This window comes from Apium graveolens, unplaced genomic scaffold, assembly GCF_009905375.1.
Source record: "Apium graveolens cultivar Ventura unplaced genomic scaffold, ASM990537v1 ctg5069, whole genome shotgun sequence".
NCBI lineage: Eukaryota > Viridiplantae > Streptophyta > Magnoliopsida > Apiales > Apiaceae > Apium > Apium graveolens.
Window position 1 is genome coordinate 32663 of NW_027418803.1, and position 134298 is coordinate 166960.

The following is a 134298-nucleotide window of genomic DNA, read 5'->3' on the forward strand; positions in this document are numbered from 1 at the left end:
ACTGGAAGGGGTAGATCCTCTATTGACGTTAACTATCTCTATACACAAATCCCTATGCCCAGAATAGACCTAATGGATATCCTTGAGACTAAGGACTAAACCAAAGCACAGTTCATTATATATAAGATACCTTTAACGATCTCAAGTCTAAGGACACTTGTACAACTATCACTCAGTGAATAACTATTGACACGTGAGTAATCTCCATTAGTTGTTCAACTTATCAAGTCATGTTCAGTGAACTTATTCCCTAATAAGCACCTACATACCAGCTATAGTGTCACCACACAAATGCCTATGAGAACAGACATCCTCCTGAAGGGAGCAAGCATAGTATGTACCAATCTTTACGGATCCACTAACATCCGATTAGTTATCCTATGATCAGGAACTGTTTAAGTCCAGAGTTGTCATCTTCTAGATCCTATTATTATAATCTCATTATAATTCTAGAAGCTTTACTCTAAATTATGGAACATCTTATTTAATACACTTTAAATAGATAAAGCCCATAAAAATATAACAAGTCTTTTATTAATTCAAAATGAAATCAAATAGGAATACAAGAAAGTTCTTCCTAACTCATCATACATGATTGGATTTAGGACAAACACTTTCAGACATCCACTAGAGAGCGAAAGAGCGCAATCCCAAATGATTATGTTGTTTTTCTACAAGAACATGAAGATGGAATTGGCATTAGGGAAGATGATCCTATAAATCTTCAACAAGCGATGCAGAGTCCTAACTCTCAAAAGTGGATTGATGTCATGAATGAAGAGATGCAATCTATGAAAGACAATGACGTTTCGGATCTTGTCGAGTTACCTAAAGCCTCAAAACCTATTGGTTACAAATGGGTATTTAAAACCAAAAGGGATTTGAGTGGTAACATCGAAAGATATAAGGCTCGTCTGGTCACTAAAAGATTCACTCAAAAATAAAGGTATCGACTACAATGAGTTTCACGAAAGACTCATTTAGAATTTTTATGGCACTCGTGGCTCATTATGATCTAGAGCTACATCAGATGGACCTAAAGATGGCGTTTCTCAATAGAAACATTGGCGAGATAATTTATATGGTGCAACCAGAAAACTTTGTCATTGGAGATCCAAAGACTGTGGTTTGCAAATTAAAGAAGTCCATCTATGGTCTTAGGCAGGCTTCTCGTGAATGGTATCACAAATTTCATCATGTAATCACATCATATGGTTTCGAAGTGAACTTGGTGGAACATTGTGTATATCACAAGTTTAGTGGGAGAAATTTTTTCTTTCTTCCTTATATGTTTATGATATCTTACTTGCTACTAATTATATAGGCTTATTGCACGATACCAAGAAATTTATCACTAGTCAATTTGAGATGAAGGACCTTGGTAATGCCTCTTTTTTATTAAGAATTCAGATAAATCGAGATCGCTCTTGAGGTATTCTTGGATTGTCACAAAAGAGCTATATCGAAAAGATATTGAAAGATATGGCATGAAAGATTGTGCACCAATGGATACAGTTGTGTCTAAGGGAGACAAATTTAGTCTCAAACAGTGTCCCAAGAATGAACTTGAGATAAGGGAAATGCAAAGGATGCCATATGCATCGGCAGTGGAAAGCCTAATGTATGCTCAAGTTTGTACTCGTCATGGCATAGCACTCATTGTTGGAATGTTGGGAAGATATTTGAGTAATTCGGGAATGAAGCAATGGAAAGCATTGAAATGAGTCTTACAGTATTTGAAGAAAATATAAGACTATATGCTTGTTAGGGATTCAGGCAAGTAAAACGTAACGGAAAAACAAAAATTTATGAATCCCTACCGCAGGATCTATGTATAATGACTAGATAATTATGGAGAATAGGATCATGTACCTTAAATAAAGCTTTCCTTCTGATTGTAATGGTAGTTCTGATCTTGATGAACCACAGCAGCCCTCCTTTTGAAGATCTGCTCTCCAAGGTGTCCACACGAACGTCCGATCGTTCAACGATCACCAGAGCCGGTACTAGCCGATTGGTTTCCTCTTCCTCTCTCTCTCTTTCTCTCTAGCCTATCTAAGATGTAGAGCTGCTAGGGTTTTTCTTAAAAATGTGATGTAACCAGTAACCCTAAAATATACATCTTAATGTATATATATAGGGGAAAGTGCATCAAGGCCTAACGTTAAACCTAATGGACTTCTAAAATACCCATTCTGATTTCGGGTTTAATTTATTATTAAATTCGAATTCTAATATATATACAATTAATCAAGTCTCACTTAATTAATTAAATTCAAATTAATAATAATAAAATATTTGAATTCATAATTTAAATAACACTCTGTTTTAAGCGTTCTTTATGTGTGACCCTTTAGGTTATTATTACGTTGGCATTAATTTTATTTTCTAATAATAAAATTATAAATAATGAGTGGCATCTAGTATTACATCATTGCTCCCTAAATAATAATAATAATTGGTGATTCAATTAAACCTCTCGTGAATAATGTACAATGTAATATAATCCCTTTAACCAAATATTATAGATTAAACTAGAGGCATGTAATGTGTCATCCTCGTCATAGTTTAATCCAAGTTCCTTGATCAATGAGTAGACTATCATATCAAATCAACATTTGAGTGTGGCCACGCATTCCATAGTCTAGCTCACACAAGATGCCAATAATATCACTCCTAAAATAGGAGGGTTAAATCCCATCTAGATCATTCATATTTTTCATACGATTCATAATATACCCAATATCCACTTGTATCATTACCCGGTGAAGGATAACTTTTAATGGAATCAATGTATATTAATTCTCTTATAGAAATATAATGACTTCAGGTCTAAGGACCATTACATCATTACCACAGAGAAAATTACTTATGACACAATAGACATGTAGAATCTCACATCAGGTCTGTCCAACACCATGTATATTTACATCTGCCTGTATTTTTTACTTTAGTATCAGTATACCTATGATCAATGAGATGTGATCATCAGTCAACAAACACACCAGTCTTAATGCATTATTATTATCCCATAATAATAATACTCGACTAGGGACCTTTAGGAATATTGATACTATTTTTATAATCTCATTTCTAAGTCACGTACTTAGAGATATATATAATTCATATCATATTCCAAGGACATTTATTAATCTATTATTTATATCGCAAAAAATAAAGATATAATAAATTACTAAAGAATATTCTATAGAATAATAATTAATAATCCAAATGTTTCATAACATAAACATAATAGTGTTGTCTCTAGGGCACACACACTAACAATGCTCACATACAAGAAATCAGATCATCTAGAAATTATTGGATATTCAGATTCTAACTTTGGAGGATGCAAAGATGAAAGAAAATATACTTCGGGCTATGTTTATCTACTGGCTGGTGGAGTAATGTCATGGAGGTCTGCCAAACAGACGCTCATAGCTTCATCCATCATGGCTGCAGAATATATAGCATGTTTTGTGGCATTCAATCAAGCTTTATGGCTGCGAAACTTTGTCACTGGTTTGCGTATCCTTGATGGTGTTAAAAGACCATTAAAGATATTTTGTGATAATAAATCAGCAGTGGAGTATTCAAACAACAATTGGAGCACTACAAATGTAAAATATATAGATATTAAGTTCCTAGTTGTTAAAGAAAAGATTCATACTAGACAGATTTCGATAGAACACATTGGCACTAACTCCATGATTGCGGATCTGCTCACTAAAGCTTTAACACCTAAGGTTTTTCACGAGCATACTGCTCATATGGGTGTTACCTTATGTGATAATTCGATTTAGTGGGAGTTCGTATTTTGGCGTTTTATGTAATAAACATTGAGTTGTTTATGTTCTGCAGAATACGGTTGATGGAATTTTATTAAATGTCACTCTACTTTTGTTCAATTTTCTTAGTGGTTTAACATTGAGTTGAAAAAATTGGAATTAATCTCGTTAGAGATTAACTAAGGACTAGTTGGAAATAGACATTATATAGATCACATTATATGTAATTGACATGCCAGTTATCCATGCATTGATTCATGTCGTTGAATATATTTGTGTGGTGACCATGGAAGGTTTAGTCACGTAAAGTTTTTGATGAATGCCGCCAGAATCTCATGCATATATAGTATACGGACCGAATTATTTTGGTAAAATCTAAGGACGATAAATAGCATAAAGTTGCGCACTAAAGTTTTGTATATTTGATTTTGGATTCATATGAATCCCAATTGGGAGATTGTTATTATTATTTTAATAATTATTATTATTTTATGAGTTACATATAAATATATCAATTGTATTTGCTATTAATAATATTGGGTTAAATTAAGTGATCAAATAAAAAAACCCAATTAGATTTTAATTTATTATATGGACCTAATAAGTGAATACCTAATATCAGGCCCAATTAAATTGTAATGGGAGATTTAATTAGGTGGTATATAAAAAAGGTTATGGTCCCCAATATATCAAGTATGTTACACGGTTATCTTCTACTCATTAGAGAGAGCTATTGAGAAAACCTGAAGGAGTAATTGGTTGAGAAAGATTATAATCAATAACATTATACAGATTCGGATACGGTCACAATTATCACCTCATGGATTCAGGTACGCTTCCTCCTTCGGTTTAATCTCGATAATTGGATATGATGATTACGGTCCTTGTCTCAGCCCATTTTCCTTGAGTTCATTAGATCTTTGCTCAAACATTTCAATTTCTTCTGCATATTTCCTTTCCCTTTCCTCTCTTTCAGCCTTTTCTTTTGCTCTTCTTTCTTCTCTTACTATTAACAACACACACATCACAGCCCTCCATGTCTTTTTACTTGTGTCCTTATCCTTCATTAATTTATGTGGTTGAAAATGTGTCCATTAATCCCCTTTTAAGTAGAGTGAATGAGCCATCTTGATAGTAGATTCTGACTTCTCTCAATGATACAACCCAAATTCTGACTATTTCTTCAGCTAATTGTTGAAATTAGTCATCATCTGTGATGCACCAATTTAATAGTAGAAAGTCGGCTTGATCAAAGCAATTCCAGATAGCCAGTAACAGAAATACATGTGTGTATGTGTATATAAATATATTGTTTATGTGTGTAATTGTATATTAAGTTGCAAGGGTTAGATTTGTGGAATTCCAAAATTCGAAGAAATTTCTCATGAATTTTTTTGCAGGGGAGAATTTATGGTTTCTAGGCTGGTCTTGTGAATATAGGATATTACATATAAAATAAGAAAATGAAGTTCACTTTTATTAATGTTAAATTTGGAGTCCATTTAACTTTGTACTTTCTTACTTTGTCACTTTGCTAAATACAAAGACATTTTTATCAGGATATACGTAGGCAAATGATTCTATTTTTTTATTGATATATAAACCATTAAATGCCTTCTTGCAGCTTCTTTGGCTTTCTCTCATCAGTTTTGAAATGAGTTTTGATAGGTGGCTTAAATGAAGGTAGGTTTGAGATTTTCTTTAGGGTGGTTTGGCAAGAGGTGATTGGTATTTTAAGTCGAGTGTTTACATTTTGTTTGAACAAAAGTTTTGGATTAGGAGTTTAAGGCAGTTGAGTGTTGTAGTTTGCAGGCTTAAAGGTTTGTACTTTTTGATTTGGATTGGTAGGACATTTTTCTTTGTTCCTTCACCATATTCCCTCTTCTTTCTTCTTCTTTCTTATTCTTTCATCTCCCCTCTTTTTATCATCTTTTTTCTTGTTATCTACTTTGCTACCAGTTGCCTTAGTAGATTGACTTGGATTTGAGCCAGAAGGTTTTTGATCATCTTTCTTCTGCTCATCATCATCCAAATATCTCTCCAGTATCTTGATCATGTTTTCATCTTCAACAGTCTTGTACTGCTTTATCTTCAAGTCTGTTTTCAGAGTCATTATCAGCTTCTTGTTTGCCATGACACATTGTTTTGGAATTTGAAAGTGTTTACAATGTTTGGTGGTTGGATAGATGTATGTCACTCCCTTGCTTGGTTGTAGATATGCTTCTGTAAAAGCGGCTACTTGAGCCTTCTTCAATTCATTGAGCAAGAGAGTGTCTTCATGAATCACTCTGTTGACTTTGTTGATCAGAATTTCCAATTCAGATGCCCTTCTTGTTATGAGATAATTAAGGGAGACCTGTATACATCTATCCACACCAGAGTCATTTATGTTGAAAATATCTTCTCTCTATAAAGTCATCCACGGTTACCATGATCACCCTTAAGAAATTCACTGTCTTGTCCAAAGCCTTTTTATATGTGAAGAAGTTGTTGTTTAGAGAAGCCATGAGAGCCTTTAGCAGTTCATCAAATTCTCTGCTTAGACTGGGTCACTCGGCTGTTTTTAGTAACCTCTCTATTCCAACATCAGCTTCCTTGGATTTGTCTTTTTGAGCTTGGACAGATGATTTTAGAAACCTAGCCTCTATCTCCCCCTTAGTCTTGTTTAGCAGGAAAAATGAGAGGTATAGGGATTTCAGGCCTAATAGCTTCTGGAAGTGCAGACAATGGAATGTTTAGAGCACCCATGATAGCTCCCAAAGCTACTGAATTTTGCATTTGAAGATATTTATCGGAGTCTACCAGAGTCTTGATGTCAGTGTTAGGGCGAAAACACGCGCTAATATTCACGCAAGTATACGCGTTCGCAAGTAGTATAAGATATAAATCAGATTCGTTCCCATAGAGACTGGTTTAGGTTAAGTTCAATTTATGAACCTATGCAACAATGTACGGTTATCGCTCAATGCTAAGACAAATAACAAATTTGGTTTTGATTAAACTAAGAGATTATACTAAATAACATTAACTAAGAGAATTGAGGTTGAATTACTATATATGATAAACATGGAATTCTAACTTCATTAAATACTTCATTCAAAGTTTATGTCTTTAACCCTAGCATGTGATGGTGATGACACTAATCAGATAACAGAAATTGATAAACGCCAACTTTCATTGTACGAATACCATACTACCAAGCTTCCATAAAAGAGAGAGAAGTTGAATATACATCAAATATGTTGAGACCCTATATGTCTATAGAATTTGACAACATAAAAATTTAAGCACAAGTTATCCATAATGATTACATACGGCAAGTAAAATGGTTAGAGTTACCTACTAATCATGCATATGAATATATGAACCTATGCTAGCATGGCAAGTTCTAAATCTTAAGATTCATTGTCGCTTCAAAAGAGATTAACAAACTATCTTATATATTAGCTACGCACATAAGACGAATAAGCACAACCAATACTAGGATATCAATCAATCACCACACACCAAGATATTGAAATAAATTAACTATTGAAATCCATAAGTAAATCCGATAGAATCCCATGATAATGATTAGTTCATAATCGAACTCATCGTCACCATGGATTCCAATGAAAGCATGGTACAAACAAGGTCTTAATAAACTGAATAATAATTAAAGTACGAATAAACGAGATCTAGGTTCAACAAGAACGAAAACGAGCATCCAAAGTTACAACTATTTTCAAAGAATCACAAGTAGAAAACAAGATCTTCTTTTTCGGAGTTGTTTTGTGCTTCTAGGTCTTCTCCTTGGTATCCCAATCTTCTTGGATGATGAAACCCCTTTTTTAAGTATATATAAGCCCCTAGTGGACCTGTACCCTTAAACTTATCAAATTCCACTCAAAAAAGGCTTTTTCAGCGAAATCAGCAAAATCAGCCGCGCATCAGAACGCGGTCGCGTGCAGGTCGGAGGCGGCCGCATGCACTTCTGCACGCGACCGCGTGCAGCCTTTCTGGAAAATTCTGATGAATCTTATTTTGGCCATAACTTGAGTTCTACTCGTCAGAATTAGGCGATTCAACTGCCAACGCGAAGCTAACAAGATTCTCTACAACTTGACAATGGACTTGGCTTCCAAATCTGATCACTTTTCATCATATTTTCTTTAAAATCTCATTTCTTCATTTAAATGATACCTGAAATGCAATAACATAAAAACTCATCAAAATACTAACAACTTGAGTCCAAAACACCAATTTAAGCTTGTAATAAAGCGTTCCAAGTGGATATAAAATCCACTTATCAGTCAGCCTATTGACTTTGTACTAGAGATGTGAGTTGAGAGACTTGAGCTATTAATGAATCATCTGAAGATTGTAAGGTGGAGACTTGAGATTGAAGAGATTGAATTTACAAGTTTATGGATGTTGACATTGGTGGTTGAGATGTTGAAGGAAGTGAAGTACCAAATATTGTCTGAACTGATTCCTTGATGCCTTCCATCAAAAGAGAAGATGGTTCATATCTAGCTTGATGAAGTTGATCCGGTTTGACCCTTGTGTCATTATTACTGAAATGTGATTCTAGACAACTTCATGCAAATCTATAAATGATTGTTTGAGATTCTTGATGCTTTGCTCCATATTTGACATGTCAAACCTTGCCATTTGGTCAGCAAATATCTGAAACTTGTTCTTGATCTGAACTTGAGTAGGCACAAGGTCATCAAGCTTGTCCGTCACTAACCTTTTTATTTTATCTTGGTGAATGTCCAGAGTCTGTTGGAGTGCTTTACTCATGAGATGAAAAGCTTTGAGTTGAGCTTTGTAGACTTCTGTCACATCATCATAAACTTCCTGTGGAGTGAGTGCCTTAGCATTGCTTCCCAAAATTGTGATATATTCTTCTTAATATCTTTCCAAGACCTCATCCATGTTCAAGTTAAAATCCTTGCTTAACCAAGCATATACATTTCCATCCTGCTCAGCTTCATTCACAATCTTTTGCTGCTGCTCTTCAACATCATTTTTATAAGACAAAATGACTGCTTGATAGTCCTGATTGGACATGTCTATTTTAAGAAGCTGTTGTGTAATATTGGAAAGTCCAGACAGTTGGTCCACTAGAAGATCATCCATTGTTAGTGGTTGAGCTTGGGCATCTTGAAGCCACTGAGAGATAAGGTGTGATAGTTTTTAGGAAGGGTTTGATATAGAAGGTATATATGTTTGAGTTGAGATAGATTGGTGAGGTTCAGTAACATGATTTGTGATAGATGCCATAGTTTGACTCATAGTTGGAACTGTGGTTATGACAGTGTGTTGTTCACCACTTGTGGGAACCTTCATTTGAATTGGAGGGGATTTGACCAGGTTACTGTCATGTACCATGGCCTCAAACCCTTTCTCTTCTTGCAAAGAGCTAGCACTTGAATGTGCCTGACTTGCCTCCCATATAACAGACTTATTGGCAATTGGACTCCTAACTTCAATTGTTAAAGCAAGGTTAGCTAGGGTTTTGAGGGGAGTTATCCCTACATGAGGAACCTCTAATTGAATTGGAAAGGATTTAGATAGCTCCCTCTCAAGAGTACTACCCTCAAACCTATCAATCTGTGAAGATTGTTTAGCACATGAAGGTGCTTGAGTAACTGCCAACGAGTCTTTAGTAAAAACTGATGAAACCCCTGGGTTTGTGTTTGTGTCATCAAGGTCTACCCCAGAGTGTAGCCTCTCACCAACTGAATGTGGTCCATGGGTGGTGATCATAGTTTCTTGAACCATGTCACTTGATTTTAACAACACTTGAGAATCAGATTCAAGTGTCTCATTATATGAAGAAGAAATTTTAGAAATAAGATTTGAGATTTTAGAACTGAGTGTTGACAGCTTCCCCTGAATAGATGAGGAAGCTTCAAGAGATGCGCCCTCAGTGTGTGTGTGTCATCTTTATTCCTTCTTTCATATACTTGAATATGTTCAATTGATAGTGCAGAGTCTTTACAGGATGCACTAGGGACAGTGCTCTTTTCAATAGAGACACTCTATTGAGAGGATGCCCCTAGAGTCTGTTTGATTCCCTCTTTTTTAACTACAATCTTTTGGGAGGATGCATAGGCGGCTTGAGTGGTCAACTCAGTTTGTTTTTCCTTCTTTGGTTTCTTGACCAGGGTGGACTCTATTTGTGTTTGATCCTCACAACTCTCATTAATGATAGTAAGGGGTGCATGCTTTATCTTCTTTTTACTTACTTCACCCTTCTGAGAGGATGAAGTGGTTGGTTTCCTAGTTGCTATTGATACAGAAAGGGAGGTCTCAGTTTGCGAAGGCCCCTTTCGGTGTTCCTATATTTGTTCTTCCACAGGTACAGGGGCCATTATTATATTAGATGTAATTGTAGATCTCATGTCAGGCATAGGGTAAGGGTAAGTCCTGAATTTTTCCAACATAAATGGGGTGATTCTAAGACTTACAGGTACCTTATTCTTTGTAAAGAGTGAGCCAAATAGAACTTTGTACACTTGTTTACAATGCCTATTTTAGTTCTATCTATACCATTAAGCAAATGAATGTCATGCACTTTATAATTTAAAGCAGACATTAAAAATCTAGGAAAAAAAGATTTCCTTACCTCTTGATGTCAAAGGCATTATGAGCATGGTACTGAGCTCCTCCATTATCAGATGTCCTACATTGAGGTGTCTGTTGTGAGCCATGTAAAAACCAGCTTCTGAACAATACTTGAAATTTTGTCATATCCTTTCTTCCTACTGGTGAATGCCCTCATAATTGAGTCAAAAAGGAAAGACCATTCCCTTCTTAAGTATTTCTTGTTCAGGCTTGCCTAGTTGATCCTTTCACTGTAGTTTATGAAGTTCATGAACTCAGCTATCTTTTCTTGTGTTGGAAGCTCCACCAGATTGTCAGTAGGGATGCCCAAAGCCAGATTGACATCATTCTCAGAAAACTCCACTTGTTGGCCTTGAATGGAGCAGTTAACCACCATGGAAGTAGCTTGGTTCTCATGCACCACTGTTCTTATCATAGATGTGTTCCAGAAATCACTAAGAACATCCAAGTACAGTACTGGATTTACAGTTAGAGCACCTGCAAAGTATGTTTCAGAAAGAAACTTCACAAAACTCTTGAAGCTATCAGGAGCTTGGTTTGCATTTGTAAATGCAAGATAGTTGGTGCCCTCCTTTGGAATAAAAGGGGAAATTGTGCTTGATGCCATTTGAAGTGTTTGAATATGAGTGGGTAAGAAAAATTAGAGAGAGGGTTTGAAATGAGAGAGAACGATTTGGATTTGGAAAAATTAGGTCACTTAGAGATATCGAAGGCGTAAAGAGGTGTATGTCGAGATATATGGGTATTTATAGTAAAAGGTAAATGACTTATCGAGAACTCAAAACAAACGTTTGGAATTTGCTTATCGAGAAGTCATATTGAGAATATATACATTTCGATATGTCATTTTCTTGACTCTTATCGAGAACTAGAAAATGACTTATCAAGAAATCCAATAAATACCCTGTTTGTCTTGAATGGACTGAATTTTTCTAATTTTTATTCAATTAAATCCAAATAAAATTAGAATAATTTTATCAAAAGTATTTTACCAAAATAATTTATTAAATAAAATTATCTCAGTTCTAAGTTGTTGATAAGTCTAAAATTTATACTTGTAGAGAACTCTGTGAATTATCACTTATCGAGATCTCTACAATGACTTATCGAGAAGTCATAATGATGCTTGTCGAGAAGTCCTTCGAGAAGTCAGAAAAATGACTTATCAAGAACTCACTCGAGAAGTCTGAAAATGACTTGTCGAGAATATTTTAGAGAATTATGTGTTTATAGAATTATTAGATTCTATCAGAACACCATTTATTTGATAGTTATTGGTCGGTTGTACGGTACAGTTGTTTGGTACGGCAAATAACAATCGTCAGATCTAAAGGCGGATAGATATGAACCATTGGATGAAATAATAAAATAATATTATATTAATATTTAAACTACTCCCTTAGGTTCTTGTTTCGAATCCCATCAACAATGTATTATATTTAAACTTTTATATTCTTTATTTTAACAATTTTCTACAGGTTCAGGGTTTGAGTCCAGTTAACATATTATATTATTTCATTTATTTTCAGTTAAGTTCCATATTATAATAAAACATTTATTATTATAACTTATTATGTTCTTAAATTTATTATTCAACTATTGAAAATATATATCAAAATATTAATAATTTTAAAATAAAATATATTATTAAAAATCATTAAGTGTTAAAAGCAATCCGTGAATCGTACGGGCCATGGGCTAGTAATAGTATATATGTATATAGTTTGCTATAATATTACTCCCCCTATTTTTTCGTCGCTTTGACTTTTACATACATTTTAATGCATTTTGACCGGCTAGTTAAAACTATTGTTTGTAAAAAAAATTATAAATAAAAGTAGATAACTTATATTTTAATTTACAAAAAGATTTTTTTAAAAATTATAGCTTTTTTGGAGTGGAAAATTTCCTCGATGATAACAATAGTCGACCATACACATACAAGGAGGAGAAAAAGTCTAAGAATCCAAGCAAACATGTATCATTCATACAGCTTACTATAGCTTATATGGAACCTGTTGGACCTTGGACTAGAAGAAAGGAGCCCAAAATAGATTAGATTATAATATCTTGTAATCGGCCCAAGAAAGCCCATTTTGTAATGAATAGCCCATTTGGGACATGGTATAAATATAAGATAACAACCTCATTTGAAGGGGTTGGAAAATTAAGCAAAGAGATCATCTCCTAGAATTATAGTCTAATAATAATAATAATAATAATAATATTGTTAGCACATCATTTGGCGCTAGAAGGAACTTTGCTTTAACAGATCCAACCAGAAAATGATTGTAGAAGAGCTTGATCCGGGAACAGCCGGACTAACACAGGTGAAAGAATTGACGGCAGAACCTGCCGCCGATCCCTCGACCTTCGATGGCTGTGAGCTTCCAAAACAGTCGGCATTAAAGCCAAATGTTTGTTTCCCCCACCTGAAGGTCCTCTGGAGGAACAACCGGAGAGCTGGAAGGATACACGTCAAAGAGACAAAAAGAGAAAATCCGTGTCAGATTAGCGTTTTAGAATACAAACCTCCAAAGTTAAAAGAGTTCTTTCAAGCGACATGCGACTGCACTTAGAAAAGAAAGAAAAGCTAAGAGTTCAAAACCAAGAAAATATGGAAGAACCAGAAGAACCATTTGATTCAGACGAAGAGCTAGAGCTGCTAGAGCGCGAGACTCGGTGGCTGCAGGCTAAACTCGAGCGAAAGCGTGAAATTCACCGTCTCCGACGAGAGCTCCAACAAACAACGATACAAAACAAAGAGCAAGATGAAGAATTTTATGATGATGACGATGATGCAGAGTATGAATACGAGCCATCGGCAGAGTCGACCTATTCACAACCACATGAGCGTCGACAGCGGGCAGTGTCATCCGCCGAGATTTCACGCCAAACTGAATCCACGGAGTCCATATCACATGAAGAATTTGCTAAAATGCAAGAAAAAATCGCCCAAATGCGTAACATCATGAGGAATCAATCGGGATTCGAAACTGTCTCTAAAAGCCCTTTATCTCTCCTCCTCGAGAAAGCACGTATCGACAGAACATTATAAACCCCGTCCCTCGATCACTTCGACGGATCTTCAGACCCGTTGGCATTTCTCAACACATTCGACGGACGAATGGCTTTTTTCGGCCACTCGGAAATCGCCCGTTGTCAGTTTTTCTCTACATGCCTCCAAGGCACAACACTCCGATGGTATAGAAATCTGCCCCCTCGATCCATCGACTCCTGGGCAACCTTGAAAAGCAAATTTTAAGCCCAGTTCTCCAGTAATTACAAAGGCATCAAGGTCACAGCATCTTTGATGACAATGCATCAGCGCTCAGGTGAGAGCCTTCGCTGCTTTTTAACCCGATTTAGGGAAGAGATCGCCGAGATTCCAGATTTAATTGAACAAATGGCCGTAAACTTCTTAACGGCAGGCATCGATAAGTCAAGACACAGATTACTCTTAGAAGAAATCTTTGAAAAAAGGCCAAAAACTCTCCAAGCAACATTTCAAATTATTGAACATCATATGATGCTACAAGAAGCAGTGAGCTGCATTCAGTTACCACGATGCTCTTCAAGGCATGAACGTCGTTGTAGTTATAGCCCGCGATCCCCCGCGCGAGAAAGACGCCGTGAGCGTTGTCGATCACCTCCACCGCGTATGGATGATCGCTTTTCGAGAGACAGAAGGGAAAGGGACTGGCAGCCCCACACTCGACCAGAAAAAGAATTCACTAAATTGAAAACAGAGAAAACAACAATTCTGGAAATTCTAAAAACAGAACTCGACTACAGACCACCGAGGCCCATGAAGGTCGGGAGACCCCCCAGTTCCAGATATTGCGATTATCATAAAGATACTGGTCACACCACAGAACAATGCTTTCAACTTAGCAACCTCATAGAAGGAAAGATTCGTCGAGGACAGTTAGTAATTACGTACAACAAGAGGACAATCCTAGACGTCACCATCGGGATCAAGAGGATCGGGTCATTGACGTCATATTCGGGGGAGCAGCTTCTGGAGGATTCTCTCACAACTCCAGAAAAGCATACGCTCGAGAAGTTTTCAATGTCAATCCTCCGATAGTTAAACGCCCTCGCGCGAGCCCGACCCCAGTCATTTCCTTCTCCGATGATGATTATCATCCTGGTCTCATCGAGGGTCATCAAGATGCTCTCGTCATCACAACTCGAGTAGGAAATAATACTGTGAAAAAGATACTGGTCGACAATGGAAGTTCTGTCGATGTCCTCTACCACCACGGCTTTTCACGGATGGACATCGGAGATCGGAGGCTCGAGAACTCTCGAACGCCGTTGTACGGATTTACTGGAAATGAGGTCCATATGGTAGGAACCATTGATATGCCAGTTCTCTTTGGCTCACCACCTTGTCAGGTTTGGAAAGTCATTAAATTTCATGTGATCAGTGCCTCTTCCAGCTTTAGTGCCATCTTGGGCCGCACTACTATCACAGCCCTAAAGGTAATAACTTCAATCTCCCATTTGAAGATGAAATTTTCCACTGACTTTGGGGTCGGAGAAATGATTGGAGATCAAACGACCGCGAGACAATGTTACCTGACAACAGTTTCCCCAAAGAAAAAGGGGAAAAAGATCTAGGAGTCAACTAAGTACTCGAGATTGACCCCCGCAACTCAATTGAATCTACAAACCAGAATTCATGTTTCCCCGCAGAAGAAACAGAAGAGATCGAAGTGGTCATTGGCAACCCAGCAAAGACAACCAAGGTGGGAAAGGGACTCCCTGAACATTTGAAACAAGATATTGTTGACCTTGTTAGAGAATTCACTGATATTTTCGCCTGGGACCCGAAAGATATGCCAGGAATTCCCGAGGTCGTCGCACGCCACTCACTCCACATCAACAAAAATGTTGTCCCGGTACGACAGAAGAGTCGAATATTCTCTGATGAGAAAAGGGCAGCTATCGATCAAGAAATTGACCGGCTACTCGAAGCTAAATTCATCGAGCCCGTCCAGTTCCCCACATGGATCTCCAATGTCGTTTTAGTCAAGAAACACAACGAAAAGTGGCGAATGTGTGTCGACTATTCGGACATTAACAAAGCATGCCCCAAAGACTTCTACACACTCCCAAACATCGATCAGCTGATAGACTCTACAGCAGGAAACGAACTCCTTTCCTTTATGGATGCGTTTTCAGGGTACAACCAGATAAAAATGGATTCTCGTGATTGGGAAAAAACGGCATTCATTACTCACAGAGGAGTGTTCGGGTATCGAGTCATGCCTTTCGGAATGATTAATGCTGGCGCAACATTCCAACAGATAATGGACACAATCTTTGGATCACAAATAGGAAAAAACATGTTAATTTATGTCGACGACATGATAACCAAGTCCAAACTCGCCGCTAATCACTCACTTGATCTTCGTGAGACTTTTGAAAATACCCAGAAGCATAACTTGCGTCTCAACCCTAACAAATGCTCATTCGGGCTTACGTCCGGCAAGTTCCTGGGATTTCTGATCACACAACGAGGCATCGAGGCTGACCCGCACAGACCAAAGCCATCCTAGAAATGGAGGATCCAAAATCCATCAAAGACTTGCAGAAGCTAGCAGGGTGCATAGCAGCCCTTCGAAGATTTATCCCTCAATCGTCCAAAAGATGTCTTCCTTTCTTCGCCACCATAAAAAAGGCTTCAAGGTCAACACCATTTGAATGGAACGATGAGTGCAAATCCAGCTTCTCAGAATTTAAAACATTTTTAACGAACCCTCCCATCCTCACTTGGCCAATCCCAGGCGAAGCTCTTCGCATTTATCTGTCGGCATCCGATGAAACAGTGGCAGCCGTCCTTGTTCGACTCGACGAAGAAAGGGAAGTCCCCGTATACTACATTAGTCACTCACTGCGGGACGCTGAAACTCGATACCCTCAGGTCGAAAAGCTCGTGTACGCCTTGGTCATTGCAAGTAGAAAGCTCCGACATTATTTCCAAGCAAGGGAAATAGATGTGTTGACAAATGCACCACTCAAAAGAATCTTGCACAAGCCTGATATGACAGGGAGACTCGCTGTATGGACCATCTAATTAAGTCAATTCTACATCGAATATAAACCACGAACAGCCATAAAAGCTCAGGTCCTCTCAGACTTTGTGGCAGAATGCCAATTCAAGGCCAAAGGGTTAGACCCCGAGGAAACCCAACCAAGGCCATGGCTATTGTTTATCGACGGATCATCGACATCAAATTCTGGGGGCACAGGGATAATTCTTATCAGCCCAGAAGGATTTAAAGTCCAACAAGCCCTTAAGTTCGAATTTCAAGCAACAAATAACGTGGCCGAATACGAGGCACTAATTGCGGGATTAAAATTGGCGACGAACCTCGAGGTAGACATTATCGACATATTTGGCGATTCCCAGTTGGTGGCTAAACAAATAAGCGGAGAGTTTAAGACCCACAATGAAAGCATGGCTAAATACCTTGCAATGACACAAGAGCTTCTCAAAAAATTCTCCTCCTGGAAATTGTCAAATATCGATAGAACAGAAAATCAATGGGCGGATTCACTCACCAAGTTAGCCTCGTCCAACCTGAAGTTGAACCTCGACCTAGTATATGTTGACAGTCTGAAATCCCCCGCTATCGACGTGGTGAGGGTCCACAATATTCAAAGCAACCCTGACTGGCGAAGCCCTATCCTCGAGTACATCCTAGAAAACAAACTTCCCACGGAAAAAAGTGAAGCCCGCGCTATCATGTTTAAGGCAAGAAATTATTACACGATCGGTTCTGTGTTGTATCGACGAGCTTTAACTGAACCACTTCTCCGATGCTTAAGCCCAGAAGAGGCCGATCAAGCAATCCTCGAGGTTCACACGGGAATATGTGGTGAACATCTCGGGGGAAAGAACCTAGCTCTTAAAATCATGAGACAGGGGATGTATTGGCCAACACTCCGAAAAGATTGTGAAAGCTACGTTCGTAAATGTCAGGCATGCCAACGACATGGGAACGTGAGTCATCGACCCACAACAGAGCTCAACTCGATCCTCGCTCCTTGCCCTTTCTATCAATGGGGAGTCGATATCGTGGGACCTTTCCCGAAGTCTAGAGGACAGTGTCAATACATCATGGTTGCAGTTGACTACGCGACGAAATGGGTCGAGGCAAAAACTCTCTCCAAGATCAGAGAAAAAGAGATGATTGAATTTTTTAAGGAATATGTGGTGTTTCGATTCGGAATTCCAAGGATTTTAGTTTCAGATAACGGAACGCAGTTTGTTGGCGCACAATTTGAGAAAGCTTTAAGCGACTTGAAAATCCAGCACATCAAAGCATCGGTTGCATACCCACAGGCCAATGGCCTTGCAGAAGTAACGAACAGAACCATCTTACAAGGGTTAAAGAAACGGATAGAAGAAATTCCCCGATGTTGGGTTGATGAGCTCCCTAATGTGCTGTGGTCCTACGAACAACTCCTCGAAGTGCAAAAGGAGAAACTCATTTCTGCCTCGCGTACGGTGTCGACGCCGTTTTGACTATCGAGATTAGCCTGATTTCCCCTAGGATCGAAGTCTTTGACCCCTCTCTCGCAGCTGAAGGATTATGTTTTCACAATGACTTACTTGAAGAAACAAGAGAGGAATCTAGGCTTCGCATGATCGCTCAACAAGAGAAGACGGCAAGGTACTTCAACAAAAAAGTTAAAAATAGGCGATTTGAGGTGGGAGACCTCGTCCTTCGAGACTCCGCCGCATCGCAGCCAACAATCTCAGGAAAATTCAAACCAACATGGGAAGGCCCGTACAAGGTGTCGAAGGTCGTCAGCACAGGAACCTATGAGCTCTCGTACCTCAATGATCAGCCAATTAAGAATGCCTGGAATGGTATCCACCTCAAGAAATTCTACCAATGATTAATTCTCTATGTAATGATTAAAATTTCGAGGCCCCAGGGCCCTACCAAAAACCAACCCTCGATGCAATGAGGGTCGTTATGAGACCCCCATCGAGGAAATTTAAGTTATGAAAGCTTTAAGTTATTTTGATATCTTGCTTGTACTTTTAAGAAGATGAACAGCGACAGTCGACATACCAAGAGCAAACCCTCGATACAATGAGGGTCGTTATGAAACCCACATCGAGGGACTTTAAATTATAACAATTTCAACTTCTCAAGAACTTATCTACACAAAGCAACTGCATTAAGTATGGAAAAACTTCTTTCTCCCTATACCATAACTACGTTATCGCACGAAAAGTACACCAGACCATTCCCCAAACAAAAAAAACAACAACGCAACGCAACTCTCTTAATTACACACACTAGACAACATGGAAGTCGTTAAACGCCTTCTTAACGTCTTCAAAATAGATATAAGGAGCAACTAAAAATGGAAAATTGATGCGATAATGCAGAACAAAATGCATAAATACGGATATCTTTCAAACAAGATCGTTCATCTACCGCACAAAATCCTTCAAGGAAAAACCCAAATAAAACCAGATCATTGTAGGGTTTAAATAAAACATGGAGAATACAAGTAGCTAGCAGCAAATAGGAAACACGAGTCTTTAAAAAGAAAGTTAAAAATACATCATTCATGGGGCATTCCCCGCCTTCAAGAACCTCCAGTTGGATCATCAGGTCGCGAGGCAGCAAGTTCGCGAATATAATCCTCGAAAGAATGCCCCGAAGTGTCGAACCCTGCATTCTTCATACGGGTAACACAACGCCCATAGCCATCCCCAAGAGCATTAGCGATGTCCTCCACAGCCTTCTCAACTTCAGCCTTAAGCGTAGCATTTTCTTCCATAATCAGCTTATAGGACTGATCCATTCCGCCAACTTGCCTATCTAAACCCTCGCACTTAACCTTCAGCTCGTCACGCTCTGACTCAACATCTCGAAGTCTACCCTCGAGTTCAAGTATCTTCTTGTTCGATGATTTTTCTATCGACTCCAACTCCGTAACGCGCTTCGACATGGTCGTGTTTGTCGATGACAAATCACTCACTTTCTTCTCTAAATCCAGACAGCTAGATCCCAGCCTCTTTTTCTCCCCCTTCAATGCCGACACCTCGACTTCCAACTTGCTTCGAACCTCACTCTCATCATCGGATTGATATTCATCCAAGACATGCATGAAATCAGACAAAAACTACAAGGAAGCATATTTGAATGTAAAAAAAAAAAACTAAAGTAGACTAAACCAAAATACAAACTGCTATATGAAACACATACCCGGCCAATTCGACCCTTGCACCTATCAGCAAGCTCGTCACGACGACGACCGGTATAGGCAACAGAGTCTTGAGAAAGCTGAACTAACTTAAAAACCCTTAGAGGCACCGTCGAACCTCCGGTCCAACGTTCCGACGGCTGGATCTCCGCCCTCATCACTTCCTTCCTCGACCGAGGGTCAATTGTGTTGGTAATCAAGGCTCGACTCCCAATAAACGTTATAGTCTTATTGATCCCACCACCTACTGTAATATTCTCAACAATATCATCTCCCCCAATGTTTTCTTCTTCTATCTCACGACGGTTCCTCTTGCGAGGGTTCACGTCGGCAACTACAGGATCATGAACAACCTTCTCAGCATCATTCACCACTTTATTACCTGGCGCATCTATAAGTTCGATAGAAACAGAATGTCCAGCTGAAGATGGCCCACCCCTCGAAGATCCGGCTTGCATCCCATCGGCACCCTTCCTCGAAGCACGTTGAAGCAGCAACATCATGGCTTTATCCATCTCTTTGTTTATCCCACTATTTTAAAATCTTCCGCAAAGAATCACCAGCCACTAAAAAAAAGGAGAGAAGAGAAAGTCAGAACACTTGTTAAATAAAAAAAAAAGAGAAGAGAAGGACGAAGTGAAAAATAAGAAAAGGAGAGGTCAAACCCCTTACAATCATGCATCTCTAAAAAACTCAAGTCTGCTAATTGCAAATGGGTATACACCGATACCAACCCCTGAAATTCATTCAATTCACTATCGTCGCATTTCTCCAAATTATTCAGATAGTCAATCGTTAATTGACTCACTTTTCCACAAGGCTTCACAAATTCTAAATCGGGCCCCCCAAAATACAACCACCTCGAATGATACCCAGAGTTCGAAGATCGAACACTAACAATTTTAACTCTCCTGTAAGGACAATCGAAGTAGACTTGACCGTCATGATAACGGACCGCATATATCGAGAAAAAAAGTTTGAAAGACGGTACCAGCCCCTTATCACAACACAAGACCACAAATCCACTCAACTGTTCTATAGAGTTCGGTGTTAATTGACTTATTCCACAACCAATCGCCTCGAACATCGGCAAGAAGAAGGGATGCATAGGCAATCGAAGGCCGAAATGAAACGCAATCATCGGTATCTCATGCATCCCATATTCCGGCATCATCCAGACTCTCTCATCAGCCGTCGGTACCCGATACCGATACCCATTTGACAGATCCACATATTGCCTCAATTTATCCACCGGCGGGTTCCTGGTGATGTAATGGCTTAAGTAGTTCAAACTGGATTTCCCTCAAAATTCACTCATTCCCAACCGCAAACTTTCCTCCACTATCATATTCCTACTCTCTACAGTTCTGGGACTCAAAGGCGGCGAGGGCAATGGTCCTACACGAACGCCCTTCAAGAACTCATTATGATCAAGAAAATCAAAAGAGCCACATTGCTCTAAATCTGGAATCTCCAAGTGACCCAGATTAAGGGAAGATTCTTGATCCCCTTCATCTAAGGGCCTCTTACCGGGATTGCGAGAAAACTCGGCAGGCAGTGATGACGAACTTGACTGGTCCATATATCCAAGAACGGTACAGTAACAGTCTATTACTATAAGACAATGCAGGGCACAAATAAATTTAAAGAAGAAGAAAAGAGGAAGGAAAGAGACTTACAGAGGAAGAGAAATCAACTGGCACGTAGTGGATTTCCGGGAGCTGCAGCCGCTTTTGTTGAGAAAGCCGGGTAACCGAAGGGACACCTTCAATCAGCGTTAACAAAAATTAAAACAAAAAGAGTAGTACACACAAAAATAAATATATACATATATACTTCCAAGGGCAAAAATACACATATAATAAAGATAAAATTCGTTACCAAAATTGGGTTCAATGTTTAATCACCTTATTTTTTTACGTTTATTTTTTAATTTTTTTTCTCTTCCGTTTATTGTCACCTACTAATTAATTTTGCAGGAATTCAAAAGATAATCAGGAACAAATCTAAAGCTATTGCTTAAAATTGGGAGAGGGACAAATGTTGGAACTTGGGCTAGAAGAAAGGAGCCCAAAATAGATTAGATTATAATATCTTGTAATCGGCCCAAAAAGCTCACTTTGTAATGAATAGCCGATTTGGGACATGGTATAAATATAAGATAATAACCTCATTTGAAGAGGTTGGAAAATTAAGCAAAAAAATCATCTCGTAGAATTATAGTCTAATAATAATAATAATAATATTGTTAGCACATCAGAACCTTTTACACCGGATATGTTCATTTCAAAGTGTTTTGTTTGAGCCTCCATAACTCACGGAATAACAAGCAAGCGAGTTGTTGTTGCCGGTACCAACTCCAAAGACATTAAAGTTGCACTGAATTTGCGATCAGATATTCTGGCATGTTTGTCTATAGCCAAGATTTTATCAGACAGGGGTAGGGAAGCCGATGTCTACACAGCTTCTTACACTCCAAGAGATAGGGACAAGTTTGAAGGAAAGATCAGAGAAGTTGTTCAATCCTTAATTGATAATGGAATTGATATTAAAGTATCGGTTTTTTCTCGTGTGCCGGTGGGCACCCAATAAGCACAAACGTTTATAATTAGACTCTATTTTTTTAATAATGGGGATCCCTACATTTACACCAATTTAACCAATTAAAATGTTCCAAATGAGGACCCCTACATTCATACCAATTTAACCAATTAAAATGTTCTAAATTTATAGATTTTAGTGATTAGTATGTACACATGGACACATACTGACTACCTCATTTTTTCTTGTTTTACTTGCATTTTCAAGAATTATAGCTAGGTGACAGTGTCCTTTGGATGATAATCTTTTGTAAGTTCTCTTTTTAATATGTAAGAGTAAGCACATGACAATTAAATCGTGGTACTATTTTGTAATGCATATACTTCTAATGACTTCGTCATGCTAATTATTTACATGCTATAGTGCACTTTTTATATATTAAGGCTGATTTAAATCTTAATTTTAGTTCTTTAAGTTATGATACGAAATTACAGGTAATGTCTTGTACTCTAGAGGTCATCTTCATTCGGGTAATATTTTGGTGTTTAATATACCACACTAACTGTCAAACTTATTGCTGTTTATTTTGAACAGGTACATTTTGATAAAAGCACCATTTTACAAAAACTTGGTGTTTTATTTAATTCAGATTTAGTTACAGTATATAAATTTTTAAGGATTGTTACTACTTTTTATTGTATGTGGATTTTATTAGAAATTGATGTGAAATCTACTTGATTTAAGTAGTAGACCTGTAGACAATTTATCATTCTCATGATATTAAAAAGCCCTTGGAATCTCAATAATTTCTCTACTCTCTCGTCTTTTGATCCACATAAATTCATACTCAAGATGCAGATATTCGTTAAAACTCTTATTGGTAAGACCATCACCCTAGAAGTTGAAAGCTCTGACACCTATAATAATGTCAAAGCTAAGATCTGGGACAAGGAGGGTATCCCCTCAGATCAGAATAGGTTAATATTTGCTGGTAAACAGCTTGAAGATGGCCGTACCCTTGCTGACTACAACATTCAGAAGGAATCAACCCTTCATTTGGGGCTCCCCCTGCATGGTTGCATGCAAATCTTTATTAAGACCCCGACTGGGAAGACGATCTCCTTTGGAAAAGTTCAGTTTGGAACAAGAAAAGGACTGATATCAAACCTATTTAGATTGCAAAAGTCAATCATTATTGTAAACTGCAAAAGGGTGAATGTCAAATACAACACTAGTGGGGCTGCACTTGGTGCCCAACTTCCCCTTTCCCTTTTGACGCAGCTGCTCTTAGTTGGCGCTGCTCTTCTTTGTAGATCCTGGTTCTTCTTTGAAACTGCCAGATAAAGTTTAAACCAAGCACTGAGAATTAACTGTTCTTATTAATCTTTAACAAATGAAAGAAAGTAAAGGCTCCTTTAATCCAAAAGTCCTAGGTAGCAAGGAACTGCAGATGTTGGCATATATCTTTTGTCAAACAAGAATACCATAAGGAATTACAAAACTGAGATGAGTTTACAAAATGATAACCAAGTCTAGCGTACTTCTACTATAACCGAAGTAAAAGATGAGTCCTAGGAACCGCGGGGTGCAAGGCACGGATAAATGTTAGCAGTATTAAAATGTTTTACTTCAATAAAATGAAAGAAGCAGTTTTTTTTTTGGTTTTATGGATGACCATGATCCCAAATGAAAATGCATATTGTCTTTATTATCCTAATCACATAATACTTAACATAATTTCAATATGTATCCCACAACTTCATGTAGATTATAATTTCATAATGATAAGATTAAGGTATAACTACATAATGCTGAAGAGCTTTAGATAAGCCCAAAATAGTTACTTCTCTTTAATTTCAAACAGCATACTGCAAATTTCAAAAAGGCTGGTGCTTGACCATGACATTATCTCCTAACTAGTTCCAAGACTGTAATCACCCTTATTTTTTACAGTACAGTTATTACAACATATACAAACATGTTGTCAGAAGGAGAAAGCGAAGAGTAGGTATAAAAAAAACTTCATACGCCAGAGATTGAAGTTAATCCAATAGATACAAAGAAAAATATAAATATAATGTGTAACTTAATTATAAGCCCAAAACTCCTATGTGCCTGTCAAAAACACTTATTACTCAAACCTAAAAGACACAGAAAATCTGCATTACCCTCCATCTCATCAAAGAATCATTTTAGCACTTGCTTATAAGTGTTAAGCAAGTGTTAAGCGATTAAAGGTGCTTCGCGCTTAGGCGCAAGGTACGCGATTCGAAAAAGTGCGATGCAGCGCATTTCTAAAATCATCCAAAATGCTAGTGAAGCGCTAAAAGAGGCACATAAAAGTAAAATACAATAATACTCTAAAAGAGAAGGGTGAACAGAAAAAACACCTAGAGTGTTTCACACAACAATTAGTCTCCATCACAGATCCCTTAATGGTCACTAAATATTCGCGGCCTCCATCTAAAAGTAATCCAGAGATTGAGTTAGACGACGACACTAAAACATTCGAATTTGAGAACCTTCTAAATTAAACTTCATTATTGACATTATTATCATTTTATTTATGCTCTTTGTTAAGTTTAAATGTTAGGATTATGTTAAGCACTATTTTCTTGTTAAATTTATGATTTTTTTGGGTAAAAAGGCAAGCAATTAAAGGCGCTTCGCGATTCGCGCTTCAAATATGGGTCGTGCCCCATGAACACTGATTGCATCACTTATTTTGTAAGAAAATAAAAAAGATATGGTGACATTTAACTTCTATCTTAGTTTATAGGCCAATTTCCCCATGTAGTACAAACCCCTAAAAGATTAAGATTAACGGGCCAGCAAGGTAAGTAACAAAGAACAAGATCGTAACTATAGATCCGATTGTTTTCTATCAATAGCACAAAGCATTCTACTCCCAACGATAACGAAACTATGTGTCCGGTTGTATTTTTATCAATGGCATAAAACATAGTATGGTATTGAAAATATCTTGTTTGTTTGTTGTCATTTCAAGTAACACAAAATGCATTGAGGTCAATTCCTTGGAGCAAGCCCAATGCAATAGCAAACATGGTTTCATTGCTATGATTTAGAACCAAATGCAGAAAAAAAACAACTCCAAAGAAGTTGCATGACTGGATGCAAAATATGCATAAATGCATACTTGATTCTAAATTTGAAACCGAGGATGCATATATGCATTTATCTAGCCACATCACCAAATAATCATAAATGACATGTGTGTTGGTGAACTTAAATGAAAGTAAGAAAAAGAGACAAAAGTTATCTAAATTTGGAATTATTTGATATATAAAATATCAATAGTTAATTGCTTGTTACTTGTTAGAAATCTTGAAATATATTATGGGTTATATTGTATTATTATTTTAATGATCCTAGAAGATAGTGTTTCGATAAAGGATTCAATATCTTAAATTATATAAAAATTATTGTTATTAATCAGTCTAAAGAAACAAAAAATGAGATGCTTAATTGCACTAAAATATTGTACAAAGATTTTACAAAATTTTATTAAAAAAAATTGAACAAGTAGATTATAATTCTAATTCACAAAGGGACCGTTCAGACTACCTGAAGTTTGCTTCGGGTCCCTCTCTTGTATACTTCTCTCTATCAGCATGCTCTTTTTCCACCAACTTGAATATATTTGGTAACTTGGGGTGCCTAAGGGCGTGTTTACTTCCAGAAAAATTTTCTAAGAAAATTGGAAAAACTAAAAACATGTTCAAATGCAAAAATTTCAAAACTGAAAAAATAGAAAACACGGTTTTCCCGTGTTTTGCAAATTATAACTACAGATATGAAAAGTGTGGAAAACAACATTTTGATGTTTTCTAAACCTAGAAAAATGAAAAACACTTTAAACACCTAACGGATACAAACATTTTTATATTTTTATTTTTTTAACTTTATATGGCCCATTAACAATTTTGTAAGTTTACTTAGAAAGTTAACAATACTACTAACTTAACTTATGGAATTTATAAATTTTCAACACTATAATACATATTTTTAAATTAAAAAGTATAATACATATTTGTAATAAAAAAATCAAAATAGTTTAATTTAACAATTATTTTGTTAATTTGATTAATATTAATATTTACATTATAAGAGTGAGATTAATAATACAATAACTAATAACTTATATGTTAGAAAAATAAAGAAAGGATTCCTTACTAGAACTTAGTTATGAGTTATTTCGTAAAATATTATTCAAAAAATTTGTATATAATTATTAATTGGATTATTTATTAAAAGCTACAAAATCATATATATATATATATATATATATATATTTAGTCCTATAATTAGAAAGTTTCATTATTCAACCTATTTTAGAAGACTATTTTATACTTTATTTGTCATATTTAATTATATTTTATCTAAAAAGTTATTTTAAACATGTTAAAAAATATGTATATACAATTAAATTGTGAAATGTTTAAATTGTTTTACTAGTTGCTCTTCTATATATTTACTCAAATTATCTTGTCATTTATTTAATATTTTTAAGAAAATTGAAAACAGGTCATATATTATTTTAGTATTTGGAACAAATTCTCTCAGTTTTCAACAGTTTTTTTAGAAATGAAAATTTTAGAAAATTTTAGAAAAACAGAAAATGGAAAAATGGAAAAAAGTTTCGACAAGTAAACAACCCCTAACTTATTGGAGGTTCGTTCTTTTGAATGGGGCCTAGTGACCCGTTGATCCAATACTAGAGGCTCTTAACAAGAACAAAAATTACGGCATAAATTGATCTGGGTAAGATTTTTGTGCTTGAGGAATCGAGTGACGGAAGATACCAATGATAGTTTGCTTATGCTGCTAGGATTTTGGTTGTTGCTGGTAGTATATTGAAGTACTTCAGTTTGACTTTACAAGAATTATGTCAAGGTCCATGAAAAAATTAAATTTAGTTTGGCTTGTGTCTAATGATGACGCTGGTGGTTTTGATATGCTAATATATATTAAAGACCAGGAAGTAGTAGCTCTGTTTTAATGGGGAGTTGAGAAAGAGGGCATCTTATTGTATCATCATTATTGTACTTCAATTAATGGGTTTTACAAGTTTAAAGATTTGATTAACCCCCTGGGATTTTTAGGTACTTGGAGTTTGAAAGGCCAAAGGATCGTCAGGCCCGAATCTTTTATTAGGGTCGCGTTATTATAAAAATACTACATATTGACACTTAGTTCTAATACATCCATCAAGCTCGGGTAGCATCCTATCTGCATTCTTGGACATACCGATTCCTTGGACTTCCTCTCAGAAAGGTGTTTTCTCTTCTTGCAGATGCAGCTTAATGGTCAAAGCTACGGACACTATTCCATAAGATGATAGTCTGATCCATATTTGCTTTCCTGAAACTAATTGTATAAAAATCATCTCTAAGAGCAACTATAACAGAGGTAACTATAACCTAGGTCTGGATTTGGCCGCAAAATATTGTCTAAAAGACGCTGCTTCATACCAGCACACCTCTACCTCAGTTATTCCTGTAATCTTAAACAAAAGTTTAAGTTGTTTTACAGAGGTCTTTTGTGTTATGATGATCATTGTTCCCTTCCTACATCAGATATTACTCTTCCCTTGCCCGCTACACCCAGTCATAAGATACCAGGTAAAATCGAGGCCTTCAAGTCAGTTACAAATCAAATAACATGTCTTTATTTAACTGCACCAGCCCTTTTAATATGCAGGTCAGTCATTAGACAACCCAAACTCTTCAATATTACAGTACAATAACACCTTGCTTTTACATAGCTCGCACTATAAAATCTATCAGCTCATATTTATACTGTGTATCTCATTTGAGGACCGGTGTTGCTGCTAGTTCACTCTGTTACTCACCTGACCAGCAAGTGAGATACTAGTAGATAACCTCTATAACATATTTATCATTTTTTCAAGTCGTGTGTGTCCCTATATTTACCTATGTTGCCTATGCCACTAATGAGATGAAATCCGACTTACACAGACACACTTACAAATATAAATTGTGTGACAAGAGATGAACCACTACAACTATGATGTGATTAAATCGGTCTTTATGGTAAATAAAATTCATTAAATCAATTCTCTGGACCTACATTTGTGACAGTTTAAGGTACCCAATTTTTTAAAGTTATAGTCGCTGCCACGGAACTAAGAACGACACAAGGAAGTTAGTCGCTCCACTTGTAAAATACTATAAATCAATTTATTCTAGCTTGTAGTCAAATAATAAAGCTGACTGTAAAATTTGTGTTTCAAAAAACAAAGACACCTGATATACTCCCTCCGTCGCGTTAAACGTTTCCCCTTTTGACTTTTTATACTGTTCACGGTAAGCGATTGACTACTAATTTACGCCTAATCTATAATATCAAACATAGTCATGAGTGATTTTGTTGGATTCGTATTTATGAGTACTTTAATACAATGAAATTTTTATATTTAATACTACTACGAAATTAAAGATATTAACAATCAAAAGTGTGCCTTTGCAAACGTGTCTAACACAAATAGAAAACGTTTTTAGGGACGGAGGGAGTAGATGATTCAGTCACTGTACAAGTCACTGTACAGCATAAGAATGTGAACGACTACCTCTTGAAGTAATTATCATGACAGAAACTTGTTGGAATGAAGTTAGGATAGCAGCAAGCAAATAAAGAGAGCTTTATACAATTCTTAGCAGCACATAATGCAGATTAATGAACTTCAAGTAGTGAAGTTGCATAAGAGCTATTCGGAAAGAAAGAGAAGGGATCAGCCAATCAGGGAGTACTCAATCAACTTCAAGTAGAAATGTACCCGTTATTCATTCTTTTATATGATTTAAACTCTATTTTCAGCAAAATTCGGAACACTTCGATTCAGCATGTTTAGGGGAAAACAAACACAACAGTCAATTTTATCTTAAAAATCTCGATTATATTTTTATTGGAAATTCGGTCGGTTACAATATACATAATTTTATCACGACTGCTAAATGCAGTAAAATTTTACTCCGTGCAGTAATTGGAAATTACAACAACCCTCTCATTCTTTGTGCATCACTTAAAAGTTAGTGCATTTGATATCATCATTATTACATTTTTACATGTATCTTCTTAAATCAAATTAGAATGTTTAATGATGAAATATATTTTCTTCGGTTCAAGGACAATTGTGTGACTATTTTAAATATTTTCAAGAATTTTAGCAACGAAGTCACTATGATAAATATTGACTAACTAAACTATATTTGTAAAATATAGTTCACGGTTCGGTTCTATTTTGGGGTCATCTAAAACTAAACTGAAGAAGAAGATTTTTAAATTTTAGCATTTGATTCGTATTTCTCTGTCACACTTATTCTTTTTACAGTTATTTTAATGTTTGACATGTATATTAATGTATATATAATGTATAATTTATAATTTATTTCTAAATTTTCATTTTTTGAATGAAATATTAAATTTAAATTTAATTTAGAACATTTTCTTTGTAATAATTAATGGAACTATATGAACCTTAAAATGCATGTTAAACGTTCTATCCCAATTTGTAGTTCTGTCAAATGGATATATTTATATGAAATTGTCGCATTCAGATACAAATAACATTCTCTTTATTTCGAAAACGACTAATATCCTCTTTTGTCGAATACAAATATAAACTTGTGAAATAAATGATTATGAAATAAAATAAATGATTTCAAATTATAAACTTGTGTTCAAGGTTCTCATTTATTCGAATATTATCAAAGTAAATCTAAATGTAAGGGAAGAAAACGACTCACCACACTTACAAGCGCGTCATTACTTTTTATTCACCGTGACGAGCAGAAAATTAAGAGTATCACATTTAATAGTTAGTCAAAGATCATTTAATAAGTTATCAAGATATTTAATGCGTACGAGGGAGTGTTAGTAATAACTCATTACTGTATAAAATAAAATTTTACTGCATTTAGCACCACCCTAATTTTATTGGGTGGTAATCCCTGACAATCATGTGCCAGATAAGGCATATGTAACACACTGTTCCAGAACCTTAGATCAATATTTTAAGGGTCCGGATGCAAGAAAAAAAATTTAGCCTTCCGCAGCGGAAAGGCTTTTCCTCCTTCGGAAAGGCTTTTTCCCTTTCCGCCGAAAATATCCATGGAAAACTAAAAAAATTCTTTAAATTTGGGCCCTTGAAATATAGATTTGACGCCTCTCGAGTAGTATGTTAGATAAAGCTTATCTAACACACCTGACCATTGTCAGGGAACAAGACCCAATTTTAATTGTGAATAATAATTGAGTAGTTGTAAATATTATATGTTGACTCTAATCTTAACACATTCCAGCCCCCGGTATACATTAACGACATCGCAAAATACAGGCGGATTAATAACAGTAAAATAGTAGATCGGATTGATCAAGAAAGTAAGAGAGAGAGAGAGAGAGAGAGGAGACCTCTTTGGAATGGTGAAGACACTCGCAATAGTCTTCGCGAAGAAGAGAACAATCTTTAGGTTCTCTACAACGAGACATACACTCACTGAAGTCCATCCAGAAATCGTAGCATCGTCCTTTGCTTCCCGTTATTCCCCATCCTGATGCCATCCCTTTATCTTAATAAATTATTTTTCTTATAAACGAATATATTTAATAAATTAACCGGTATTATCTTAAATTGTTTTGTATGTACTCTTAGATGGCGATAGTGTACGTATTAATTTTTAAGAGTCCTTGACTTTTTTTCCATTAAGAAAGATTTCAAATTTCTCCGATATTTTTTAATGTTTCATGGTTAATCATGTGAAATAGATTAAAAAAATCTTTCGGTTGATCCAAGATCAATTTTGCAATTAAAATTTTTTAATTGATCATTAAGTGAATAATACAATTTTTGTTATAAAATAATATGACATGTGTACATAATTTATTGATAATTAGACCATCTCTAATCCAATTTTAAAATTATACTTTTACTAAAATGATCTATATAAGAATTTGTCTGCGTAAAATTTAATCTAAATATATTTGAGTTGAGTTTAACAACAATGTAAATTTTATATTATTTAGGCGTTAAAGTGTGATGAATTAGAAAATATCTTTGTTTTGAGTTCTCATTTAATAATAAAAAACACAATTAAATGTTTACTATGAAATAAATATTTTATAATTGAACCAAATTAAAAATATATATCATTGGAAAGTATATTTAATATACTTTCAATAAATAATTTTTGGTTTTTGTAAATAATATAAGAGTAGTGGTTAATGATTGGTAAAAAAAATAGTTAATTTTATCATTAAAAAGAAATATGATAATTAAAAGGGATAAAAAAAGGACGAAGGAAGTATACTTCAAAAAAGTACGGGAAAAGCAGATAAATCAAAACACATAAAAGAAGTACTCCCTCCGTCCCTTTTTAGTTGTCACATTTTTATTTTTATCAGTAAATTTTGATTTACAAAAAAATATTACAAATAGTATTTCAAATTATTTAATCAAAATATATTAAATACATGCATAATCAAAACGTCATATAAAAACAAAAATGTACAGTTGAAATTAAAGAATTTTATCTACCCAAGATAGTTCAATCTTTTTTACATACTTTATCTTTTTTGTAAGTATATGTTTTTACTTTCTATAAATAATTTTTTCTATAATTTTATTCCGATTACAAACATAGTTTACTAAGTTTTGTGACCTTACTTTTATATGTTCACTTTTTATTTTATAATAATTATTATTATTTGAATTAAATATAAATATTTTTTAATTCAAGAATAGTATTTCCATATTTTTTTTCAAGTAATGGTATTACATTAAATTACATGTTAACAATTATTTTGTCAAAAATATTAGTTAATAAGACAATTTTGATTAACAAATCAATGCAATTTGATTAGTTTTGGTTGACACGAGATTACAAGATTTGTTACAAAACTATTTAATACTTGCAAGATTACAAGACATGCTTGATTGTTATTTAATGCTTGCAGGGTTAGAGATGGGGGACATAGTAGTTATTGTTTATTATTGCATGGAGCAAATTTTTACTGCATTTAGCACCACCCGCAATAAATCGTCCAAAAAATGACAGTTAACGGAAATGGCCCTTATCACTAACTAGTAAATGTGCCCGGTGCATTGTGTGCTGCATTTGAAATATTTTTATCTTCGAAATATATCAAATAAAATAATTGATATGAATGGAAGTAATTGTAAATTATTTTGTAAAGGATCAATTTTTAAAATTCCATTTGAAAGAATCAAATTTTGTCATCTCACTTTACATTTAACATGCCTTATATGCCATAATCTAACCTATTAAATGTGCCAGGTACGATATTGTATTTCATAATTCATATTTTCGAAGTGTTTCAAAAAGAAGAATAGAGATGAGTGGAAGTAACATTGTCTGAATTTTTTTGTAATATATTTCCTAAAAACGGTGAAATTTGTCAACTTTGTTATTTAATTATACCTTTAACACCTTTTATGGTATCCATTAATTTCTCAACTTGTAACCACCAGCACTTAATGTGTCTTTTACATAAATCATTTATGTCTTTGTTAAATCATTTAACATTTACATAAACAACATTATATTATCTCTTCAGTAAGAGATGAATGCCTATATTACAGATGGAGGATCTTCGATGGATGGAAGCACTACAGATTTAAGTGATACTGATTCAGGTTAGTAAACAAAACCGTGTTAATGACACAATCAAACTTAAAATGAACAATCCTTAATATGCCTTACATTTACCACTTTTCATAACAATACTTCATTTTTATTAAATGTATAGATAGCACTTCTGTTGTTAAGGTTGTAGAACTTTCATCTGCAAGCGATTTCATTTCTGACGGTGAACCACAAATTCTGGATGAAAAGCCATTAACTTTCAGTGTTGTTCTGAAACGATCTCATTTTGACATGCCACTGAGTTGTAAGTGAATAAATGGATGTTCTCTTTCTTACTATATAATGTAATGTGCTAAGTGTACTTTATAAAGAAATCTATATTTGAACAGTACATTGGAAGGGAACTTGTTGTTGTATATCGTAATTGGAGTAGAAGATCAGACATGACTCTTATTTGTCGTGGAACACAGTGGTCAGTCCAAGCTTTGAGAGCGGGGATAGGTTGACGTTTCGGCATAGGTTGGGATGAGTTTGTTGCGGGAAATCATCTAACTGTGAACCAGTAACTGATCTTTGTTTATGTAGGTCATTTGACTTTCGTTATCAGCGTCTTTGATAAATGATGATGTAATATTACATTGTTTAAGGATTCTAAAATCTAGCATTTGTGGGATGATATTATTTGTTAGATTGATATTTAATATGAAGATTATTATGAGTACACAAACTATTGGTTAGGCACAATGTACACAAACGTTTATAAGATAAATAAATATCACTTGTTAATAAGTATGTTATCAAACCTAGCTAATTAATAAGAAATATCACTTCTTAAGCACATATCATTTGTTGTACGCTACATATTACATATTCCTTCATGATCCAAGGTACATAATTAATAAGCAATAGGCATAACCTTAGGTACTACATTTGTTTCACTTAATTTCAAAATCTAGCTGGTGACGGAGAGAGATTCCATTTGAGTGGATGATGTAGATGTCTGATTTTTCAAATTTTGGTAGGGTTAGTATTCATAGAACATATGTAATAACCCCCAAAATTTTGAACTTTTTGTAACCCTTGTGAATAGTGTTTTAGCTGAATGAGAAAACTTTTCATGCCACACTATGTAGGGGTTCTGTTATGGATATTCTGAGATTTTATCAGTACTTTATATGGGATATAAGTGTATGTAAAGATCGTCAGAATCCAAATCCGAACACTTTGATTTTCCCGGAAATCCACTAGATACGGAAAGAATTGAGAAAAAGGTAACAGGATAAAAAGGATTTAAATTAAAGGATTATAATAGAGGATCATAAAAAGGAATATAACGTATTGAGAAAGGTTAAGGGAACCTAAGTAATAAGATCCCGGGTATGATCCTTCAAACGATAAACGAAAACGAAAGTTAAGCGAACCGTATAACAGATCAGCGGTCATTAGGCAAACAATTAGGAAGTTAATCAAAAGGGATTAGAGAGAGTGATGTCACCCAACCAATGAGAGGAGGACAAAGAGGGAAGGATGACATCACAACATGACATAGGCATGACATGGGAAGGAAGGAGATGTGGTGGCTTTTTAACCACACAAAATCAAGGGCAACTAGGTAATTTACTAAAACAAACACAAAAATCAAACCAACCAAGCCAAGCAAATCATTTTTCATCAAAATCAAAAAGAAACCAAGGCATTGTTCTTCATGCTCTCGGCTTTTACTATTGCAAAAGGGCAAGAAATTCAAAACTCAAGATCCAAGCCTCCTAAATTGGTGAGTTAATTCCCTAATCATCCTTATGCATAGTTAGGGCTATATCATGAGTTTAAGCCATCAATTCCTTCTCAATCTTCTTGTTAGGTCCCAATGTGTTTGTAGAAGGGGGGTTGAATACAAACAATACCAAATAATCGAATTAAATGCGGAATAAAAAATATGAAACAAAATTCAAGTTAAATAAAAATATTATTAAACTTGAAAGGTGTTACAACAACTGTATCGATTACAAGGAATTAATCTCAAATTAATTATCACAAATTTAGAATAAATTCGACATGAACTTTTTCTATTTTTGCAATAATTAGAATCAAATGCTAAACGCAATTTGAGATTAAGTTCTAGGGATTTTGATCCGCTAGATTGTTACACAAGAACAAGATAAAGATTTCTAGTTGATTGGATTTAACTTTACAATCTAGAAATTGATCTTGAAGTTACAGAGAAAATGAAATATTGCTCTGCTTCTTTTTCTTTTGTTCTTTGGGTGTTGACTTCTGTTTGATGTGTATTGGATTGATAATTTAACTGCTGCTTGTCTGCTTCCTTTTAATCAACAGAATAGAATTGAACTGGCAAGACAATCCTGAGCTCAGCAAGACAATCGGTAGGACAATGGATTGAACTAGCAAGACAATCTGAATGAACTAGCATGACAATCAGAATGAACTAGCAAGACAATCCTTCTCCTAGTGTAACTTTCGGTGAGACTATTGAAAATGGCCTAGCATGACAATCGGTATGACAATCCTGATTGTCATGCTAGTTCATTTTCAATTGTCTTGCTGATTTAATGCAGATTTTAATCCAATTTAAATTCTGAAAATTCCTAAAATTAATTCAGAATTAATTAATCAATTAATTCAATTAATAAATAAATTATTCTTCGCAGATATAATTTATTTTCTTAATTAAATTAGATGACTTAATTAATTAATAGAGAATTAATTCTAGTCTTGAGCAGCAACCATTCTTCTGCAAATCTTCTGAAAATCACTGAAAATTATGAATCAATTCCACCACTTCAACGTTGACACTCGATGTACTGTCTGGTTCATGAGTGACTAACTTCCGTGACGTTTCTTCATGTCTTGACTTTGATATTCTGATTTTCTTCAGATTAAATCCTTGTAATTAATGATACTCTGACGAGATCTCTGTCACTTGATTAAATCCACGATCTTGATTTATATCACTGAGGCATGATCAACTTCTTGAACTTCTTCCAGTGAATTAACTCCTCAAGTCTGTAGATGAACCTTGTTTCTGAATCCTTTGACAGATATTACTTTGCGAGATCTCTCTGACGGTAGATCCACTATTTACTTATTATATTCTTATTTGAGTTGAGTTGAATCCTCGAATATACAAATAGGCCTTATGACATATGACTTACAATCTCTCCCTATTTGTTTGTTAGACAATAACACACAAATACCTAGAGGATAACTCAACTAACAAATAAGAAAAAGATATAAACATAAATGCAAAGTAAATAGTAGAAAAGTTCTGGACTAGATTTAACATTTTCCAGATTCCCAGTAGATGTTCCTCTAGACTGAACATATCTTCAAGTAGTTCCATTTTCTTCTGTACAACCACATTTCCTGTTGAGAAGCCCATATCTCTCTTGCTTCTCCCCCTATGAGAATCAACTGATTAAAGAAGATCACCTTCATTTACCACCTCTCCCGTACAATAGGATCCGCAGATAAAAGCCAATGGTACTCCCCTTTTGAAAACAGCTTCTTCCCTTACTAGAAAATCACCTTGTGTTTACCACCTCTCCCGTACAATAGGATCCGTAGTTACAAACAACAATGGTGTGGTGTAGTGGTGTGGTGTAGTGTACATATGATCTTTTTCTTCCTTCCTGCTATTTCTCCCCCTTAGTTGAGGAATCCTCCAAACTATTACTTAAGCTTTTATCTCCCCCTTAAAGAAGGAATTTATGCCGTCGTCTGAAGGAGTTCTCATATTTCACTTGGTTCGAAAAGGAATAACAAGAAGTTTCTCTTTCTTCCTCACTGTGAGTGTGTGATTCTATTTAGTGTACCTCACATGTGTTTCACTCTTCTCTCCACTCGTGTTTACACTCATTCTCACAAGTGTATCACTTTTCTCTCATAGCTCCATAATCCAGCTGTACCTGCAAGGAAAATCACCTTAGCCATCCTTAAGGAGGTCACAGGTGGTGCAATGGGAGTTCGCAAATCCCTATCCTTGTTAAACTCGTCAGATAAATCTGAGTCATAATCTACAAGTTGCTAGTTTCCCTTTTAGGGTTGCAGATTTGAATTCTGGGAAGGTAAACAATGATCCAAAGAATTTAGCATAAAGATCAAAGTTCCCTTCTAATGTCTGTGAAGACATTTCCTTGTGACTTATCAGGTAATATCTGAATTATTGTTAACAAGTTGCCGATCTGCACCTATGTCAGATCCACTATCCACAGATGCATCCAGGGGATTTAAGCCTGGGAGGTAGACACTGACCACTGGCATATGGCTTTTGGATCAGTATCCTCTCCTAACACCTGTAAAGGCAATTGGTCCACTAACGAACCTTGAACAATCGAATCTGACCTTAAAATGGTCGAAACTCTTGTTTCCGTCAACTCATCCTTTGTGTGTGTAACCTCTCCTTGTGCATCAAGAATTGATTATGTTTGAAGTGGTGACACTACATCGGATACCTTGGCCGACAGGTAAAATTCAATAGACGCACCCTGTTGAGAGAATGAATCTAGTAACTGTTTTTGTGCCTTTTCAGCCATTACATCTTTTTGAGAAGATGTATGGGAGCTAGCAGTTGTCTCGGTTTAAATACTACTCATCTATGTATGAGACAGAGCTACTGGGTTGACTACAGAACCTTCCTTATGTGGTGCACGAGGCACTATCTCCCTCACGCTCATTCATACTACATTTAGTGGTAAGAGAGTGTTGGTTGGTTCTGTTTTTGTGTTTGTCTTTACAGTCTGGGATAGACGTTGTGGGTTTTCAACCTCATGACTGTCAATGAAAGAAAGTCATTGGAGACTGAACCTGTAACACAGAATATATGGTAATAAAGAGAAAATGATTTACAATAGTGATTTCAAAATATTTTACATGGAAAAAGAAATCACTAATGTAGAAAGAAGTTTGATTTTATTTTTCAATATGAATGAGTTTTTGATAAAACATTGATCACTTAGGGTAAAATCTAAGTAATTCTCATTCATGTCAAAAGCTTACAAATATCTGCAACATAATGTTAATAAGATATCATTGACCGATACTTGTCAAGTACTTTAGATACTACTTGTTATGTTGCATAACCAATATATCACTGCACATATAAAACAATATGATTGTGCATAGTGATAAGATAGTTATAAATATGACGACTCTACTTATTCATATAAAACTGTAACTGCAGTTAGAGTGCCATACCATGTCCTTGACGATTGCTTGAGTAGTATACTAGTTCATACCAACCTGAAGTGAGATTGTGAAGAAGAGATTGCATAGTCCAATAGATCTGCAGCTGCAAAGTCCATGAACTGTGGTGCACTGACTTCCTCTTTTAACTCACCAATCAGGAGTACACTTGTACACATCTTACTAGAGTACAATTCCAAGTGTAATGTGCAGCAGGTGCCTGATATGTCGTAATATTCTCAAGTCTCGTCACTGGTGCTATATGTTGGATACTGCTTCCTGATAATAACCTAGCACAATATACAAAATTACAATGATAACATTCCCAGCTTGCAAACAGCCATATCCCTCAGATAAACCTTTGCTGTTATCTCCAAAGGTAACCAGGGGGCCAGCTTTCTCAATCCACATTTGATAGCAGGGCTCTATCTCCGGTCATATATCTTGATGATCCACTGTCAAGAATCCACACTACCGGTTACACCTGTTTAATGCCCTGCACTATAAATGGATTAGACCTTCTTCGGAACCCAAACTTGGTTGGGCCCGGCATACTTGTAGAACTGTCCTTTGTCAGGCAAAACAACCTTTTTAATTTTAGTTGTCTCAACTTTCTCAATGACTGAACATTTGACCTTGTAAACAGCCTTAACAAATTTCTGTTTAAGCTTAGGCACAAATGTCTCCTTTCTAGCCTTAGAAGGACTAGCAGTCTTAGACCTATCATGCTTCTTGTTATTCACAAGCTGACGAGGAGTAGTCTTATCATTAGACACATGCTTACCATTAAAATAAGCATACATCATATTAAAAGCACAAGACATACAATTAGCAACACCACATGCTTTATGAGAGTGATTAACAGCAGGTAATTTATGCATGGTAGACATGGCATTATTGTTATCCAACTCATGTGTGTCTGAGTTAGTCTCAGTTGCTTTCACAACTTTGACTGGAACTTTCGACTCACTTGACTTGGAAACAATCTTCTCATAAGCATGATCCTCATCACGTATTTCTTCTTGAATAACAGAAGAGGTCGCATCAAATGGTTCAGCAATTGATGCTTTATAGAGGGGTTCATCAACACCCTTAAGCACATGTGGTACTTCCCTCCCTTTAGCACAGACATGAGGGGGGGAGTTTATGCCTAATTCTCCAATAGCAGCATTGTAATCATAACCTATTCCAGATGTTTGATTAACAGCTTGCTTACTGTAGAACTCTTTAGCCTTCGAACAAGAATTGAAGTAGGCTCTAACCTTAGTCTCAAGACCGGTGATCTTGTCTTTGAGAATAGTTTCGAGTTTTCTATAACAGTCAACTCTATTCTCTAGAAAAGATACCTGTTCTTTTAATTTGTCTTGATTAATGTGCACAAGTCTTAATTCATTGACCTCTTTCTCAAGGTCTGTGATCTGTAAACTTAACAGTTCATTATCACGACGTGCACAATCTAAGTTACCTCTTAGATGATAAACCATTTCAGCATCAGAAAGTTTTACCTCTATTCTTGACGATGAAGCTTTTCCATCAATAGCCATAAGAGCAAGATTTCCTTCTTCTTCATCTTCACTATCAGTATCATCCCAGCTTCTTCCCTTTGCCAGATAAGCCCTTTCAGAGTTACTCTTCTGAATGGAATCATAAGAGTTCTTCCTTACTTGCTTTGGCTTCCTGCATTCTGTGGCAAAGTGTCCTAACTCATTGCAGTTATAGCATCTAATGGTGCTCCGATCAACCATCCCTGTTTTGTATCCACCACTGCTGGTGTTAGAGGATGAAGATCCACCTTTCTGGAATTTGTTGTAGTTGGACTTGTATTTGAACTTGGGATTTCTCTTGAATCTGACATGGGAGAATCTCTTGACAATTTGGGCCATTGATTCATCTTCCAATTGCTCCAGCTCTTCCAAGGAATAAAAATCATCACTTGATTGATTTGTAGTAGGAGGATCATATTCTGCTACTAACTCATTTTCCTCACCCTTGGAAAACTGTACCATTCTTTCTAACTGTTGAGATTGTTGTTGTTGTTGACCTTCAGCTACAAGTGCAGTAGATGTGCTGACCATTCTATCCTTCCCGTAGACTTCCTTCTGTTGAATCTGCTCCAACTCATAGGTTTTTAACACTCCATAGAGCCTGTCCAAAGAAATCTCACTCAGATCTCTAGCTTCTCTAATGGCAGTGATTCTATGTTCAAGATGAGCTGGCAGTGTTAAAAGGAACTTTTTGTTGACCTCCCTGATTGAATAATACTTTCCATTGATGTTCAGGTTGTTGATCAACGCATTGTACCTCTCAAACACTTCAGTAATTCCTTCTCCTGGATTTGATTTGAAATGTTCATATTCAGAGGTTAGGATTTCCAACTTGTTCTCCCTAACTTCCTCTGTGCCTTCATTAATTACCTCAATAGTTTCCCACATGTGTTTAGAATTTTTACAGTTCATCACATGTCTGTTCATCAAGGGATCAAGGGAATCAATTAATATTAATTGAAGGCTGGCATCCAAGGAGGATTCTTCCTTCTCAGCAGGAGTAAAATCTTCGGGCTCTTTTGGATAGGTTCTAGCTTTAGTAGTCACCACACCATCTATTATTACCTCCGGTTCAATAACCATCGGAGTTTTTATACCCTTCTTTAACAAGTTTGAATATTTGGGATTTGCAACTTGTAAAAATAATAGCATCTTCTTCTTCCACATGATATAATTCTCTTTATCAAATTATGGAATTTTAACGGTTCCAACTTTATGTGAAGTCATTATGAATTTTTGAATAAATAAAAATTCAAGGATTTGAAAAATCACAAAAGTCTAGGATCTTGATTTGTTCGTTAATCAGAAGGCTCTGATGCCAATTGTTAGGTCCCAATGTGTTTGTAGAAGGGGGGTTGAATACAAACAATACCAAATAATCGAATTAAATGCGGAATAAAAAATGTGAAACAAAATTCAAGTTAAATAAAAATATTATTAAACTTGAAAGGTGTTACAACAACTGTATCAATTACAAGGAATTAATCTCAAATTAATTATCACAAATTTAGAATAAATTCGACATGAACTTTTTCTATTTTTGCAATAATTAGAATCAAATGCTAAACGCAATTTGAGATTAAGTTCTAGGGATTTTGATCCGCTAGATTGTTACACAAGAACAAGATAAAGATTTCTAGTTGATTGAATTTAACTTTACAATCTAGAAATTGATCTTGAAGTTGCAGAGAAAATGAAATATTGCTCTGCTTCTTTTTCTTTTGTTCTTTGGGTGTTGACTTCTGTTTGATGTGTATTGGATTGATAATTTAACTGCTGCTTGTCTGCTTCATTTTAATCAACAGAATAGAATTGAACTGGCAAGACAATCCTGAGCTCAGCAAGACAATCGGTAGGACAATGGATTGAACTAGCAAGACAATCTGAATGAACTAGCATGACAATCAGAATGAACTAGCAAGACAATCCTTCTCCTAGTGTAACTTTCGGTGAGACTATTGAAAATGGCCTAGCATGACAATCGGTATGACAATCCTGATTGTCATGCTAGTTCATTTTCAATTGTCTTGCTGATTTAATGCAGATTTTAATCCAATTTAAATTCTGAAAATTCCTAAAATTAATTCAGAATTAATTAATCAATTAATTCAATTAATAAATAAATTATTCTTCGCAGATATAATTTATTTTCTTAATTAAATTAGATGACTTAATTAATTAATAGAGAATTAATTCTAGTCTTGAGCAGCAACCATTCTTCTGCAAATCTTCTGAAAATCACTGAAAATTATGAATCAATTCCACCACTTCAACGTTGACACTCGATGTACTGTCTGGTTCATGAGTGACTAACTTCCGTGACGTTTCTTCATGTCTTGACTTTGATATTCTGATTTTCTTCAGATTAAATCCTTGTAATTAATGATACTCTGACGAGATCTCTGTCACTTGATTAAATCCACGATCTTGATTTATATCACTGAGGCATGATCAACTTCTTGAACTTCTTCCAGTGAATTAACTCCTCAAGTCTGTAGATGAACCTTGTTTCTGAATCCTTTGACAGATATTACTTTGCGAGATCTCTCTGACGGTAGATCCACTATTTACTTATTATATTCTTATTTGAGTTGAGTTGAATCCTCGAATATACAAATAGGCCTTATGACATATGACTTACACTTCTTCATTTAATCAAAGAAGAAGACAATGAATAGTGTTTTCAAGTTTTTAACTTGAAATTTTTCTTGATTTCCTTGAAGATCCAAGCATTCCTAAGACTTCTCAAAGCTTCTTAAGGCTTCCTAGCTCCTCCCACCACTTCAAGGAAGGTATATCGTCTCCAAACCCTAGATTCCTATGTATTATAAGATGATTTTGATTAGTAGGGTGATATTGTAGCTTAATGTTGTGAGTTAGAGTTTGGGGATGAAATGGTATTGAAATGGAATGGTAAATCTTGTTGTTTTGGTTAAAAAAATGTAGTATAGTTAAATTCAAGTTTAGGCATAAGTATGAATGTTAAAATTGAATTGGTTGGGGCTGTTATGATGTGATAAGGATGGATGTTGGTTGTATGTTGGATTTGAGGTTGAATTGGGTTGGTTTTGAATGGTTTTAAATTGGGAAATCGCGTAAACATAGCCGTCGTAACGTCCGATTTTCTTTAGACTGTTTTTGTGCATAACATTAGGACCCGAGAACCCCCTGATAGATTATGACCATTGCCATTTCTAGATAGCTCATGTTACGAGCTTCGTTTTGATATGTAGTTCGTTCGATTCCGATGCACGGTTTAGGAGAAACGACTATTTCAAGTAACGGCGTTTCGCGAACGAAACTTTTTCCCTCGCCTTACTTTGAAACATAGGTTAAAGACCAAAAAGGGTTAATTAATGTATGAAACAATTATGGTAAGAGTGTTAGGCAGTTGGTAAGACACTCGTGAAAGAATCGCCTTAAAACTCGTAAAGGTTAAATTATTAAAAATGGTGGAGCCGAGGGTACCCGAGTGACTTAAGCGAATCAGTAAGCGCAAAACGAGCGTTAGAGTCTGAGTTGGTTAGAGTATAGATTTACAAGTGACTTTGGTTTAATTCCAACTTACTTGTTGTTTATAGGTTACCAGACTCGTCCCGAGCCATTCGTAACCCCCAGTCGCTCAGGCAAGTTTTCTACCCGTTATACTGTTGTTGTGATGTATATATGTATATGCATTATCTTGTGATAGATGCATGTTGGTTAATTAGCAAATTTTGCGATATATTGAAGCATGCTGATATGGTATATATATGCATGCCTGTTTCGTATTCTTTCCATATATATCTGTTGATTCAGTTGATAATACATATGCTAGAGGATAGCGGTAATTTGCATATACCCTTAGTATAGGGACCCAAAGGTGAAAACATTTTCTAAAACCGGGAGTCGAGGATCCCGAGTAGATTTTGTATATATGTATATATATATATATATATTTATATATATATATGGTCATAGTTTTCAAAACTATTAATCGAATAAGGGTTATTCGATAACTTTATATTAATTATTGAATATTATTTCGAATATTATTCGAAGGCTTATGACTCCTTTATATTATTTATTGAATATTACTTGGATATTCATTTGAGGATGTATGACTCCTTTATTTCATTTAATGAATATTATTTATAATATTCATTCGAGGTATTATGACTCCGCTTGTTATTTAATAATATTCTTTATTTTATTAAAGAATAATACTTCGATAATCAAACTTATTTTCGATTATTCAAATAAAGATATTACTTTCGTATAAGTATATCTTGATTAATTGCTATTCATTTCAAGTGTAAGCTTTCCAACTTCTACCTCAATTATTCTTATGGGAATATTATTTAAATAATAATATTCAGATATTTCTTTCATATCGGGACTGATTTATTTTAATAAATCAGTATTACTCCAAACACTCTTAAAAATGTTTTCGAGTCTTCAAAATAATTTTTAAAAGTTAGAGCGGATCCCAAAACTCATTTTTATATTTAAGATCTTCCTTTCAAAGGGGATTTAAATATTCGCTCAAAACCTGAGGGATCCGGCTCTGTGGTGTATTTTATATTCGCAACAAGGTTGCAGTTTTGGTAAATGAATTGATTACTTACCCAACGTTCGGGAAGTAAGTCCATCTATCGAGTCGGCATAAGCAACATGGGCTCAGTGGGCGTCCATGATAGTGTAAGTGGCTCAGTGGGAGTCCATCAAATGCATAAGTGGCTGAGTGGCAGTCCAGCATAAGGTCCTATTGCGACCAAGGGTGATGACCAGTGGGGAATTCGTCCATCTACTAGTAGAAAAGGTTACTTATGGGTATCTTTGCCTGATCAGCAAGATATCTGGTTTATGCCAAAATTCTTTTCCTTTCCAAATTTATTGGATATTGCAATTCTGTTCATACTTTACATGACAGAGGTTTTCAGGAAATTGTATAAAGAAGATGTATATGTGGATATATATATATATATATATATATATATATATATCAGAACTTAATGAAGTATATCATAACTTCATTTCCTTTAATAATATTTCAAAGATTTAATCTATTCAAATCTTGTCTTGTAGTCTCATCTATGTGATGAACTGTTGAAAGCTAATTATACTTTGAACAGTGGTAGTTCAAGTAGCTTTATAAATGATATAAGTGTAGTGAAGTATTTGGTAACTTCATCTTTTAAACTTATATGTAGTTAATAATTGTCTTATGAATGACAAAGATTTTCAGAAAAACGTTGAGACAAGGTTAGATATATGAGATCACCTTGCAACGATATTTTTTTTATACAGTTATACACTGGAACTTTGTGTGTATTATGCATGGAAGAGGACTTCCAATATTTTGAAAAGTATATATGTATATATACTGAATATTTTGCGACTTCATCGCATTAAGATATCAAACTTGGTTCATTTCTTTTGACCAAGACTTTCATGAGTACTATGAGAAGGCTCATATACTATTAATCATTATACATATTATTTTGGTGGGCTTGCTGCTCACCCTTGCTTTCTTCTTTCATCACACAACAACAGATAGAAAAGATGAACAGGACCAAGCTCCCGATTCGCAAGCGATTAGGAGGCGTCCCGCAGTTTTCTAGAAGCATTGATGCCGCCGTAGCTGAGGTAGGAACTACCAATAGACTAGGCTTTCAACTTTTGATGTACCAGATTTATGTATATTTATGAATTGTAATAATGGCAAAGAAATGTAAATTTATTCAGAAAACCTTTTAAGGTGTATTGGCAGATAATTGTGGAATAAAATGACTTGTGGTTATTTTTGGATGTTCATCTCTGAGACTATAACATGTGGTGTGTGTGTTTATTGTAGGGGTCACAGTACAGAGTAGTTGAGTAATTATTAAGATTGGGTGTTATTAAGGGAAATGGAACTCGTGACAACCCGGATCCCCGACCCCGGATTTGGGGGTGTTACAACATAGTTCGAATGAAGTAGCATAAATTTATTTGCTTTGTTATGCATTACCTCTCTAAAGGAATCTTCTGGTGGTCTTGGGGAACTTTCATCAGTTATAATAGCATTATTAGCATTCATTACATCCACTATTGTATAAACCCTTGATTTGAAAAGAACATTCTCCTTCTTAATCTCTAGTTTCATGAGGAAACTTTCTTTTTCAATAGATTTGAGCATAGGTGGGAACACATTGTCCTGCTTTGGTATAAACATATAATCATTTCTGTATCCTTTCTTCATATAATTCTTGACCATATGATGAGAGTATGTATTAGCATTGTTACCTTTTCCGTAAAATCCATTACAGTCTTCCCATAACATTTTTGTCCAACAACATTTTGCAGAATGTTAGGAGCAATTGATGATATCAAACAGAAACTATTAGAAGCATCAACGGATGATGATTACAAGCATCAACGGATGATGATTACAAGCATCAACGGATGATGATGACATCGACGGATGTTGGTATTCGATGGATGATGATGTCAACGGATGATGAAATCAGTATTTGTCACATCAGTTGATCTTTGAAGAGGAAAAGGAAACAGGAATTCAAGTCGGTGGAGGACTTTATCTCAGAAGCAATAGTATAGGTCTCCTTGTTGTTAATAGAATAGGATTCCTTATCCATTGATAGTTGTGCTCTATAAAAGTATAGTTTAGGTTCATGCTATATGCATTGTGACATTGTTCTATCTTTCGCATAACCTAGCAGCTCTCAAGGATATTTGTCCATCCTTTCGAGAGAGTACTTGTGTAATAAGTTTTTATAAGATTAATATAAAAACTTGTTGATTCTGTTGAAACTTTTTCTAATTGATTATATTAACTGTATTCACCCCCTCTACAGTTGATTAAGGGCCTAACAATTGGTATCAGATCTTGATGTTAACGTACAAACAGTTTAAGATCTGAAGATTGATCAACCATGTCAGACAAAGGAGAAGAAGAAACACAAAATCTGGATCCGAAGCCACAACCCCCAGGCACATCACAGATAAGCAGCAACATGAGTAGGTATGAAGCAATCAAGGTGCCCATCCTGAGAGTGCATGAATATCCAATATGGAAAGTCAGGATGGTCATGTATTTGGAAGCAACAAATCCTGAATACTTAAGCAGGATCTATGATGGTCCTCATAAACCAATAAAGGTAGCTGTTTCGGTTGCAGGAGAACCAGAGAAGATGATAGACAAAGACAGGAAGGACTACACTCCTGAAGATATCTCGTCAATCATGAAGGATGCTAAGGTTAGACATATCCTGCACAACAGTCTTGATAATGTTATGTCTAACAGAGTCATTGGATGTAAAATAACAAAAGAGATATGGAATGCTTTAGAAGTAAAGTGTCAAGGTACAACTGATATCAAGAAAATTAGGAGGATAGTGCTTACTCAAGAATATGAGCACTTTGACTCAAGGGACAATGAATCCCTAACTGAGATCTATGACAGATTTCAGAAATTGCTGAATGACTTATCCCTTATCAATAAAAAATATGATTTGGAAGACTCAAACTTGAAGTTCCTACTTGCTTTCCTGAAAAGTGGGACTTTAAAGTCACATCGATCAGGGATAACTATCAACTCGACATCACACCTCTAGATGAGATTTATGGAGTTCTGAAAACTCATGAACTAGAGATGGAGCAAAGGAGCAAGAGGAAAGGATCAAAACCTAGACCAGTTGCACTCAAAGTTGAAGAGGAGACAAAGGAGAAAGCTAGGAGGAAAAACTACTCCAAAGGGAAAGCTGTGATTGCTAAATCAGATACTGAATCATCAAATTCTGATGATGACTCAAATCCTGATAATAAATCAGATACTGATAGTGATCATAACAACAATAAAGATATGGATCAAATGGCTGCCCTACTAGTTAAAAGTTTCAAGAAGATGGTCTATAGAAACTTCAAGAAAGGGAGAAGATTTTCCCAAAAAGGATCCAGTTCCTCAAACTCTAATAAGAGGAACAACAGAAGAGATACTGATTGGAAGGAAGCTAGATCTGAAAAACCTGACAAGTCAAAAGAGAGATGTTACAACTGTGATGGATTTGGACACTTTGCAGTTGACTGCAGAAAACCCAGAGCTGAGAAGAAACAAGCTTTGATCTCAAAGAAGAGAAACTGGGATGATTCATTAGACTTAGATTATGAGATCAATTATGCTCTCATGGCAAATATTGATGCTGAGACCAACACTGCTGAATTAAAGGTACCTCACTCTACTCTTGCATTTGATACTGATAATATCTGTGAATTAAGATTATTTCTTATGACTCTGCATGTTAGTTTTAGGGATCAAACCTTAGAAAACGGATCAAGAGTGAAAACGTTGTGCTTAAGAAAAGGAATGATTACCTATAAACTGAGTTGCTTTGCATGCTAAAATTTCAAAAAGAAAGAGATAATGTTGTTTATGTTAATGGAAAATTGGTAGAAAAACATGCTTATCTAGAAAATGAGTTAGCTAAAGAAAGAAAAGTCATTAAACTTTGGACTAACTCATGAAAGACAACTCATGAAATATTAGAAAAGGATTGTTGGGGATCAGGATTAGGATATTCAGCTAGATCTAATTCTGATAAGAAAAGTGGAGAAGAAACTGAGAAAACCGAACCTATAAAAACTGATAGTAAGGTCATATTAAATGAGGTTCAAGTAAAGACCATTAAGTTTAATCCAAGTGCAAATAATGTTAAATCTATTCATGAGGAAGGTACCACCTCAGCACCTAGATCAAACTTAATTACTGAAAAGAGTGAACAAGTTCACACCAACACAGTAAATATTGGTTCAATGACTCAGAAATAGCTTAAGCAAAAGCTGAAGGATTTACACATGAAAGACAAGAGATAAAGGTCTAAGAAAAATAGGAATGGCAAGGTAGGTGTTAATAAGAATGGAAACTATGTAACGCCACCTACTGCACCTATAAAGACATGTTTAAACTAGGGTAGCACTAATCATCTTGCTAATTCTTGCAGGAAGAATAAAAAGATAAAAGTTGTTCCTTCTAAATCAGAGTTTAGGAATAGAACAGCTAGATATAAACCACAGAATCCTTGTTTTCATTGTGGAAATGTTTGGCATTCTATTTATATATGTAAAGAGTATCACAGTTTGTATTATGATTTTTATAAATTGAAACCCTCTTTAGTTAAAGCAAAATCTATTTTTGCATATATAAATACTGATAGTAAGAATGTTAACATAAACTCTGATATGAAGTCTTTTGCTGCATATGTTAATAAACTTAAAAGGCCAAATGATCCAAGCAAGTCTGAGTCCTTAAAAACACTAACTGATTCAAATTACTGATTGCAGGGTGACAGGAGGAATGCTCTAGTCTTGGACAGTGGATGCTCAGGACATATGACTGGTTATAAATCCCTGCTACCAGAATTTGAGGAGAAAGCTGGCTCAAGCGGTTTCTTATGAAGATGGAAACTTAGGAAAAATCTTGTGATATGGAAAAATCAAAATTGGAAATATCATCATTGAAAATGTAGCTCTGGTTGCAGGACTCAAGCATAATCTGATTAGTGTGAGTCAAATCCGTGACAGAGATTACCATGTCAATCTTTATAAGGAGCATTGTGAAATTGTTAATAAGTCTGACGGCAAGATCACATTGACTGGTGTGAGACATGGTAGTTTGTAAGAAGCCAGGGTCTCCACAAGAACTGATAACTCAGAAGTTTATCTACTAAGTAGAGCATCTTTGGAAGACAGCTGGAACTGGCATAAAAGACTTTCTCACCTCAACTTCAACAATATCAATGAACTTATGAGGAAAGATCTTGTAAGAGGATTGCCCAATGCAGTATTTACTCCCGATGGCTTATGTGATTCATGCCAGAAAGCCAAACAAAGGAAGACATCTTTCAAGAGTAAAACTGAATCCTCAATTCTTGAACCATATCATCTACTTTATGTTGATCTCTTTGGTCCAGTGAATGTTATGACTATTGCCAAGAAGAGGTATGCACTTGTGATTGTTGATGAATCTACAAGATACACATGGGTGTACTTTCTGCACACCAAGAATGAATCTCCATCCATTCTTCTTGATCATGTGAGGGAGCTTGAGATAGGATCAACATACAAAGTGAAGATCATTAGAAGTGAGAATGGAACTGAATTCAAGAATAGCTCTATGGAAGAGTTGTTAGGAATATGTTGTGTACTTGATGATAAGCTAAACAAAACACCTTAGTAGATTTAACTTAGTGAATTTGTAGCACCCGACGGATGATCAATTATAGTTCCGACAGATGACTCAATATAGTCCCGACGGATGACTAATTGATATCCACCGGGTGAGTAGTTTATGCAACAATAAGTACTGTAGCACATTTCTGCAAACAACTTTGTATAGATTCTGTAGTAGCTTATGAATCATGTAGACTGCTAGTAGATATGCAGAATAGGTTGATTAAATGTAAATGTTAGGAATATGTGTATTAGTTTGATGATAAGTTAAACAAAACACTTAAGTAGAAATCTAGTGTTTGTAGCCTCAACGGATAAGACCATTCTGGCTATCCGTTGATGGAGTAGCTTTACTTAGAAATAAGTTTAGTATTGTAGCACATTTCAGTTCTGTATTTAAGTTATAATTCATAGATGTTGTGGGAAATTATAAGTCATGTTGACTACTAGTGGATATGCAAATAGGAGGGCTAATTGTAAATATTTCATGCCTTGTAATTTTGTATAAATGAAGTAGTGCCAACTGATAAATTAAAGGCCTTCAACGGATGAGAAACAAAGCTTCAACGGATGTCTCTAAAACTTCAACGGATAACATCCATCAACGGATGAGTGCATCAACGGATAAAGCTTTAACTGCTAATGCATCAACGGATAAAGCCATCCATCAAAGGATGAAAGCTTCAACGGATGCTCAGTTCAATAGCAGTTGACAGTGACAATTCATAAGCTGACAGAGGCACATGGGTTGACAGAGACAATTGGAATGTGGTAGCCTCTTGGAGGAATCAAGAAAATGCAGCATTTCCATTCTGGTGCAAACAAGGAAGTATTCAAAGATTTGCAGATTATCCTAGATTGCATTGGATAGAGAAATGAAGAAGAAACATGTGAAGAACCTTTTCAATTGTATTTGTACTTTTGTCTTCACTTGTAAACTTGGTGATATATAAACCAAGTTGCAGCTAGTAATTAGAGTGTGAATTTTCTAGAGTTGTTTAGAAAAACATAGAGAGAAAATCATCTAGTTTGTACTAGGACGCAGCTGTGATCAAATCTTTGAATCACATATTTTCTGAAATACACATCTCTGGTGGAACAACAAATCCACCAGAAAAGTTTTTAAAGCCTTTGTGTTCTTTACATTTGTGTTTTGAATATATATATGTCTGCACCTGCTCAAAGCAATTCACACATAACTGTTCATCAAAACACTTAGCCTTTGAAACTGCTCAAAACTTGAAAAAGTTTTGAGATTTACATTCAACCCCCTTCTGTAAATCTCATTGTTAGTTCCTTGGGAATAACAATTGGTATCAGAGCAAGCTCTTAACTTACAAAGAGTTTAAAGATCTATTATACTAACATCATGAGTAAGAAGGATATTGGTGTAAAGATTCCAATCCTGGAAAGAGATAATTATCATCACTGGAAAGTGAAGATGCATCTACATCTTCTCTCTCAAGATGAAAGCTACATCAACTGCATTGAAAATGGTCCTCACATCCCTCAAAAGATAGCCACAGCTGCAACTACCACAGTTGCTGCTGGACAGTCTATTCCCAAGCCAAAAACAGAATGGACTGATAAAGATATTGAAGAGGTTCACAAGGACAAGAAAGCCATGAACATTCTGTTTAATGGCCAAGATCAAGATATGTTTGATAATGTCATTAACAGCCAAACTGCTAAGGAAATTTGGGATACTGTGCAACTTATCTGTGAAGGTACTGAACAAGTCAGAGAAAACAAAATGTAGCTTCTCATTCAACAGTATGAATACTTTCATTTTGAAGAAGGAGAATCACTAAATGATACCTTCAATAGATTTCAGAAACTGTTGAATGGATTGAAGCTGTATGGCAGAGTGTACCAAGTCAAGGATTCCAACTTAAAATTTCTAAGGTCTCTACCAAAGGAATGGAAGCCTATGACTGTTTCATTAAGGAATTCTGAAGATTATAAGGACTTCACACTTGAAAGATTATATGGAATTTTGAAGACCTATGAACTTAAGATGGAGCAAGATGAGCTGTTGGAAAAGGGAAAGAGAAAAGGTGGATCAGTTGCACTTGTAGCTGACAATGAGAAGACTGAAGCCAGGAATGAAGAAAAGACAATGCCAAGTCTCAAAATTGGCACAAGCAAATCAGAATCAAGCAAGGGAAAGGAGCAAGTAGCTGAGGTTGAAGATAGTTCCAGTCAAGATGACTCTGATGATGTTGATGAACATTTGGCTTTTCTGTCCAGGAGGTTTGCAAAGATGAAATTCAAGAAAAATGCTAGATTCACTAAGCCAAACAAGAACATGGTGGACAAATCTAAGTTCAAATGTTATAACTGTGGCATAAGTGGACACTTTGCAAATGAGTGTAGAAAGCCAACTGTTAGGGCGGAAACACGTGCTAATAATACACGCAAGTATACGCGTTCGCAAGTAATATAGAATACTTTCTAGTTCGTTCCCACAGAGACTCGGACTAGTTATGTTCAATTAAGCTCACTCACCAATGTATGATTACTTCTCAATGTTAAGACAATAACACTTAGATTGATTAACTAATTATTAACTATAATTAACTACTAAAATTAACCACTTAATTAACACTTCGAATTAACAATATTAAAACACTCATGAGATCACAACTTCATTACTACTTCCTTCAATAGTCATTGTTATTACCCTTAGCATACAACAATGATGATATTAATCGAATAACACGAAACTGATAAAGGCCAACTTTCATTGTACTAATACCATTCTACCAAACATCCAAAATTAAGATAGAAGTTGAATAGGCATCAATTATGCTGAGTCCCTATATGTCTACATAAATTGACAACATAATGATTTAAGCACAAGTTATTCCTTTTGATTACACAGGGTGAATAAAATGGTTAGAGTTACCCACTAATCATGCAACATCGTACATGAACCTATGCTAGCATGGCAAGTTCTAAATCTCAAGATCCACCGTCGCTTCACAAGAGATTAACACCCTATCTTATATGTTCGCGACGCACATAAGACGCATACACACAACCAATACTAGATATCATACAATCATCACACACTAAGGTATTAAGCAACTAACTAAAGAATTCCATTAGTAAATCCGTTACGACCCCATAATCACGATTAGCCCATGTTAGCACTCATCGTCATTATGGGTTCATATGAAAACATGATAAAATAACATAAGAGAATAATAAATAAACTAATTATATTAAACCAGAGTACGTCACAAGAGTAAATAGGTTCAAAGTAAAGAAAACTAGCATCCAACGTTACAACGAAATAAAGAATCACAAGAAAATATGCTTTCTCTTTGTTGCGGTGTGCTAAAATAGTCTTCTTCCTTATCTCCTTCGCTCCTTGATTAATACAACGATCCAACACACGTGAAACATCTCTGAAATCTACTTATATAGGAGTCCCATAAAACTCAGATTACATAGAAGTTGGAAGCAAAACAGAATTAGAAGTCTAAAATAAATATTCTGAATTCTTGACCCTGCGCGGCCGCTCAGCATAGCTGAGCGGGCGCTCAGACCTCTACTGGAAAATAGTCTGATTTTGCTCCGTTATCTTTGCTGTAATCTGCTCCTCTCTTCCCTCTTGCAATGCTAAACACATGCCAAGGCTAATTATTGATGAATTCTCCCCCGAAATGCAACTAATACCCTGAAATGCACAAACACTAGAAAAACGCATCAAATACACAAAATAGTTGATTTCAAGACACCAATTTAAGCTATTATAAGACGTTCTAAGTGGTATAAAATGCCACTTATCACACCCTCAAACTTAAATCGATGCTTGTCCTCAAGCGTCATAAACTCAAAAATAAATTATAAACATGCATGAATGCAATCTATATGAAATGCAGCGATCCCCCTTACTACGACCAAACCAACCAACTTTCAACATCTCAACAAATGAAATTAGGCGACTAAAGATCAATTACATCATGCAAACTAACATACAGCCAGAAACATGGTGTGTACAGGTGCTTAACAGATATGCTTCGGAACTAGATCAATTATCATGACTCAACTATCATCAAGGCAATCACATGATTATACAAAGAATAAAAATTCTAGGCACAAAGTGACTTATAACACTACCAGAATCCTGGAGCTTATTACGGAATCATGTTTTTTTATTCATAACAATAATGCTTATTTGACCGTGCAATGAGTGAGGTCCACAAAAGACTTATACAATGGTATCCATGTAGCGAGCGTTAGGTTAGCGGATCCCAGACTCTAAAAGCCTTAGGTCACTAGGCACAAAGTCCCCTAAGAACTTAATAACTCGAATACCAAAGAGCCCACTCGTGATCAATTATGCATCAACTCATATATTTTTTTTTTCTTTTTTTTTTCTTTTTTTTTCCTTTTTTTTTCTTTACTTTTTTTTTCAAAATTTCTGAGCAAGTGCATTTCGCTCCATCTTGCTCAACCCTAAACTACTCGCATAAACATACGAGCCGGCTACTAGCCATTTGACGCCTAGCCACAATTAGCAACGAATTCCATTTTTTACTCCATTTTTTTTCTTTTCATGCCTTTTATCACTAAGAACCTATTATAAAATTCTAAGCATAATAAATAGATTAACCTCGAAAACAATCAGACCATAACAACCACCTAGTCCTTAAGCATTCTCTAAGACTTAGTGAAAATACAAATGTTTCTAGCATGCATATCAACCTACACGACTCAACATTACTTTAACGCCATCACTACACTCGCATCGACATCACAAATCAGTTGGCAAATCATCGCAAAAGGGATGATGGTATATGCATGAGCTACATGCATGATAAACAAATAAAGCTATAAATAAATGATAAAAAAAAAACTATCTGGCAAAAATTATGCAATTATAGGAACTAAACTATCATGAATATGCAACTATATGACACACACACAAAATATTCCTTAACTACCACCCCCAAACTTAAAATCTTCACTGTCCCCAGTGAAGGTAGTAGAAAGGAATACAGGGTATACCTACTCGGAGTCATCATCATCATCACCCTCAGTGGGTGGTGTATCAGGAGGCGGATATGCAGAGTCCTCACCAAAAACTGGCCACTGGATGTCAGCTCCAAGGCCTCGAAAAGCAGTCCCTAGCGCAAGGGGGAGCTCCTGAGCAAACCTGCTCTGTGTCTCGTACATAGCATCCATCCTCCGTGACAGCCTCCTATACTGGGCATCAGCCATCCCAGCACCCTCCTGAGCTCTAGAAGAACCAGCCTCATCACGCCTCGGCCTCGCCATAGTAGCACCTCGTGCTAGACGCCCTCCTGGAAGATGATAACCCAGCCCATGCTCCTCGGGCTCACCATCGGTCCACTCCTGCATCGCATTCAGAGTCCCGGAATCAATAGGAGCGGCCGGCAACTGCAACTGCTCATGAGACGGCCACTGAACTCCCACTGCTCGGCAAAGCTTAGTAACCGTGGATGCATAAGGGATGTTCATGTGCTTAGCTCCCCTATAAAACTTCAGAATTCCTTGGTAGATGAACTCACCAAGGTCCACATAGTACTCCTCATTCAAAATTCCCCACAACAACTGTGCTCTCTCAACTGTGACCTCATGTGCATGCGAAGAAGGCAGAATATTAGAACAAATAAACGCATTCCATGCACGGGCATACATGTTCATCGCGATCGCCGAAAAGTGACGATACTCATTAGTTCCAGTCTTAAAAGTCCATACAGTGCCCGGCCTACAGAGAGTAGCACAAATCAAATCCAAGTCAAAATCCTCGGCAGTCTTCTCATTCCAGTTCTCCTCCGTGGGCTTCCTCTGCTCTGCCCAATCACACGGCGAATCGCCGCTGGGTGATAATCAACCGTCATCCCCTGGACCACAGAAAACCCATTCTTCCCGGCCTTCGCGTTCGCATAGAACTCGCGAACCACGCTCATAGGCACTGCTTCAGGCGACTCACAAAAAGCTATCCACCCCTTCTCAGCAATCATAGGCAGCAACTCACCATCCCTCCCCGATGGTAAAAATCCCCTCTCCTTCAGAATCGGCTTCCCCAGAAGCCTAGTGTACTCCTCCTCAGCAGCCCTATCATTCAAACGAGGCCTCGCAGCAGTACCCCTCGAAGAATCAGCAGTAGGGACTGTGTTGCTGCTATCAATAGTCCTTGCTCTCTTGGGTGTCATCGAATCTGAATAAAAGTGCTGGAGAATTGTGTTTTTGTGTTTGGGAGAGAGTTGAAGTGTAGAAAGTGTATGGGAGATATATGGGATAGGTGTATGTATATATAGGGTATGGATTAGGGTAGAATTTGATTAGGAGTGGGTTTAAGGTGTAAAATCATGGGATAATGGGGAATAGGTCGTGGGTTTTATGGGCTGTAATTTGTTTTTTTATTTTCTGATTTTTTTTTGGATTTTTTATGGGCTAAATTTTTTTTCTCCCAGCCGACCCCTGAGCGGTCGCTCAACAAAGCTGAGCGGGCGCTCAGGGGGCTACGGGAAAAAATAAATTATGGTCCCGTTTTACTGATTTTTTTGTGGTTTTGGATAGGTTATTAACTTCTAAGGGTTCCTGTAACAACAAATCATGGGTTGCCTCCCACGCAGCGCTTCTTTTTTGTCATTATCTTGATGTTGCGTACCTTCCTCAAGTTGACAATAAAACGGCACTAACCACTTCTTAGTTTGCCGTGTCCCCATAGTAGTGCTTCAAACGCTGACCATTAACCTTGAATGCTTGGTCTGGATCATTCTCAAAAATCTCCACCGCTCCGTGTGGAAACACAGTTTTGACAATAAAAGGTCCAGACCACCTTGATTTCAACTTCCCAGGAAAAAGTCGGAGATGAGAGTTGAATAAGAGAACTTGTTGCCCCGGCACGAATAACTTAGGATGTAGCTTCCTATTGTGCCACCTCTTCACTTTTTCCTTGTACATTTTGTTGTTCTTGTACGCTTGGAGTCGAAATTTATCAAGTTCATTAAGCTGAAGCATTCGCATCTTTCCAGCTGTATCTAGATCCAGGTTCAACTTTTTCAACACCCAGTAGGCCTTATGCTCAAGCTCCGCCGGTAAATGACATCCCTTACCATACACCAGTTGAAACGGGGACATACCAAGTGGAGTTTTGTATGCTGTTCTGTAAGCCCAAACAGCTTCATCGAGCTTTAAAGACCAATCCTTCCTTGACGGACAAACAACCTTCTCTAGAATACGCTTGATCTCTCTGTTAGACACTTTCGCTTGACCATTTGTTTGCGGATGATAGGCAGTAGCAACTCGATGATTCACATTATAATGCTGCATCATAAGAGTGAACTTACGGTTGCAGAAATGCGACCCTTCATCACTTATGATTACTCGTGGCATTCCAAACCTTGTGAAAATCTGCTTATGAAGAAAATTCAACACTGCCTTTGCATCATTTATCGGTAGAGCTTTGACTTCTACCCATTTTGAGACATAATCGACTGCCAGCAATATGTACTGATTGTTGCAGGATGAGACAAAAGGCCCCATGAAATCGATTCCCCAAACATCAAAGACCTCGACTTCAAGCATCACATTTAACGACATCTCATCCTTTCTCGTCAAATTTCCCACTCTTTGGCAACGATCACATCTTAAAACAAACTGATGAGCATCCTTAAACAAAGTAGGCCAGAAAAAACCTGCTTGCAGAATACGAGCTGCCGTCTTCTCACCACCACAGTGTCCACCATAAACTGTGGAGTGGCAGTCTCGTAATATCCCCTCCGTCTCACAGAATGGGATACATCTCCTGATGATCTGGTCAGCTCCCTGTCTAAACAAATACGGTTCATCCCACATATACCACTTCACCTCATGCAGAAACTTCTTCTTCTGAGCTGTGGTCAAATTATGAGGCATTATATTGCTGACTAGATAATTCACAATATCTGCGAACCATGGCTCTTCCTCCTGAACTGTGAACAACTGCTCATCCGGAAAAGATTCGTTGATCAATGTCTTATCATGTGAAGTAGACTCGGGATTCTCCAATCTAGAGAGATGGTCAGCTACTTGATTCTCAGTACCTTTTCGATCCTTGATCTCTAACTCAAATTCCTGTAGTAAGAGCACCCAACGAATGAGTCTCGGCTTTGAATCCTTCTTGGAAACCAAATAGCGAATGGCCGCATGATCAGTGAATACTGTAACTTTTGTCCCAAGCAGATAAGATCGAAATTTCTCGAAACCAAAGACTATAGCCAAGAGCTCCTTCTCAGTAGTGGTGTAGTTCATTTGGGCCCCATTTAAGGTCTTGCTAGCATAGTAGACCACATGAAAGAGATTATTCTTGCGCTGCCCAAGAAATGCGCCTACCGCATAATCACTCGCATCACACATCATCTCAAAAAGCTCTGTCCAATCCGGTGCTGTAATAACTAGTGCAGTGATTAAACTCTTCTTAAGAGTCTCGAATGTCGTCAAACATTCATCATCAAATTTGAAAGGCACATCCTTCTCAAGCAAGTTGCACAGCGGCTTAGATATCTTCGAAAAGTCCTTGATGAAACGCTGATAAAAACCCGCATGACCAAGAAAACTACGGATTCCTTTCACAGAAATAGGTGGTGGAAGATTTTCAATGACTCCCACATTGGCTTTATCCACCTCAAGACCCTTGCTAGAGACCTTATGCCCAAGAATAATGCCTTCACGCACCATAAAATGACATTTTTCCCAATTAAGTACCAAATTAGTTTCCACACACCTTTTGAGCACGTCACGAAGATTATTCAAACATTCATCATACGAATGTCCAAAGACGGAGAAGTCGTCCATGAACACCTCGACATTATTTCCAATCATGTCAGAGAATATAACCATCATACATCTCTAAAAAGTGGTCGGTGCGCCACATAATCCAAACGAAACTCTGCGAAAAGCAAACGTTCCAAATGGACATAGTCTTTTCTTGATCCTCTAGTGCAATACAAATCTGATTATACCCCGAGTAGCCATCCAGAAGACAATAATACTCATGATCAGCCAACCTGTCAAGCATCTGATCAATAAACGGAAGAGGGAAGTGATCCTTCCTCGTGGCTTTGTTCAATTTTGGTAGTCCATGCATACTCTCCATCCTGTGACTGTTCGAGTGGGGATGAGCTCGTTCTTCTCATTTGCTACCACAGTAATACCTCCTTTCTTAGGCACACATTGCACGGGGCTCACCCAAGAACTGTCAGAAATAGGATAAATGATTCCTGCATCCAGCCACTTCAGAATTTCTTTCTTCACCAACTCCTTCATGATAAAATTAAGTCTGCGCGGTTGCTCAACAGTTGGCTTACTACCCTCCTCTAGCAGAATTTTATGCATGCAATATGAAGGGCTGATCCCCTTGATGTCTGCTATGGTCCATCCAATAGCCGATTTGAATTCTCTCAAAATCCTTAAGAGTTTGTCCTCCTCACTACCTGAAAGGTCAGATGCAATAATAACAGGTAGTGTAGATGCATCACCTAAAAAAAGCATACCTCAAGTGTTCAGGCAATGGCTTAAGCTCCAAGGTGGGTGCTTCCTCAATTGATGGTTTGAGCTTTCCTTCTGCATTTTTGAGGTCAGAAGTACCAAGAGATTCAAACGGCATGTCCAGCTTTCGCCTCCAGGGAGAAGCATTAAGATATTGTAATTGCTCATTGCCATCCTCCTCATCACTGTCAAAATCCCCCACTAAGGCCTTTTCTAATGCATCGGACATTAGCATATGATCGAGTTCTGAAGTAACCGCAAAATCAATCATATCCACTTTTAAGCACTCCTCATCTTCTGTAGGGAATTTCATTGCTTTGAATACAATGAAGGTCACATCCTGATCCTGCACCCGCATAGTAAGTTCACCTTTCTGCACATCTATCAAGGTACGACCAGTAGCCAAGAAAAGTCTTCCCAAGATTATGGGAATCTTCTTATCTTCCTCGAAATCCAAAATAACAAAGTCTGCAGGAAAGAAGAGCTTATCCACCTTGACTAGCACATCCTCCACTATGCCTCTTGGGTAAGTAATAGAATGATCAGCCAATTGTAGAGACATGTAGGTGGGCTTTGGATCAGGTAAATCCAACTTTTTAAAGATCGACAACGGCATCAGATTGATGCTTGCTCCCAAATCACAAAGGCACTTGTCGAAAGACAACTTGCCAATGGTGCAAGGAATGGTGAAGCTACCTAGATCTTTAAGCTTTGGAGCTAACTTTTGTTGCAGCACAGCACTGCATTCTTCCATTAGAGCAATGGTCTCAAGGTCATCCAGTTTCACCTTCCTTGAAAGAATATTCTTCATAAACTTCACATAACTAGGCAATTGCTCCTGAGCCTCAGCGAAAGGTATATTGATGTGAAGTTTCTTGAAAACCTCCAGAAACTTACCGAACTGCTTATCCAGCTTTTGTTGTTGCAATCTCTTAGGAAAAGGTGGTGGAGGATAGAGCTGTTTATCCCTTGTATTACCCTCAGGCAGAGTGTGTTCAACAGTAGTCTTCCTTGGTTCTGCCGCTTTCTCCTTTTGCCTAGCTTCTTCATCTCCAACTTCAGCTTCTCTTTCTTTTGCCTTTTTAGCATCAGCAACCTTCCCAGACCTTAAGGTAATATCCTTGACTTGCTCTTTAGCTTCCTTCCTGCCTGGCACTTCCGTGTCACTGGGAAGCGTGCCAGGTTGATGATTGAGCACTGCATTGGCTATTTGACCGATTTGATTTTCCAATGTCTTGAATCGACACCGCCTGACTCTTGCACAACATCTTAAGTTCCTCAAAATCAGCACTAGTGGGTGCAGCTGCACCTCCCTGTTGAGGATATGATTGCCTTTGAGCATACTGCTGTGGTTGTTGAAATCCAGGTGGATTGAACTGTTTACTCACACCTTGCTAATATGGTGGCTGAATAGCATTCTGATTATTACTCCAGCTGAAATTTGGATGATTTCTGTTGTTAGGATGATAAGTAGCTGGCACAGGCTGCTGTTGTCACTGATAATTGTTCACATACTGAACAGATTCGTTAACAAGAGAACACTGATCCGTAGCATGAGAACCTGCACAAAGCTCACAGACCATAGCTATTTGATTGACTCCATAGGTAGCTAGAGAATCGACCTTCATAGACAGCGCTTGGAGCTGCGCTGCAATAGCGGTGGCTGCATCGACTTCCAGAATACCTGCTACCTTCCCAGGCATCATCCTTTGAGTTGGGCTTTGATGCTCATTTGCAGCCATTGTAAGCCTCAGTATAGCTTTTGGCCCACAAGGCGCCTCCAGTTGCTGCATCGAGCATGGGCCGAGATTGGCCCCCCAAACCATTATAGAAACCAGTGATCACCATCCAATCGGGCATTCCATGATGTGGACACTTTCTCAACATTTCCTTGTAGCGCTCCCAAGCTTCGCACATAGATTCTATAGGTTGCTGCGCAAACTGAGTAAGAGCACTCCTCATAGCAGCAGTCTTTGCCATTGGATAAAACTTCACCAGAAACTTTTGCGCAAGATCTTGCCAAGTAGTGATGGACCCAGCTGGTTCAGAATGTAACCAGTCCTTAGCTTTATCCCTCAGTGAGAATGGGAAAAGCCTCAGCTTGATAGCCTCATCAGTCACACCATTATATTTGAAAGTACTGCAGATCACGACAAAATTCCTTATGTGCATGTTGGGGTCTTCAGTCACCGCTTCTCCGAAAGAAATAGAGTTCTGCACCATCTGAATAGTGCCCGGCTTGATTTCAAAGGTGTTAGCTTGAATTAGCCGGATGAAGAATGCTTGACTGAATGTCATCAATTTTAGGCCAAGAAAAATCCATAAGAGCTGGATCTGCCGGAACAATACGATCACCCATGATTACTGGCTCTTTCTTCTCACTTCCTGAATCCGAATCTTCAAAATCTATCTTCTCCGGAATATCAAGAACTTCGTCTGTCTCCTCAACTGTATCTAAAGTCCTCTTGCGAGTACGAGAACGAGTTTACATAAATGCTCGCTAAAGTACCTGAAACACAACCGAAAACAATAAGTAACACGTCTTAATCACTGAGTCCTAACGACCAATGATGGTAAGTACATAAACTAAACAAATACACCGAGTCCCCGGCAGCGGCGCCAAAAACTTGTTAGGGCAGAAACACGCGCTAATAATAAACGTAAGTATACGCGTTCGCAAGTAATATAGAATACTTTCTAGTTCATTCCCACAGAGACTCAGACTAATTATGTTCAATTAAGCTCACTCACTAATGTATGATTACTTCTCAATGTTAAGACAATAACACTTAGATTGATTAACTAATTATTAACTACAATTAACTACTAAAATTAACCACTTAATTAACACTTCGAATTAACAATCTTAAAACACTCATGAGATCACAACTTCATTACTACTTCCTTCAATAGTCATTGTTATTACCCTTAGCATGCAACAGTGATGATATTAATCGAATAGCACGAAACTGATAAAAGCCAACTTTCATTATACTAATACCATTCTACCAAACATCCACAATTAAGATAGAAGTTGAATATGCATCAATTATGTTGAGTCCCTATATGTCTACAGAAATTGACAACATAATGATTTAAGCACAAGTTATTCCTTTTGATTACACAGGGCGAATAAAACGGTTAGAGTTACCCACTAATCATGCAACATCATACATGAACCTATGCTAGCATGGCAAGTTCTAAATCTCAAGATCCACCGTCGCTTCACAAGAGATTAACACCCTATCTTATATATTCGCGACGCACATAAGACGAATACGCACAACCAATACTAGATATCATACAATCATCACATACTAAGGTATTAAACAACTAACTAAAGAATTCCATAGTAAATCCGATACAACCCCATGATCACGATTAGCCCATGTTAGCACTCATCGTCATCATGGGTTCATATGAAAACATGATAAAATAATACAAGAGAATAATAAATAAACTAATTATATTAAACCAGAGTACGTCACAAGAGTAAATAGGTTCAAAGTAAAGAAAACTAGCATCCAACGTTACAACGAAACAAAGAATCACAAGAAAATATGCCTCCTCTTCGTTGCGGTGTGCTAAAACGGTCTTCTTCCTTATCTCATTCGCTCCTTGATTAATACAACGATCCAACACACGTGAAACGTCTCTGAAATCTACTTATATAGGAGTCCCATAAAACTCAGATTACATAGAAGTTGGAAGCCAAACAGAATTAGAAGTCTAAAATAAATATTCTGAATTCTCGACCCTGTGCGGCCGCTCAGCATAGCTGAGCGGATGCTCAGACCTTTACTGGAAAATAGTCTGATTTTGCTCCATTTCTTCGCTGTAATCTGCTCCTCTCTTCCCTCTTGCAATGCTAAACACATGCCAAGGCTGATTATTGATGAATTCTCCCCCGAAATGCAACTAATATCCTGAAATGCACAAACACTAGAAAAACGCATCAAATACACAAAATACTTGATTTCAAGACACCAATTTAAGCTATTATAAGACGTTCTAAGTGGTATAAAATGCCACTTATCACCAACCTCTGATAAGAAGAAATTTGAGCAAGTTGATTACAAAAAGAAATATTTCGATTTGCTCAAACAAAAGGAAAGAGCTTTTCTGACTCAGGATGACTGGGCAGTGGATGGAGCCAATGAAAATGATGATATGGAATATGTCAACTTAGCCCTGATGGCTAATTCTGATGAAAATGAAACTAGTTCATCAAGAAACCAGGTAATTACTACTGACCTCTCTCAGTTTTCTAAAATTGAATGCAATGAAGCTATAAATGATATGTCCAATGAATTATATCATTTGCGTGTTTCCCTTAAATCACTAGCTAAAGAAAATACAAGAATTAAAGAGAATAATTTGTTTTTAAGTGATAGAAATGTTGTGTTAGAGGGTAAGGTAATTGAGCTTGAAAAGATTAAAATCAAATGCTTATCTGTTGAGAGTGAACTAGAAGAATCTGTCAAGAAAGTAGAAATTCTTTCTAAACAATTAGAACGTGAACAAGATGTAATCAAGGCATGGAAAACATCTAGGGATGTTAGTGCTCAGATTGTCAAGGTTCAGGGAATTGAATCACTCTGTGAGAACGCCTGGAAGAAAAACAAAAAGGAAGTAGAATTAATTGATGGATTATCAACGGATGTGGAATCAACGGATGATGAAAGTTATCCGTTGAAGGAAGAAAAGGAGCATTCGTTGAAGGCTCATCAATTAAAATATGCAAGTGATTCTAAAAAGAACAATTTGAAAAATCTCAATAAGAAGTTTGGTTCAACTTCCAAGAACTTTATCAAAGAAGAAGCTAGCACATCCAAAGATGCCAGTAAGGTGAATATAGGACACATGACTTTAGATCAGTTGAAAAATAGGCTTAAGATGGTTGAGGATTAAAAGGAAACTAAAAGGAAATCTAATAGAAATGGGAAGGTAGGGATTAACATACACAACAATTACACACCTGATAAGTATGCTCCTAGAAAAAGTTGTGTGCATTGTAAAAGTGTTAATCATCTATCTGCTAACTGCAAGTCTGTTAAGAATGCTCCCATGCCTTTAACTCCTTCCATGCCTAACATGTCTATGTCACCTCTGCATGCTATGCCTGTTATGTCTCAACAGAATCCTCATGCACAGTTTGCAAACATGCCATATGTTAATAATCCTTATTTTGCTGCATTCAATATGCCTCAAATGCCATACAACATGCCTATGTGGAATAATATGTTTGCACAATCTATGCCTTATCAAATTCAACCAAATGTGCTAAATGACTCTGTGACTAACCCTACACTTCAACCAACCACATCTGAGACCAAGGTTGACCCAAAGTTACCTAAGTCAAAAGGTATGAAGTCTAGGAAAAAGACTAATAAGGCTGGACCCAAGGAAACTTGGGTACCAAAATCAACTTGATTTGATTTTGTTGTGTGCAGGGAAAAGAAGGAATCTATGGTACTTGGACAGTGGTTGTTCAAGGCACATGACAGGAGATTTCACCCTGCTCACAGAGTTCAAGGAGAGAGCTGGCCCTAGCATAACCTTTGGAGATGACAGCAAAGGGTTCACTATGGGATATGGCTTGATTTCAAAAGAAAATGTCATCATTGATGAAGTTGTATTAGTTGATGGTCTCAAACACAATCTATTGAGCATCAGTCAACTATGTGACAGAGGGAATACTGTTTCCTTCAATTCTGAAGCATGTGTTGTCACAAGTAAGAAGGATAACAAAGTGGTTCTAACTGGAGTTAGAAAAGGAAATGTGTACTTGGCTGACTTCAACTCTACAGATGCAGAATCAATTACTTGTCTTTTCAGCAAAGCAAGTCCAGATGAAAGTTGACTATGGCACAAGAAACTGTCCCATTTGAATTTCAAGACAATGAATGATCTAGTCAAAAAGGACTTAGTTAGAGGAATGCCTCTAGTGGAATTCTCAAGGGATGGACTGTGTGATGCTTGTCAGAAGGGAAAGCAAAAGAGAGCATCATTCAGTAAGAAGCTTGAATCAGCAATTGATGAACCATTACAACTGCCACACATGGATCTTTTTGGACCAGTCAATGTATTGTCAATTTCAAGGAAAAGTTATTGCCTAGTGATTGTAGATGATTTCTCAAAGTTTTTATGGACCTACTTTCTTGGATCAAAGGATGAAGCTAGTGAAATCATTATCAATCACATCAAGCAAGTCAACAATCATCCAGATTTCAAAGTAAGGAATATCAGGAGTGACAATGGAACTGAGTTCAGGAATTCTACCATGAAGTTGTTCTAGTGAAGAAAATGGGATCATGCATGAGTTCTCAGCTCCAAGGACTCCACAACAGAATGGTGTGGTGGAAAGGAAGAACATATCACTAATTGAAGCTGCAAGAACAATGCTTGAAGAGTCAAAACTCCCAACATACTTTTGGGCTGAGGCTGTTAACTGTGCATGTTACACTCAGAATATTTCTCTAATCAATCAGGCAAAAGGCATGACTCCCTATCAATTGTTCAAGAGAAGAAAACCAACCTTAAACTTTCTTCATGTCTTTGGATGCAAATGCTACATTCTAAGGAATCAACCTGATCACAAAGGGAAGTTTGATGTAAAGGCTGATGAAGGGATATTTGTTGGTTATTTTGCTGTAAAATCATATAGGGTCTACAATCTAAGAACCAACATTGTTATGGAATCTGTGCATGTTGTGTTTGATGATAAAAAGATTGATGGACTAACAGATGAGGGACATCATGAAGGACTCAAATTTGACAACATTGAGATATATTGTGATGATAGTGAAGATGAGAATGATGGAGAAGGCACCTCGAAAAGGATTCAAAATCTGCCTTTAGGATAATGCACAAAATGTTGCATCAGTTGAAAGTCATAATTCAGCATCCGTTGATAGAAGTAATGCAGCATTCGTTGAAAGACAAAGTGCATCATCCGTTGAAGTACATAATGAAGCATCCATTGATCATAGTCCATCAACGGATAATCAATTTACTTCATCAGTTGATGGAACTCCCAGTTCCTTTCAAAGGATCAGTAACTCATGGGGAGTTTCAACCAATCAACACTCTATCTCACATCATGACAATACTGAGGCAACCTCATCTAGAGCTAATCTACCACCTCAAAGGAAATGGACCAAGAATCATCCTTTTGAATTGATCATTGGTGATGCAACATCTAAAGTGCAGACTAGAAGGGCTACTCAAGATGAATGTCTATATAGTAGTTTTCTATCACAGGAGGAATCTAAGAGAGTAGAAGAAGCTCTATTGGATCCAGATTGGATTTTAGAAATGTAAGAGGAGCTAAACCAATTTGAGAGGAACAAGGTATGGAAGCTGGTACCCAAGCCAAAGAACAAGAGCTTTATTGACACGAAATGGGTATTCAGAAATAAGATGGATGATAATGGCATTGTCATAAGGAATAAAGCCAGATTGGTTGCCAAGGGCTATTCTCAGCAAGAGGGAATAGATTTTGATGAGACATTTGCTCCAGTTGCAAGACTTGAAGCCATCAGAATTTTTCTAGCCTATGCAGCCCATGCCAATTTCAAAGTCTATCAAATGGATGTCAAGAGTGCATTTCTGAATGGAGAATTGGAGGAAGAAGTTTATGTAAGCCAACCTCCAGGATTTGAAGATCCAAACTTTCCATACTATGTGTATTATCTGTTGAAAGCACTCTATGGACTAAAGCAAACACCTAGAGTCTGGTATGAGACTTTGTCAAAATTTCTCCTAGATAATTACTTCACAAGAGGTACTGTTGACAAAACTCTTTTCTTTAGAAATGTTAATGGCTCTACAATACTTGTTCAAATCTATGTAGATGATATTATATTTGGTTCTACAGATGATAAGCTTTGCAAAAAGTTTGCTAAGTTAATGCAAAGTAAATATGAAATGAGCATGATGGGAGAGCTAACTTATTTTCTTGGTTTACAAGTTAAACAAGTTAGTGGTGGAATTTTCATTAGTCAAACTAAATATATTTATGATCTTTTAAAGAAGTTTGACTTAATGGATTATTCATCTGCAAAAACTCCCATGACCACTGCTACCAAGCTTGAATTAAACAAGGCTGAAAAGTCTGTGGATATTACAAGTTATAGAGGCATGGTTGGCTCACTTCTATATTTAACTACTAGTAGACCTGATATAATGTTTTCTACATGTCTCTATGCTAGATTTCAAGCTGACCCTAAAGAATCTCACTTAGTGGCTATTAAAAGAATTTTCAGATATCTCAAAGGGACTCCAAATCTAGGAATTTGGTACCCAAGAGAGTCTGGTTTCGATCTAATTGGCTACTCAGATGCAGATTATGCAGGTTGCAAAATAGACAGGAAAAGTACAACTGGCACCTGTCAATTTATAGGGAATAAGCTTGTGTCATGGTTCAGCAAGAAGCAAAATTTTGTTTCTACATCAACAGCTGAAGCTGAGTACATTGCTGCTGGTAGTTGCTGTGCACAGATACTGTGGATGAGGAATCAACTATTTGACTATGGGCTAAATGTTGACAAAATTCCAATATTCTGTGACAACACAAGTGCCATTGCCATTACTGAAAATCCAGTACATCACTCAAGAACCAAGCACATTGACATCAAGTACCACTTCATAAGGGAACATGTGATGAATTGTACAGTGGAACTCCATTTTGTTCCAAGTGAAAAGCATATTGCAGACATATTTACCAAGCCACTTGATGAATCAACATTCACAAGATTAGTAAGTGAGCTAGGTATGCTTAATTATTCATAAATTCATGTCCTTATTATAATCTACTTTGAAGCCTGAAATGAATTTGTTACAAGAACAAAGTTGGCTTTAAGTAAAGTTTATTCTATCAATGGATATTCCCTATCCGTTGAAAGCCAAAATTGTTCTATCAACAGATATTCATTATCCATTGAAAGACAAATACATTTCTGGTAAGTTTATCCTTCAACGGATAAAACTGTGTTAATCTTCAACTGATAACTGTTTACCTCATCCGTTGAAGTGTCACATCAGTTGTTTTAAGTAAGTCACAACCGTTGATTCTTTTACTTAACCGTTGATACATATATATATACACAGCTGTATGTATTTGTATTAAAGGCATTTTTTAGAATTCATACAGTTTTCTTTATTCTCAAACGGCTGTAATTTACTTAAAAATATTGTTTAATCACTCTCCTTATGTTTTAATTTGAGAAAGTATAAAAGCCCTTTGAATTCTTATTTTCACTTTACGCTTTCTAGCAATTTTTTCAAAAGTTTTACTCTCTTTCTCTCCCAAAACTCTCAACTTTTCTCTGCAACCTCTACCCACTACAATGGCAGCAGTAGTAAAGATAATGTCCCAATCAGGATTTGTCTATGAGAAAAACAATTTCGTAGCTTTGGTGGAAAAGAATGAAGCCCACTCAGATTATCACAAGATGATGGACTTCATCAAAAACTGCAAACTAAGCTATGCAATGCTGGAAGCCCCAACTATTTACTGTAAGGTAATTGAGGAAATTTGGACAACTGCAGAGTTCAACCCCACTGATATGACCATCACTTTCTCTCTCAAAGGTAAAGACTATTGTATTAACTGTGATGATATACAGTCTTGTTTCAAACTACTTGAGAACAATGCCATGACACCACACACTGATAATGATGTATCTAGCATGTTAGATTTCATAGGCTATTCTTTTGATTCTGCTAGTTTAGGGAGTATTAGAAGAAAAGGCCTTAGGAAAGAATGGAGTTTTCTTGGGGATGCCTTTATCAAGGTTTTCTCTGGGAAAATTAGTAATTTTGATGCAATAACTTCATCTCTTGTTAATATGCTCTATATGCTAGTTTCTGATAGGTATTTTAATTTTAGCAACTATGTTATGCTAGAATTGGGTACCAGGTTAGGTAACAAAGCTAATAGACCTCATAACATCTACTATGCTAGATTCTTTATGTTATTGGCTAACCCTGTTGCTGAAGGTTTGGTCATAACCAATGAGAGTAATAAACTCAAGTGTTGGGCACAAGAGAAAAGGGTTCTTGTAGACCTTTTGAGAATTAACCTCAACAATCAGGTGCCATTGGTATATTTACCAATAATGAATGCACCTCAGGTAAGTGAGTTAAATACTTCTTCAACTCCTACTACTTCCAACCAGATTATTTCTTTGCCTTCAAGTGTGGCCATGGAATCTGTGTCTTTGTCCCAACAGATTCCTACCAAAGCCACCAAACCTAAAGTTTCAAGACCAAAGTCAAAGAAAGCCACCTCTGTTGTTTCTCAAAAGACAACAGTTGTAACAACTACCATAAACCCTGAGGCGAGTGAACAGGGTGTGAGTGGTGAGGGGAGGGGTAAACATCAAGAAACCCCCCAGGATAAGGTAGGAGAGGTGAGTGGTACCCCAGCTAGCCAAGCCACAGTTTCTCAAAAGACTGTGGTGGTTGAAAAGGATTCAAACTCATCCCTAGTTGCATCCTCCCAAAAGGGTGCAGTTATTGCAAATAGTCCCCAACCAGGGACACAGAACAAAAGAGGGAGGGACACTGAAGCCACACACTCACCTGTAAAAGCCTTTACAAGAAGAAAGAGGGTCAAGACCTTAGTTTCCACACAGGGTGCACACACTGCACAGATACACCCACCTGTATCTATGCCTTCTCAAATTCAGCTTGATGTGACTCCAACAAATGTGAAGTCACAGCCCCATTCTCTCAAAATTGACACACATCAATCACCAAATTCTCCATCACCATCTCTGGATGTGGACATGATATTTACATCAATTCCTGATTCTCCCTCTTTACAACTCAGGGAGGAGCCCTACTCAAATACTGGTGATCATCATCTATTAGATGATTTGTTGGATCATCAGCCAATTCTTTCAGACTTAGTTGAAGAATCTGTGTCACCTAAATTAAAATCAATCTACACAGATTCAACAATTATGTCAATTTCAATTTTTACTTCTTTTCCTTCTTCAACGGATATTCCTCATCCATTGACAAGTGGTTGTTCTTCGACGGATAAGCTTAACAGCAGTTATCCGTTGATACCATCAGTTGCTACTTCAACGGATACTCCCTATTTGTTGATAGTCTCTACACAAATAACTGAATCAATTCCAAGTGTAGAAGACATGGTTACTGTACAATCACTTCTAGGTTTGAGGGAAGGGAGTGAAAATCTGAGTGAGAGGCTGGGTTGCTCCCAGGCAAAAGGAGAGCTTGAGAGTCTAAATATGCATGCTATTTCTTCCAGCATGGCAAAAGAAAGTGAGAGGAGTGCCACCTTAGTAGGTGAAGGTGAGGGTGTGAGGAGTGTGAGCCAGGGGGAGCCCCTGATGCAAGAAAAGAGAGAAATTGAGAGAAAAGCAGGTACAAAAGGTATAAGGGTGGATCCAGCCATTGCTAATGAGTCAATGATTGTGGATGATGCTGAAAAGGAAAGACAATTTCAGCAACATTACAAAGCTGTAATTGATAACAGTTCCATGGATGCTGACACTTTTACTCATCCTGTGTCAGCCTATCAAATGTTGGCTACTCAGGGCAATGAGGAGGCAGAAAAGACTTTAAATCTAGTACATACTTCAGAATCTCTACAAAGGGATAAAGCTGCTGTCAACTTGATGCCTTATACAGCTGGTGAGCCATCTGAAGAATTTGAAGTAAATTCTAATGATGATGACTCTGTCTCATTTGATGGAAGCATGAACTTAGGGGGAGATGAAGTCCCAAGTTCTATTCCAGATTTACCTGAATGGGCATTGACAAAGGAGTCAACACCAGGACAATTCAATGTCTCCTTAGTCAAACAAATCATGTCTATCCAAAAATCCATTCAGAACACCTCCAATGCTGGTACCAAGGCTTTTCTTCAAGCCCACCTAGATTCTCTACATCTCATGAAGCTACAGCAAATCAGACAAAATCTGAGTGTGGATGAACTCAAGAAGGATATAGCTGACTTGAAGTCCTACAATTCTGAGAAGCTGGATTCAGTCATGCCCTATGGTACCATGCAGGACTTGTTACTGAGACTGAGAAGAGAATCAGATGCTGAAAAGAGGCTGGCCAAGTTGGAGGACAAAGTTCATGTCATTGAAAACTCTGCGGTCACCATTCTTCAAAATCAAGCAGTCTCAAACAAGTCTTCTCATGCAACTGGCTAAAGCACAAGGCTTGACTCCTCTCCTTGATGATAACAAAAAGGGGGAGAATAAAGTGGAAGGGGGAGGGGAGCCATCTACAAACATCCAAATATCTAAAGTGCTAGTTCTTGCCATCACTACTTCTCCAACACTTCAAATCAAAGGAAAGCTTGATGGAATTGATCGAATCCAGCTAGCAGCAGATGAGATGAAGGTGAAGGAGCAAAGAAAAAGAATTGATGAAAGGATGCAACAAGTATTTGGCTCTACAACTTCAAAATCATTATCTGTGAAACATAGCACAAAGGTTGAGCCAATCATTATGGAGCATAAGCCAGTAAGGAGGAATAAGGATGGAGAAACTTCCTTCAGGAACTTGAAACCCATGGTACTCAAGCCATCCACTAGATTCAACAGGGACTCTACAAAGAACCCTCTAAACTTTAGTCAATCAAAAGAAGTAGATTTTCCTCTTCCAAAACCTGATGAAGACAAAGTTTTGGGTGGCAGCATCATAAAGCACAAAGAGACCAATGATGTAGTGGAAAGAATGAATATGGCTATCATTTATAGAGAGGGAAAGAGTATCTGTGTAATGCAAGGACATCCCAAATTCTCTAAAGCCAAGAGGGAAGAAACCATGAGGTTAAAGGAAAAAGCTAAAAAGCTGAAGGCTGACAAAAGAGCACAAGCAAAGCTTGAAAAACAGCTAGAGTCAAGTCAGACTGAAGAAAGGAAGAAGATTGAAGACAAGAGTGAAGAAGACAAGATTGAAAACAGAAATATGGATATGGAAATATGGTTGGTGAGAGTGTGGAGGAAAGAAAGGAATGGCAGAAAGGGAACAGAAAGAAGGCCAATGCAAAAAGGAAGAGTGGAGATGACACTGAAGAAACCCAATCAAAATCTAAACCACTACCTTCCATTCCTGAACCTTTTAGTTGCTGATCCCAGTATAAATGTCCATGGTGAACCAATCATCCCTAAAGAGGAACCTATTGATTGGGACACCATCAACTTGCCTACCTTCCTAACTACCTCTCCACCACCAAAGAAACTGAAAAGAAAATCCAAATCAACACCTCCCCCAACCTCAAGCAAATTCACTCAGAAATACAAACCTAAGCCTAAGCCACAAGCCTCAAAGGATGATTATGTTCACATTTGTGACATAAAAGAGTTTACAGATATTGAACTCTATCTGGATGAGCTGGAGGAAGTTAGGGGAATAAGTGCATACAAACAGCTCCCAGAAAGGCTAGTGTTCAAAAATAAAGGAAGTGAGGAAAGGACTTGGCCTCTTCAAAGAATTCTGAATGAAGGCTATTCTCCCTTGGTTAGAGTCTACTCAGCTATCAAAAGGGATTCTGGCTTTACCAGGACTGCCAAAACTGAGATTCACAACAAGATTGCCAGCATAAGGAAAACTTGGTGGGAGTCTAATTCCTTACCTAGAACATTACTCATCCCTGAGCATGGAATTGCAGTTCATAAATAACCTCATTGGCTGATGGAGTTCAGAGACAATAAAGGAGGCAGGAGATTTTTCAGACTTGAAGACCAACTTAAAATTTCCAGTAATGAAAATCTCAAGGACATGCAATCTAAGTTGGATATCAGTGAAGAAGATGAAGCTGAATTCTACAGACAACTCCAACTCCAAGTAGAGGAAAATGACAGGAGGCTAGGGAAGAAAATAAGGGATCAAAAGAAAAGAAAATAATCTGCTCAGCCTAAGGAGCATCCTTGAAAACAATGTAATTCTTCAATTCTATCTCAGTACATACACATTTGCAGCACTTTTAAATTTCTACTTGATTTCAGTTCATATATTTGTTAAGTGTTTTGTTATCATCAAGTTAAACCCAAATTTATGCCTACAATTCTAGTAGACATAAATAGGGGGAGATTGTTAGGAATATGTGTATTAGTTTGATGGTAAGTTAAAAAAAACACTTAAGTAGAAATCTAGTGTTTGTAGCCTCAACAGATAAGACCATTATGGCTATCCGTTGATGGAGTAGCTTTACTTAGAAATAAGTTTAGTATTGTAGCACATTTCAGTTTCTGTATTTAAGTTATAATTCTTAGATGTTGTGGGAAATTATAAGTGATGTTGACTACTAGTGGATATGCAAATATGAGGGCTAATTGTAAATATTTCATGCCTTGTAATTTTGTATAAATGAAGTAGTGTCAACTGATAAATTAAAGGCCTTCAACGGATGAGAAACAAAGCTTCAACGGATGTCTCTAAAGCTTCAACGGATAACATCCATCAACGGATGAGTGCATTAATGGATAAAGCTTCAACTGCTAATGCATCAACGGATAAAGCCATCAACGGATGAAAGCTTCAATGGATGCTCAGTTCAATAGCAGTTGACAGTGACAATTTATAAGCTGACAGAGGCACATGGGTTGACAGAGAAAATTGGAATGTGGTAGCCTCTTGGAGGAATCAAGAAAATGCAGCATTTCCATTCTGGTGCAAACAAGGAAGTATTCAAAGATTTACAGATTATCCTAGATTGTATTGGATAGAGAAATGAAGAAGAAACATGTGAAGAACCTTTTCAATTGTATTTGTACTTTTGTCTTCACTTGTAAACTTGGTGATATATAAACCAAGTTGCAGATAGTAATTAGAGTGTGAATTTTCCAGAGCTGTTTAGAAAAATATAGAGAGAAAATCATCTAGTTTGTACTAGGACGCAGCTGTGATCAAATCTTTGAATCACAGATTTTCTGAAATACACATCTCTGGTGGAACAACAAATCCACCAGAAAAGTTTTTAAAGCCTTTGTGTTCTTTACATTTGTGTTTTGAATATATATCTGTCTGCACCTGCTCAAAGCAATTCACACACAGCTGTTCATCAAAACACTTAGCCTTTGAAACTGCTCAAAACTTGAAAAAGTTTTGAGATTTACATTCAACCCCCTTCTGTAAATCTCATTGTTAGTTCCTTAGGAATAACAGTAAATATAAGATGTCTTATAATTCTGCACAAATGAAATAGAGTCAAGTGATAAATGGCTACCCGACGGATGATCAGCAAAACTACCCGACGGATGATCAACAAGGCTACCTGACGGATAACAAGCATGTACCCGACGAATGATCAATTCAAATATCTGTTGACAGTGACAAGACAGTCACATGCATCGAGTGTTTGCAAAAGGAATGTGGCATCCTGTTTAACATGGTTTTTGAGAACAAAGAAGCATTACCATTTCCATGCTATTATGAAGATATTTAAAGATGCTGGAATAGAGTAGTGAAGCAACATGGAGTTAGACTTGATAGGTTTTGTTTTATTATCTTGTATTATTACTATGTAAACTTGGTGATATGGAAACTTGGTGATATATAAACCAAGTGTAGCAAGTAGAACAACTAACAAGACTAAGCAAATACATTCTCAAAGAAACATTTTGTAAGCTGAATCCTGTAGCATTTCTCTGTAAGTTTAGTTGTTCATATTTGTAAGCAGTTGTGAGCTATTCAAGCTTCACAGGGTTCTCACTCAATATATATATTTATATATATATCTGGTGGATACATTTAAATCCCCCAGAAAGTTTTAAAGACCTGAGTTTTTATTACTTTGTGTTTGATTTACTTAACTCTTTATTCCGTACTTTGCAAATCAAACAGTTAGATATAAATTGAGTTAGAACCATTTTTCATAAATCTCAAAAAGAAGCCAGAATTACATTCAACCCCCCTTCTATAATTCTTGTTGTATTGTTAGGGAATAACAATGGGTATCAAAGCAAGCTCTTGAAGTAAAAAGAGTTTAAAGATCATAACAAAACAACAAGATGAACAAGAAGGATGTTGGAGTGAAGATTCTATTTCTGGACAAAGACAATTATCACCACTGGAAGGTGAAGATGCACCTACATCTTCTTTCTCAAGATGAAGCCTATGTGGATTGCATAGAGAGAGGTCCTCATGTGCCAATGAGAGCTGTAACAGGCAATGAACCATATGTTCCCAAGCCTAGGCATGAATGGTCAGATCCTGATATTGAGAAAGTTAGGAAAGACAAGAAGACCATGAATATATTATTCAATGGAGTTGATGGTGATATATTTGATAACATCATTAACTGCAAAACAACCAAGGAGGTTTGGGGCACAATTCAGATATCTATGATGATACTGAGCAAGTAAGGGAGAATAAGATGCGGCTGCTAATTCAGCAATATGAGCACTTTCATTGTGAAGATAGTGAGTCTCTCACTGACATTTTTAGTAGATTTCAAAAACTACGAAATACTCTGAAGTTGCATGGAAGAGTCTATCAGACAAAAGACTTTAATCTCAAGTTCCTTAGATCTCTTCCAAAGGAGTGGAAACCAATGACAGTTTTACTGAGAAATTCTCAGAATTACAAGGAGTTTACCTTGGAGAGACTGTATGGAATCCTGAAAACTTATAAGCTTGAAATAGAGCAAGATGAGAGGATGGAGAAAGGAAGGAAGAAAGGAGGGTCCATAGCACTGGTTGCTGAGTTGGAAAAAGAGTAGGAGGTGAAGGTAGAAGCTATTGAGTCTACTTCAAGGGTCTGTGAAAACAAGGGTAAGGGGCCGGTAGCTGAAAATAAAGACAATTTGAGCCAAGATGACATGGATGATATTGATGAATATTTAGCTTTTCTTTCCAGAAGATTTGCCAAGCTCAAGTTCAAAAAGAACTTTGGAGCAGCCAAGCCAAATAGAATCATGGTGGATAAATCCAAATTCAAGTGTTTCAAATGTGGCTTGGCAGGGCATTTTGCCAGTGAGTGTAGAAAGTCAGATTCCAGTAAAAAGAAGTTTGAGCCTGTTGATTATAAACAGAAGTATTTTGAGTTTCTTAAGAAAAAGGAAAGGGCTTTCATTACATAAGAAAATGACTGAGCAACTGATGGTTTGGATGAAGATGAAGATGTTAGCTATGTCAATCTAGCCCTAATGGCCAAGTCCGATGAAACAGAAACAAGTTATTCAATTAATCTAGTAATCACCACTAACCTAGCACATTTATCTAAAGCTGAGTGTAATGATGCTATCAATGACATGTCTACAGAATTATATCATTTGCGTGTTACACTTAAGTCCCTCACTAAGGAAAATGCTAAAATCAAAGAAAATAATCAGTTTTTAAGTGAGAGGAATAATGTGCTAGAATCTCAGTTTATTGAATTTGAGAAATTGAGAATTGAGTTTAAGATTGCTAAGGATGAATTAACTGAGTCCTTGAAGAAAGAAGAGATTTTGAAGAAGCAACTTGAACGAGAACAAGAGGTGATTAAGGCATGGAAATTATCCAGAGATGTTCATGCTCAAATCACCAAGGTTCAAGGTATTGAGTCTTTTTGTGATGTAGGCTGGAAAAAGAGTAAGGAAAAGCTAGAATCTAATTTGGTTGAAGGATTGCTAATAGATGTAGTCTCGACGAATGATGAGAGTCATCTGTCGGATAATCAAAAGGATTATCCGTCGAGTGACATAAATCCTCATCCGTCGGCTGTGAGAAAACCTGTGAGCAAAGCCAAACTTGCCAAGTTAAATGAAAAATATGGATTAGTTTCCAAAAACTTCGCTCCAGGAGAATCAAATCAAGTGAAGAAGGAGAAGAAAGTGAATGTTGGTTATCTGTCCATCAAGCAACTGAATGACAGACTAGAAAAGATTGAGGTTAAAACAGAAACTAAAAAGAAAAACAATAGAAATGGGAAAGTAGGGATTAAAAAACATAACAACTACACACCTGATAAGTATGCTCCAAGAAAAATATGTGTTAAGTGTGGTAGTATTGATCATTTGTCTAAATTGCAAACTTGCCATGCCTACTCCTATATCTGTACCATCTTCTTTTCCCAACATGAATGCCATGCCTTCTATGCCTTTGAATGCTATGTCTGCTTAGAATATGAATGCACAATTTGCTAATATGCCATTTGCACCTAATCCTTATTATGCTGCATTTAGTATGCCTCAAATGCCATTTAACATGCCTTACTAGAATAACATGTTTGCAAACAACAAGCCTTTTCCTGTTAATCAAAATGTGCATGATAATTCTGTTTTAATGATTGGTTTCAAAGGTCCAACTCAGATGACTAAGGATGAATCAGATTTCCCCAAGTCAAATGAGATCAAACCTAAGAAACAAAAGAAGAAAGCTAACAAGGAACCCAAGGAAACTTGGGTACCAAAATCAACTTGATTTAGTTTTGATGTGTGCATGGAAACATAAAGAATCTTTGGTACTGGATAGTGGTTGTTCAAGGCACATGACTGGAGATTCTACCCTGCTCACAGAGTTTAAGGAGAGAGCTGGACCAAGTATTACTTGTGGAGATGACAGCAAGGGTTATACTGTGGGATATGGCTTGATTTCAAAAGACAATGTCATCATTATGGAGGTTTCCCTAGTGGATGGTCTTAAGCATAATTTGCTAAGTATCAACCAGCTTTGTGATAAGGGCAATTCAGTAACCTTAAATTCAGAAGCCTGTGTTGTGTCTAACAAAAGAAGCAACAAAGTGGTTCTCACTGGTGTGAGAAGAGGAAATGTGTATCTAGCTGACTTCAACTCATCAAATGCAGAATCTGTTACTTGCCTTCTCAGTAAAGCAATTCAAGATGAAAGTTGGTTGTGGCACAAGAAGCTATCCCATCTAAACTTCAAGACCATGAATGAGCTTGTCAAGAAAGAACTGGTTAGAGGCATTCCTTAAGTGGAGTTTTCTAAGGATGGACTGTGTGATGCCTGCCAAAAAGGGAAGCAGATCAAAGCATCATTCAGAAAGAAGCTTGATTTAACAATTGAAGAACCTTTACAATTGCTACACATGGATCTATTTGGACCAGTCAATGTGTTTTCCATCTCAAGGAAAAGATTTTTCCTAGTAATTGTAGATGATTTCTCAAAGTTCTCCTGTACATATTTCCTAAAGTCTAAAGATGAGGCTAGTGAAATCATCATCAATCACATAAGGCAAGTCAACAATCATCCTGATTTCAAAGTAAGAAGAATCACGAGTGACAATGGAACTGAGTTCAAGAATTCTGTGATTAGATCATTTTGTGAAGAAAATGGGATAATGCATGAGTTTTATGCAGCAAGAACTCCACAACAAAATGGAGTGGTAGAAAGGAAAAATAGATCTCTTATTGAAGCTGCAAGGACAATGCTTGAAGAATCAAAGTTACCAATATATTTCTGGGCTGAAGCTGTAAATACTGTCTGCTACACTCAGAATATTTCTTTGGTTAATCAAGCAAAGTGCATGACACCATATCAATTATTCAAGAACAAGAAACCAACTATAAATTTTCTTCATGTCTTTGGTTGCAAATGTATATCTTGAGAAATTAGACTGATCAACATGGGAAGTTTGATGCTAAAGCAAATGAAGGATTTTTTGTTGGATATGCTGTGGGAAAAGCATATAGAGTCTACAATATAAGAACCAACATTGTTATGGAATCAATACATGTTGTGTTTGATGATAAAAAGATTGAAGGACTGCAAGATGAAGATTCTCATGAGAGTCTCAAATTTGATAATGTGGAGATGGTCAGTGATGACAGTGATGATGAAAGTGATTAGGAAACAATGGCAAAGGATAATGCAGAAACATCTACTACTAATGAAGCACAAAATTCAAAATCTTTTGAGTTACAAAATACTTCATCCGTCGGGAGACAATCTGCTTTATCCTTCGGGAGACAATCAGCCTCATTCGTCGGAACATAAAGTGCACAATCCGTCGGGTCTTCAAAAGAAGCTGAAAGTAAGAATAGATCACTTATAGAAAATTCTCCTTTCTCAAATCAAAGATTCACAAACTCAGAGGGAGTCTCTAATAATCAAAACTCAGTCACACATCAAGACAACAATGAGGCCTCTTCATCTAGAGCTAATCTACCTCAACAAAGTAAATGGACAAAAGATCACCCCTTTGAGCTCATCATTGGTGATGTGTCTTCTAGAGTTCAAACAAGGAGAGCAACTCAAGAAGAATGTCTATATAGCAGCTTCCTATCTAAGGAAGAACCAAAGAAGGTAGAAGAAGCTTTGTTGAATCCTGATTGGATTTTAACTATGCAGGAGGAGCTAAACCAATTTGAATGGAATAAAGTATGTAAGCTGGTACCCAAGCCTAAAGGAAAGAATCCAATTGACACCAAATGGGTATTCAGAAACAAGATGGATGAAAATGGCATAGTGGTCAGGAACAAAGCTCGATTGGTTGCTAAGGGCTATTGTCAACAAGAAGGAATAGATTTTGATGAAACTTTTGCTCCTATTGCAAGACTTGAAGTCATCAGAATTTTCTTAGCCTATACAGCTCATACCAATTTCAAATTCTATCAAATAGATGTCAAAAGTACATTTCTGAATGGAGATTTGGAGGAGGAAGTCTATGTTAGTCAGCCTCCTGGTTTTGAAGATTCAAATTTCTCAAATCATGTATACTATCTTTTGAAAGCACTTTATGGACTGAAGCAAGCACCTAGAGCCCGGTATGACACTTTATAAAAGTTTCCTTTGGAAAATCACTTCACAAGAGGTACTGTTGATAAAAACCTTATTCTTTAGAAATGTTAATAGCAATGGTATACTTGTTCAAATTTATGTAGATGATATTAAATTTGGCTCTTGATAGGTCCATATTATTGCATATTATTAATACCTATTTTATGTCTGTTTTCGTAATTTTATTAATAAATAAATTGTTTTACTTTGTTTTGTAGAAAAATAAATAAAATCAGAATTTGAGTTGGAAAATGTGCAAAAAAAGCAAGGAGGTGGACTATTCTAGAAGCCAAAGGAATTGAAAGATAAATAGAATACTTATTGGAGAAGAAGAAGGAAATACTTTAAGAATCCTACTTGTATTCTAAGACCCAAACCCTCATATTTTCCCTATATATGGGTCTCCCCTCTTGTATTTTACACATTCAACATTCAACATTCCAACACCCAATTAGTTATTTGTTTTGTTCATCTTTTTATCATGTATAGCTAAATTTGTTCCCTAGGATGAAGATGAAGTTAATTTAATTGCTTGATATCTTCCCGTTCATATTATTTGATTCTCATGATTTTTCTTGGTGCTTAATTATTTAATTGACAAAGTGATTTTGATATATTATTGTTATCGGGTTTATTTTTCATAACTTATGCTTGCTCCATGAAGTTTTGATGGGTTATTGTTAGATAAAAAGTTTCATAGTATATGCTTGTCTCGTTAATTAAAATTTATTTGTGAAGAAAAGAGAATTGATTTTAGGGCGAGTTGATATTAATTGTGATTAATTGATGGATTAGGATTCCTAGGTTTTCCATATTATTTGATCTATTTGCTAATTAGGTTAATTCAAAATCCTCTCAAATCTTATTGTCTAGTTCGCCTGATTTAAATTATTAGGGTTTTGAAAATTCATAGTCCATGTGGATCGACCTGTATTTACTACAATTAACCGTTGTGCACTTGCAGTTATTTTACACATCAAGTTTTTGGCGCCGCTGCCGGGGACTATTGTTAATTTTCACTCCTTGATATTTAATTCTTCGGACTAGTTTTTTTTGTTTTCTCTTTGTTTTTTAGGGAATCGTGAAGCGGAGGATAGTTTGGACAAGAAGATCGCTAGGAGGCTTCACCGTCTCTTTTGGAATTTTTGAAAGCACTTTTCGGTATTCCGTATCACCTCTCTATTTTTTTTCTTCTCACTTTTATTATTGAAAACTCCAAAAAAATAATATTTGAAAATTTCAAAAATATTAGTTAGTTAATTGTTAAAAACCAATTTGTTGCATCATTCATTCTCTCACGTAGGATCACATCATCTAGATTTTCTTTTTTTATTTATTGTTTTCCATCTTATACAATTGTGGTGATTATTGGAGGAAAGAGGTATGTACAATTTAGAATAATACACGTAGTGTAGTGCATCCATAAGTGTTTATTATCTTGTTCTTTGTGTGGTGCATCATCAAATCAATCTTAAGGGCGCCACCCCATTACAAGATAAGGTGAGGGATTTCATCACCCATTCCTTGGCCCACAAATCACTAATTTCTTCATCTTGCATTCACCCACCTTAATAAAATTAAGTAGATATTGGCCCCTAGGATTTCGAGCTCAATTAGGAAGGTACCTAAAAGAGGAAGTAAATTTGGAATTATTCGAACTTTTGGTGACAAGGCAAGTGTATCACTTACCTGGCCAATTTGGATTGGTGACTAGGCTAGCGGTTCTCTAATTCAGCGCCTTGTTTACAAGGAAGTGCCCCGCTTAACTGGCCAATCGGTTTGAATAAATCTAGATTTATAGACTTTTTGGTGGTCCAAAAGTTAGGAGCTGTCTAGATTTTTTTAGGATTACCCATCGATCTAAGTTTTTTTTATTTTTCCAATTTTTCTTGTTTGTTGACTTATAGCTCTTATCCACTATGTGATTACTTGTCTTATATGCAAAGTAATTGGGTTCGAGACCATTCATCTAGATTAATAAGACACTCTAACCTTTCATCTCCTAATGTAGTAAGGCAACTCGACTTTTCTTCACCCACTAAAATTGAGTCAAAAGAAGAAGTGGAAATTCCACCTATAATCATGGCTGTCTCACTCAAAGACCGTTGTTATCCCGCTCGTTTCGCTGAACCCTCATGCATAGTCCTACCTGAAGTAACCGCGAATAATTTTGAAATTAAACATCACCACATTAGCATGTTACCTAGGTTTTCTGGGGTAGAGGGAGAGGATCCATATCTTTTCAATCGAGAATTTGAGGAAGTATGTGCTTTACAAAAACTCCAACAACTTAGCTCAGACTCCATTAGGCTTAGACTTATTAATTTTGCTTTAAAAGAAGAGGCTAAACAATTGTTGTATAGTCTACCCGTTAATTCTATTTCCACGTGGGATGGATTTGTGCTATCTTTCTTAAAAAATATTTTCCAAACCATAAGGCAAACAGACTTAGGAATGAAATAAACCAATTTCAACAAAATCGATATGAGTCTTTTTGGAAGTAATTTGATAGATTTAAAAAGCTTTTGTCTAAGTGTCCTCAACATGGTATAGAAAAATGGAGACTTTGTAAAATTCTTTATGAAGCCTTAAGACAGTCAAACCACTGCTTTGTTAGAGTCTATATGCCAAGGTAAATTTATGGATAAAACTGAGGAAGAAGCTTGGCAATATTTTGAGGAGTTAGCTGAAAAAAACAATATTGTGGGAGTCAACTAGGGAACCTAATCCGGAACCTAAAAGATCTAAGTGCTTACATGTAGTTGGTAATTCTATTGCAACCGAAGCTAAGTTAGCTACACTCACTAAACGTCTAGAGGCCTTAGAAACCAACAATGTGTCTTCTCAATTTTCTATTTGTGCAAATTGTAGTTCTCATATTCATGTAATAGACAATTGCCCTGAAAGTGAACAAGTCAATGCTATGTTTCAACCTGGAGTTAGGAATGATCCATATGCACCCACATACAATCCTGGTTGGAAGAATCACCCAAATTTCTCAAGGAACCAAGGTCAATATAATCAGTTTAATCAAAATTCTCAAACTGCTTTTCAAAAGCCCAATCCTGGTCCATACCCAACTCAAAATCCCAACACATATCCTCCTCAAAATCTTTGTCATTATCATAACTCAGTCCCCTTAAACCCTCCTGGTTTTAGTGAATCTGATAAGAAATTGAATTCCATTGAAAAAAGTATGGAGGCTTTACTTAAATCTCCACAATCTTTCATGCAAGCTATGACCCAAGATAGGCAGTTGCTAAATTCAAACACACAAGCCATATCTAAGCTAGAGGTCCAAGTTAGTCAATTGGCAAACACAATCAGTGAGAGAGAGAGAGAGAGAGAGAAATCAGTTTCCCTAGTCAACCCGAGGTTAATCCTAAATTTTATCAAAACCAAAAGTCCCATGAAAATGTGAACTTTGTCATCTCTCTAAGGTCTAGAAATCAATTCAACAATCATGCTAGTGTTAATACTCATCAGGAAGATAAGCTAACATCTGAACCAAATCCTCTACTCTTGAATCCTAGTCTTCCACAATCTTCAAATCCTGAAACTTCTGAATCTAATGAGTCATCACCATCCAAAGAACCACCTTCAAAACCCCACTCTGATGTGTCTAGTGAAAAAGTCTTTAAGCCAAAAACTCCATTTCCTCAAAGACTTATCTCAAACAAACAATCTGCTCAGTTAGATAAGATTTTAGAAGTCTTTAAGCAAGTCAAGATCAACATTCCTCTTTTAGATGTAATTCAACAAGTTTCCTCTTATGCTAAGTGTCAAAAAGATTTGTGTACTCATAAAAGAACCACTCACGTTCTTAAGAAAGCTTTCCTAACCTCTCATGTTAGTTCTATCTTGTCAAATCAAATCCCTGTGAAGTATAAGGATCCTGGTTGTCCTACCATCTCTTGTGTCATAGGTAATACCCTCATTGATAAAGCTTTACTCGATTTAGGAGCTAGTGTGAATCTTCTTCCATTATCTGTCTATCAAGCCTTGGGTTTAGATTAACTTAAAAAGACTAGTGTTACTCTTCAGTTTGCTGACCGTTCTGTCAAAACTCCAATGAGTATAGTTGAAGATGTGTTGATTAAGATTTGTGATTTTGTCTTCCCCGTCGATTTTGTTGTCCTAGAGACCGAACCAGTCAAAAATCTGAAAAATCAAATTCCCATCATTTTAGGAAGACCTTTTCTTGCCACGTCTAATGCCTTGATCAACTGTATGAATGGATTAATGAAACTTACTTTTGGAAACATGACAATTGATCTCAATATTTTCAATGTAGGAAAGCAACCCAATGAGCTTTTTGACCAACCCATAGATGTTAATATGATTGATGAGTTAGTTTATAATGAAATCATGAATGTTGATGATGTCCTTAGCTTTTTTTCAAGATTATCTTGGTCAAGATTGGGATGATACTAGTCATAAAAATGAGGTCAATGAAATGTTAGAGTCCACCATTCCTAGTTCCAACCAAGAGTTAGAACCTTTTCCTTTGCCACTTTTTGAAGCTAGTGAATCCGTTGAGGCAAGTCCACCAGAATTAGAACTCAAACCTCTTCCCGAAACTCTTAAGTATATATTTCTAGGTCCTTCTAAGTCTCTTCCAGTCATAATTGCATCTTATTTAACACCTTCTCAAGAAGAAGAACTCTTATATGTAATTAGAGAGAGTAAGGAAGCCATAGGGTGGAGCATATCCGACATCAAGGGAATCAGCCATGCCATTGTCCAACATAGGATTCACTTAGTTGATGATGCTAAACCAGTTAGAGAACCACAACGGAGGTTAAACCCGACTCTTAAGGAAGTTGTTAGAAAAGAAATCCTTAAATGTCTAGATAATGGAATCATCTATCCTATATCTAATAGTTCATGGGTCAGTCCTGTTCAAGTAGTGCCTAAAAAGTCAGGGATCACTGTCGTTGTCAATGAGGATGATGAACTAGTTCCCACTCGTGTTCAGTCTGGTTGGAGAATGTGTATTGATTATAGGAAACTTAATGCTGCCACTAGGAAATATCATTTTCATCTACCCTTCATTGATCAAATGTTAGAAAGATTAGTAGGTCACTCATATTACTATTTCCTAGATGGTTTTTCTGGCTATTTCCAAATTCTCATTGCTCCCGAGGATCAAGGAAAAAACCACTTTCACTTGTCCTTTTGGAAGTTTTGCTTATCATCACTTAGCTTTTGGTCTCACTACTGCCCCTGCCACCTTTCAAAGATGTATGATGAGCATTTTCTCTGATATGGTAGGAGACTTCCTAGAAATCTTTATAGATGACTTTTCCATTTTTGGTTCCTCTTTTCATCAGTGTCTTAATCATCTTAACTTAGTTTTAAAATGATGTAAAGAAACAAACCTTGTTCTGAATTGGGAAAAGTGTCATTTCATGTTAAAGAAGGAATTGTTCTTGGTCATAAAATTTCATCAAAGGGAATTGAAGTTGATAAAGCTATAATTGATCTCATAGCTAATCTACCTCCACCAAAATCTATCAAAGAAATCCATTCATTCTTACGGACATGCTGGTTTTTATAGGCATTTCATTCAGTATTTTAGCAAAAAGGCTAGACCATTGACCAATCTACTTTCTAAAGACATAAAATTTGAGTTCTCTAATGAATGTCTTCAATATTTTGAACATCTTAAGAGAGAGTTGACCTCAACCCCCATCATTCAATCCCCTGATTGGAATCAACCTTTTAAGCTTATGTGTGACGCGTCTGACTATGCTGTAGGGGCAGTTTTAAGACAAAGAATCAATAAAAAACCACATGTCATATACTATGCTAGTAAGACTCTAAATGATGCTCAATTTACCTACTCCACCATTGAAAAAGAACTTCTAGCGGTAGTTTTTGCTCTTGAAAAGTTTAGGTCGTATCTTATAGGCTCTAAAATCATTGTTTACACATACCACTCTGCTCTTAGATATCTCTTCTCTAAGAACTCGAAGGCCTGATTGATTAGGTGGGTCTTGTTACTCCAAGAGTTTGACCTAGAAATCAGGAATAAGAAGGGTTCTGAAAATGTTGTTGCTGATCATCTTTCCCGTTTAATAGTGGAGTCCACCATTGATATGCCTTTGAATGAGTCTTTTCCTGATGAACATCTTCTTTTCATATCTACCACTCCTTGGTTTGCTGATATTGTTAACTACCTTGTCATTGGTGACATTCCTTCTCATTGGTAATAACAAGAAAAATCCAAATTTCTCTCACGAGCCAAATACTTCTTTTGGGATGATCCTTATCTTTTTAGGTATTGTCCAGACCAAATCATTAGAAGGTGTGTTCCAAACCATGAGTTTATAAGTATACTTTCCTTTTGCCATGATCAGGCTTAGTGGAGGTCACTTTAGTGCTAAAAAGACAGCTGCTAAAATACTTCAATGTGGTTTCTATTGGCCTAGTTTGTTTAAAGATTCTGCTGAATTTTGTGTTGCTTGTAGTAGGTGTCAACACTTAGGAAAGATTACTAGAAGAAACATGATACAAATGAATCCAATCTTAGTTATCGAGATCTTTGATGTCTGGGGTATAGATTTTATGGGTCCTTTTCCTAATTCTTTTGATAACCTCTACATTCTTTTAGCAGTTGATTACGTGTCTAAATGGGTCGAAGCCATACCAACTAAGTCTAATGATAACAAGGTAGTTCTTAAGTTCTTAAAAGAGAATATCTTCTCTAGATTTGGTATGCCTCGAGCTATAATTAGTGACCAGGGTAAGCATTTCAAAAACCATCAGTTTGAGTCTCTTTTGAGGAAGTATTCCATCACTCATAAGTTAGCCACACCTTACCATCCTCAGACTAGTGGTTAAGTAGAGGCCTCTAATAGGCAAATCAAACAAATTCTAAAGAAAACTGTCAATTCAAATAGGAAAGAGTGGTCTGTTAGGTTGGTAGATGCACTTTGGGCTTATCGTACTGCTTTTAAGACCATTTTGGGCATGTCTCCTTATAGGCTTGTTTTTGGTAAAACATGTCATCTCCCTGTTGAACTTGAACATAGAGCTTATTGGGCCATTAAAAGGTTAAATATTGATTTACCCACTGCTGGTAGCCATAGGAAATTACAACTGTCTGAGTTAGAAGAAATTTTAGGAATGATGCCTATGAAAATGCTAAGATATACAAAGAAAGAACTAAACTTTTGCATGACAAATCTATCTTGAGGAAGTCTTTTTCTCCGGGTCAAAAAGTTCTTTTGTACAACTCTAGGCTGCATTTATTTCTTGGGAAATTGAGATCTAGGTGGGAGGGACCATATATTGTTAAAGTTGTTTTTCTCATGGTGCTATTGAAAATCCTAAAACTAGTGAAACTTTTAAAGTTAATGGTCAAAGGCTTAAGCCATTTTTAGAACTGCTAGTTGATTCTGAGGAAGAGGTGATTCACCTCATTGATGCATGATCAAAGTAAGTTTTTTTGTTGTATAATAGTTAGTTCTATTCCTATAACGACTCGTGTATTTTTGAATTATTTAAATATGTGATTAAAATATTATTAAATAAATAAAACATGTGTATTGGTTTTGATCGCTATGTGTTGTTTGATTATTATCTATGTGTGATTTATGGTGTACCGGGTTGTCTGCGTGATTAATTATGGAGTCGTATTGAATTTTGTTCAATTTCAAAAGTGGATTTAGAGCAAATTTAATTGCATAAATATTTGGAATGTCTTTAAAGTTGTTTTTATGGTTCTATAATTACAATAATTATTTTTGGGATTTTATAAAATTTAGAAATCAATATTTCATCAATTATTTAGCCCTGTACGATTTTCTGATTGCATTTATTTGAAAAATCTGTATTTAATTCCCGAATTCTTCAGAAATCATGAAACTCACATTTATTTAAGTTTGGAATATTTCGAGAATTTTAAAATTATTTTGGAAATTTTCGGGATAAATTTTACCTGCGCGTCGATTCGTTTAATTGCGAAAAGCGGGTATAAATTGCATTTCAAAAATTGTTTTAAAATTTCAAATTTTTTTTTTATAAATTTCGGGATATTTGTAATATTTTAAGACTATTTCCGTGATTTTATGAATTTATTTTAAGTGCAGCTCGGTTCGTTAATTGTAAAATGCGGGTACGAGTTGCGTTTCAAAAATACTTTAAAAATTATGAAAAATTTATTTTAATAACTTCGAATTATTCGTGACATTTTAAAAATTTATTTGGATTATTTCGAGATTATTTTTACTTGCGCAATATTCGTTAAATTTGTAAAATCAGGCAGAAAAAGGGGTGCATGTCCTGAATTAGATACGTGTCATCTTCTCAGAAGTTCATTCAACACGTGTACATGCTGTTACTGCTGGGTTTAGAAATGAAAGAAAATAAAAAAAAAACAAAAACAAACAGAGACAGCCCTCAACCCCTGTTCTCTCTACCCTCTCAATCTCTCGGCATTTAGTTTGTTTCTTTTTCTCTCTATCAATTATCCCCCGACTGTATCTTTTCTTTAATTTTCCCCTTGCGCTCTCATCTCTCTTTCCCTGTGTTTGACTGCTCTCTGCCATACTGCATTTTGTTGGGCCGCCGCCCGTGTTTCCAGTGATTCGTCGTCGCCGGTGTTCGGTTTCCGGCCATCTTCAGGTCGCCATTCCACTTTTATTCTGGCTGCCTTCTTCTGAAACCTGTTGCTTGATTCAGTTTTGGCTATTGATATATGTTTATACACACGCATACGCGTGTGTATTTCAGTCGAGGGTGTGTTATTGCTGTGTGTTTTATGAATCAATTTTTGTGATGTATAAGAAATTTGAACTGCTGCTTTGCGTATTTCGAATTATTAATTATCTGAGATATTCAAATAAATTTCTATGATTAATTGGATTTTCTTATTATTCAGAAATTCAATCGGCGAAATTCGTGTGGAAACCCGGAATTATTCGGGCACCAACAAATTTTAGCGCCGTCCGCGATGAATTTCGACGAGCGGACGGTGGACGATGATGATATATATTTGAGTCCTAATATTTTGAAAATAAATAAATGAAAATAAAATACGAGTAATAATTAATATTTGTGATTGAGTTGGAATTTGAAAATGTGTAGATTTTGATTGATATTGTTGGTTTGAAGCAGTGATTGGATAATTGTTGCGATTGTTGTGTTTGAGATTTGACGTCGAATTATTTCGACGGGTAGCCCCATAAACAAAGGAGACGCTGCCCGATTTCCGGGAAATCGAACTACAAAAATACGGGAGCGTATCCGGGGATTATCGGGACGTCGAGCGAGTATAAGTATATAAATAAATGTAAGTTTTATACAAAACCTGAATTGTACATTATAGTGAAACATTTTGCCAAAACCAATAACCCTAATTTCATACGATAACAAGTATACGTACTTTCTGAAAGCGAACACCGAATCGATTTTTGAGAACGTGAACCCTAACTTATGCCTGTATTGCAATACTGTATGTGTTATGAGTCGGGTTTTATTAACGTTCGGGTAGATTGTCAGCGAGGATATGTCAAGCATTATGAATGTCTAAGTTAGGGTGTTTCGACCTTGTAGGTTCTAGTCGGAATGCCCAAGATTTGGAATTGGACGAAAGATAATTGGTGGTCAGTCGAAAATCTCAGTAAGGTTCCAATCAAGGGACTTAAGTGTTGAGGTCGAATCCAGAGTGATCTAGTGGTTAGATGTTAAAGCCTGAGCGGCAGAGTTGGCTCAGAGTTGATCAGTAATAGTGTAAAGCCCTGTAAGGCAAGTACTTCTGAACTTTTCTTCAAGATATATTGCAAATATATTTTCGAACTATTTAATAACATGTCGCTACTATTAAAAATGACCCCTATTTTATATTGCAAGTGCTATAAACAATTTACCCTTGAACCCTGATTTTTCTTGATCTTGAGCCGTAAGCCTTATTCTTTGTAAACCATCTTTTGTTGATCATCAAATACCAAATCACACAAATACGATACTACTCCCCAAATGTATAACTATCAAACACCAAACATTGGAACAAAATTGTTTGAAAACAGAGAAACTTTTATACTCCGACCATTCTTTATAACGTCAAAAAACTATACCTTGAAAAATCATTATTTGTCTAATACCCAATCCTTTTACAGACTGAAAACTGTTTCTTATACATACCTTGATATACCCTTGAGGTATCCATGAGTTTCCTTACGTTCTTATTCAAGTGTTTAACCACCATTGATTATGATTTTGTTTTATTGAATTATATTGTTTATCATATTGAACTGCTTTAGAATTGAATAGTTTTTTATATATGTGGACCAGATTCGTGGTCAGACCATATCAATGGTCAAGTTAGGCCAATGTGTGCCTTGGATCCAGTAATTAGAGCAGTGATGTGTGCTTTGCTCGGGGTTAGTGCGTGACTGATCAGCAGCCTAACCTTGGTTTTAAAACTTAAAATGAATATCCAATTCTAACGATTGTTAACAATAAACTTGATTCTTCTAAATCATTCCATTTGAATATTGCTTAACCTCAGTTATCACTGTTATGACTTGCTGAGCTGGTTAGCTCACCCTTGCGATTCTTTTTATATATTTTACAGTTGAAAAGGATATGGATGATAGTGAAGTTCCTCAGTCCAAAGTGCGGGCTAAGGCCAGTTGAGTTGGATCGAGCTAGCAAGGAGCTTCATACGGTAGAGAGTTAGTAAGATTGTAAGAATAATTTTATTATCCGTTGTAAGTTAAATTAGTTGGGATTTGGTACTGTTGTAATAAAAGTCAAGGTTGTGGCTTGTTTTCATACTTTAACCTGTTGCGGTCCATGGTTATGTAAAGCAGGGTCATTGCAAATAATATTTCTTATACAGGTTTATATACTGTGTATGTGTTCTGGACCCCAAACTTCTGACCCGGGTTTGGAGGGTGTCACAGGTTGGTATCAGAGCTAAAGGTTATAAGTCACTGAAACAAGCCTAGATTATCGGGATTGGGTAGAGGGTTAAGATTAGGATTAGGAAATAGAAAGATAAGATGTCGTGAGGATGAGTATGACTATATAGTAGATCTCCGGCACGGTTCGTGTTGCAATTCGGGATTCTTAGCTTGCGACGTGATTTCCAGACAATGGCAATGGCAGATCCTGATTTCCTTGTACCATCCGATCGTTTGGAGCTTTCCGTTCAAGGACCGTCATCTTCTCTCGGATTTGAATTGCACCTTGTTCCTCTATCCGTATTAACGGTACTACCTTCCATTATGACAGTTGCACCTCTTCAAGCTATTCTACACTATTCTACCAGCTCTGGATACGAGACTATCTATTTAAGAACCTCCATCTGCTTATTTTGTTTTACTGGACATTCAATTGCGAGTGTATCTCTTCAGTTTACCCTATAACCTGTTTTATACCCCTGTTTAAAACTTGTCCTATGAAGCAATTGTACCTACGAGGATAGATTCGGGAGTTATAGTAAATGGTGAGTACTTGAGACATAAATAAAGGTGAGAAGAAGTTTAGAAAAAAGATTCAAGTGTTTTGAAGGATAGTTGTTATTAGATTAAAAGAAGCCATTAGTGATTAGGCCACCCATGACTAGCTTGTGGAATGAATTAGATAAGTATTGAAAAGAGAGTTAGAGGAGATTATGGTTCTGGAGCTTTCTTGAAGATAATTAATGGTGTTATGATAATGTGATATATTTATAGTAACAAGGTGATGTGACACCAGCCGATTTGTTGACTACTGGATAGCCTGTTCTACTTAACTACTGCAACGATAATGTCAGGAGTATTACCAATATGGAAGCTTTGATGTGAAGCTAAGAATAAGATAACATGCAATGACAATCGAAGTTTTGGTCGATTAAGGAAGGCAAATGGACACAATAAAGGATAAAAGGTCGATTGAAGCGAACGGATTTTTATGTGATTGTTTCTTTAATTTGGTACCTTGTTATAGGTAAGGAGGACAACAACTAACTCATATAGTAAGGACAACCAAGTGTGCGATTTTCAAAATTTTCTTAAACAAACTCTCGAAAGAGATTTTCTTAACAAATTTTCAAAGGTTGCTTTAATAAAATAAGTTTTAAACCTTGGTTGTCAAGTTGCTACTTGAGTTTCTTGTTTGTTAAAAGACCCAGATTACCTGGAAGGATGTTTGTTTTAGACTTAGTATTGTTAATTTAGAGAACAAAGTAACCCGTGATTATGAAGAAGTTGATTATTCCTAACGGTTTGACAAGGTTAATAACAGAATTCGCGTACAGAGTGATTATTCATCCAGTTGCAGAGACCATTAAAGTTTAAAGAATTCATTGATTTAAAAGGAGACTGGGCGTGATCGCAGAAGATTGGGAAGATTTCCAGACATTTTCTAAAAGAAGAATATTATTAACAAAAGGATCGTTATGTCGAATGATTCGTGGTTATTATAAATTAAAAAGAGGATATTCGAAGTTATTTGGTGGGAACGCCATTATGATCGAATTAAAATATTATACGTGTAGATATGATGTTATAGACGAAAGACTTAACAAGTAAGAATCTACCACAATGCTTAATTTGTGAAGGCATTTCAACGTATTTTCTAAAATTGTTATATGGAACAATGGGAATATGATCGAACAAGATCGAAAGATGAATACAAGTGAAATATGGATGGTGACCAATGGTGTCGTTCTTGTCTTCAATGGTACAGCGTATATTCCTCTTTAATTTCTAAAAATATATGAATTTCTTTTCTTAATAAACTCCTTATGATGATATCAAAAAGGAGGATATTGCATTCCTTTAAAATTTAAATTGTTCCCCTCAAGTTTTACTCTCTGATTGGGACAAACAGTGTTATGGTGAGACACTTTGTCGAGATGACGAAGAGTCGGGTGGGACGCCACCTAATCATGTGTTGTATGCCATATGGTACGAAAGACTGACCATCTTAAGTACCAATGTGGTTGTCTCATTCATATTCAAACCCTTACTTCTTCTTTCTTTTCAACTCTAATTTTATTGAATTGTGAATCCTTCTAGTTGTTTCGTTGTACTGTCGTTCTTTGCAAGAGGTTTTCAAACAGAAATCAATGTATCCTGAATCAAGCGGACGAAGTTCCATTTACCTCTTATGTATGGGAGGGAAACCAGGACATATGGTGAGGATTGCAAATCACTAACCCCAGGGAAGGATCCACTATGAGCCAGGGGAATCTACTCAAATAAGGAATACGTCTCCAAGACCGAGAGTTTATGATTTGTCTGTAAAATATGTTATTTAGAATACGGATGTGGTGACGTGAATAATTATTGTGGATACCTTATGCGTTAAATTATTAAAAGATGTGGAAGCAATTTGATTGTTTATTCCCCAAGGTATTGTTGATAAGATGATTTACCCGTTGAATTAATAAGATTAGGACTAAAGGACTAGCAACTTCAAGAACGTGTATTTGTTAAGTAAGCAAGTACTAATGGTGAAATTGAAATTTCTGGCAATAAGTTGTGGATAATTGATATTATTTGAGATATGAGGACTTGACATTATTCAAAGGAATGGATTAACTATGTAAGCATGATGCCCAGATGAACCGTCATTATGAAGAGATAGTCCTGAAGACGTTAAATGAGAATATGATGAGGCATAAAGGAAAATGGAGGGTAAAGAATTTGTTAACGATGATTATGGTGATCAAGATGTGAGCATTATGGAGATTATGAGATAAATAAAAGTCAGAAGCAAACAAAATTTGAAGATTTTATAGCAATTAAGAAGTTTCAAGATATGTTTCCAAATGAGTTATCAACATTTCCTCCCGATAGAGAAATGAAGCTCGCGATTGACGTAACACCTGAGACGAAGCCAGTGACCAAGGCCTTACACAAAATGGCACCACTTAAAATGAGGAAGTTAGAAAAGCAGATGCAAGAGATGCTAGAAGAAGAAGCGATTAGACCCAGTGTATCCCATGAAGTGCACCGGTACTAATTGTTAATAAAAAATGAAAGTATGAGATTATGCGTCGACTAGTGAAAGCTCAACAAGTTTACTATCAACAGCAAGCATTCGTTACCTCGAACTAATGATTTATTTGACCAGATGAAAGAAGCAAAGTATTTTCCAAGATTTAGATGTTATCAATTGGAGATTGAACCTATGGACATATCAAGGATAATTTTCAAAACTAAGTATTGCTGCTTTAAAATTTTAGTATTGCCATTTGGATTAACCGATACACTAGTAATATTTAAACTTGATGAACAAAATCTTGAAGGAAGATCCGAATAAGTTATATTATGTTACTTAAAGTCAAAGAAGGACCATGCAAGTATTTAATGATAGCTGGGAAGTCGAAGAAGAAAGAAGTTGTATGAAAAAATTATAAGGTGAAAGTTTTGGTGGTAGAAAGCATAAATAGTCAGTAAGGAGGAGACCAAAGGAGATCCAGTAGAAATTAAAGTTACTACAAATAAAGAAAGACCAAAAGCATCAACAAAAATAAGAAGTTTCACCATGGAGCAGTTATTATTGAAAATTTGTTCGAGACTTCTTGAAAGATGCAATACCTTTGACGAAGCTAACCAGGAAAAGCAAGAAGTTTATATGAAATTGAGAAGGGTGAAGAAAGATTTGCGAAGTTAAATGAAAGAATGGTTACAGCACCTGTTTTATCACTTTGAAAGTATTAAAGAGGTTTTGTAATTTATAGTGATGCTTCTCATAAGGGAATAGGATGTGTGTTGATGCAGCACAATAAAGTTATTGTATATGCATCCAGGCAACCAAAACCTTATGAGCAGAAGTATCCTACTCATATTTGGGACTAACAGTAATAATATTCGCCTTGAAAGATTGGGAAATATGGTATGGATGGAGAAAGGTGTAAGATCTATACGGACTATAAGAGTTTGAAGTATGTATTCACGAGGAAAAGCAAATGTAGAGGCAAGCGAAAAGCAAAGAGGAGAGAACGAACATAGAAACTGTACCAGAAGAATTATCTATGGAATTTTAGAAGTTGGAATTGGAAGTTAGAGTTTATAATCTAAAAGGAGCAAGGATGGATAGTATGACCTTTCAGTCGAAGTTGTTAAGGGAAAGATAAGGAGAAGTCAAGAGAAGATAATGGATCACGGTGTTAGCAGTTAGTAAGAGGAATTTATGTGCCCAGGAGAACGATCACGATATCCCCAGGTTTTCTTCCAGCACTTGGATGCTACAAGTAGAAGGATTAAGCAATGAGATCCCACAGGGAATTCACAATATAAATTATTTAATTTATTAAAGAAATGCCAAGATATACAGAAATTTAAAGAAAAATAGTGATAACCAGGTATAAGAAGGATATTTCAAGATGGATTAGAAAGTGTTGGACACGTCAAAGAATTAAAGCGAAGTATCGGAGGCCTAATGGACACAGTAGGCTCAGGGAATGGTTTTACAAGAAGCGAATCGTAAAGTGTACCAGTAATGTTGATGGAGAAAAGGAATGAAATTATGAGATTATGTACTGATTATCAGGAGTTTAACAAAACAACCTATAAGAATAAGTGACCCCTATAAAGAATTAATTACTTACGAGACCTAATTCAAGAAGCGTGTTATGTTTCGGGGATTAACTTAAGATCCGACCTGAGAACATATCAGAGATTACGATTAAAGTGAGTTATGAGCACTGCAAGCTCCGGTGATATATGTGAAATAACAAGTGTATCAGTTGTCTATAAGGAATTAAGGAACATGTTGTATAAGGAGTACTCAGATAAGTGAATTATATTTATTGATAACATCTTCAGCTATTCAGGAAACTATACGTTGAGTCTTCAAGAATTAAATTTTGACTAAGGTTAACAAAAGATTATGAAATAATCCATTAACAACTACCTAAGCAAAGCCGTATGGTAATAGATGCCTTAGGATTGGATGTAATTAAGACCACCGAGGAGTTAATAAACGAATTGGAAAGAGTGAAATCTGAAGTTCAAATATTTAAATGTGATAATACGTGAATATATAAGATCACTTTTCAGCCATAACTGATGGAAAAGAATAAGAGATGTTTAAATGTTTGGAAACCAAGTTGAAAATGAGCACCGCCTATCATCCTTAAACGGAGAATCAAAGTACGGAAGTGATTGGGGAAATGTAAGATATGTTGAGAGATTGAGTTTTAAGGAAACACTGGAATGATCCTTTATAAGTGATGTCAGCTTTGGAATGCCACTTTACCAAGCTTCATGTGAACGCAAGTGTAGGTCCCCATTCTTATTAAGATAAAGTGGGAGGAAGAAAGTTGTCAAATTCTAAGTTAATTCAACACAGCAAGAGCATGGTAATATTGATTGAAGCAGCTCAGAGTAGACAAAGAAAGAAGGTAAAATCGTATCGAAAGAGAATATGGGTATAGAAATAGGACCAGTAATGTTAGTACAAATTTCATATTGAAAGAGACTGGATAAGTCTAAGTAGAAGGGACAGATCAAGTCCTAAAATTAGTAAGCCATTCGAGGCATCAATAAATATAGATAAAGTTGTTCCTAAGTTGATGTTACCGTCACAACAGTGTGTACATATAATGTGTTTTCCTATCAATGTTAAAGCAATAAGTATCTAATTCGAATCAAGTAATTGATTAGGAGCCAATGGGCTCTTGTCCAAGTTGTTCTACATATAATGATCGATCCAAATTCTTGATTGTTAAAGGCGAGTTCTTGGAAATGAGTATATACCTATAGTGAATACGTTTGAAATCCTTGAGTAGAATAGTCTACTTGGGAACAAGAGTCAGATATGCTTGACAAATATCCTCACTTGTTTAGTTAGACCAGATTCCGAGGACAGAATCTTTTTAAGGGGGGAAGGATATAACGACTCGTGTATATTTGAATTATTTAAATATGTGATTATAGAAATTATTAAATAAATAAAACATGTGTATTGGTTTTGACCGCTATGTGTTGTTTGATTATTATCTATGTGTGATTTATGGTGTACCGGGTTGTCTGCGTGATTAATTATGGAGTCGTATTGAATTTTGTTCAATTTCAAAAGTGGATTTAGTGCAAATTTAATTGCATAAATATTTGGAATGTCTTTAAAATTGTTTTTATGGTTCTATAATTACAATAATTATTTTTAGGATTTTATAAAATTTAGAAATCAATATTTCATCAATTATTTAGCCCTGTATGATTTTCTGATTGCATTTATTTGAAAAATCTGTATTTAATTCCCAAATTCTTCAGAAATCATGAATCTCACATTTATTTAAGTTTGGAATATTTCGAGAATTTTAAAATTATTTTGGAAATTTTCGGGATAAATTTTACCCGCGCGTTGATTCGTTTAATTGCGAAAAGCGGGTATAAATTGCATTTCAAAAATTGTTTTAAAATTTCGAAATTTATGTTTTTATAAACTTCGGGATATTTGTAATATTTTAAGACTATTTCCGTGATTTTATGAATTATTTTAAGTGCAGCTCGGTTCGTTAATTGTAAAATGCGGGTACGAGTTGCGTTTCAAAAATACTTTAAAAATTATGAAAAATTTATTTTAATAACTTTGAATTATTCGTGACATTTTAAAAATTTATTTGGATTATTTCGAGATTATTTTTACTTGCGCAATATTCGTTAAATTTGTAAAATCAGGCGGAAAAAGGGGTGCATGTCCTGAATTAGATACGTGTCATCTTCTCAGAAGTTCATCCAAAATGTGTACATGCTGTTACTGCTGGGTTTAGAAATGAAAGAAAAAGAACAAAAACAAATAGAGACAGCCCTCAACCCCTGTTCTCTCTACCCTCTCAATCTCTCGGCATTTAGTTTTTTTCTTTTTCTCTCTATCAATTATTCCCCGACTGTATCTTTTCTTTAATTTTCCCCTTGCACTCTCATCTCTCTTTCCATGTGTTTGACTGCTCTCTACCATACTGCGTTTTGTTGGGCCGCCGCCCGTGTTTCCGGTGATTCGTCGCCGCCGGTGTTCGGTTCCGGCCATCTTCAGGTCGCCATTCCAGTTTTATTCTGGCTGCCTTCTTCTGAAACCTGTTGCTTGATTCAGTTTTGGCTATTGATATATGTTTATACACACGCATACGCGTGTGTATTTTAGTCGAGGGTGTGTTATTGTTGTGTGTTTTATGAATCAATTTTTGTGATGTATAAGAAATTTGAACTGCTGCTTTGCGTATTTCGAATTATTAATTATCTGAGATATTCAAATAAATTTCTATGATTAATTGGATTTTCTTATTATTCAGAAATTCATTCGGCGAAATTCGTGTGGAAACCCGGAATTATTCGGGCACCGATGAATTTTACTGCCGTCCGCGATGAATTTCGACGAGCGGACGGTGGACGATGATGATATATATCTGAGTCCTAATATTTTGAAAATAAATAAATGAAAATAAAATACGAGTAATAATTAATATTTGTGACTGAGTTGGAATTTGAAAATGTGTGGATTTTGATTGATATTGTTAGTTTGAAGTAGTGATTGGATAATTGTTGCGATTGTTGTGTTTGAGATTTGACTTCGAATTGTTTCGACGGGTAGTCCGATAAACAAAGGAGACGCTGCTCGATTTCCGGGAAATTGAACTAAGAATATACGGGAGCGTATCCAGGGATTATCGGGACGTCGAGCGAGTATAAGTATATACATAAACGTAAGTTTTATACCAAACCTGAATTGTACATTGTAGTGAAACGTTTTGCCAAAACCAATAACCCTAATTTCATACGATAACAAGTATACGTACTTTCTGAAAGCGAACACCGAATCGATTTTCGAGAACGTGAACCCTAACTGATGCCTATATTGCAATACTGTATGTGTTACGAGTCGGGTTTTATTAACGTTCGGGTAGATTGTCAGCGAGGATATGTCAAGCATAATCGAATGTCTAAGTTAGGGTGTTTCGACCTTGTAGGTTCTAGTCGGAATGCCCAAGAATTGGCATTGGACGAAAGATAATTGGTGGTCAGTCGAAAAGCTCAGTAAGGTTCCAATCAAGGGACTTAAGTGTTGAGGTCGAATCCAGAGTGATCTAGTGGTTAGATGTTAAAGCCTGAGTGGCAGAGTCGGCTCAGAGTTGATCAGTAATAGTGTAAAGCCCTGTAAGGCAAGTACTTCTGAACTTTTCTGCAAGATATATTGTAAATATATTTTCGAACTGTTTAATAACATGTCGCTACTATTCAAAATACCCCATGTTTTATATTGCAAGTGCTATAAACAATTTACCCTTGAACCCTGATTTTTCTTGATTTTGAGCCGTAAGCCTTATTCTTTGTAAACCATCTTTTGTTGATCATCAGATACCAAATCACACAAATACGATACTACTCCCCAAATGTATAACTACCAAACACCAAACACTGGAACAAAATTGTTTGAAAACACAGAAACTTTTATACTCCGACCATTCTTTATAACGTCAAACAACTGTACCTTGAAAAATCATTATTTGTCTAATACCCGATCCTTTTACAGATTGAAAACTGTTTCTTATACATACCCTGATAAACCCTTGAGGTATCCATGAGTTTCCTTACGTTCTTATTCAAGTGTTTAACCACCATTGATTATGATTTTATTTTATTGAATTATATTGTTTATCATATTGAACTGCTTTAGAATTGGATAGTTTTTTTATAAATGTGGACTAGATTCATGGTCAGACCATATCAATGGTCAAGTTAGGCCAATGTGTGCCTTGGATCCATTAATTAGAGCAGTGCTATGTGCTTTGCTCGGGGTTAGTGCGTGACTGATCAACAGCCTAACCTTGGTTTTAAAACTTAAAATGAATAACCAATTCTAACGATTGTTAACAATAAACTTGATTCTTTTGAATCATTCCATTTGAATATTGCTTAACCTCAGTTATCACTGTTATGACTTGCTGAGTTGGTTAGCTCACCTTTGCGATTCTTTTTATATATTTTACAGTTGAAAAGGATATGGATGATAGTGAAGTTCCTCGGTCCAAAGTGCGGGCTAAGGTTCCAGTTGAGTTGGATCGAGCTAGCAAGGAGCTTCATACGGTAGAGAGTTAGTAAGATTGTAAGAATAATTTTATTATCCGTTGTAAGTTAAATTAGTTTGGATTCGGTACGTTGTAATAAAAGTCAAGGTTGTGGCTTGTTTTCATACTTTAACCTGTTGCGGTCCGTGGTTATGTAAAGCAGGGTCATTGCAAATAATATTTCTTATACAGGTTTATATATTGTGTATGTGTTGTGGACCTCAAACTTCTGACCCGGGTTTGGAGGGTGTCACAATTCCTCTGTCATGCCCATATCAGGTAATCTCATCGTTTTACTTTATCACTTTTCTCTCATTTACATTCATTGAGGACAATGCATGATTTAGGTATGGGGGAGTGGTTTAGTAGTATATATATATAAAACCAAAAAAATTGAAAAAATCAAAAAAATAAAAAAAATCAGAGATATTTTAGCTAAGTTGTCCAGTCCACTCTTGAACTTTAATACTAGTTGGTGTTAGCAGTTTTTCAAAACTTATATATATATATAATGCCTTGAGATGATTTGAACGTAGTTGAGTAAGGTTGTCTTCATGGAACTTGTATCGAACGAATTTTTGCTTAAGAGTCCAAGACGGCACATTTGCACAAGGTCTTTGTAGGAAAGATTGTTTAGGGAAGTTTTTGATATCTGAGACAGAGCCCACATGTTGAAACAATGTCGAATCAAATTTTTGCGAAAAAAGAAAAAAAAAAGAAAAGCAAAAGCAAAAAAAAAAGAGATGCTTGAATAAACTACTTCAATACCCAATATTCCTCACAAATAAAAAAAGAGAAAAAAAATTGAGATGATGGGCACAAGTAGTATAATTGACTAGTCATGTTTTGTGGCCTTTGTTACTCGAGTAACTAAGTCCGTAGGGGTATTTATAAAACCTAGTGCCCTAAGACCATCTGGTTTGGGAGTCATTGGCCCTAAAACTCACTACATGGGTAACATAGAAAGCCTAAGAAAACAGACATTGCACAGTCAGTTAAAAAAATTGTGAATTTTGGCTAAATACTTGTTTTGATAGAGATTGGGTCCATCCAATATTGGTTGAAAAAGAGGAAATGTACTTACTCAATTTATTCTTCACAGACCTATTTTCACGACACACCTTGGGATTTTTTGTAAACGTTCAGAGTCGATATAAGTGGATTGTTGATACCTATATCTTGACTATACTTAGAAGAGTCTTAAAGGCATGTATTTTCCTAAAAATTCTTGTGTTGACACCGATAAATGTTATTATTGATAGAGTTTGGACACTTATTAGAGCATTTCACAGATTTTATGGGTATATCTTCTGTAAACCCTTAGGAGACAACACTCCTCTTGTAGAGATCGTCTATGAGTTTAACGGGTTGGTAAACCTAAAATTTCCCGTCACGCCTACGAAAAGGTGCATAGGACTTTTCTTAGTTAGCATTTTTCTTTTTGATTTTTCTCGAGGACGAACAAAAGATAGATATGGGGGCATTTGATAGGTCCATATTATTGCATATTATTAATACCTATTTTATGTCCGTTTTCATAATTTTATTAATAAATAAATTGTTTTACTTTGTTTTGTAGGAAAATAAATAAAATCAGAATTTGAGTTGGAAAAGGTGCAAAAAAAGCAAGGAGGTGGACTATTCTAGAAGCCAAAGGAATTGGAAGATAAATGGAAACTTATTGGAGAAGAAGAAGGAAATACTTTAAGAATCCTACTTATATTCCAAGACCCAAACCCTCATATTTTCCCTATATATATGGGTCTCCCCTCTTGTATTTTACACATTCAACATTCAACATTCCAACACCCAAGACACCCAATTAGTTATTTGTTTTGTTCATCTTTTTATCATGTGTAGCTAAATTTGTTCCCAAGGATGAAGATGAAGTTAATTTAATTGCTTTGATATCTTTTCATTCCAATTATTTGATTCTCATGATTTTTCTTGGTGCTTAATTGTTTAATTAACAAAGTGATTTTGATATATTATTGTTACCGGGTTTATTTTTCATAACTTATGCTTGCTCCATGAAGTTTTGATGGGTTATTGTTAGATAACAAGTTTCATAGTATATGCTTGTCTCGTTAAATAAAATTTATTTGTGAAGAAAAGAGAATTGATTTTAGGGTGAGTTGATATTAATTGTGATTGATTAACGGATTCGGATTCCTAGGTTTTCCATATTATTTGATCTATTTGCTAATTAGGTTAATTTAAACTCCTCCCAAATCTTATTGTCTAGTTCGCCTGATTTAAATTGTTAGGGTTTTGAAAATTCATAGTCTCTGTGGATCGACCTGTATTTGCTACAATTAACCGCTGTGCACTTGCAGTTATTTTACACATCACCTCTATAGATGAAAAAGTTTGCAAAAAGTTTTCCAAATTGATGCAAAATAAGTATGAAATGAGCATGATGGGAGAACTAACTTACTTTCTTGGTTTGTAAGTGAAGCAAGTTAGTGATGGAATATTCATTAGTCAAACTAAATACATTCATGATCTTTTAAAGAAGTTTGATCTAATGGATTGCATATCTGCAAAAACTCCCATGGCCACTGCAACTAAGCTTGAATTAAACACTACTGAAAAGTCCATGGATATTTCAAGTTATAGGGGCATGGTTGGTTCACTTCTTTACTTAACAGCTAGTAGACCAGATATAATATTTGCTACTTGTCTTTATGCTAGATTTCAGGCTGATCCTAGAGAATCTCATTTAGTAGCTATTAAGACAATTTTCAGATTTCTCAAGGGAACACCAAAACTTGGCATTTGGTACCCTAGAGATTCTAGTTTTGATCTAACTGGTTATTTAGATGCAGATTATGCAGGTTGTAAAATAGACAAAAAAAAGTACAACAGATACCTGTCAATTTCTGGGAAACAAGCTTGTGTCCTGGTTCAGTAAAAAGCAAAATTCAGTTTCTACTTCTACAGCTGAAGCTGGATATATTGCTGCTGGTAGTTGTTGTGCACAGATTTTGTGGATGAAAAACCAATTGTTGGACTATGGTCTACAAGTGGATAGGATTCCTATTTTTTGTGATAACACAAGTGCAATTGTCCATCACTTAAAATCCAGTACAACATTCAAGAACAAAGCACATAGACATCAAGTACCACTTCATAAGGGAACATGTGATGAATGGTACCGTGGAACTGCATTTTGTTCCAAGTGAAAAGCAGCTTGCAGATATATTTACCAAGTCACTTGATGAATCCACCTTTTCAAGGTTGGTAAGTGAATTAGGTATGCTCAATTTTTCTTGAATCATTTCAGATATTTTGCAAGTTGTTATGCAGCCAGAAATTTAATTGATTTTTCTGTTTTGGATGAAATTTTAGCTAAGTCAAAACTTACATCCCGACGGATGATCATTGTCCATCGAGTTTGCTCATCCGTCGGAATACAATTTGTCTACAAAAATCAATTATTTTTCTGGAATATTTTATAACTCGACGGATAACTGTTTTATCTTCATTCAGTCGAATTGTCTCAATCCTAGCCGTTAATACTCTGAACATTATCCATCGAGTATACTTACAGTTTGTAAGCATGACACGACGAATAAGTGATGAATTTTTTTTTCAATTTATTTATTTTTAAACGGCTATTTTGGGCAATTTTTATTGGTCCTTTATTTCACTTTATTATTTTTGTCAGTTAATCTCTGAGATAGTATAAAAGCTAAATTCTTTTTCATTCTTTTCTTTTATCATTCTCAAGATTCAATTCCTCTAACTTCTTTCTTCTCAAAAGCAAACTCTCTCTCTCTCTTTGCAAAGTCCAAATCTCTAACAATGGCACCTGTAGTGAAAATCATGTCTCAAACCGGTTACATCTATGAGAAAAACAACTTCTCAATTTTAGTAAACAAGAAGATTCAGCAATCTGGTGACTATCACAAAATGATGGATTTTGTGAAGAACTGCAAACTCAACTATGCCATGCTGGAATCACCCACCATTTACTGTGAGGTTGTAGAGGAGATGTGGACAACTGCAGTGTACAACTCAACATACAAGACCATCACTTTCACTTTAAAAGGTAAGGAGTTTTGCATAAACAATGATATTATCAAAGCATGTTTTAGGATTCCTGATAATACTGTAACTGCTCCATACACAGACACTGACATTGTTAACATGCTTAATTCTATGGGCTATGCACTCACTACCTCTAAGTTAAGTGAAATTAGAAGGTTGGGTCTTAGGAAAGAATGGAGTTATCTGTGTGATGTGGTAACTGAAGTGTTTTATGGTAAGATTAGCAACTTTGATTCTATCAATATATCCATGCTCAACATGCTTTACATGCTAGTTACTGATAAGTATTTCAATTTCAGTGACTTGGTTTTGTTTGAGTTAGGCTTTAAGTTAGGAGAACTTAAAAAGAGAGGTAAAAGTCTCTATTATGCTAGATTCTTTATGATGCTTGCTAACTATCTTATTAAGAATATTGAGATTGAGAACCCAACCAACAAGCTGAATTGTTGGGTTCAAGAAAGAAGGATTATTGCAGATTTAAATAGAGCAAATCATCACAAGGAGGTGCCCTTGTACTATTTTCCAGTAATGGAGGGACCTCAGGTAAGTCAGGTAAATTCTACTGTCTCTACTCTTCCAACCTCACATATTTCTTTGCCTTCTAGTGTAGCTATGGTATCTGTGCCAATGACCAAACAGATGCCTACCCAAGCTACCAAACCAACAAAAGTTTCTAAATCCAAAGCTAAGAAAGCCCTCTCTGATTTCTTTCAAAAGAAATCAGTTGTAAAATCTACTAAACCTAAAGAGGGGAGTGTGAAGGAGGGTAAGAAAGGTGAGGGACAGGGTGAAAATCAAAGAAGCCCTAAGGATAAGGCTGGTGAGAAGAGTGTACCCAAACCTAGCCATACCACAGTTTCCCAACAAATTGTGGTTGTTAATAAGATAATTAGCTCATCACTGGTTTCATCCTCCCAAAAGGATGTTACCATTGAAACAAGATCCCAGCCAGGAGCACAGGCCAAGAGGGGTAGGGACACTAGCTCACCACAAACTTATGCTAGAAAGAAAAGATCAAAAACCCTTGGGGATGCACATGGCTCACAACTAAAGACACAGTCACTGCACCTTCTCAAAGTCAGGTTGATGTGGCTCCAATAAATGTGGAGTCACAGCCAAAATCTCTCATAATTGAAGCACCTGATACACCAAATTCTCCCATACACACACTGGATGTTGACATGATCAATACATCACTTCCAAATTCTCCATCTTTAACTCTCTTAGAGAAGCCAAAAATCCAAGTAAGTGAGCATCATCTTTTAGATGATTTGTTGGCTCATTTACCATTCCTTTCTGAGACTGTTGAGACATCTGTGCCAAAATTTTCATCAATCTGCACAGAGTCTATAATAGTCTCCACTCCAAACTCTTTCATTTCTACTATCCCGATGGATATTCATCATCCGTCGAGTAGTGATTGTATCCCGACGGATAAGCCTAACAGCAGACATCCGTCGGATAGCTATACTACTAACCCGATGGATATTCTTCATCCGTCGGGTGTCTCTGCACAAATTCAAATTTCTTCAATTCTTACAAGTGCAAAAGACTTATTAGTAGTGCAATCACTCCTAGGGTTGAGGGAAGAGAGTGATTTGAGTGAGAGTCTGGGTTGCTCCCAGGAAAAAAGAGAGGAAAAGAGTGAACCAATGCGGTCCATTTCTTCAGGACTGGCAAAAGTGAGTGAGAGGAGTCCCACATTAGATGGTGAAGGTGAGGGTGTGAGGGTAGGAAGCCAAGGGGAGCCCTTGATGCAAAAGCAGAGAGATCATGAGAGAAAAACAGGTACATGAGTGATAAGGATGGAAATCATTGCAAGTGAATCAATGAGTGTCAATGAAGCAGAAAGGAAAAGACTATTTCAGCAAGACTATCAAGCTGTTATAGACTCTATTTCCCTAGATGCTGAGACATTTACTCACCCTGCTACAACTTACCAAACTCTAGCTATACAGGGTAACGAGGAGGCTGAAAGGATGCTACAATTGTTGCACACTACACAATCTCTATAAAGAATAAAAGATGCAATCACTGCTATGCCTTCCAACACTAGTAGTGATTTTGAATTGGCTAAAGATTTATTTGGAGATGCTGGTGGGGATGATGAGGAAGACAATATGAGCATATGGGGAGATACAGACACTCCAGCCTGGATGCTAACAAAAGATTATTCCTACTCACATCTCCAATCAACACTATTCAAGCTGATCCATGACACCCAAGCAGCAATTCAATCATCTCATAATGCTAGCACAAAGAAGCTACTTACAGCTCACCTTGAACACTTCAACTACATAAAATCCAAGCTCTTCATCACAGTCAGAGTGTAGATGAAATCAAACAAGAAATTTCTAAAGTAAAGTAGGATTTCATAGCAAGGTTGGATGCTAGAATGCCTGGAACTACCATGACTGAAATAGCTCATAAGCTAAGGAAGGAAACTGATCTCAATAGAAAAGTTGAGGCCATGGACACAAGATTATCTGATGTAGAGAAGTCAATGGCCAAGATACATACCAATCAAGAAACTCAAACTGCTCTACTATAACAGTTGGTGGCTGCTCAACTCCCCTCCACTCAACAACCTGATGCTAACAAAAAGGGGGATAAAAGCTCAAGTAAGGGGGAGAAAGGTGCATGTGAGGGGGAGCTACAACTAAACATACAAGTCAGCAAAGTGATTGTGCCAACAATTGCTTTCACAAAGCCACCAGCCCTGGACAACATTGATATCATAAATTTGGCAGCAGCAAAACTGAACATAGATCACAAACTGCTAAAGATTGATATAGCAGCAGCTGAGAAGGAATTAAAAGAAATGTGGAGAAAGATAGATGTAGAGATTCAACAAAAGTTTGGGCCAATTCAGAAACCAGATAAAGTCTTTAGTCATCACTCTCAAGTCATGAAAATCTATGTGAATGACATAAGTATGAACTATCTGGAAAAGGGTCAAACTTCCTGCATCAAATCTCCAAAAGCAGATTTAATCATGAAGCCTAAAAGAAACTATCTAAAGTTTTCAGGAAAAGAATCCTATGTATACTATATATGAGACACCTAGGCCAGATGAGAAGAAGCTGTTGGCAAGGTCAATTGCATTTTACAAGGATCCAGCAGATTCAACACTTAAAAAGAGAATTGCAAAGATCTACAGAAATGGTAAAAAAATATGTGTGGTGGCTGGACACCCTCAGTTTATAGAAGCCAAAAAGGAAGAGAAAGAGAGGATAAGGCAAGAAAAGAAGCAAGCTGCCTTGGATGCTAAGAAGCTCAAACAAAAGAAGGATCAAGCTGCTATCTTAGCCAAACTTCAAGATGTGAAGACTACAACTGAGATCTCTGCACAACCATCTGTGATTGCTGAACCTCAAAATCAGAAAGTGCAAGATGAACCTCAACATACAAAGAAACCAAGGTATAAGCAAAGAATCAAGAGAAAATTGGAATTCAGTGATGAGGAAAAGGAAGACTCTATTCCCAAAAAGCCTACAACTACAACTCAAATATCAAAACCCTCTGTGGTATTTGAAGAATTCAAAGTGGTGGATCCAACAAGGAATATTTATGGCGAGCCAATTATTCCTAAGGATGAGCCAGTAGACTGGAATAGTTTGCCAATTCCTGAGCTAAATTTACCTATTTTCAAGCCAAAGAAGACAAAGACAAGAGCAAGCAAGAAAGTGAAGCATGTGATTCTCAAATCCAAGACCTCAATCAAAGCTAAATCTACAGTCAGCAAGGGAGACATGATGTACATCTGTGACATCAAGGAGTTTTCCGACATAAACCTTTACTTAGATGAATTGGAAGAAGTTAGAGGAATTGATGCTCACAGACATCTCCCTGAAAGGCTGGTATTCAAATACAAGGGAGGAAGAGAGTTCATATGGCCACTTCACATGTGTCTCCAAGAAAGCCAATATGTCCTAATAAAGGTCTACTCTTCATTCAAAAAGAATTATGGTTATAATGTGACTGCAAGAAGACTAGTTCTAAAGAAGATTGAGGAGCTGAGGAGTATTAGAGCTAAAGATGCACTTCCAAAAACTCTATTTATTCCCTTCACAGGAAAGAGAGTGCATCTGAGGCCCTATTGGCTGATGGAATTTAAGGATGAAAAAGGAGTTAGAAGATTCTTTAAATTGGAGGACCAATTGAGTATCTCTAGCAATGAGACTCTTTTGGAATTGCAGGAAATGCTAGATCTCTCAGAAGCTGATGAACTTGAATTCTATAGACAACTCCAGAATCAAATTGAAGAAAACAACAGAAGGCTTGGAAAGAAATCCAGACAATCAAGGAAATAAATCTATCTGCTCAGACTAGAGGAGCACCTTGATAATAATTGTGAGCAATTTCTTTGTGTACTTTGCACTGATTCAATTTTCAGCAATTTGTAGCACTTATCAGTTTTATCTACTATTTTTCAGTCTGTATCTTTAGGATGTTTTGTTATTATGAAGTTTCTCTTAATTTATGGCTACAATTCCAGTAGACATAAATTGGGGGAGATTTTTAAGAATATGTTGTGTACTTGATGATAAGCTAAACAAAACACCTTAGTAGATTTAACTTAGTGAATTTGTAGCACCCGACAGATGATCAATTATAGTCCCGACGGATGACTCAATATAGTCCCGACGGATGACTAATTGATATCCACCGGGTGAGTAGCTTATGCAACAATAAGTATCGTAGCACATTTCTGCAAACAACTTTATATAGATTCTGTAGTAGCTTATGAATCATGTAGACTGCTGGTAGATGTGCAGAATAGGTTGATTAAATGTAAATATAAGATGTCTTATAATTCTGCACAAATAAAATGGAGTCAAGTGATAAATGGCTACCCGACGGATGATCAACAAATCTACCCGACGAATGATCAACAAGGCTACCTTGACGGATAACAAGCATGTACCCGACGGATGATCAATTCAAATATCTATTGAAAGTGACAACACAGTCACATGCATCGCGTGTTTGCAAAATGAATGTGGCAGCCTGTTTAACAGGGTTTTTGAGAACAAAGAAGCATTACCATTTCCATGCTATTATGAAGATATTCAAAGATGCTGGAATAGAGTAGTGAAGCAGCATGGAATTAGACTTGATAGGTTTTGTTTTATTATCTTGTCTTATTACTATATAAACTTGGTGATATATAAACCAAGTGTAGCAAGTAGAACAACTAAAAGACTAAGCAAATATATTTATCTGTAGCATTTATCTGTAAGTTTAGTTGTTCATAGTTTATAAGCAGTTGTGAGCTATTCAAGCTTCACATGGTTCTCACTTGATATATATATATATATATATATATATATATCTGGTGGATACATTCAAATCCACCAAAAAGTTTTAAAGACCTGAGTTTTTATTACTTTGTGTTTGATTTAATTAACTCTTTATTCCGCACTTTGCAAATCAAATAGTTAGATATAAATTGAGTTAGAACTATTTTTCATAAATCTCAAAAAGAAGCCAGAATTACATTCAACCCCCTTGTAATTCTTGTTGTATTGTTAGGGAATAACAAAAGTTCTGCAAACTCAAGGGGATAAAACAAAAGTTTTCTGCTCCTGGAACTCCACAACAAAATGTAGTTATTGAAAGGAAGAATAGAACTCTGATAGAAGCTGCAAGAACCATGCTTGAAGAAGCAAGATTGCCTACCTACTTCTGGGTTGAGGCTGTGCAAACTGCTTGCTTTACACAAAATGCAACATTGATCAACAAGCATGAAAATACACCATTTGAGATGGTGAAAGGGAAGAAGCCAAATTTGAAATACTTTTATATATTTAGTTTTAAGTGTTTTGTTCTCAAAACTCATCTGGAGCAGCTTACCAAGTTTGATCTAAAAGCTGATGAAGGAATATTTGTAGGATATCCGTTGACTACAAAAGCCTTCAGAGTTTACAATCTGAGAACAAGAACAGACATGAAGTCTATACATGTATCTTTTGATGACAAGAAGATAACAGGTCTAGAAGATGCAGATGACCATGACAAATTGAGATTTGAAAATGAAGTACCTTATGCTGAAATTTTAATTCCTAACTCTGATACAGTTAAGTCTTGATGTCACTCAAAGCTCTGAAGTTCCACTGAATAATGGAAATTCTTCTGACATTGAAGCATATGTTGAGGGGAAGTAACATGACTCAAATCCAAAGACTACTGCGAGTGATACAACTCAAGGAACATCAGTAGAAAGATCATCAGACTCATCTTCCTTAAACTCTGATGAGTCAAATGCTGATAACTACGGGAACACTAATTCAGGGGGAGCATCAGGAAACAACAGTGGTACTACTCAAAGAAATAACAGAGAGTTCATAGATCAAGGGAAGGTTCTTCTTCTAGGAGTCAACTTCCATCAACAAGAAAATGGTTTACGTCACACACACCTGACTTGATCATTGGAAACCCTAACAGTGGTGTAAGAACAAGAAAAGTCACTCAGAATGAATGTCTCTACCATTTTTTTCTATCTCAAACTGAACCTAAGAAGGTTGAAGAAACTCTACAAGATGCTGACTGGGTCACAACAATGCTAGAAGAGCTCAATGAATTTGAAAGGAACAGAGTCTGGACTCTTGTGCCAAGACCAAAGAACAGATCTGTAGTTGGCACAAAATGGGTGTTTAGAAACAAAACTGACAGTGAGGGCATTGTTACAAGGAACAAAACAAGACTGGTTGCAAATGGTTACTCACAACAAGAAGGCATTGATTATGATGAGACATTTGATCCAGTTGCAAGGCTAGAGGCAATAAGGATCTTTCTTACCTATGCTGCTCACAAGAAGTTTAAGGTGTTCCAAATGGATGTGAAGAGTGCATTCTTAATGGAGAACTTGAAGATGAAGTTTATGTTGAACAGCCTCAGGGTTCATTGATCCAAAGTATCCAGATTATGTCTACTTATTGGATAGAGCATTCTATAGATTGAAGCAAGCTCCAAGGGCCTGGTATGAAACACTTGCTCTATTTCTACTAGAGAGTGGTTTCACAAGAGGTACAATTGATAAAACTCTATTTTATAAATACCATGGTAAGGACTTGTTATTAGTAAAAATATATGTTAATGATATCATTTTTGGATCTACTAATGATAAACTTTGTGAGAGATTTGCAAAGATAATGCAGTCCAGGTATCAAATGAGTATGATAGGATAATTGAGTTACTTTCTGGGGTTACAAGTCAAACAGACTAATAAAAGAATCTTCATAAATCAATCCAAATACACCAGTAACTTACTCAAAAGATTTGGAATGTAGGACTACTCAACTGCATCAACTCCTATGACCACTACAACCAAGTAAGATTTAAATACTGGTTTTTCAGTAGATATAACTAACTACAGAGGTATGATTAGCTCACTCCTATATCTGACTGCTAGTAGACCTGATATCATGTATGCTACCTATCTCTGTGCAAGGTTCCAAACTGACCCTAGAGAACCTCATCTATTAGTTGTAAAGAGAATCTTCAAGTATCTCAAAGGCACTATGAATCTGGGATTATGGTATCCTAGAGATTCAGACTTTAAGCTAATTGGATATTCAGATGTTGATTTTGCACGATGCAAATTAGACAGGAAAAGTACTTCTGGAAGCTGCCAATTTCTTGGAGGTAGATTAGGTTCTTGGTACAGCAAAACAAAAGTCAATTTCCACTACAACTGCATAAGCAAAATACATTGCTGCAGGAAGCTGTTGTGCTCAGATTCTATGGATGAAGAATCAGCTGCTGGATTATGGGTTTGACTATTCTTTTATTCCTATATATTGTGATAATCAAAGTGCTATTGCAATGACAGGAAATCCAGTGCAGCATTATGTGACTAAGCACATCAGTATCAGATACCATTTCATAAGGGAACATGTGGAAGCTAGTACAGTGGAATTGATCTTTGTTCCAACAGATCAGCAAGTAGCATATATATTCACCAAGCCTCTATGTGAAGTCACATTCACAAGACTGGTGAATGAATTGGGAATGATTTCAGGGTAGTTCTCAAACTCTGATAATTAAGTCTGCTGATATTTATTGAAGCATGGTATCTTATTATTTGACAGTACTTGTTAGATATTGATTCTTATGCTAAATGCTTGATACCATGATATATAACATGCAAACTGTGCTAAATGATCTTATGTGAAAATTGCATGTTGAACTACTGATTATGCTTATAAACTCTGTTATTAGTTGAACTTGTTTTGACTAATAGTTTATATCAGTGGTTGATAAATCTTGATAATTGTGATTACCTGTTGTTAATGGTCAAACTTTGATTGACTGTTTTTTATAAGAATAATGTTTAAATCAGCATTATGATTACAAGGTTGAAGTTAGCCTCAGATGGGAAATTTTTCATGGTTATATGTGTCTACTGTTGAGAAAGATTTGGAACATGTTCGTTTAATGCTTAACCTTATTCTTAGAAACTATGCATACAGTAACACACATTTACATGATTACTTTTTAAGTCAGTCGTACGTTGCCACGTGTCCTATTAAACTAAACATGACTAAATTAGTTGAGAAAAGTATTGTATAAAATCAATTTTTGATTCTAGATGATACTTTGCTTATCTGTGTAATTATCTCTCTGCTGCTTTACCCTTCTCAAAATTGTAAACTTTGAAACCCTAACTACTGTTCATAAATTTCTCTTGAAAAATTAACCATGACTTTAGCTGCTACTTCTAACCATTTGATTATGGTGGTTCCAAGTTTGTGACTAATAACTATTCAGCTATCTTGTCTAACAACAGCGTGAAAGTTGATTTTTACATCTTTCAGGACTTTCTTAGATCCAGTGAGATTGGGTTTGCTCTCACAGCTCCACCCACAATCTCTGGTGACCAGGTGCTTGCTATCTGGAGAACTGGCGTATTTGATGATGGAGGAGCTAATGGATCTCCAAGCCTTGTTTTTGAATTTGACAATACAACAAGGATAGTAACTCATCAAACTGTACGAGATGCGTTGCAATTGCCTACTCATACCTCTTACTCAATTTTGGTTGGAGATAATGAGATGAGGAGATTCTTTACTAAGATTGGTTATTACAAGGATTTGAAGAACCTTATTCAGTTAAAAAGGAATTGGCTAAGGAAGGAATGAAATTTCTTCTTTGATTGCATCACAAAGGCATTTAACAACAAAACCTCAAATTTTGATGCCTTGCCCATTATGACACAACATATAGGGTAATCTCTAATTCATGGCTCACATTATGATTATGGTAGAGTAGTTCTGTCTTTTATTGGTGATAGGATAAATGTTGATAGAAATATAGTATATTATGCTAGATTATGTAAGTTGATTTTCAATGCTTATTTTCATAATATTCATATACCCTCTAATCAAATAGTGTCTGTGTTTAGGTTGACAAAAGGGCTTTTTTCGACTTAATTTCACAAGATGAAAAGTGGTTGCATTTAGCTCCCTTGAGGTTACCTTTAGTTGCAAGAAACTTGCTCTTAGCAAGACTTCCTGAGACTTATAGTTTGTTTAACAGTCAAAGTGCTAAGCTGCAGGAAATAACCATTGGAAACCCCCTTGTAGCTCACCTCAACACAAAAATCAAACACTAAAACCATCTCAAACAAAAGCCACCTCAAGTGTCTCTCAAAGACACTTGTTATTAAAAGACAGAAAGATGTGGTACAAAAAGCTACAAATCCTGCTGTAGCTAAGTCAAAAATTGAAGCATCTCAAGTTCGTCATTCTTCAAAACCTTCAGAAATTGTAAAGAGAAAACTTGTACTTGCTGGATTAGAATCAGATTCAGATGAGGACAATTCTACCTTATCTTCCAGATTTCCAAATCTTTTGTCTGATTCTTCTCCAAAACTAGTTGTTTCATCAACTGGAAAAGACAAAGATGCTGATTCTCATACAAATTCAAGACCAAAGAGAAGAAGATTGGTCAAAGCTTATTACAATCAGCACTTGCTCAAGCTTAAACAGGAAATTGTTGTGGAGACACAGAGTGCATCAAATCTAAATTCTGATATCCAGTCTACTGCTGAGGCGCTTGTAGAACTGTCTGAAACTCCAATCATGCAATATCACAAGAGAGCAAGGGAAGTCTCTCATGAGCAAGTAGAAGATAGTGTCAAGAGGCTGCAAGGAAAATGACTTTTTCCCTGGATCAAGCACGCAAGAACCTGTATCTCAAAGGGGTACATCAGCTATATCTTCTGATCCAATCACACAAGAACTTGTACCTCAAAGTGGTGTAGCAGATATTGAAGCACAAGAGCCTCTGATTAAACCTACTCAGGAGTCTATTACTGTAATTGTGGAGAAGAGTACACAAGAACCTGGTTAGTCAAATTCATCCAACAACTCTTACTTCTCCAGCTACACAAGAACCATTGCATCAAAGTTGTGAAGGGTTTCGAGCACATAAACGCAACGAAAACAATAATTAAAAATGTGAAAAATCAGAATTTTTGAAACCCGCCGCAGGATCCATGCGAAAAATATATATTTAATTCGTAGATCAGATTGTTTACCTTAAGAAGCTTTATAAATTGGTTGACTAATGGAGATCCAAAACTTGTTCAATCACCACGCATCCCGCTCTCGCGATCTACGCTCTATCGGTATCCACACGAATGGTTGAACGCAAGGATTGAATGTGTACTAGCACAAACTCATTTCTTCTTGCTCTCTCCATCTTCTCCTTTGGTGGCTAGGGTTTTAGTAAAAGTCTTGCATACAAAATTAGCCACACAAGAGATTTATATAGAGAGTATAATAAGAATTATAACTCTTAATTAATTAGGAGTTATTATTAATTTAAAATTCCAATTTGTATAATAATTAAGTCACACTTAATTATTTAACAAATGAATTTCATAGTTAATATTAGTAAATTCAAATATCAATATTTATCTAATTAATTAAGTCATACTTAATTAATATTATAAATAATTCGAATTACTTTAATATAATTTAAATCCAATTTAAATTAAATAATCCTTCAAGCATTCTTAGTGTGTGACCCTATAGGTTATTATTACCTTGGCAATGAATTTTAAATCTAATTAAAATCATAAACAATGAGCGACATCTAGTAATACATCATTGCTACCCAAGTAATAATAATTGAATCGGTGATCGATTAAACCTTTTGTGAATAATGTACAATGTAATATAATCCCTTTAACCAAATATTATAGATTAAACTAGAGGCATGTAATGTGTCATCCTCATCATAGTTTAATCCAAGTTTCCTTGATCAATGAGTAGACTATCATATCAAATCAACATTTGAGCGTGGCCACACATTTCATAGTCTAGCTTACACAAGAGGCCAATAATGTCACTCCTAAAATAAGAGGGTTAAATCCCATCTAGATCATTCATATTTCTTATACGATTCATAATATACCCAATGTCCACTTTTATCATTACCCGATCAAGGATAACTTTTAATGGAATCAATGTATATTAATTCTCTTATAGAAATATAATGACTTCAAGTCTAAGGACCATTACATCATTATCACTGTGAAAATTACTTATGACACAACAGACATGTAGAATCTCACATTGGGTTTGTCCAGCACCATGTATATCTACATCTGCCTATGTTTTTGACTTTAGTATCATCATACCTATGATCAATGAGATGTGATCATCAGTCAACAAACACACCAGTCTTAATGCATAATTATTGTCCCTTAATAATAATACTCCACTAGGGATCTTTGAGAATATTGATATTATTCTCATAATCTCATTTCTAAGTCACGTAATTAGAGATATAGAATTGCATATCATATTCCAAGGACATTTATTAATCTAACATTTATATCGCAATAAATTAAGAATTAATAAATTATAAAGGGAATAATCGATGGAACATAAATATTAATAATCCTAATTTCTTAAACTAAAACATCATAGTGTTGTCTCTAGGGCACAAATACTAACAAGTTGTAATGCAAGCCTTACTCTTGTTGTAGTGACTCTTATTATTGATGTTGAAGGCAGAGTTCATCCGTCTCATAGGTCTACTGATATTCTATCAGTACCACAGCTGAATGTTCGCACGGAATCTGCCTCTTCAGATTCACAAGGTATAAATACTGGTATTACTTTATCAGTATTTAATTTAAATAATGATTTAGTTCTTTCAACATGTATAGTATGCTTTTCATGATATAAATTCTGTTAATATGATTACATCTAGACCTTACAAAGGACTACCTCTAGTTGTATGATCACATATCACCTTTCTTTAGCCACCTCTTATTTCTATAGGACAATCTTTCTGAGCATTTTTCTGTGAGATGTGTGAAAAGATTGAGAGAAAAACAGAATTTAAGAGAGGCAGGATCCTTCCTGGAAAAGGAGAGGTAGATGAGAGATGGGATTTAGTAATCCTTGTGAGGAAGCTCTGACTATTAAAAGTCATGAGATGTATGGTGTGAGAAGTAGTGGGACTAATTTAAAAGAATAGAGAGATTAAGTCTAATTTGCTACATGTTTGCAGATGCTCAGAGTACTCAAGGAACAGATGCTGAACAGCAGTCTGTTGCATCTCAGGAATACTCTGATGTATCAAAGGCTATTGATCTCTCTGCAAGTCTAAGTATTGATACTTTCTTGTAGTCCATACATTCTACTATTCCATCATATGATATAATACATATTTTTGTTGAAAAACAGCCCATTCATTCTTCTATTCCATCAAATGAGATAACCCCTGTTATTGCTGAATAAGTAGTAGCACAACAGTCCATTCATAAAGATTTATCCATTTCAGAATTACCACAACATGTTAAAGGAATTAAAGTTCTGGAAGTTATTGAAGCTCCAATTCATTTATCTACAATACTTGAAGATGTAGAGATAACTGCTGAAGGTGTTGAAGCTTCTGAAGCCACTGGATCAATTTCTCATTCTTTTCTGCATACTGAAGCTGGAGATAAAATTCAAAAATTAGTGCAAGATCCAACTACTATTGAAGAATCTAATGATGGTAAAGAAACTCATGTATCTAATGCTATGTTAGATCTTGAGTATAATCTTTTCTTTCCTGAAGATATGCCTATACATGTTCGACAACAGAAAGTGAAAGAGTTAGATGCTAAGAAGAAGTAGGATTATTCTGATAATCTCTGGAATGCTTATTGGAAAGATACTACATATCCTATTTCCAGAACACGTGCAGTTGAACATCTGGAAACAGCAGAACATAAGATTACAAATCCTGATGTGCTGAATCATCTGAAAGCATCTACTTTGGTTGTCAGATCCTTACACACAGCTCATGAAGAAACAACTACTCAGATCAATCAGATTAAGGAATTATTGATTGCTTCAAAGCTGCTTACTCATCAGGAAATTCAGAAATAATTTTCACCAATAGTTACCAGACAAATTTCAATTGAAGCTAGTCAATCTAGATTGGAGGCTAATCAAGCTCAAATGTCTGATCAACTTACTGAAGTACAGAATTCAATGGAGCCGATTTTTTCTCTACTACTTGGTGATGATGCCAAAAAGGGGGAGAGAATTGTTAAATCTAAATGCAAACAGCTATCATTGATAAGTACTGATGATGAAGATTCTGATGGAGGTAATAAAGAGGAACATAAGGAGATTAAAAGAGGAAGCAAGAGGAATGAAAGAAGAGTTGAAGAATTGACTGCGACTACTAAAATGCAAAAATCTTCACAAGTCACAATTGTTGCTGATGAAGACCAAGGTATTCTGGAGAAAGAAGATGGTGTTGAAGCAAGCCAATATCTTCAAACTCTGAAAGTTAAAGGAAGAAAGACAACTCTATTCTACAAAGATCCAAAGATTCGATTATTTGATTATGAAGTAAGTAGAAGAATATTTGCAAAGGAAATTCCTAGAGTTGATCTTGAACAGCTAAGGCAAACGGAGGAAGACTTTAAAAATTCTATGAAGACATCAAATGTTAATATTACTGTTGTTTCTCAAGTACTTTATGAAGATGATCCTTCTAACAGACCAACCAGAGGTATAGTTATAAGAGAAATCAGTCAGGTAGAAAGTGAAAGATCTCTCAGATCACAAGCTATTGAAACTGCTAACATGAAGCTTAAAGGAGAAGATAGACGAAAAGTCAAAGATTTCAAAGTCAAAAGCTAAAGTTGAAGATAGTATCTAAGAATTTAAATCTTAAACTCTGATAGATTTAATCTATACAGTAGTTAAAACTCATGATACTGAAGAAAATCTTATCGAAGCAGAAATTATCCAAGCTGGTGATTAAAGGAAGATTTTCGGAAGCATTCTAAGTTGAGGAAGTAAAGTTAACCTCTGACATTGCTCAAGTTAAAAAAGCAATTCAGGATGAAGAGTTAAAGTCTGATATTCATTGAAGCAATATTGAATATGCATACTTGGTTCTTGCATTTAGATAGTTTTGACATCATCAATTGAAACTTGTCCATAATTCCATAATGAACAAGTAGAGGGAGATTGTTAGGAGCAATTGATGATATCAAACAGAAACTATCAGAAGCATCAATGAATAATGATTACAAGCATCAACAGATGATGAGTATAAGCATAAACGGATGATGATGACATCAACGGATGTTGGTATTCGACGGATGATGATGTCAACGGATGATGAAATCAGTATTTATCACATCAGTTGATCTTTGAAGAGGAAAAGGAAACAAGAATTTCAAGTCGGTGGAGGAATTTATCTCAGAAGCAATAGTATAGGTCTCTTTGTTGTTAATAGAATAGGATTTCTTATACATTGGTAGCTGTGCTCTATAAAAGCTTAGTTTAGGTTCATGCTATATGCATTGCGACATTGTTATATCTTTCACATAACCTAGCAGCTCTCAAGGATATTTGTTCATCCTTTTGAGAGAGTACTTGTGTAATAAGTTTTTATAAGATTAATATAAAAACTGTATTCACCCCCCTCTACAGTTGATTAGGGGCCTAACACAAAATAATGTCTATCTCTCCGGTAATGTCAGTAGCCACGGTGTAGACATCAAACCTTGTATACAAAATTCTAATATATTATATTTGTCTAAATGAATTAGACCTTCAAATATGATGACCTAAACCAATGGAGAAAAAATCATACCATCTGAGTGGGTAAGGGACTTCTCTTGGGCCACATGCACAGTAGTTAAGATTGTCCCCCACTGAAGTTCGGTTGTAGCATGAGGGCAGTGGTCACTTCACCATTTGGGTGACTCCCTCACAGTTTTGATGGACAATTTACAGTAGGCATTTTTCTACATGTTTTAGTTGTCTCAGAGGATGTACATTAAGAAAACCAAATTGTAATCAAATAAAGTAGGAATTACCCCAATGTAGTCTTTACCAACTTCAGTTAATTTTTTTAACAGTAAGAATTTTTGGTGGCTCTATTTTTCTTTTTTAGCTTGGAAGTCTGTAAATTGTGGTTTCTTCAATCTGTACATTTGGTCGATTATTTAGACAATATGAATCTGAAATGAAGATGGTAGACATAGCTATAGTGGGCATTAATCATACATGTTTCTGAGTTGATAAACACTGTGGTGATTAACATTAACATAAAATGAAGTTGCCCCAACATTGGATACATCTACCTTTCCTGAATTTAAGCATTTTATCTTATGAACAAATTTTTGCCGTTGTACATAGTAATTATTTGTAATAGATAAAGAATTGTTTACCATTCCACTCGGTAACTCTTCCACATCCTACTATAGTGATAAGAGGACGTTCCATATCATCCGTAACCAACTCATCAAAAAGCTCTGCTGCAGCATCCCAGAAAGTAACTTTGACGGAATTTATTCCATCATAGATGTTAAACTTCACATGGGACTGCGGCCTATTCAGCTTGTTTGTGAATCGAGAAATAGGGATTGATGCTTCTTCAATCACATCTATGACATAATATGCGAATGTAATTTATGTAATAAGTAAAAAATAATTTTCTGTAGTAACATATAACTTGTGTTTATAGCTTAAGGGTAAATAAGTTACATGTTAAATAGGTAAAATGATTTGAAAGCTCTTTCAGATCCCCGAGACTGTAAAAATTGAACAAAACTCTTTCGATACATATATTCTTTTCATCAATTCCACGAATTTTAGTCTCTCTGCCAAATATAATACATATTTCTTTCATGACACATCTAAACTTGTCCTCTGGTTTGTAATCTTTGACAGTAAAGTTTTGAAATAAGTAAAGTTCGTATACCTCAATTCCTGGCTCAAGCATACCAGCAATGTTCCCAAGTATGAAAGCATGAACACGACGACACATTAGATGCAACAATGTTATTGTTCTGTTATATATTAAAATTAAACCAAATCATAAAGTACAAAACACAAGAATTTTACCTTATTGTCTAGAAGCAGTATGTTGAAACCTTTGAATATTTCACCAGTTTTAGTGACTCCCCTCCATAGGTTCATCACCCTTGCTAGAATATTCCCGTCATATTTGCCTTTGCATAAATTTTTGAATGAGTCATACATCAGCATATTCATGGTTTTTGTCCTACGTAGAGTAATTGTACAGAAGGGTTCCTATGTAGGCTGAAATTTTATAAAAGAAAACTGTAGTAGTTGTACATTTTGAATGTTGTAGATTATGTTATGAGCCAATACTATTGTTATGTTCTACAAAGTCACTTTAATGTTTGAAATGCACATTCTGGTACATTGTCTAAATCAGTATTTAGGGAGAGTAACTTCTTAGCAGAACGATATGCAAAAGGGTAAACCTTAAACAAAATTAGAAACAAATTTGGGGACATAATAAGTTTAATTAAAATCACATATAGAGGACCATAGAACATTAAGCATTGTTGTAGACATAAGGTTTCAAACTTTTAGATAATAGCAAATGTTACATTTCAGGCATGGCTAATTTCATTAAGAACTTAGCGATTAAAACATTTGCTTAAGATCTTTTCACTTTTGAAATTTTTTCACCATCGTCCATCTCTAATTTGACTGTTGTCTTGTTCTTGCGTCCTCAAATTCGATTTGTAGACTTTCCTGTGGGAGGGCTAATGTATGTCACCAGTGTTTCTTGGGAATCAATTTCCTATAAATATCACCATGAATGTCATTCAGTTTTAATTCATTTACCAAAATCATCTCCTACAATGTAACAGTTACGATAATAGATAATAAGTGTTTACCACAGTATTTGACAGTTGTACAATTTCTGGACTACGTGGTTCGGAAGGATTATGACTCTGCGAAACTTCTTGTGGATCACAAATGCGCTTGGCAACGTAAACATTGGACTGATTCTTTATATTATCTTCATTAGGTCTTAGTGTCACCACAAACTGCTTGTTCAATAAGTCTTTAAGCATTTGGGGAAACTTTTTTCTCATCTCCTGCCTATAGTAGACACATATGTATTGATGGGTTCAGATTATTATACATAATATCTATTGAATATCTAATTTAGTAAAAAGGCAGGGGTTATTAAAGTAGAGTGCATGTAAAGTTTGGTATGGTACCTCACGGTTATCGTTCTCCAGCTCATAAACGTCCTTTCTTGTAATTCGCTAGAGTTCATCATCGGGAAATATAATTGGCATAAATCCTGTATTATCCCCACAGATGGTATTGACTTTGAATTTGAAAATAAATGACCAAATTTATACTTAACGGGGTAACTAATATATGTTCAAGAAAGAGTATAATACGTGAAAAAGGAAAGAAATGGATGCCTCTTATCTGGACATGGCATATTTTTATTGCACTCGATACATCTGTAACTCCCATTTGTGATTATGACCTCGTTATCACACTTTGTATGAAAATTTTCATACCAGTTACATTCTTCGTCAACCTTCTTTACAATAACATGGCATAAAACAGCTTTCTGCAATATCATATAAAAACTTCAAGTACCTTATTAACCTAAATTGAAAACTAAAAGTGTATTGGCCATTGGCACTTGACCTCAAGATAGTCTTCGTTAAACTGCTTAATCTGTTTAACTGTGTAGATTGTAGTGTCGACTTCGTCTTTCTTGTTAAGAGCTGCAACTCTATATATTTCCAACAGTTAGCAAATATTTCAGTTTATTTTCCGAAAAGAAAAGTTTAAACACCAAAATTTTGGCTTGTATTCTTTACAATAAAAAATCATCCTTACAAATGGTGAAAGAAGTACCTTTCACGCAAGATTGAAACACTAAAATGGCCTGGATTAAAGTAAAACCGGGTAGCAGGATAGTTGGCTAAATAATTCTCCTTAGTAGCTACATCAATGAAGGGAAGCTATGGTTACTTTACTGATACCACAACTATTTTGTTTAATAACTTAGGTCTTAAACACGTAATGCGTAAAAATAGTTCTACAAATTTGTAATTGCAAAATGACCTGTTACGCAATTCATGTACTTGGGGCATATCATTATTCTACAAAAAAGTATGTTTAATACATACCTTCGTACTTATTGACCTTAACACTGGCCACTATAACGAAAACAACATCCTCAAAAATTGCCTTAATATCTTTTTCAACTTGTTGTCCGAAATCCCCAAAAAAAGTAACATTTTCAAATGGCTGACACTCAGAACTATACATCAATGTTGGCCTGACTGCCAACCTATAAAATTTACTCTTCAATTTCAAAATTACACTCTTATCACATAATACTCCAGTATCAGCCCTCCATCTAACCAAACCTGCCTTAATATGATGCGTAACATCATCAAGAATATCACTGCTGCTCTTTATGATAGAGCCTAGGTACTTGAAACTATCTGTTAGATATATTTGATAATGTCATGGCTAATATGTTTTATGTTTAGATTTCAGATCTTATTTGAACAGAACAAATCAGTACTTAACTGATCAGTACTTATACTGGAAGTCAGAACTTAAGGGATATCAGTACTTATGTTATCAGGAGATAGATATCAGAACTTAAGTACTGAAGGACGATCAGATAAGGACAGTAGCTGATTAAAGTTAAGAAGATCAAGATAAACATAAGAAGAGATATGCATGAAGAAGGAATTCCGTGAAGAATGGAATACTTGGAATAGAAGATATCTGATTGATATATTTTAGGAAGCAGAATTATATTCCATATCAATTAGCGATTATCTTGTAACTGTGTAGTATATAAACACAGACATAGGGTTTACACTATAAGTGTTATCATTATCGAGAATATTATTTATTATAACCCTAGCAGCTCTCGTGATATTTTGTTCATCACTGAGAGATAACAGTTCCAGATTGTAACAGAGTTTATTGTTTAAATAAAGTTTGTTTTCTGTTACATAAGTTCTTGAAGTTTGATTTGATTGTAATAAACACTGTATTCACCCCCTCTACAGTGAAAGTGTGACCTAACAAGTGGTATCAGAGCTATCTGTTAACACACATACAGTTAAAGATCCAAACACAATCATGTCTGACACAGAAACTCCAACTAAGCCTACCAAAACTGAGGAATCATCAAAGACATCAACTCAGAGTCGATATGAGACTATTAGAGTTCCCATATTGAGACCATCTGAATATCCCATATGGAAGGTAAGGATGACCATGTTTCTGGAAGCAACAGATCCAGAATACCTTGATAGAATCAAGGAAGGGCCTCACAAACCTACCAAGCTCGCTGTTGTAGTTGCAGGTGAAGCAGCAATGACCGTACCAAAGGAAAAGAATGATTACACTGCTGAAGATATAGCATCTATTGCTAAGGATGCCAAGGTACGTCACTTATTGCATAGTGCCATTGATAATGTAATGTCAAACAGGGTAATCAACTGCAAGACTGCTAAGGAGATATGGGATGCACTGGAGACAAGGTGTCAAGGAACTGAAACAGTTAAGAAGAACAGGAAGACAATACTCACTCAAGAGTATGAACACTTTGACTCTAGGACTAATGAGTCATTGACTGATGTATATGATAGATTTGTCAAACTCTTGAATGACTTGTCATTAGTAAATAAGGAGTATGATCTTGAAGATACAAACCTCAAATTCCTGTTAGCTCTTCCTGAATGTTGGGATTTGAAGGCAACAACAATAAGAGACAACTACAATCTTGATGAAACAACTCTTGATGAAATCTATGGAATGCTCAAGACTCATGAACTTGAGATGGAACAAAGAAGCAAGAGGAAAGGAGGAAAGTCAAGGACAGTTGCTCTCAAGGTTGAAGAGGAATCCCCCAAACCACCTTCCTCAAAGAAAGATAAGGGTAAAGCTCTTATCATAAAATCTGATACTGAGTCATCAAGTTCTGAGAGTGATGATGACTCAGATTCTGAAAGCTTGCCTGAAACTGATGCTGATGAGGAGATGATGAAGCTGTGTGCTCTTATGGTGAAAGGAATCACAAAGATTGCATACAGGAAGTTCAGGAAGGGAAAGAAGTTTTCCAGGAAAGGCATAAGTTCTGATAAGAAGAATTTCAGAAGATCTGAAGGAAGAGGAGGAAAGTCTGACAGAGGAGATTACGCTAATGTTAAATGTTATAATTGTGGTGAGAAAGGCCACATATCTCCTGATTGCAAGAAGACCAAGAATGACAAAGGCAAAGCTCTTGTCACAAAGCAGAAAAGCTGGACAGACACCTCAGACTCTGAAAGTAAGGAGAACTATGCATTGATGGCAAATGCTGATAAATCAAGTTCTGAGAGCAGTTCTGAAGCTGCTGAAACAAAGGTACCTCAGACTACTTATGCTTTTCATACTGATGATATTAATGAGTTGAGAAGATATCTTAAAACCATGTTTGTTAGTTATAGAGATCAAACTTTAACATGTGAAAGATTAACTTCTGAAAATCTTGCTTTTAGGAAAAGAAATGATTTCTTAGAAAAAGAGTTAGTCATGTTTCATCAAACTCAGCAGGATAGAGATGATGCTTTTTATGTTAGGGATGAAGTGCTAAAAATGAATGAATCTCTAAAAACTGAGTTAGAAAAGGAGAGAGAGATTATCAGAACTTGGACTAACTCTGGCAAAACAACTCAAAATTTGCTAAGCAGTGGAAACTGGAAAGAGGGCTTAGGCTATGGAGAAAATAAAAAAGGAACTGTAGAAATTAAGCCTGTTGATAAGCAAAAGCCGAAGTTAAAACCTGTTAAGTTTGTAACTGAAAAATCCGAAAATGAGAAATCAGAAGTTAAAAAGGAATTAGCTTCTGACAAACTAAAACAGGAAAAGACAGCTGAAGTTAACATAGGCTTAATGACAAAGAAGCAGCTTAAGCATAAGCTGAAAGATGTTAAGAATGCAAACAAGGTAAAATCACCTAGGAAAAACAGGAATGGAAAGGAAGGTGTGAATAAAAGCAATAACTATAAATCTGTTCCTGATGCTCCTAGGAAAGCATGTCATAACTGTGGAAGTTCTAACCATCTGGCTTCTTTTTGCAGGAAGAATAAGAATATTAACTCCTTATTTACAAAGTCAGGAGTTAAGAGTCAGTCTGTTAGATACAAACCACAAAATCCTTTTTTTCATTGTGGTAGTTTATGGCATTCCATTTATACTTGTAAGGAATATCATAGTTTGTACTATGATTATTATCAAATAAAACCTTCTTTAAAGAAAGTTTCTGTTGTTCCTTCTAGTATAAGTTCTGATAAGAAAACTGTTAACATAAAATCTGATGTTAAATCCGCTGCAAATGTTAACAAACCTAAAAAGGCCAAAGGATCCAAGCAAGTCTGGGTCCTTAAAACTAATAATTAGTGGTCTTTTTGATTGCAGGGCAACAGGAAAAATATTTTAGTTCTGGACAGTGGATGTTCAGGACATATGACTGGAAATAAGGCCCTGCTATCAGACTTTGTGGAGAAAGCTGGCCCAAGTGTTTCTTATGGAGATGGCAACATTGGAAAAACTTTGGGATATGGCAATATCAATCTTGGGAATGTCATTATTAAAGATGTAGCTCTGGTCTCAGGACTTAAACACAACTTACTGAGTATAAGTCAAATCTGTGACAGAGGTTATCATGTTGATTTCTTTGCAGAACATTGTGAAATAGTTAGTAAATCTAAAGGAAAAATTGTTCTGAAGGGATTCAGGCGTGGTAACATTTATGAAGCTAAGCTTTCAACAAGTTCTGATGGTTCTGCAATCTGTTTAGTGAGTAGAGCCTCAACTGAAGAAAGCTGGAATTGGCACAAGAAACTCTCTCATTTAAACTTCAACAAGATAAATGAACTGATCAAGAAAGATCTTGTGAGAGGACTGCCAAAATCAGTGTTTGTTCCTGATGGTCTTTGTGACTCATGTCAGAAGGCTAAACAAAGAAAATCTTCGTTCAAGAGCAAGACTGAATCATCAATTCTTGAGCCTTATTATCTACTTCATGTTGATCTATTTGGTCCAGTGAATGTCATGTCTATTGCAAAGAAGAAATATGCGTTGGTCATAGTAGATGAGTTCACCAGATACACATGGGTGTATTTCTTGCACACAAAAAGTGAAACTGCATCTATCCTGATTGATCATGTCAAACATCTGGATAAATTGATCAAAGATTCTGTGAAAATTTTGAGGAGTGATAATGGCACTGAATTCAAGAATTTGATAATGGAAGAGTACTGCAAAAATCATGGAATAAAGCAGGAATTTTCTGCTCCTGGAACTCCACAGCAAAATGGAGTTGTTGAAAGGAAGAATAGAACTCTAATTGAAGCTGCACGAACAATGCTTGAAGAAGCAAAGCTTCCAACCTATTTCTGGGCTGAAGCTGTGCAGACTGCTTGTTTTACTCAAAATGCAACACTCATTAACAAGCATGGAAAAACACCATATGAGATGGTGAAGAACAAAAAGCCAAATCTCAAATACTTTCATGTATTTGGATGTAAGTGTTTTGTTCTCAAGACTCATCCTGAACAACTATCCAAGTTTGATCTAAAAGCTGTTGAGGGAATCTTTGTAGGATATCCACTTTCTACAAAAGCCTTCAGAGTCTATAATTTGAGAACAAAAGTGGTCATGGAATCTATCAATGTCTCTTTTGATGACAAGAAGATCACTGGACTTGAAGATTGCATTGATCATGATAAGCTGAGATTTGAAAATGAAGATTCATATTCTGATACCTCAAGTCCTGACAGTCTAAGTCCTGATACTGTAAATTCTGATGGATTAAACTCTGATGTTATTGAAACTGTGGTGACTACGTCAAAGGAAGATGCACCAATGCAGGGGGAGCATACTCAAGATATTATCACATCTCAAGAAGCATCAGAACATACATCTGGCTCTTCAAATTCTGATTCGTCAAGTTCTGATAAGCCAAGTACTGACAGTGCTGAAAATCTAAATACTGAAGGATCCAACTCAGAGAGCATAGTTTCAGGGGGAGCATCAGAAAATGAAACCGAAGACAGCATGAATCATGGGGGAGCATCCAGTTCTAGAGAAAATCTTCCATCTGCAAGGAAGTGGACAAAATCACATACACCTGATTTAATAATTGGAAATCCTGAGGCAGGTGTCAGAACTAGAACAGGTACTTCGAATGAATGTCTTTACAATTCTTTTCTCTCTCAGTCTGAGCCAAAGAAAGTGGAAGAAGCTCTTCAAGATGCTGATTGGGTGCAAGCAATGCAGGAAGAGTTGAATGAATTTGAAAGAAACAAAGTCTGGACCTTAGTGCCAAGACCCAAGAATAGATCGGTTGTTGGTACAAAGTGGGTATTCAGAAACAAAACTGACAGTGATGGCATAATTGTAAGGAACAAGGCAAGGCTGGTTGCAAAAGGATATTCTCAACAGGAGGGAATTGACTATGATGAAACATTTGCTCCAGTTGCTAGGATAGAAGCCATAAGGATATTCATGGCTTATGCTGCTCACAAAAAGTTTACTGTCTTTCAAATGGATGTGAAAAGTGCTTTTCTCAATGGAGAATTGGAAGAGGAAGTATATGTTGAACAACCTCCAAGCTTTGTAGATTCCAAACATCCAGATTATGTCTACAGGCTTGATAAAGCACTTTATGGACTTAAGCAAGCTCCTAGAGCATGGTATGAGACTTTAGCTCAGTTTCTTCTGGAAAGTGGATTCAACAGAGGAACTATTGACAAAACATTGTTCTATCTCAACCATGGCAAGGACTTACTTTTGATCCAGATTTATGTTGATGATATTATTTTTGGGTCTCCAAATGACAAACTTTGCAAAAAGTTTGCCAACCTAATGCAGTCAAGATATCAGATGAGTATGATGGGAGAACTTAGTTATTTTCTGGGCCTTCAAGTCAAGCAGAGTGAAGAAGGAACTTTTATTTGTCAATCTAAGTACACCAGAAACTTGCTGAAAAAATTTGGAATGCAAGACTGTTCAAGTGCATCCACTCCCATGGTCACTGCAACAAAACTGGATAAGGATACTGGTAATTCAGTAGATATTATTGATTACAGAGGTATGATTGGCTCACTTCTCTATCTAACTGCTAGTAGACCAGATATCATGTTTGCTACCTGTCTTTGTGCAAGATTTCAAGCAGATCCAAGAGAACCTCACTTAACAGCTGTAAAAAGAATCTTTAAGTATCTTAAAGGAACAGCTGATCTAGGATTATGGTATCCTAGAGAATCAGATTTTAAATTAATAGGTTACTCAGATGCAGATTTTGCAGGTTGCAAAATTGACAGGAAAAGCACAAGTGGTAGCTGCCAATTTCTTGGAGGCAGGTTGGTTTCTTGGTATAGCAAGAAACAAAAGTCAATTTCCACATCAACTGCAGAAGCAGAGTATATTGCTGCAGGAAGCTGCTGTGCACAGATTCTCTGGATGAAGAATCAGTTACTAGATTATGGGTTAACGTATTTCAAAATCCCTATCTACTGTGATAATCAAAGTGCTATTGCTATGACAGGTAATCCAGTTCAACACTCTATGACAAAGCACATCAGCATCAGGTACCATTTCATCAGGGAACATGTGGATGAAGGTACAGTGGAATTGCATTTTGTTCCCACAGATCAACAAGTAGCAGATATCTTCACAAAACCACTGTGTGAAGCTACCTTTTCAAAATTGGTAAATGAACTTGGAATGATTTCAGGTTCTTTCTCTAAATCTGCTTAAACTTGTTCTATGTTATCAGACTTTATGATCAGTATTTACAGAATTAATCTCTTTGTATATTCTGTGCATTAATTGATAAATGTCTTTAAGTGTTAGATATATTTGATAATGTCATGGCTAATATGTTTTATGTTTAGATTTCAGATCTTATTTGAACAGAACAAATCAGTACTTAACTGATCAGTACTTATACTGGAAGTCAGAACTTAAGGGATATCAGTACTTATGTTATCAGGAGATAGATATCAGAACTTAAGTGCGGAAGGACGATCAGATAAGGACAGTAGCTGATTAAAGTTAAGAAGATCAAGATAAACATAAGAAGAGATATGCATGAAGAAGGAATTCCGTGAAGAATGGAATACTTGGAATAGAAGATATCTGATTGATATATTTTAGGAAGCAGAATTATATTCCATATCAATTAGCGATTATCTTGTAACTGTGTAGTATATAAACACAGACATAGGGTTTACACTATAAGTGTTATCATTATCGAGAATATTATTTAATATAACCCTAGCAGCTCTCGTGATATTTTGTTCATCACTGAGAGATAACAGTTCCAGATTGTAACAGAGTTTATTGTTTAAATAAAGTTTGTTTTCTGTTACATAAGTTCTTGAAGTTTGATTTGATTGTAATAAACACTGTATTCACCCCCTCTACAGTGAAAGTGTGACCTAACAAGTGGTATCAGAGCTATCTGTTAACACACATACAGTTAAAGATCCAAACACAATCATGTCTGACACAGAAACTCCAACTAAGCCTACCAAAACTGAGGAATCATCAAAGACATCAACTCAGAGTCGATATGAGACTATCAGAGTTCCCATATTGAGACCATCTGAATATCCCATATGGAAGGTAAGGATGACCATGTTTCTGGAAGCAACAGATCCAGAATACCTTGATAGAATCAAGGAAGGGCCTCACAAACCTACCAAGCTCGCTGTTGTAGTTGCAGGTGAAGCAGCAATGACCGTACCAAAGGAAAAGAATGATTACACTGCTGAAGATATAGCATCTATTGCTAAGGATGCAAAGGTACGTCACTTATTGCATAGTGCCATTGATAATGTAATGTCAAACAGGGTAATCAACTGCAAGACTGCTAAGGAGATATGGGATGCACTGGAGACAAGGTGTCAAGGAACTGAAACAGTTAAGAAGAACAGGAAGACAATACTCACTCAAGAGTATGAACACTTTGACTCTAGGACTAATGAGTCATTGACTGATGTATATGATAGATTTGTCAAACTCTTGAATGACTTGTCATTAGTAAATAAGGAGTATGATCTTGAAGATACAAACCTCAAATTCCTGTTAGCTCTTCCTGAATGTTGGGATTTGAAGGCAACAACAATAAGAGACAACTACAATCTTGATGAAACAACTCTTGATGAAATCTATGGAATGCTCAAGACTCATGAACTTGAGATGGAACAAAGAAGCAAGAAGAAAGGAGGAAAGTCAAGGACAGTTGCTCTCAAGGTTGAAGAGGAATCCCCCAAACCACCTTCCTCAAAGAAAGATAAGGGTAAAGCTCTTATCATAAAATCTGATACTGAGTCATCAAGTTCTGAGAGTGATGATGACTCAGATTCTGAAAGCTTGCCTGAAACTGATGCTGATGAGGAGATGATGAAGCTGTGTGCTCTTATGGTGAAAGGAATCACAAAGATTGCATACAGGAAGTTCAGGAAGGGAAAGAAGTTTTCCAGGAAAGGCATAAGTTCTGATAAGAAGAATTTCAGAAGATCTGAAGGAAGAGGAGGAAAGTCTGACAGAGGAGATTACGCTAATGTTAAATGTTATAATTATGGTGAGAAAGGCCACATATCTCCTGATTGCAAGAAGACCAAGAATGACAAAGGCAAAGCTCTTGTCACAAAGCAGAAAAGCTGGACAGACACCTCAGACTCTGAAAGTGAGGAGAACTATGCATTGATGGCAAATGCTGATAAATCAAGTTCTGAGAGCAGTTCTGAAGCTGCTGAAACAAAGGTACCTCAGACTACTTATGCTTTTCATACTGATGATATTAATGAGTTGAGAAGATATCTTAAAACCATGTTTGTTAGTTATAGAGATCAAACTTTAACATGTGAAAGATTAACTTCTGAAAATCTTGCTTTTAGGAAAAGAAATGATTTCTTAGAAAAAGAGTTAGTCATGTTTCATCAAACTCAGCAGGATAGAGATGATGCTTTTTATGTTAGGGATGAAGTGCTAAAAATGAATGAATCTCTAAAAACTGAGTTAGAAAAGGAGAGAGAGATTATCAGAACTTGGACTAACTCTGGCAAAACAACTCAAAATTTGCTAAGCAGTGGAAACTGGAAAGAGGGCTTAGGCTATGGAGAAAATAAAAAAAGGAACTGTAGAAATTAAGCCTGTTGATAAGCAAAAGCCGAAGTTAAAACCTGTTAAGTTTGTAACTGAAAAATCCGAAAATGAGAAATCAGAAGTTAAAAAGGAATTAGCTTCTGACAAACTAAAACAGGAAAAGACAACTGAAGTTAACATAGGCTTAATGACAAAGAAGCAGCTTAAGCATAAGCTGAAAGATGTTAAGAATGCAAACAAGGTAAAATCACCTAGGAAAAACAGGAATGGAAAGGAAGGTGTGAATAAAAGCAATAACTATAAATCTGTTCCTGATGCTCCTAGGAAAGCATGTCATAACTGTGGAAGTTCTAACCATCTGGCTTCTTTTTGCAGGAAGAATAAGAATATTAACTCCTTATCTACAAAGTCAGGAGTTAAGAGTCAGTCTGTTAGATACAAACCACAAAATCCTTGTTTTCATTGTGGTAGTTTATGGCATTCCATTTATACTTGTAAGGAATATCATAGTTTGTACTATGATTATTATCAAATAAAACCTTCTTTAAAGAAAGTTTCTGTTGTTCCTTCTAGTATAAGTTCTGATAAGAAAACTGTTAACATAAAATCTGATGTTAAATCCGCTGCAAATGTTAACAAACCTAAAAAGGCCAAAGGATCCAAGCAAGTCTGGGTCCTTAAAACTAATAATTAGTGGTCTTTTTGATTGCAGGGCAACAGGAAAAATATTTTAGTTCTGGACAGTGGATGTTCAGGACATATGACTGGAAATAAGGCCCTGCTATCAGACTTTGTGGAGAAAGCTGGCCCAAGTGTTTCTTATGGAGATGGCAACATTGGAAAAACTTTGGGATATGGCAAATATCAATCTTGGGAATGTCATTATTAAAGATGTAGCTCTGGTCTCAGGACTTAAACACAACTTACTGAGTATAAGTCAAATCTGTGACAGAGGTTATCATGTTGATTTCTTTGCAGAACATTGTGAAATAGTTAGTAAATCTAAAGGAAAAATTGTTCTGAAGGGATTCAGGCGTGGTAACATTTATGAAGCTAAGCTTTCAACAAGTTCTGATGGTTCTGCAATCTGTTTAGTGAGTAGAGCCTCAACTGAAGAAAGCTGGAATTGGCACAAGAAACTCTCTCATTTAAACTTCAACAAGATAAATGAACTGATCAAGAAAGATCTTGTGAGAGGGACTGCCAAAATCAGTGTTTGTTCCTGATGGTCTTTGTGACTCATGTACGAAGGCTAAACAAAGAAAATCTTCGTTCAAGAGCAAGACTGAATCATCAATTCTTGAGCCTTATTATCTACTTCATGTTGATCTATTTGGTCCAGTGAATGTCATGTCTATTGCAAAGAAGAAATATGCGTTGGTCATAGTAGATGAGTTCACCAGATACACATGGGTGTAATTTCTGCACACAAAAAGTGAAACTGCATCTATCCTGATTGATCATGTCAAACATCTGGATAAATTGATCAAAGATTCTGTGAAAATTTTGAGGAGTGATAATGGCACTGAATTCAAGAATTTGATAATGGAAGAGTTCTGCAAAAATCATGGAATAAAGCAGGAATTTTCTGCTCCTGGAACTCCACAGCAAAATGGAGTTGTTGAAAGGAAGAATAGAACTCTAATTGAAGCTGCACGAACAATGCTTGAAGAAGCAAAGCTTCCAACCTATTTCTGGGCTGAAGCTGTGCAGACTGCTTGTTTTACTCAAAATGCAACACTCATTAACAAGCATGGAAAAACACCATATGAGATGGTGAAGAACAAAAGCCAAATCTCAAATACTTTCATGTATTTGGATGTAAGTGTTTTGTTCTCAAGACTCATCCTGAACAGCTATCCAAGTTTGATCTAAAAGCTGATGAGGGAATCTTTGTAGGATATCCACTTTCTACAAAAGCCTTCAGAGTCTATAATTTGAGAACAAAAGTGGTCATGGAATCTATCAATGTCTCTTTTGATGACAAGAAGATCACTGGACTTGAAGATTGCATTGATCATGATAAGCTGAGATTTGAAAATGAAGATTCATATTCTGATACCTCAAGTCCTGACAGTCTAAGTCCTGATACTGTAAATTCTGATGGATTAAACTCTGATGTTATTGAAACTGTGGTGACTACGTCAAAGGAAGATGCACCAATGCAGGGGGAGCATACTCAAGATATTATCACATCTCAAGAAGCATCAGAACATACATCTGGCTCTTCAAATTCTGATTCGTCAAGTTCTGATAAGCCAAGTACTGACAGTGCTGAAAATCTAAATACTGAAGGATCCAACTCAGAGAGCATAGTTTCAGGGGGAGCATCAGAAAATGAAACCGAAGACAGCATGAATCATGGGGGAGCATCCAGTTCTAGAGAAAATCTTCCATCTGCAAGGAAGTGGACAAAATCACATACACCTGATTTAATAATTGGAAATCCTGAGGCAGGTGTCAGAACTAGAACAGGTACTTCGAATGAATGTCTTTACAATTCTTTTCTCTCTCAGTCTGAGCCAAAGAAAGTGGAAGAAGCTCTTCAAGATGCTGATTGGGTGCAAGCAATGCAGGAAGAGTTGAATGAATTTGAAAGAAACAAAGTCTGGACCTTAGTGCCAAGACCCAAAATAGATCGGTTGTTTGGCACTAAGTGTCCATACTTTGTTTTTCAAATTCATTCAACTCTTCCTGCATTTGCTTTGCTACCCATCACATCTTGAAGCTTCTTCCACTTTCTTTGGCTCACTGAGAGAGAAAGAATTGT

General features: G+C 36.1%; 1 protein-coding gene, 1 non-coding gene and 1 pseudogene across 2 annotated transcripts; 2 read left to right on the top strand and 1 right to left on the bottom strand.

Annotated features, from left to right (window-relative positions):
* Window positions 1-18876: 18876 nt before the first annotated feature.
* Window positions 18877-21412, bottom strand: LOC141702423 (uncharacterized). Its single transcript, XM_074506110.1, has 3 exons — window positions 21326-21412; window positions 19649-20212; window positions 18877-19565 (listed from the first exon to the last, which is right to left on the bottom strand). The coding sequence occupies exons 2-3, from the start codon at window positions 20159-20161 to the stop codon at window positions 19026-19028; spliced, it is 1053 nt and encodes a 350-aa protein (XP_074362211.1). The 5' UTR covers window positions 20162-20212; window positions 21326-21412; the 3' UTR covers window positions 18877-19025.
* Window positions 21413-32807: 11395 nt separating this feature from the next.
* LOC141702422 (uncharacterized) lies at window positions 32808-116723 on the top strand (annotated as a pseudogene).
* LOC141702424 (small nucleolar RNA R71) lies at window positions 61151-61257 on the top strand. Its single transcript, XR_012567099.1, has one exon. It is a non-coding gene; the product is annotated as a small nucleolar RNA R71 (small nucleolar RNA).
* Window positions 116724-134298: the final 17575 nt, after the last annotated feature.

Coding starts and splice junctions, on each gene's coding strand:
- LOC141702423 (XM_074506110.1), bottom strand. CDS start 20,161: ATGGATAAAGCCATGATGTTGCTGCTTCAACGTGCTTCGAGGAAGGGT. Junction 19,566..19,648: donor GCAAGGGTCGAATTGGCCGG/GTATGTGTTTCA, acceptor GCTTCCTTGTAG/TTTTTGTCTGATTTCATGCA.